At 35.6% G+C, this 143,592-nt stretch overlaps 13 protein-coding genes, 1 long non-coding RNA gene and 4 pseudogenes across 27 annotated transcripts; 8 read left to right on the top strand and 10 right to left on the bottom strand.

The window, feature by feature from the left end:
• Nucleotides 1-223: 223 nt before the first annotated feature.
• On the bottom strand, nt 224-905 carry LOC104789606 (uncharacterized; annotated as a pseudogene).
• Nucleotides 906-11,325: 10,420 nt separating this feature from the next.
• Nucleotides 11,326-12,372, bottom strand: LOC104787649 (multiple RNA-binding domain-containing protein 1-like). Its single transcript, XM_087450163.1, has 4 exons — nt 12,170-12,372; nt 11,869-11,958; nt 11,652-11,770; nt 11,326-11,536 (listed from the first exon to the last, which is right to left on the bottom strand). Exons 1-3 carry the CDS (start codon nt 12,286-12,288, stop codon nt 11,674-11,676), a joined length of 306 nt encoding a protein of 101 aa, XP_087306289.1. The 5' UTR covers nt 12,289-12,372; the 3' UTR covers nt 11,326-11,536; nt 11,652-11,673.
• A 149-nt stretch (nt 12,373-12,521) lies between these two features.
• On the top strand, nt 12,522-15,486 carry LOC147943844 (uncharacterized). The gene has a single exon (XM_087450162.1). The coding sequence runs from the start codon at nt 12,732-12,734 to the stop codon at nt 14,925-14,927; it is 2,196 nt and encodes a 731-aa protein (XP_087306288.1). The 5' UTR covers nt 12,522-12,731; the 3' UTR covers nt 14,928-15,486.
• A 1,668-nt stretch (nt 15,487-17,154) lies between these two features.
• LOC147943845 (uncharacterized) lies at nt 17,155-17,607 on the bottom strand. The gene has a single exon (XM_087512386.1). The coding sequence runs from the start codon at nt 17,605-17,607 to the stop codon at nt 17,155-17,157; it is 453 nt and encodes a 150-aa protein (XP_087368512.1).
• Nucleotides 17,608-28,211: 10,604 nt separating this feature from the next.
• Nucleotides 28,212-29,078, top strand: LOC104789610 (uncharacterized). The gene has a single exon (XM_010515283.1). The coding sequence runs from the start codon at nt 28,212-28,214 to the stop codon at nt 29,076-29,078; it is 867 nt and encodes a 288-aa protein (XP_010513585.1).
• Nucleotides 29,079-31,978: 2,900 nt separating this feature from the next.
• On the top strand, nt 31,979-34,978 carry LOC104787652 (glucan endo-1,3-beta-glucosidase 2). The gene is made up of 4 exons (XM_087450164.1): nt 31,979-32,543; nt 33,025-34,278; nt 34,383-34,410; nt 34,654-34,978. Exons 1-4 carry the CDS (start codon nt 32,441-32,443, stop codon nt 34,805-34,807), a joined length of 1,539 nt encoding a protein of 512 aa, XP_087306290.1. The 5' UTR covers nt 31,979-32,440; the 3' UTR covers nt 34,808-34,978.
• Nucleotides 34,979-35,094: 116 nt separating this feature from the next.
• Nucleotides 35,095-37,911, bottom strand: LOC104787651 (THO complex subunit 4C). Of its 2 annotated transcripts, none has more exons than XM_010513251.3 (7): nt 37,688-37,911; nt 37,101-37,351; nt 36,163-36,312; nt 36,003-36,071; nt 35,725-35,915; nt 35,570-35,638; nt 35,095-35,483 (listed from the first exon to the last, which is right to left on the bottom strand). In XM_010513251.3, exons 2-7 carry the CDS (start codon nt 37,311-37,313, stop codon nt 35,306-35,308), a joined length of 870 nt encoding a protein of 289 aa, XP_010511553.1. In that variant the 5' UTR covers nt 37,314-37,351; nt 37,688-37,911; the 3' UTR covers nt 35,095-35,305. The 2 variants fall into 2 exon arrangements, with proteins under 2 accessions (XP_010511553.1, XP_087306291.1); XM_087450165.1 differs by having other exon boundaries at nt 36,406-37,351; nt 37,688-37,828.
• A 3,618-nt stretch (nt 37,912-41,529) lies between these two features.
• Nucleotides 41,530-49,655, top strand: LOC147943846 (uncharacterized). Of its 5 annotated transcripts, XR_015557052.1 has the most exons (5): nt 41,607-41,829; nt 42,113-42,219; nt 42,296-42,372; nt 45,048-48,071; nt 48,454-49,655. XR_015557052.1 is itself a non-coding variant. In XM_087450168.1 (4 exons), the coding sequence occupies exon 4, from the start codon at nt 45,052-45,054 to the stop codon at nt 47,641-47,643; it is 2,592 nt and encodes an 863-aa protein (XP_087306294.1). In that variant the 5' UTR covers nt 41,595-41,829; nt 42,113-42,219; nt 42,296-42,372; nt 45,048-45,051; the 3' UTR covers nt 47,644-49,655. The 5 variants fall into 5 exon arrangements, 3 of the variants coding, with proteins under 3 accessions (XP_087306293.1, XP_087306294.1, XP_087306292.1); XM_087450168.1 differs by having other exon boundaries at nt 41,595-41,829; nt 45,048-49,655; XR_015557051.1 differs by having other exon boundaries at nt 41,605-41,829; nt 42,113-42,372.
• On the bottom strand, nt 42,737-43,715 carry LOC109132922 (uncharacterized). Its single transcript, XM_019245381.2, has 3 exons — nt 43,545-43,715; nt 43,403-43,475; nt 42,737-43,317 (listed from the first exon to the last, which is right to left on the bottom strand). The coding sequence occupies exons 1-3, from the start codon at nt 43,713-43,715 to the stop codon at nt 42,737-42,739; spliced, it is 825 nt and encodes a 274-aa protein (XP_019100926.2).
• Nucleotides 49,656-50,344: 689 nt separating the features above from the next.
• On the bottom strand, nt 50,345-52,546 carry LOC109132923 (uncharacterized). The gene is made up of 4 exons (XM_019245382.2): nt 51,963-52,546; nt 51,200-51,873; nt 50,421-51,104; nt 50,345-50,361 (listed from the first exon to the last, which is right to left on the bottom strand). Exons 1-4 carry the CDS (start codon nt 52,544-52,546, stop codon nt 50,345-50,347), a joined length of 1,959 nt encoding a protein of 652 aa, XP_019100927.2.
• Nucleotides 52,547-56,652: 4,106 nt separating this feature from the next.
• On the bottom strand, nt 56,653-59,251 carry LOC109132924 (replication protein A 70 kDa DNA-binding subunit D-like; annotated as a pseudogene).
• A 2,308-nt stretch (nt 59,252-61,559) lies between these two features.
• On the bottom strand, nt 61,560-63,300 carry LOC104787654 (putative F-box/FBD/LRR-repeat protein At1g66300; annotated as a pseudogene). Its single transcript, XR_015557053.1, has 3 exons — nt 62,463-63,300; nt 62,208-62,348; nt 61,560-62,126 (listed from the first exon to the last, which is right to left on the bottom strand). The product of XR_015557053.1 is annotated as a putative F-box/FBD/LRR-repeat protein At1g66300 (transcript).
• A 7,421-nt stretch (nt 63,301-70,721) lies between these two features.
• LOC104787655 (senescence-associated protein AAF, chloroplastic) lies at nt 70,722-73,884 on the bottom strand. 6 transcript variants are annotated; one of them, XM_087450169.1, is made up of 14 exons: nt 73,650-73,747; nt 73,379-73,432; nt 73,043-73,283; nt 72,819-72,965; nt 72,654-72,727; nt 72,484-72,560; nt 72,323-72,394; nt 72,142-72,210; nt 72,018-72,067; nt 71,821-71,932; nt 71,671-71,739; nt 71,484-71,587; nt 71,210-71,285; nt 70,722-71,130 (listed from the first exon to the last, which is right to left on the bottom strand). In XM_087450169.1, the coding sequence occupies exons 3-14, from the start codon at nt 73,270-73,272 to the stop codon at nt 70,963-70,965; spliced, it is 1,248 nt and encodes a 415-aa protein (XP_087306295.1). In that variant the 5' UTR covers nt 73,273-73,283; nt 73,379-73,432; nt 73,650-73,747; the 3' UTR covers nt 70,722-70,962. The 6 variants fall into 6 exon arrangements, with proteins under 6 accessions (XP_087306295.1, XP_087306296.1, XP_010511559.2 ...); XM_087450170.1 differs by having other exon boundaries at nt 73,524-73,654; XM_010513257.3 differs by lacking the exon at nt 73,379-73,432 and having other exon boundaries at nt 73,650-73,884.
• Nucleotides 73,885-74,209: 325 nt separating this feature from the next.
• Nucleotides 74,210-75,905, top strand: LOC147943847 (uncharacterized). Of its 3 annotated transcripts, none has more exons than XR_015558467.1 (4): nt 74,210-75,048; nt 75,123-75,306; nt 75,425-75,527; nt 75,598-75,905. It is a non-coding gene; the product is annotated as an uncharacterized LOC147943847 (long non-coding RNA). The 3 variants fall into 3 exon arrangements; XR_015558468.1 differs by having other exon boundaries at nt 74,215-75,048; nt 75,634-75,905; XR_015558469.1 differs by having other exon boundaries at nt 74,224-75,048; nt 75,186-75,306.
• Nucleotides 75,906-77,221: 1,316 nt separating this feature from the next.
• On the bottom strand, nt 77,222-79,773 carry LOC104789611 (uncharacterized; annotated as a pseudogene).
• Nucleotides 79,774-87,879: 8,106 nt separating this feature from the next.
• Nucleotides 87,880-91,610, top strand: LOC104789612 (ethylene receptor 1). The gene is made up of 7 exons (XM_087450171.1): nt 87,880-88,124; nt 88,542-89,492; nt 89,602-89,970; nt 90,063-90,317; nt 90,405-90,532; nt 90,626-90,823; nt 90,946-91,610. The coding sequence occupies exons 2-7, from the start codon at nt 88,587-88,589 to the stop codon at nt 91,304-91,306; spliced, it is 2,217 nt and encodes a 738-aa protein (XP_087306297.1). The 5' UTR covers nt 87,880-88,124; nt 88,542-88,586; the 3' UTR covers nt 91,307-91,610.
• A 21,493-nt stretch (nt 91,611-113,103) lies between these two features.
• LOC104787657 (uncharacterized) lies at nt 113,104-115,012 on the top strand. Its single transcript, XM_010513260.3, has one exon. It carries the CDS (start codon nt 113,181-113,183, stop codon nt 114,786-114,788), a length of 1,608 nt encoding a protein of 535 aa, XP_010511562.2. The 5' UTR covers nt 113,104-113,180; the 3' UTR covers nt 114,789-115,012.
• Nucleotides 115,013-130,468: 15,456 nt separating this feature from the next.
• LOC104787659 (DELLA protein RGL1) lies at nt 130,469-132,436 on the top strand. The gene has a single exon (XM_087450172.1). The coding sequence runs from the start codon at nt 130,795-130,797 to the stop codon at nt 132,319-132,321; it is 1,527 nt and encodes a 508-aa protein (XP_087306298.1). The 5' UTR covers nt 130,469-130,794; the 3' UTR covers nt 132,322-132,436.
• The last annotated feature ends 11,156 nt before the right edge of the window (nt 132,437-143,592 follow it).

Consider the following 143,592-nt stretch of genomic DNA (forward strand, 5'->3'; position numbering starts at 1 on the left):
GGATTTGTAAAACTTACTTGAAATCTACTGTTATTCAAAATATCACAATTTTTTAAAAAACTACTACTTTGAATGATTCTAGGAGATTTTGATTTGTTTTTTAGTTGAAAATATTCTCTCTCAAAATCATACCATTTGAGGTAGAATTTTACAGGATTTCATAAGAAGAAGAAAATTGTATTTCCTGGCAAATCAAAATTGAAACGGAAACAATCTCACCTCGTCAACACAAAGCCTCCCACTTCTCTATTCCCTTCTGCCACAACACAAAGCCTCCCACTTCTCCTCCTCCGCTCTTTATACTCCTTGCTGTTCAAGCTTCCTTCTCCTGTGCAAAACTCTGATGTCGTCATCCTTACTTTTCCCATCGCGCACATGCTCTCTACCGCGTTTAACGCCCGATTGCCTCCTACCGCCGCTATGTATTGCTTCACTATGTATTGTGCCATCGACATCTCCTGCATATTTCCAATACAAAAAAATGAATGTGAGTAAAAAAAATACGATCTAGATAGTGCTTTCGTCTGGAAATACATAATAGCAAAAGATAACGCAACTTGATAAAAGTCACTTACGAGAGGTTGATCTTTGATGTCTTTGTGGATGGGGTTCTCGTAATCGTTATGGTGGTCAGGCTGAACGGGGAGAGGGATCAAAGGAGCTCCAACAACTCCAAGAAGGAGCTGGATCTCTGCGTTTCGACCACCAAAGAGTCTTGTCATGTTTGTGGCTGTCGCGGTAGGTTTTGACCAGTAAGACTTCATTTGGTTCCATCCTGGTTTTGTCTTGGACGCAGCAAACAACTCCTCAGGCACTGGAACCTCGAGGACGGTTTCTAACCCGTCTTCGAGGTTGTAATTTGGACATAGTTTCCTCATACTAGCACCAACAAAAACAAAAAGAAAAAAAAAACTGATTGGAGGAATTAAGTATTAGAGTACAAGAGAAGATGTATATAAGTTTAGGGATCTCTTTGTAAATACTTAATCCTAGGTTCCTCTGTTCTAGTATATAAACGATTGTAGCTACTCTCATGAGAAATATAATACAAACATTCCTTATATGGTATCAGAGCTTCGATCAACCCTAAAATTTTTCTAAATCTCGTCGCTCTCTGCTTCAATGGCCGCCTCCACTACAAACTCACCTTCGACTGGTGAAGTTATCTTCACCAACAACACAAACACACTCTTCAACGTCAACACTGCCAACGTCACTAAGCTTAATGATACCAACTATCTCATGTGGAGTCTCCAAATCCATGCCTTGATTGATGGCTACGAGCTCTCTGGTTATCTTGATGGATCTACAAAACCTCCTCCTCCCACTGTCACGGTGAATGACACAACTACACCAAATCCTGATTTCACGATCTGGAAGCGTCAAGATCGTCTCCTCTTTAGTGCTCTCTTGGGTGCTATGGCTACTGCTGTTCAACCGTTGGTGTCTCGTGCTACCACTACTGCTGATGCATGGGCAACTCTTTCTGATACGTTCGCCAAAGCTAGCCGCAGTCATTTTAAACAAATCAAAGATCAGATCAAGGTCTGGACAAAAGGTAACAAATCAATAGATGAATATGTTCATGGTCTAACTGTCCGCTTTGATGAGCTTGCTATACTTGGGAAACCGATGGACCATGAAGATCAAATTGAGAAGATTCTCGCTGGTCTTCCTGAAGATTACAAACCGGTGATTGATCAGATTGAAAGCAAAGATTCTCCCCCCACCATAACCGAAGTTCATGAACGTCTCCGCAATGGCGAAGTCACTCTCCGTGCTGCTTCCACCACTACCCCATTTTTGACCTCTGCTAATGCTGTTCAGTACCACCGTAGAGGTGACTATAACAACAACAATACTCACAACAACAACTCTCGCAACAACACTCGTTCCTCGTCGTCATCTTTCCGCTCCACCAACAACAACCACAACAACAACAACAACAATAACAATCGGCAAGGTAACAACAACAACAACACCACTCGCTCATTCAGGCCCTATCTCGGCCAGTGCCAAATCTGTCACACACAGGGACACAGTGCCCGCCGTTGTCCACAACTCCACTCCATTCAAGCCTCTACTCCACGCAACAACAGCCCATTCACTCCTTGGCAGCCACGCGCAAACATGGTGGCTAACATGTCCTCGCCAGCAATCTTGGATAGTGGTGCCACTCACCACATCACCTCTGATCTCAACAATCTTACCATCCATCAACCATACAATGGTGGTGATGATCTCACCATAGCTGATGGCTCCACACTGCCCATACTCATACGGGTTTACCGCTACTTCCAACTCAAACTCGCACTCTCAAATTAGATAAAATACTTTGTGTTCCTAATATACACAAAAATCTTATCTCCGTATATCGTTTGTGCAATGCTAATCAAGTCTCGGTGCATTTCTTTCCTGCCTTCTTTCAGGTGAAGGATCTCAGTACGGGGGTCCCATTACTCCAAGGTCGGACTGCTAATGAGCTCTATCAGTGGCCGATGATAAGTCCCAATGCTGTTGCGTTTCTGTCTGCTGCTGGTCCACGACCAAGTCTTGTCTCTTGGCACTCACGTCTCGGCCATCCGTCCTCTACCATTTTAAATGCTATTATTTCCTCTTTTTCACTTCCTATTGCTTCTTCCTCTCAAAAACATTTATGTTGCTCTGAATGTCTCATTAATAAAAGTCACAAACTTCCTTTCACTCACTCCACCATTGTCTCCACTCGACCCCTTGAATATATTTTCTCCGATGTTTGGACTTCACCAATTCTTTCTCACCAAAACTATAAATACTATCTGGTTCTTATTGATCATTTCACTCGATATACATGGTTATACCCTCTCAAAAGAAAATCGGATGTCAAAGAAATTTTTATCACATATACGGCCCTTGTTGAGAACCGCTTTCAAACACGCATTGGTCACTTGTTCACGGATAATGGGGGCGAGTTCGTGGCACTAAGGAATTTCTTGTCCACACACAGCATATCACATCTCACCTCACCCCCTCATACTCCTGAACACAACGGCTTATCGGAGCGGAAGCATCGTCACATTGTTGAAACCGGGATGACACTAATGTCGACAGCCTCTATTCCTACAGAATATTGGCCATATGCGCTTGCAACCGCTGTGTTCTTAATCAACAGAATGCCCACTCCTGTTCTCTCCATGCGGTCTCCATTCCAACAGCTCTTCAATGCATCACCAAACTATGATAAACTAAGGATTTTTGGTTGCCTCTGCTTCCCTTGGTTACGACCTTACACACAACACAAACTTGATGATCGCTCACAACGATGTGTATTCCTTGGATACTCCTTGACCCAGAGTGTATATTACTGCCTTCATCCCTCCACAGGTCGAGTATATACCTCTCGCCACGTTCAGTTTATTGAGGATATATTTCCCTTTCGTGATCTCCGACAATCACCGGACACAACAACCACCGTCGCTTCCACTCCGGTTTTGTCGCCGGTTATGATCCCTCTACCTCCGGTGGCATCATCATAGCAACCTCTTCTACCTTCGCTGACCCCTACCACCTCACCTCCGCTCAACACACGTGATTACCGTTTTACGTATCACCGTTGCACTCACCAAGTGGACCAGCCTCTTATTGGGCCTTCCAATTCCTCTCAGGCCCATAATCACTTAAACAACCAACGAGACAACTCAAACCCAACATAGCCCAACAACATTGCTACCCCTGTCTCGGCATCATCTTCTCCGACTACGACCTTGGGATCCCCGGACTCGAACCTTCACCACTCCGTCTCACCGCCGTCTCAGGTATCGTCTCGTAACTCCTCTTCTTCTTCCTCTCTCTCTTGCTCGGAGCCTACTGCTCCCCATGAAAATGAGATGCGTCCCACATCTCAGCCACACCCTTCTTCTACTGAGCCTACTGCTCAACCTGAAAATGAGTTGCGTCCCACAACTCAGCCACAACCACAAATACGACCCCCACCACGCCAAGCTTGTCCTGTACAACCACAGATCCAAAATCAACTTGTTGAGCCACGGCAAAATACCCACAAAATGCAAACTAGAGCCAAAAATAACATCACCAAACCAATCACCAAACTCTCTCTTCAAGTCATTGCTTCTCCTACACAACCGAAGGAACCGACCACCATTACCCAGGCCTTAAAAGATCCAAACTGGAGTCCTGCTTGTTCTCGCGAATACGACGCTTTGAATGTGAATCATACTTGGAACTTGGTTCCTCCTAATGCTGACCAAAATATTGTTGGATGTAAGTGGGAGTTTACTACAAAATTCTTTGCCAATGGTGTACTTGATCGTTACAAAGCACGCTTGGTTGCAAAGGGCTTTCATCAACAATATGGAAAAGACTATGCGGAGACCTTCAGCCCCGTTATCAAATCGACAACGCTTCGTCTCGTTCTTGATGTTGCTGTTAAAAAGTCTTGGCCACTCAAACAGTTAGATGTCAACAATGCCTTCCTACAAGGTGATCTCACTGAGGAAGTCTACATGTCTCAACCACCAGGCTTTGTTGACAAGGATATACCTCATCATGTTTGCCGTCTCTGCAAACCTATCTACGGACTCAAGCAAGCCCCACGCTCATGGTATATGGCTCTCAAACAACACTTACTTGACACAGGCTTCACTAATTCCCTTGCTGATGCGTCTCTATTTATTCATGGTTCTGGCTCAAACATCACCTATGTGCTTGTCTATGTCGATGATATCATCGTTACTGGTAATAACTCTTCTGTTGTTGCTGCTGTCCTCTCTGCTTTCTCTCAACGCTTCTCTATCAAGGACCCAACGGATCTGCATTATTTTCTTGGTATTGAAGTTTCAAGGACATCCCAAGGTCTTCATCTCATGCAACGTAAGTACATAATGGACCTCCTTCACAAGAATAATATGCACCAATCGAAACCAGTTCCCACACCGTTACCGGCATCTCCGAAACTCACACTCACGACGGGAACTCCTCTTGATGATGCATCACAATATAGAACTGTTGTTGGAAGTCTTCAATATTTATCCTTCACTCGTCCAGATATTTCATACGCCGTCAATCGACTCTCTCAATTCATGCATCGCCCCACTACCGATCACTGGCAAGCGGTGAAACGGGTTCTACGTTACCTTGCTGGAACACCAACACATGGTATCTATCTTCATGGTAACTCTCCTATCCTTCTTCATGGTTACTCTGATGCGGATTAGGCAGGAGATATGGATGATTATGTCTCCACGAATGGGTATCTTATCTACAATGGTCGCAATCCTATCTCTTGGTCTTCAAAGAAGCAGAAAGGAGTGGCTCGCTCTTCAACCGAAGCTGAATACCGGGCTGTGGCCAACACTGCCACTGAGGTCCGCTGGCTATGCTCCCTCCTCACTGAGTTGCGCATACGTCTCCCACAAGCTCCGGTAGTTTACTGTGATAACATTGGAGCTACATATCTATGTGCGAACCCTATGTTTCATTCCCGTATGAAGCATATCGCAATCGACTACCACTTTGTTAGGGATCAGATTCAATCCAACCAGCTCCGTGTCTCTCATGTTTCTACAAATGATCAGCTGGCTGATACACTTACCAAACCTTTGTCAAGGACGCAGTTTCAACGTGCATGTATCAAGATTGGCGTCACCAAGCTTCCTCCATCTTGAGGGGGCGTATTAGAGTACAAGAGAAGATGTATATAAGTTTAGGGATCTCTTTGTAAATACTTAACCCTAGGTTCCTCTGTTCTAGTATATAAACGATTGTTGCTACTCTCATGAGAAATATAATACAAACATTCCTTATATTAAGTTGAATGAAGAGACAGAGAGAAAGAGAGAGAGAGAGAGAGAGAGAGAGAGAGACGGGTTAGACGGAGAGCACAAAAAACGAACATGTTAAAACAAAACAAAACATATCAAATCAAAATCTTTCTTAAGACCAAAGTTCAAGATCTGTTTTGTACTTCTTGAGGATAAGGAGCTTACCTGAAACTTGTCAAGAAAGTATAATGCAAGAGACGACGAGTCACTGATCAAACCAAAACCTTCACCTTCTGATTCATAGTAAGCACTGAAGTCAATAAAGAGATAAAAAGGTCCCTGCAAGTAAACAATGCCAATAATAATAAAAAAAGATGAATAAATGAGGTAGTAATAGCTTCGAACATAGAAGGAGAAGTACCTGAGATCTTAACACCTTCGAAATCACCTAAGCTTTTAACCAAGAAATCTCGTTTTTCTCCGTATGCTTTAACCATCTCTGCAATTGTTTCTCCTCCAGCTTTGCCTAATCCAAGTATAAAACAAAGGGAACAGATGAAATAGAAAGAGAGAGGGACGGACAGAGTCATAGAGAATGTTGCAGAGAAGATAGCAAACGGTCTGCTACTAGAGCAATGCGTAAAAAAGACAACACCTCCATCATTCACTTTTTTTTTTGTTATAAAATATCCTAAAATCTCCCGAAATCTAATAATGAAATCCCTCCAAGTCACAAAGTATTTTAAAAGAAATATGTAAAAATTCTAACAAATAACCAAGAATCTTCTAAAACCTCAATCAAATCTTGTAGAATCCTAAAATATTCAAATCCCACTAAATCTCTTAAAATACAAGTTCAATACCCCCTCTTAATGAGTTGTGATGCATTTGTTAAGACCAATGCTTTTTGAAGCTGCAGCCAAGAGACTAGGGTGGAGGAAATGCGAAAAGTATTTGACCACAATGGAGCGTGTTGAAGGGTGCAAGCACATGACCTACCTGCTGATGTAGTGTCTCTCGTGGGTTTTTTTTTTTTTTTTTTCGCAAAGTGTATGCTAGATACTTAGTGAGATTAATTTGTTGTTTTGGTCCTCACAATCGTTGCAAGCATGAATTCTGTTACACCTGTGGGGCTGAGTGGAAAAAGAAGAAGGCGACATGTAAATGTCATCTCATGGTTTCGTTGAATGGAGGTTTTGTTTGCGATGGAGGTATGGTGGTACCTGATATGATTACGGTCATTGCTATGGTACCTTATATGGTTAAGACTCACTGAATATCATGATAACAAAACTCTTTGTTTGATAAAATCTGCACTAATTAGATTTCTAATTAAATCCGGTGTGTGTGCACTTAATAAGAAGAATTAAAAAAAAAAAAAAAAATTTAATCTTTTGATGATTTGTTTATCCGGGCTGCTAGACTCAACTCACTGTTATGTTTTCATTTCCTCTAAACTAGAGTGTTCACACAAAATTCATATTGGGCTCTCAGACACACACTAGCATATCACTAATATCTTCAACATCATCAAAACAAGTCATCTTGTCTTATAAGTTATATAAGAAACTATTTGGAATGATCTATATGGTCAAACCTTGAATGTTTATTTCCCTGAGCGCGAGCATTTACATGTCAGTTTCTTCTTTTTACACGCAGCCCCACATGTGTAATTGCATCACTCCACCTGATGATAATTTACCAAAGTAATTGCAGCTGTTTATAGTCCAAGAGAGGTACTTGAATTTACTTTCTTTTTTTCCAACCTATCAAGTGATTGCTGCTTTGATTTGTATTCACCTGAATTTGGTGTATTGGCTTTATTTCTGTTTGTTTAATTGTTTCTCTGAGCCTTCTCAGATTCAAAACAAGAGCCTCCAAAAAAAAGAACGACGCATTGGTATGTATATGCTTGTTTGGTATTGTTCAGACAATGGAAGCTTGCATATTAACCGAATTGTTGCCTCATTCTCAGGTTTCCTTGACGAACTTGTAGTCAAAGTTTGTATTTTTCTCTTTTCTCTTGCTTGCTTCTTGATGGATTGTTTCCTCTATGCAGATTGACATATTCCTTCAGGTTCTACAAGCTGATGGATGGATCTTTCAGCCATTTGCATTCTGAGCTGGAGGTAAACACACTGATTTCTTACTTTGTCTAGGCACTACCTTCATTTGTGGTGATCTGAATCATCTGATCTCTGGAACCATGAGTGGGGTTACATGCTGTCTTAGCTTTTAGGTTCCCGGGTCAGCTCAACTCTGATCTGAGGAAGCTCGCAGTGAACCTCATCCCTTTCCCTCGTCTCCACTTTTTCATGGTTAGTTTTGCCCTTCTCACCTCCCGTGGATCGCAGCAGTAACGCGCTCTCACTGTCCCTGAGCTCACCCAACAGATGTGGGATTCAAAGAACATGATGTGTGCAGCATACCCTCGTCACGGGCGGTACCTAACTGCCTCGGCCATGTTCCGTGGCAAAATGAGCACAAAAGAAGTGAACGAGCAGATGATGAACGTCCAGAACGAAAACTCTTCCTACTTTGTGGAATGGATTCCGAACAACGTGAAGTCAAGCGTCTGTGACATAGCCTGAGATTCTTCTGTGCTGAAGCAAGGCTCGTGCCCTCAACGTGATATCAACGTGAAGTTAGGACTGGTGATATCACAAAAGGGTAATCACGAAATAACAGTGATAATTTGGTTAGTACAATATTCATTTGTTTTACTACAATTCAAACATGTTTAATTGGTTATTTAGCTCATCATTTACTAACTTAAGATTTGGATGGTTAATATGCAGGGATCATTCACTAGCAAGTTTTGTTCGTACACGTTAATATGCAGAGCTCATCACTTACCATCGACAGTGCTGAAGCAAGGCTCGTGCTCTTGCTCAGGCTCGTTCTCAAACAGTAAGCACTCTTCTTCCTTCTATTCTTGCAAGCATTGGTGATGCAGTTAGCATAGGCATCTGTTGAATCGATTTTGAGTTTTCATATGTTGTTCTGGGTTTAGGCGACGAGAGAGCTTCAAAAGTGTTTCTTTCATATGAAACCAAGCATGTATGTTGAGGGTTTACAACCAAGAGGATGACTCAGATTTTATTAGAGTATGCGTCAAGTTTTAGAGTTGTAACCAAAACATTTTTCACAAGTTTTCAAAAATTTAAATTTTTAGCTTCTCACAAATATTTTACCATTGGACTATATATATAAAAAAAAAAATTCACAAATATTCTCAGTAAATTCTTGAGTTTACATTTTTCTAATTATAAATATAGATAGTCCCTCTTTTTGGGTGTTTACCATTGGAGATGCTCTATGGTATCTATCTCGAGATTGCGCTACCAAAGGTGAATTTCTTTTACTTCAACCCTCTTCTATATATATAAAATTTAAATATATAACCTTTCATGGCAAGACAGGAAATTCGGTGGTAATCTCAAGTAACAAAAATTTTGGACAAGGCACCAAGTTCTTTGATGTTCGTGCCAGTTTGTTGAAGAACGGTTTCAATGTTGTGGTAGTAGATCCTGATACTTTTTGCTCAATATGGATTTGGATGAAAACGTTTAGCAACCCTCTTCTACTTGAATGAATTAATGCTTGCTTTTATGATCTACCAAACAGTCTTTCTTTGTATATGTATGCCTCTTCTTACATTGTGTACAAGTTTGCCATATATTAATCAGTATAATTTGGTCTTTGGTCTTAAGTCTTAACCATATTCTGAAGTAAAACACATATGTAAGTTGTGTGGCTGAGGAGCTTTATGCAGCCAATACTTAAGCTTTCAGGCTGAATTCTTAAATTCTTTGCCCCAGTAAGAGTATCTGTTCCCCATTCTTCAGCCATGCTTTTGATTCCATGCAAAGAGACATCCCAGCATTCTCAACAAAAGGCATATCATCAGAAACAGATTGACCAGCACTGATAACCTGAGTTGCATCAGCTTTTGCCAGAGAAGTAGGTACAGCTAGCTTCACCGGGATGAGTCTTACTCGTTGCTTCTGATCATTAGCCAAGATTCGTGAACCTCTTAAGTAGGTATATTCAACAATTATTTTTTTTCTCGTGAGTATAATATATATGTTGATGGGAAATAGGAATAGAAAAACATTCTTTTGGGCTTTAGAAAATATGGACATGGAATGGGGAGATACAGAATAATAATTATCATTAGCAAATACATGTGGCCCTGTTCATTTCATGGTCGCTGCTTTGGCGAAAACACACGTATCTTGATATGCAAGATTGTGGAGACTAACAACGGCAACTGTCGCAGCGACTCTTTTTTATCAGTTTTACGGTCGCTCCGTTTTTCAGCGACACCAGTAACACCGGCAACACTGGAGAAAGTAGTCGCTGCGACACCTTTTTTAATCTCCACCGTTTCTTTTGCTTGTTTTGACGTGTAATTTTGAATCGCTTGAATGTGTCGTAGCGACTACTAAACGAACAGGGCTACAAGGTCTCAACATATATTGCTACATAAAAAGGCCACATGTTGGAAGACTAATCAAGAACGTTCCAACTCATCAACCAATACAAACTTTTGAGCTCCCAAAAGATCCTTCATCTTTTCCCTAGAAATTAGAGGCCTCTTTCTTTCTCTCACCTTGTTCAGAAGAAGCCACAGTAAGAGTATCCTCTCTCTTCGGCTTCATACCAAATAGGTCCTCCAAAAACAAGGTTGACTTCTCTAGAGGAGGATCCCAATCCGTGTCAGGAGGTTGCCAACCGAAGCTAGAATCGGGTAAAACAATTCCGTAACCAACCCTGTACATACATTCAAAATGCATAATTGTTCCTAATTCTGCCATGTTGTTTGAGAGTACAATCATATTTGCTGGTGCAGGATTATCCAGTGCCCACCCCAAAGCGTCCACTATCAGCGGAGTAGACTTCGAGAAGTTACACCCTACCAAGAATGTAGCGCAAGTAAGAAAATAAATAATAAATAGATAAACGTTGAAAAAGTAATGGAATGATATATATATATTCATTCACCTGGCGGTATGAGACTGACTGAGATACCGGCTTCATCGAATTTCTGTTGCAATTCATCCGACAACGTATCAACGTAAGCCTTGATTGACACTTCCCCAAGATACTTGGCCTCCACGAGTTTTGATTTGATTTTCTTCCCCATGGAAACAGGATCATCGGAACCAGAAGGGATTGGGTAGTCCTCGACGTTCCATAAGACACATGTCTTACCATCTGCGAAAGGAGAACAAATACGCAATTACGAGACAGGAAATATTAAAATAAGATCATAAAGGGATTTGCTATAACAGATGTACGATTAGATACGAGAAAGCTAATCGATCACATGAAAGCTAATCCAGATTATAGACCAAACAATTTCGAGCAGGAGATCTATATATATATATATTTAGAGAGATCTTAGACCATGATTAGTGGAGCAACCCTCCATAGTTACTCTCATATTATTTAATTATATAAATAATTATAAATTAAGTAAAGCAATCCTAAAAGAACTTAAGCAAAATTACCCTATTAATAGAGAACTCCAAAGAAGGTTACTCAAGCATTTAAATAATAATTTTTAAAATTGTATTTATTAATTATAAAACTTTAATTATTTAAAATAACAAAGCAATTATTTAATTTGTTATTATTACATAAAATAGAAAACAATAAAATTTTACAAACTTTGGAATATTAAACAATAAAAACAGAAAAGGAACTTCAGCTTCACGGTCAAGTAACTCAGTTTTGCTTACACCATACACCCTGACTATGTTTTCTAGAATCTACAACACAAAAGGGAAAAGGAAAAAAAACATGAAGCGACTAACTTTTGATTCTTGTTAAAAGCCAGATTTAACAAACATTAACAGATGCATTCTTTAAACAAGAAAAACGTACAGTATCGGGTCGCATGAATAAACTATTCCAAGCCTTTGTATTTCCACCAGCTTCCGATGCCTTTCTTTTGTTCCTCTCTCTTTTGCTTGAATGTTTTTGGCAGGTTAGAAGTGTCATTCCTGTTGAGAAGGGCCATGTTAAACAACTAATGGAAAATCTGGTTCACAAAAATATTACAAGTTGAAAGACCGAAACTTAGAAAGGGTAGGCCACTGACACTTGTTTATCAGACGTTTCACGGTGCTTGGCTGGAAAAATATGCAACAACCGGCCCTGGAAAATTGAGTTATCTAATTCCTCCATTGCCCTGCATCACCATCAAATGTTTTAAAACCTGAACTAACAGCTAGAGATCAACATAAGGTTACTTCTTGAAAAGCAATTACTCAAGACCTCAAGGGGTAACCAACAGCAACAAAATCAACATAACGCTACTTCTTGCAAAGCAATTACTCAGACCTCAAGGGGTAACCAACAGCAAAAATCAGCATAAGGCTACTTTTTGACATGAATAATACCTTGCCGCACATTCCGGAATCGGGTAAAGGATGTAGGCAATTCCTTTGGACCTTTTCGTCTCCTTGTCAAGAACAAGATGGACTTCTGATATCTCACCAAATTTGCTTAAATGTTCCATAAGCTCTTCTTCTCTATTGCATGAGATTATTGACGAGAATCAAAGATGTATAAGATTAATAACAGATAGATAAACAGAAAACAGGGTATATAAAAAGAGCAGAAGATGAACAAGATGATAAGAGAGACCATTTGGGCCTCGTTTAGTTCTTAATGGGCTGCTTAAATATTGTTGTCTAAGCCCTTTAGTCCTTCTCCTATTTAACTCTGTTTGTTCTCTGTAGAACCCTTTTATCGAAGGAATTAACAAAAATGTTTATCTTCTTCCTCAACGTTTCTACTCTTCTCTCCTAATCTTCTCTGATTCTTCACCTCAATCCCTAACTCTTCTGTTTCTTATCTCCATTTCTATTATTATCCTTGATAAGGTGATTTCCATCTTATCAAATGGGTGCTTTCATTGAGAGTTGAACTCAAGGATTTATCAAAAAAAAAAAAAAGTGAATGAATGTCGGTGATGAAGCTTGCGATCGTATCCTACGATCTTGTGAGGAGATTAAGTGTTATGTGCAGGAGTTGGTTCGAACGAATCGCGAGAGACAACAACTCTTATTCGACCTACAAACCGGTGTACATAACATCACGGTGAGCTCAGATCTTCCGTCAGCTAGTCATCAAACCACCAAGGTGAGTCCAGATCCTCCACCATCCGTCCTACAAACCGTCACGGCGAGTCTAGATCGTCCACAATCAGAGCCTACCCCAAGCAAATCCCCAGAAACTTCTCTTGGGACTTCTGTCGAACACTTGGTGAGCACTGCTTTACCAGAGGCGTCTTTCAGTCCTTGGATCTCTGAGCTGCCAACCGCTGTCCAAGCTCCAAGGGAAGGAAGAAAACATGTCACACGCAGCTACCATAAGGTCAGGAAGAAGAAAATCCGTAAGAGGCAACACGTCAACTTCGGTGGAACAAAAATCAGCAAACGTTTTGTGAAGGAACAAGGTAAACCGTTGAGATCTCTTGGGTTTGATTCTGGAATCCAACCGCAAATGTGGTTATACCAGTGGAATCACGATGATGTTAGAATGGGTAGTTACATGGATTCTATTTCTGGTTATGATGGGTCTCAATCATATGGTGTGGATGAGGATGTGAATGTTAGAAGTAGATCAAGGAGACCATCTGGGGTGGTTTCTCATGCTAATACCGTCCATCAGCGTGTGAGTAATGTCAGAATTCATGATTCAAGGGAGGTGAACAGCAACGGTAACTCAAGGAATGAGTCAATGTTCTGGACAAAATCGGCAGAGGCATGGGAAAATAATGGGATGAAACCTCAGCGAGTGAGTGATGTCATTGATGCTGCAGGAATCATTTACATTGGATTTCAAGGATCAACTCTACAACCGAACCATGATGACTTGTTTTTGAAGGATCCAGAATGGAGAAATGGCCACAGTGAGTTTCAAGAAGCTGGGCTGTCAAAGTGCTCTAAGGAAGACTTATTTAAGTGGATCAGCAGCTTGGAGACTTACTTTGTTGCAAGCCAGATTCCTCAAAACGATTGGTTGAAGATAGTGTATTCACTCTTAGAAGGAGAATCAGGTCAGTGGATCAAAGGCTTATGGGAAAAGAATTCACCGACAAGCTGGAAAGAATTTAAGTGGATGCTCAAGGAACAAAACAAGGAGCCACCGAGACCGAGCTTTATAAGCCGTTCATTATACTCAGGAATGCTACAAGAGGGTTTTGTGGCTAGTTACTGCAGAGAGTTTGAGGGTAAGCGTAGAGAGGCCATGAGTATACCAGAGAAGCATGTGTTGGATGTGTTCATACGAGGCTTGCAGCAACCCTTACAAGAGGAGGTTAGAAAATTGCAACCTAAGCGACTTCAAGAGGCAATGGATCTTGCTATATGGCTTGAGGAGATGAGCGGATACACGGGAAAAGAAGCTAGATTACAAGTTCCGGCTGATTTTGGTGAAAATGCAGAGTTAATGAGTCTCACCAGGTTACAGGAGGGTGCACAGCTAAGAAAGGTTGAGGAGAACAGTGATGTCAAGCTACAAGGTACCAAGAGCAAGGTTTTAAGGTTCTGGGGCTCTATCTCAGGTCAGAAAGTGTTGGTAGAAATTGACTCTGGAGCGACACATAATTATATTTCAGAGGAGTTCGCTTCCCGACTTAGGCTTCCCAAGAGAGTGACAAAACCCAGGTCAGTTCGTTTGGGACATGGTCAGATCATCATGAGTGAAAGCACTTGCCAAGGGATCAATTTGTTCATTCAAGGAACTGAAATCATTGAGGATTTTCTCACACTTGACTTGACAAAGACTGAAGTGGATCTGATTTTGGGGTACACTTGGCTATCAAAACTGGGAGAGACTTGTGTTAATTGGCAGGAACACACCTTCTCCTTCCTTAACAACCAGGAATGGATCACTTTATGTGAAAGGGACAAAAAGCTGAAGCTCAGTACTAGAAAGGTCAAAATGAAAAGAGAAGGTGAGCAAAGAAACAATTTGGGGAGGACTGCCTGCTATCTTGAGGACAAGATAGTTGTAAAAGGGGAGAGTAGGGCCACTAGTGGTGAGAGCGTTAGTGACGCAAAACATGAACAGCTGGTGGGTGGAGATTGGAGAATGCCAAGAGAAGAAGCTAAGCTTCAAGTATTTCAAGGAGACTCCAAGGTTCAATGAAAGTAAAGACCTAGGCATTGGAGAAGGAGTTTTAGCACAGTGTCACCAAGCTCAAAGGTTTCAAGGAAGCATCGTTGTAAGAGATCAGATTCTTGCACATGTGTGGAAGGAGAAGCATAAAGGAGAGATTGCAAAGCCAATGTACGTATGGTTTGAGAAGGGTGAAAGAAAAGATTGGCTTGTTACTTCCAAGATGCTGGAAAAGATTCATGGTTGCCGCATGTATTTAGAGATGGGTGCTATTAGGTCGGTGACATCTATTGGGATCTATTTGATAGGTGCAGAATTGACTGAAGGTAAAACGGTAAGTGAAAAAGTTGGAGCAATCACATCGAAGATCAGGTTTGGAGAGTTTTATTTCTATCCACCTTGAGGACAAGGTGGTTCTTCGAGGGAACGGTATTAATAAGAGAGACCATTTGGGCCTCGTTTAGTTCTTAATGGGCTGCTTAAATATTGTTGTCTAAGCCCTTTAGTCCTTCTCCTATTTAACTCTGTTTGTTCTCTATAGAACCCTTTTATCGAAGGAATTAACAAAAATGTTTATCTTCTTCCTCAACGTTTCTACTCTTCTCTCCTAATCTTCTCTGATTCTTCACCTCAATCCCTAATTCTTCTGTTTCTTATCTTCATTTCTATTATTATCCTTGATAAGGTGATTTCCATCTTATCACAAGACAATCCCGTACGTTGCAATGTAAGGCAGGTTACGGACGAAAAGGCGATCAGTGTCAAGTATTGTCATCATCACGAAAAGGCGACCAGCTTTAAACATCATCACATATATACGAGAAGTATCAAGAAAAGACTTGTTGAAATACTTGATAGCTTCTTGAGCTTCTTCAGCACTACGATATCAAATAAAAGCAAATTGTCTACTCTTCCCATCATTGGAAAGCAAAAAGTACAAAAATAACAGAGACTGATTTCAGAGAATCAATAAAGGAACAAAATTTAGTTGTGAGAAGGCTCGAATTTGGTTTTGAAAGAGCATGTTCTTGCAACTGTAGAATTGAAGGGCGATTTTAATCTGCCGCCGACGACGAGAGAGGGCAACGCGAAGAAGAAGATGAAAGGCGGTTTTTAGATCGGAGTGGATATTCCGATGAAGAATTTGAAGGAATGGATGACAAAGCTCAAAGATGAATTGGGTCTGGAACTATGGATTGATTTTTCTGAATCGCCTTCGATTCGCCGTCTGGATCGACATAGAAGAGAGAGGATCGAGCAAGAAGAGAGAAGAAAGAAAAAAACAATTCCTTTTTGTATTTTGCGTCCACGAATCAAAATAGGCCACATTGTGTTACTCTCTGGGTTGCTCAATTCTTTCCCAGAGAATCGATTCTCTACTTAATTGACCAAAAAATGAGTTTTTAATTTGGTTTTTGGGCCCAAATGAAAGAGTAACCATAAGAGTAGCTCCCACTAATGGTGCTCTTACGTACTTATGTATGTATCGAAGTCTGGTCCATATATACTATCGTCAGGTAACCGCGGATCACAATAACGCACCCGCGAATAAGGCTTAGCTTCGTCGGAGAACGACGGATCAGACATAGCTTCGTTGGAGAACGGCGGATCAGACCCAGCTTCGTCAGAGAACGACGGATCAGACATAGCTTCGTTGGAGAACGGCGGATCAGGCATAGCCAGAGATATAGGGTTCTAATTATTGGGTCTAAATGGGTGACATGAATTTTGGTTAATTATTTTCAAAAAGGTAAACAATTTAATATTAATTTTAATAGTGTAAATAATTAACATACTTAAAATGTATAAATAATCTACTTTTTTAAAAAAAAATAACATATCTAAAATGTATAAATAATCTACTTTTTTTTTTTAAAAAAACCTTCAACTGTATTGATTATGAAACAGAGAATACAGAGCTGAATTCAGCCAAAATACAAAGAGGAATTGAAAAGTACAAAGAGAAATCTATGTTCCTATCACGCTGAACTTTGGCTAGTTTATCCGCTAAATGGTTCGATTGCCTTGAAGTCCATCGGAAAACGACATTGTCAAATCTTGTTGCCCATCCTTTTATCTCTTCTATCCAGTTATAGATATCAAAGCGAAGAGAAGAGCTGTTGATCGCCATTACCAAGCTTTGACAGTCTCCTTCAAAAATAACGTTTGTGTACCCATTCCTCCATGTTTGTTGCATAGCAAATAATAAACTTTGACACTCAGCTTCAAAAGCTGACTTGACTTTAGCCTCCGTTACTTAACCTGTTTCTTTAAAATGTCCTTGATCATCACGAACTATCCAGCCGGACGTTGCTTGTCTGTCACCATTGAGAAAGCTGCCATCATAATTACACTTAACCCATCCATAAGGTGGTTTTTGCCAGTTAGAGCTGTTCCTTCTGCTACTGATGGTAGAGCATGGGACCTGAGGACTAACTCGTGAGGGCGGAGGGATGATAGCTAGCCATTCATCCATTTCTTGCTTAGCTTCCTTCAGCAATCTCTGCCAACTGTGATTAATCTTCTGAAAAATGAGCTTGTTACGACTTGTCCAAATTTTCCAAAGAATCCAAAACGGAAGAAGGGAGAGACGGTTATAGTGACTCCTCTGTTTATGAAAATCTAGGATCGCCTTGATTTTGTTGTCGAGATGCTCATTTGGGTTTAGGAGACTTCTAATAGGGATAATAGAACTCCGCCAAACCTGCATAGCATGGGGACAAGTAAAGAAAAGATGTTCGGTAGTTTCAACAACATGAACACATCTTTTTCAAAATGGGTTTGTAGAGATATGACGTCGCTCTAATTCATCTCCTGTAGCCAAAGCGCGAGAAGACATACGCCAGAGAAAGTGCTTGAATTTTGGAGGAAGTTTTGTTTTCCAGATATCTGTTTTTATTTGTGGATTTCCATAAGGAGGTCTGGCTTGAAATTCTTGCTCTGGAAGATGGGTTGCAAGCCAATAGCCAGAATTGACAGAGTATATATCATTTTCAGTATAGTGCCATCCTAGGTAGTCCTGATTCTGCCAATGACTTTTTTTAATCAAGAGAACATGATTGACATCATCTGGATGGACCTTCTCATGAACTAAACTCTCATTCCAACCGCTTCTGCTTGGCAAGAAAAGAGTGTTTACTGTGGACGAGTCGCCTTGTATATTCTCAGCTAGCCGTGGGGGTCGAGGAGGGTGTACTGGCAACCAAGGATCTGTCCATGTCTTGATGCTTGTTCCAACACCTATAGTAAAACGTAGCCATTTTTTAAGGAGATCACGACCAACAAGTACAGATTGCCAGCCGAAAAAAGGTTGTGTTCCTCTTGGAGCATCGAGTATGTTTGAATCTGAGAAGTATCTTCCTTTAATTATTGGGTCTAAATGGGTGACATGAATTTTGGTTAATTATTTCCAAAAAGTAAACAATTTAATATTAATTTTAATAGTGTAAATAATTAACATATCTAAAATGTATAAATAATCTACTTTGTTTTTTTTAAAAATATTTAAAATCTTTTCTTGATGAAAAAATTAAGAAACATTTATTTTGAAGAGAAAAATAAATGTAAGAGCTTCCAAGTTCCAAGTAATATGAACTACCTATAGGTTCGAACCCGCACATACGTGCGAAATTATGTTTGCGTAGTTTTAAAAAGAAAATTGAAAATTTCACATAAACTTCTTCTCAAATCTAAATGGGTGATATTTATAAAAAAAAAATATTAAGATATCATTTAGGTAAGTGATATTACGTGTATATTATTCTAAACTAGTCCAGACATTTTCAACATTTTGTTTAGGGGTGTTAAATCAAATTTGGATTTGGATTCGGTTCTGGTTTCATTTAGTTTACATATTTAACCTAGATGTATGTATTTGAGAACATGATACCCGTTGTGTCTTGTACGCATAAAAAAATTTCGTCCATAATTGTTCTCTTTTAAATAATTACATGTTCGACTATATTTATTATAATAAATTTAGACGGAATACTCATATTCCCTGTCTATAAGTTTCATTTTTATTAAATTAATAGATATTGTAAAGAGAAATAAAATAATTTTGTAAAATTCTCTAGATATATTAAAAAATACTCAAAATTCTCAAAAACCTGTTACATAATTGATCGTTATATGTCATATAGTCAAACCATTATCCAAAATTAGTGAAAATTTGATAAAGGAATATACCTACCCAAAATTTTTGATTCAAAACCGTTATCTGAAAAGTCAAATCCTCTTTGTTATTTTTTTTTTTGTCAAAAGTTGTTCGCATAATGTTTTTCATTATTCGAATTATCTATTTTCATCCTAACACTAAAAATAGACTGAACTTTATAGAAAATATTATTTTTAGTTAATAATGATATTAGAGTAATCAAAATTTAATTATGGTTTATGAAAGTATATGAACTTAGTAAACTGAACCACTTGAAAAATAGGTAAAATTTTAAACATTAAATTATACATGTGTGGTATAGCTTTTTAGGGAAATTGACGTTTATTTGCAAAACGAGAAGATAGAAAAGTCATAAATGTAAATCATAACAATAGAGTTTTTTTTAAGCTTTTCTTTATTGTCCAATATACATGATACTTTACGTATTTGATATATACTAGGACCTGTGCTAAAACACGGATTGAAATTCATTTTATTTATATTGCACTTTTTATATAAAATTAATTTATATGATTGTTTAAAAATGTGTTTTGGACAATATGTGGTTGTCTGTAACCGTACCCGTGCTCGTACACAGTTAAAATCTAGTGATTAAAATCAACCTGTGTTCTAGCACTTCCGTGACTGAAAATTTCTCAATGATTTTTCTATCCCTTTTTGTGAGAACTTTCTTAAATTTCGTAACATCCTCCTTCTTCACCCCTGCTTGGATTTTGTTACCATGTAAAAAGAAGTATAATCTGAAATCACTCTTAATCCGCGGAAGAGTGATTAAGTTTTGAGATTTTGTTATATCCCTTTATATATATATATATATCATAATATTTAGTGATCCTATACTTACTAGCAAGCTACCCCAATCAATAACAAACAACGTATAACAAATAAAAAAATCCAATAAACCAATAAAGAATAATGAAAAACTTAAATCAATTTCAGGAACAATCCAAAACATAACACAAAGTCATAGAACCAACAATCTTGACAATCGTTCTAGACAACTATGTTCCCCTCTAACATCCTATCAAAGCACAAAACAATCAACCAAACCTCTAGAACATTTTCCTCTTCATAGCCTTGATTCCACGATCACACTTTGCCTTTACCTGTGCCACAACACAAAACAGAGGCATAAGTATTATCAGAAATACTTAGTGAGGCAATCCTTTCATCTACTGGGCTATATACACAAGCAATAAGATCTCTCATGACACAATCAACAAACAATAAAAAAACCAGGCAATACATAAAGCCAACACGTCATCAGCCGCTGATGAAGGTTGGTGTCGATCGACACTTGCGGAGGGTGCATCGACCACATAACATCTGTCGATCGATACCACCTTGCATTGATCGACGCATGCTCGACATTTCACGAAATCCCTAATTGCATTGACCGACACCTCCACATGACATTGATCGATGCTCCTAGGTCAAACGCGCTGTCCTCGCATCCGAATCTCGCCTCCAAGCTGCTCCCATCCATCCCACACGAACCCAGGAACATATCTAAGCCTCAAGAGTCACGAAAACACATAGAACTCACAAGAAAACAATCACATATCACCCAAAAATCACAGAAACAAAGATCTTAGCTTAGATAATCCATGTTCATGCACTCACTTTTGCCAAACGACGAGATCTCACCAACAATGATGAAAAACACACCACCACAAGCTTCTCCACAAGTATCCTGACTTCATCTCTACTTTCAGAGAATTCAGCACCCAGCGGGGTGTTTAGATGTTTCTGTTGATGTTTTTATCGGATTACTTGCATCATCATCTCCCTCAAATACAACAACACCGGAGAAACATAGCAAGAGGATACAAAACTCAACATGCATGTCTTTTGGGTTGTTCCCCTCGGCTACAACATTTGCTTGAATAAGTTCACTCTCATGACCAATAAGATAAACTAAACCAGTTTTGTTAGCTACATTCATTGCTCACATCACCATTCGAGTTAACAACTACAGTTCTAATCCGACAGTTTGTGCATTCCCTAAACTCTTTTCAGCTTTCACTTTGATATCTTCAAAGTCAGTCTTAGATATCATTGAGCCTCCAAGTCAATACCCTCAAGCTGAATTCTTAAATTCTCGGCCTCAGTAAGAGTATATGTTCCCCATTCTTCACTTTTAGATGTCTCAGAAAGAAAAGAATTCAGAGAACAACTCGCTTCCATTTCGACAATCCATAGGGACCATCTTGCACATAACCATTAGCTACCATATTGACTTCCAACAATCAAAAACCTTTTGCTGATGGTCGCGTGGACAATATAGTGAAACCTCTATAAATTAATAATGTTGGGACTATGAAATTTTATTAATTTATAGTGATATTAATTTATCTATAAATTAATATTTATTATCTTATAGTATAAATTAATAATTATTAATTTGTAGATATATATATTAACTGTTTTCTTATAATAATAAACAATTTTAGCAAATTTAGATTATACTTTCGAATGTTATAAATTTTATGGTTTTAGTTTTGAATTTGTAATATGTATAAAATATTATTGACAATAAATTACAAATACTATAAACAAATTCACTTATACAAATGATATACATAAATTCAAACTTATATAAAATAAATTTAGGTGTCGTATTTTAATAGCCTATAAAGCTATCAAATGAAAATATGCATATCAAGAAATTGAAAACTTTAAAATAATTTAGCTATTTTATTACAAGTTGTAGAGTATTTTATATTATTACAGTTAGATATGAGCTCTAAGAAAAAATTCAAAGTTTTAAAGCACAAACAAACTTGAATATCAAACACAAAAGTATCTGGCACTGTATTATGAAATATTTAATAATATCAAATACTATATAACAAACGAAATAATCTAACTAAAAAAAATTAACGAGAACAATATGTAATTGTAATTTTTCACTATAATAACAATATTTTTTAGCCTAGCATTTCTCCTTAAGATGTCCAGGTTTCTTGCAATTATCAAATATGAGCTGGTTCTTTCCATCATTCCTATAGTAGCCCTTGTTTGCAACAACTACCTCTCCTTTGTTGGCTCCTGTGACACCCCGGTTTCAGAGACTTGCGGAGATGTTTAAAAGAATTGATTTGGCCACCTATGTCACCAAAGTGTACTTACCTTTTCGGTCAAGGGGCCTGATAAAACTCCAGAGTTAAGCGTGCTTGAGTTTGAGTAGTCTCAAGATGGGTGACCTTCCGGGAAGTGACTGTCGGAACTGTGTGAGTTAGGATAAAACACAAGGAAAGATCATGTGGTGATTTGTAGGGACGGTAACAAGTCTTTAAAACCTCCCGGACGTAGCAAACCGGCCGTCGGATATGGATGGGCTCACGGGCCTAGTGAGACGACATGAGGCCCATTAAGAAAGGTGGGCCCATGGACTAGATTGACATGGGGCCCACTAAGAGGTGGCGGTCGGGATGTTACAAGTGGTATCAGAGCCAAACCCAGACGAGTGTGGACTCGAGTGGGCTCACACCGTCGGGGTGACAGTCTTGGTATGCAACGAGGACGTTGTGATCTATTAGTGGGGGTGAATTGTGACACCCCAGTTTCAGAGACTTGCAGAGAGATTTAAAAAAAATTGATTTGGCCACATATATCACCAAAGTGCACTTATCTTTTCGGTCAGGATGGGTGACCTTCCGGGAAGTGATTGTCGGAACTGTGCAAGTGAGGACAAAACACAGGGAAAGATCATGTGGTGATTTGTAGGGAAGGTAACAAGTTTTTAAAGCCTCCCGGACATAGCAAACCGGCCGTCGGATATTGATGGGCTCACAGGCCTAGTGAGAGGACGTGAGGCCCATTAAAGAAGGTGGGCCCATGGACTGGGAGTGGACATGGAGCCCACTAAGAGGTTGCGGTCGGGGCGTTACAGCTCCAAACAGACCAATGGAACCATGCTCCTTTTGAATTTGATTGCACACATCGTCGAGACTTGGAAGCTTGTCCGAACGAAGAATATGCTTGATGAGGTCCTTGTATGATGAATTCAACGTCAAGAGCAGGCCAAACACCTTGTCTTGTTCACGGCGTTCATTTAGAACCATTGGATCCACCGAGCTAGGCCATAGCATTTCCAACTCTGCCCAAAGAAATTTGAACTTGCCAAAGTGTTTAGTAAACTTCATGTCTTCCTGGTTGAGATTGTTGATTTCTTTATTTACCTCAAACACACGACTCAGATTAGAGATATTACCAAACACAATCTTTAGGGTATCCCAATGATCCTTAGCCGTCTCACAATCTTTAGGGTATCTCAAGAATCGAGGCATCTAAGGAATTTTGGATAAAGGCTAAAACACTTTGTTTCTCTTGGAACCACTTGGTGTTGTCACACACAACGATCTCCTTTCCTTCTTGTTTGGTCATCGTCTCTTTCACAGCTTCATTGCTCTCAATGTGCTTCCAGAGCCCTTGACCGCACAATTTTTTCTTTGTGGTTCTTGCCCATAGCAAGTAGTTTCCACCTTTAAGTGTAACAGGGAAGATTACGGTTTTGCTGAGATCCATGATCGGATTCTGGTGCGGAAGATGAAGAATTGAGAATTAACACAAGAGGAGCGTTACTGCTCTAATACCATGTAAGAATTACGAACAAGTGAGTATGAGAAGAATATATAATGAAATAAAATGATCACGAGAGAGAGAGAGAGAGAGAGAGAGAGAGAGAGAGGGCGGCTAGGTTAGAATAGAGGAGAAGGAGAGATTCTCATTCCTTGAATAGTAATAACCTAGTTACAAACTATTTATAGGGATACAATGGAGTTTATATAAGACTATGTACAATGGGGGTGTTGAATTATAAATTCAACTGTTGAATTCATACAATGGGGGTGTTGAAAAATGAAAAAAAAATCTATGTGATTAAACCATGTTGAATTCTTTCAACATGTTGAATAAACAAAAATGGGAACCACTAGGACACATGATGCATTATTATTGGTTGTTAAAAATTCTTTATACTTTTAATTTCATCCTAACTATTTGACATCATTTATTTTATAGTAATCAAAATTTTATTTTATCTTTCTTTACATCAAAATTTATTATTTTTCATATTCTATAAATAGAGTTTTGTTTCATTATATTTGAACATATAAAAATAAAATAATAAATTAAATAAAGTAAGGTGTTAAACTTTATTAAACAAAACCATTGTAGATGATAAAAATTGAATGGATGTTGAATTATTAGGTGGAGGAAAGAGAAAATGATGTGGAGTGTTAAAAAGTAAAAAGTAGAGTGTTGAAAAAAAAATCAAATGTACATAGTCTAAGGAAACTACTAGAATGTACATTTATAACGTAAGAAGAACGCGTTCTTATATCCTAAGAATAACATGTTCTTCTATCATAAGGATAACGCGTTCTTATAACATAAGGAGAACGCGTTCTTAGTGTGTTCATGTTCACACTAGAATGGACTACAAAGTAAGCAACTCCATCAATATGTTGTGTAATGTTGGTTTGAGATCTATTATCAATTATAGTCAGTTTAGCTAATTGCTTTGAATTTCTTTTCACGATATTGAACATGGTCAAGGCCTCTTGATGTATATCTCAAAAGTAATAAGAACAGACCTGATGATAACTGAGAAGGTGAAATTTCAGGCCTTAAAGGAGGATTCCGGTAGGTTGGGATGGTTGTTCCGGAAAACACATCGACCAAAAAATCTTGACTGTCCATTCCCTGATCCTCTTCTATAGGTTTCCCTCGCATCCTTGTGACAAAATATTTTGTTTTTTCTTTCCTTCTCACACTAGATGAGAAAAACTATGGATCACTCACATCAGAATGATAAGTTCTTGGCTCAAATTCTTAATTAATGAACTATCGACCTGTCTTTATTCCTAACTAGGAATCTGTATGCGCAATGCGTGAGTTATTTTTTAAGCTGAATTCTATTAGAATTATAAAAAAGAAAAAGACTAATATGGTAGGAGTAGCGTTCATCACATAAATATGTGGATCAGTTGTAAACAGGCTTTTCCGCATCCATAGCATGTGGATCAGAGGATCCAAGTTCCGGCTCTCTAGATTTCGATCCAAGATCCAAACTGTTTCTCTTTAGAAACTTTACCACAATCTCAAAGGAATCAGACTCTGTCATAATAACGCTTCTTATTTCTTCCCGCCGCCATAAGGGAAATTGATAATCAATTTATTGGAAAAGAAAGTCTGAAGAATTGGTTTATTGAAACAGTGTGACCAAATCAAATAACAGATTTGGTTAAAACAGAGTCTAAGGAATTGAATAGATAAGGGGGGTGGGGGAGAGGGAGAGACATAGAAGAGGAGAATTCATAGATTCCTGTCATCATATTATTTTTGGGGATAATTCAATAAATTTATAGAAGATGATAAATTTGTTGGGCTTAGTTAACATGACCCATTAATCAATTGTTTAAACATGGGATAAAGGGAAAAAAAATGACAGGAATGCCACATGCTAATCAGTTAGAGCTTTCTTAGAGGTGGAAGCCTACTTTATTATATAAGATGTATGAAATTATTATACAATGAGCATTTATGAATTATGATTGATAATTCGGGTAGTTATCAAGATTTGTTCTGTCACATTTCAATTTATGTTTTACTCTTTACTGATTGTATTTGTAGCATTTGTAGACATATTGATTGATGTAATTTGGGAATGTTATTCATTTCATATATACTCCATCTGTTTAAGTTTGTTATATACTTTATAAGTTTTTCTTTATTTTATTTTATTTGATTTTCTAAAGTTTCTATGTAAAATTAATGTCTACTTAGTATGTTATGATTATTTGTATTATGCACTTTTATTTTTATTGGATGGTTTTTTTTATAAGTATATTTAAATAATAATAATATCTTCTGTTCAAATAATAAATATTTATAATTTCTTAAACTTCATGTTTTAGTTATTAATAGATAATATTTATTGGTTTAATTATCGTTTTATTTAATATATTTCATCCTATAATCGACTCCTTTTCATTTGATCAATCAATTTATATTAATAGCTAGTCTATTCCAAAAAAAATGTAAATAAAGAAAGCCCAAGCCGCTCTCTCTGGCACGAAACCCAAGATTTCAAACCTCAGCGTCGCTGGGAAACTGATCAGGTATCCTCGTGCTCTCCTCTTCTACCTAAGCCCACTCTTTGTCTGTTTCGACGGTGAACGTCCCGGAGGTCCACCAAGTCTTCGCTCAATAAATCCGGCCATGCCTCAGCTTCATCCCATCCATCTCCCTCCGTCTCTCCCGGTGGTTTCTCACAGTGAGGTGATTCTCACGAGTTACCAGCCCCCAAATGCATAATCTGAGACTCCAATTCGCCTTCCTCACCTTGTCTTTCGTCCTTGCCACAAGCGCCCCTTGAAGTCAATTGTATCATCTCTCTTCTCCTTGGATCTAGGTCCCCTCGCCAAGCCGGTTGTTTGGTCGCAGTTGGAAAGGAGCTCTGTGTTGACGACGGTGCTGTACAAGACCTCGACAAGCCCCCAAGACCCAATCTCTGTACTTCACAATTCCAGGTTTGTCCCAAGTCTCCTATTGCTTTCCCGTAGCATACCTTTGGGTTGATTTATTGCTTCAATTGTCCGAAGACTGCAATTCGAACTTAGACACCCATCGCTGCTCTGTTGTTGCAAAGCTTACTTGAGAACCCTGCCTTTTGAATCGCTTAGGGTCCCTACCTTTGTACACCATAGATTGATGAGGACCGGCATTATGACCTCTTCTCTGTTGAGAGAAGGTTACCGGTTCCTCTCATATCTACTCTATATGTCTCAGCTGTGCTCCCGAGTATCCCATTTGCTACCCTGTACTAGTTGCTCTGAGACCGGAAGCCTCAGGAAGCTCGGCATTATGGTCTTCTCTCCAAGGAAGGAGATTACCGAAGCCTTCCTACTCTTCCCTACATATCATCCTTATGGTCTGAATGTTATCAAAAACAAATCAAAAAAGCTAGGACTGATGATCTACTCTGGCAAAGTCTGAAGAATATCGGCACTATGACCATATCTCATAGAAGTGTGGTTACCGAAACTTCCTCCAGAAAGCCTTTCCCAACTTCAATCCGTCTACCACCCTCCTCCTTGCCAATGAGCCAAACAAACCATTGTGTCTCTCGGCTTTGGAAACCCTTTCAACGTCCCAATGTCAATTTGATAAGGACTATCAACCACATTTCCACCTTGTTTGTGAATGTGGCGTCAAAGCACCTTGAGCTCGCTTGCGGTTTGATGCTCTGCTCGAATCTCCAACACCTCTTGGCCATGACTATCGACTTACCTATCTTTCAGTTTGTTGTTTATGTTTTCATTTCAGCTTTAGCTTTGAATACTCTCAAACTTTGTAATCCTATTTACTTGGTCTGATGAATAAAAGAAAGCTTTGTTTGATCAAAAAAAAAAAAAAAAAAGGTTGAGTTTTTATGTAAAATATCTGTAGTCGCGCATTATACATGTATAGTAGAATAATTTATACATACAATATATGAACTTATTTTGTAGTAAAAAAACTATAACTTTATACATGATGCAGTTTGGTTCATATGAATCATATATGTTGTAACAAATTATTATTATTATTTTTTTTTGTTAAAGGGCTTAACAAATTATTATTTTGTAACCAGATTAATACATTCAGTGCTAGAATTACTTATGCTACAGAGAAAACTTTATACATGTGGTGGAAGGATTTATACATTATGCATGTATAGCCAGATAGGTTTACATTCTTAAAATAGGGGAGACTACTAGATTTTTAAAAAAATATGTATTACTTGTTGCATTATTTTATCATCATTTCTAATTTTGGTAGTTGCCAAAAAAATCTTAAAATTCTGGTAAAATTGGCACGTACGTAAGACATAGTTTTGTTGTCGTCGTAAATTCTTGTTAAATCTTGACATGATAGTTGTCAATTGTGTGCTGTTTAAAAGTTAAAACCGTGTTTTATTATTAACAATTATTATTAAATTATAGCAAATACACAACATGAATTACTTTTTTTGGGTATTCATTATCTTTACAAACAACTTTTTCACTTTTATAATTTTTTTTATTACCCTATAAGGTGTTGGGGACAATTTTTTTTTTCAATTATTAAGATTAAAAGAAAAGTTGAAAATGAAGAAAATAACCAAAAAACTTTCAATGAAATATATGAAGCTCAATAAGCACCGGCTCCGACAAGACGGATCCATGAAGTCAGAGGAAGATGGTGGAAAGCTTTTCTGCGAAATTCATTCGCCGGAAAGTGCGGAAAGTAATGAAACAAAGGAGACACCTAAGGTTACAAATATTATGGAGTGCATGCATCGTAAGCTAATGTTAAATGAGAAGGAATATGAAAAGGATATTCATGTGGATGGTCACGATCGATCCCAAATATCTGAATGTTCGGTTAGGAATGATGGTCGTGAACGCAAGGAACAACTTGATGACGGCTCGATTAGAAACATATATCGTGTTGATATGGATTCACTTGTAGGCTCAGTTAAAAATGGTCATATGGATCATCTTGAAGATTTGATTAGGGGTCGTGATCATACAGACCATACTGAAGGATCCACTAGGAAAGGTGCTCGTAATCGTGTGGACCAACTCGAAGGTTCTAGCAAAAATGGCCAGAAACATCAACATGAAGACAATATTGTTAAACCAAGAAATCATGTAGATCAATCAGAAAAATCAACTAAAAGTCCTTCTGATTTTGCTTCAAAGAGAGATTACCTTGAATGGATTGAGTACGTGGAAGGCTCCAATCATCATTGTTTCGATCGATCTGAAAATTCAGAAAAACCATATAAAAGGGAGGATATCGATCATGACCAGGTAAGCGTTGGACTATCAGAAGGATCCATAGAAGGGTACAATGATGAGATCCTATTACTCAAGAGCTCTAAGAATAGAAAAAATGAGAAATTTGAAGACTTAAAAGGTTATAAGAAAGGAAGAGGTAGCAAGGCTAAAGATTCATTGAATTTCAAATAGTCGACTAAAGGTTAAATGGACATTTTAGTCCCAAAGAAAAAGAAATGGTTCTTTCACATTGTATTATATGATATTGATCATTTTAGATAGTATGAACTACTATTATGTATAATCATATACTCTTAATGAAAGTTGTTGTTTTAATGAAAGATCATATATTTAAATAGGTGTGATTTTTATGTATAAAAACCAAAGTTAAAAGAGGGAACATAGGAGAACACTTGACAACCTAGATTTATGGAGAGAGAGAGAGATTGAGGAAACAGAATTTGTGGGAGGATGGTTGTGGATGCAATGGAGATAGATGAGGAGAGAGAAATCAAAAAGAGAAGAAAAAAATGTCTTAAGGAAATTTCATCTGATGAGTCATGTTCACTCAAGGTTAGTTTCTTAATTTATTTATGAAATTAGTCTAGTTTGTACATATTACCGTTTGTTCAAAAAAAATAAAAAAAAACATATTACCATGTTTACTCATGGGTAATGAAGTAGTGCAAGTTCTCTATTACATTCCTTTATATATACAAATTTTAAAATACAAATTCTGAAGTTAAAGCTACATGTATAATTTGAAAATCTTAGTTGATTTTTCTTTGTTTCTTCTTCGAGTCCCTCATTCTTGACTAAAACAATGCTTCTGATTCAGTCGCCATTAACATATAAGTATGAACTCTACTCAGAATTAATCTATCTACATACACTAATTAAAGTCAATTACAAATGTATTGGTCATTTGACGCTTCCATTTATTTTTTTTTACGCTTTCAAATACTGTTTTTTAGAAATCGCGATTCTATCACAATTTCAACCGTTTTCACTTTGGAAGCGTGAATAAGATCTTTAGTGATGCTTCCATGTAAGTTGTAACGCATGAAAAGGGGTCATAAACAAAAATAATATAAATAAATGGTAGGAATATAACAAAATAGTTCTATGTGTGTGGGATGTTTTGTGATTAAATTGGAAAAAGTAGAGAGAATTATTTATATAATATGTTTTATAATATAGAATATGTTTTTATGTAGTCGTATGCCATAATTAACAAATAACCTTTGCAACATAGCATCCATCTGTCTTACGTATATGCGGATAAAATTTTCGCGTCTTTCTCATATCAATGGGAAGTGTTGACCTCTAAAACTGATAAACTTGCATATAATCAGTAAAAATATTAAGTGTGTCAAACATTAAATATTTCAGGTTCAAATCAAAAATAGTGTTTTGCGGCTCCCAAACTAAGTCCACATTTCTTGATTTTTACATCCTTCTTTTTTAATGCAAAATCAATGAGAGCTTCGTTCTCGACTACCTTGATTGATGAGGTTGTGTAGATTGAGCGAAAGCTGAGCAAAACTTAAGTTATTGAAGTTGTTTGTAAAGAAAAAGATTACTATTTGCCAATTGAACAAAAATATCAAAGAATTTGTACGGAATTAAAATGAATACTTAGGTATTGTATTCTATGATGATGTACTGGAAAGATATAAACTTATTTTTGTGGTAATTTTCAATATGTTTAGTCTTTTAAGTTTTAGTATATATATATATATATGAAGATCTATAGTTTTAATGTAAGAACTAATTTGATTGACAATCTAAAATTTATTATTGAACAAAAGAAGACAGTGAAGATAGTTTACCTTATATGCATTTTAATTTACTAAATAAAATCAATCTACCAAGTATCAGATGTGTGTTTCTTATTAAAAGTTACCAACAGGTAATTATAAGAAATTTGAAGTCAAAGGAACATGTTATTTTGTTATTTGCAAGTGTAAAATGCAACACTAGAAAATATTAACAACATGATAATTTAGTGAACAATAATTTTTTAGTAAAGAGGAAAAACTAAAATAAAATATCGTTTTACATTCCTAACACTGTAACAAACAATATTATTATTTTTAATGAAAATTATCCGAAAGGGAAGAAGGGAAAATACTCTTCTATAATATAAAAGCAAGTGAAAAATATCGAACATCTCCATATTTAGTATCTAATTTTGGTAGAGACTAGGTGCTAAATTAATTCAATAAGACCATATAAACGTCAAAAGATTTAACAAAATTACATACACAATCAAGTTAGCTTCATCCCAAACACATACATAGTTTTGTTTATAAAGCTCTATACCATAGGGTACAAGTACAACTAGAGGAAAAGAAAACGAATCAATTCATTAATAGATAACTTCAGAACAAATCATAAAAGCAAGAACAAAAAGGTACCAGAATCTAATGAGGAGTGAGAGAAAGAGAGGGAAGCAAACAAAAGAGTGGCAACGGCTATTTCGTTGTTACCAATCTTATTTTGCTGTCCAATGCCACAACTTGTTCTTACACCAAAAGTTGTGCTCTTTAAAACTTACATCTACTATTAAAAATTTTAAACCCAATTTTTTAACTTTTTTTTGGTTAATTGTATACTACTCCCTCCATTTCATAATATATGATGTTTAGCAGTGGCGAAGCTAGTATAGGATCATATGGGTTAAATGACCCTGATGAATTTTTTAATTTTGCTGACTTTTAAGGAAAAAATCAAATTGACCCTTATGAAATAGCACAATTGACCCCTATAAAATATTTAATAGCATAATTGACCCTTAAATTTTTTTTGACCCTGATAAACTAAATTCCTAGCTCCACCACTGATGTTTAGAGAAGTTTTTTTGTTTCATAATATAGAATGTTTTCAAGTTTTTATATAACTTTTAGATTAGTTTAATACTTTATATTATATAGTCTTGTTTGTGATTGATCAAACTATTTTAAATTAGTCATTTTTTAATCTGTGTGTAACTCAAAACATCTTATATTTTGAAACGGAAGGAGTATATCATAGTTTCTCGTGTACTATGTTTCACACTATTATATATACGTACTCAAAAACTAAACACTAAGAATATTAACAGTAATTAACAAAAATTAAAAAAAAAACTAATTATGACCCAAAGTTCTAGGCTTTTTCTTTCCCACAGTATCACCCTCTGACTGTGTAAGTCTCATTCAATCTACAAGACCCGTTAGATTTCATTTTTGACCATTTGAAATCTCAAGATAAAATCTGAGCCGTTGGTTCCACCGTTACCTCTGTCTGTCTTCTCTCTTTCGATATAATCAACAAAATTTTCTAACTTTTTTCTCTCTTCATGTCCTTTTTCTCCTCATAAAGCTTTAACCCTATTTTTCTCTCTATACATCGTCCCACGCAATTTTCCTCATTCCTTTCTTTGTGGGTTCACAAAGTTAACATTTTTAGACTCAAAACCCATTCTTTTTGCCCCTTCCTCTGTTTCTTGTCTCTTTGGGTTATCTTAGATTCTGAAAAAAAAGTCTCTCTCTCTCTCTTTCTCTTTCCCCATGGCTTCTCTTCTCCATCTTCTTCTACTTCTGTCTCTTTCTCTTTTAGTTCTTGCTTCAGCTGCTCCTTCCCCTTCTCCTTCTCCTACTCCAGCTGATGAAGGTGAGTTCTTGTATCTATTTCAATCTTGGTCCTTGAAGTTTCAGATTCAATCTTTTAGTCCCAAATTTGAAAGTTTTAATCTTTGCATGTGTTTTATGTTCTTCTAGCTTTAAATCTGGCTGCCCTCTTAATGTGAAGTAATTTTTGTATGTATTGTTTGGTTTTATCTGTGTGTTTGATTCATTGAGTGCTGTTTGAGAAAGTGGTAGGTTATGATATTAAATGGGCAGTATGTGTTTGGCAGCAGGTGGGCTTTGTTTTAAATGTCCCCCCCCCCCCAGAAAATTATTACAAGACAAAATAATTCAATGCCTACTGTGTGTTGACCAGACAGAACAGTTTTGTTCAGTAATGGTCTAGGAATCCATATCTTGTTGTATCTCTCTAATGGATTTGATGTATTGTATCCTCTGACATGGATAAGATTAAAAATTTGTTATGTTGATGCTAAATAGTTTTTTGTTGAAATCAACTTTTGTAGGTGCTTATATTGGAGTGAACATAGGGACTGATCTTTCTGATATGCCACATCCAACACAAGTTGTTGCTCTTCTAAAAGCTCAACAGATTCGACATATCCGACTATATGACGCTGACCCCGGGATGCTCATTGCTCTAGCAAACACTAAGATCAAAGTTATCATCTCAGTTCCTAATGACCAGCTTCTTGGCATTGGCCAATCCAACTCAACAGCAGCTAATTGGGTTAAACGCAATGTCATTGCTCATTACCCTGCCACGACTATAACCGCCATTTCTGTTGGCTCAGAGGTTCTCACCAGTCTCTCTAACGCAGCACCTATTCTTGTCAGTGCCATCAAGAACGTTCACGCTGCTTTGCTCTCTGCAAATCTTGACCGTCTGATCAAAGTCTCTACTCCTTTATCCACTTCATTGATCCTTGACCCTTTTCCTCCTTCGCAAGCCTTCTTTAACCGTTCCTTGAATTCGGTTATAGTCCCGTTACTAAGCTTCTTGCAGTCCACAAACTCGTACCTGATGATGAATGTGTACCCTTACTATGACTATATGCAGTCGAACGGTGTGATTCCTCTAGACTACGCGCTCTTCAAACCGATTCCTCCAAACAAAGAAGCTGTTGATGCCAACACACTTGTTCGTTACTCAAACGCCTTTGATGCAATGGTTGACGCAACCTACTTCGCTATGGCTTTCTTGAACTTCACAAACGTTCCGGTTTTAATAACCGAGTCAGGCTGGCCTTCGAAAGGTGAGACCAATGAGCCTGATGCTACACTTGATAACGCCAACACATACAACAGCAACCTCATAAGACATGTTCTGAACAAAACCGGAACACCTAAGCGCCCCGGGATAGCTGTGAGTACTTACATTTACGAGCTATACAACGAAGATACGAAACCAGGATCTTTATCAGAAAAGAACTGGGGTTTGTTTAATGCAAATGGTGAACCGGCTTACATACTTAGGTTGACTAACTCGGGGTCAGTTCTAGCTAACGATACAACGAACCAGACTTACTGTACTGCAAGAGAAGGTGCTGATCCAAAGATGCTTCAGGCAGCTCTTGATTGGGCTTGTGGCCCTGGAAAGATAGATTGCTCACCTATTAAGCAAGGAGAGGCTTGTTATGAACCGGATAACGTGATCGCTCATGCTAACTACGCTTTTGATACTTATTATCATCAGACTGGGAATAATCCTGATGCTTGTGACTTCAATGGAGTTGCTAGTATCACTACCACTGATCCAAGTAAGTAACAACAAGCTTCACTTAATTTGACATTACATTTTTTCAGAGACAATTACTAAGCCAAAAAAAAACTAATCTTACTTGCCTTGTTGTTTCAAATGCAGGTCATGGTACATGTGTGTTTGCAGGAAGGTAAAACATCCTAATTCTTTAACTCTTTTGTTTAATCTTGGTTTCGGTTACTCGATTAGTATACGGTTTATTTTTGGTTCTGGTTGGAATTTTATCAGTTATATCCTAATTGCACATTCATATTCATGGAAGTACCAAGTGTTTAAACTTGTTTTCGTGTGGACTTCAGATTAGCTTTTTGGTTTTTTCGGATTTAAAAGAACGGTACCAATCTCTAATCGTTGTTTTTCTATTGGATTGCAGCCGCGGTGACGGTAGAAATGGGACGTCAGTGAACATAACAGCACCATCGGCAAATTCGACGACGAGCTCTGGAATACAGAACGAGTTGTATTACAGTCGGGGTATGTGGAGCATTTTCGCAGCGATAGTTTTGAACGTTGCTAATGTCTTGTGATTCGGACATAAGACTGTTTTTTTTTTGGGTTTCGAGAAGTGTTCTTTTAATTTTCTTAGGATGGGATTGGAGTTAGAGTTGAGGCTGTTTGTGTTCGAATTTTTGTACACAACAAAAACACAAGAAAACATTCTCTTAATTTTTCCGCATTGTTTTAAGACATTGTCTTAATTCTAAGTGTTGTTGGAACATGTTCAAAAGAAAACAAAATGACGAATTCGGAGGAAAATAAATTACGTCGAACCTAATTCAGCTCAAGCACAATTTAGCAATTGGAATCAAGCAAATAACTAAAGTAACAGCTTTTTTCATTTACAAACTAAATCTCTTTTACTTCAATAACCCAAAGGGGACTGTAAAAGTGAAGCAAGATAAGAGAAAAACAAAAGCAAAGCATCCTAAACGAAACCACACCAAACCAGACTTTTGGCACATCTGAGGTATTAGTAGGAGCCAAAAGAACAAAAAGTACATGACAAATGTGAAGTCTTGCTTTGCTTAAGAGATGTTCATAGCTTCAGCATGATAGCTTTCGAGATCTTTGTCAAGGTCTGCAGCCGACTTCTCCACCTGCTTCTTTCCACCTCGGCCGCTTTTATTCCCTCTGCCACCACCGGCACCTCGGCCTCTACCACGAAGCCCACCTCGACCACCACCTCCCTGTTGGTTTTGTTGGCTGCCACACATAAACAATATGAATAAGATGATAACCGATGCACGTTCCGCCCACATTAATCAATGCAAGCTCCTTTTAACACTTACGCTGCAGGGCGTCTCATAGAAGGACCTGAACCTCTTCCTCTTCTTACTCTCCCACCTCTAACTCCTTGTCTGCAAGAACCAGTGATATATTCACTTCAGCACAAACGCAAAACTATTCTCTTGTAAATAAAACAGACCAATAGATGGCAACATACCCAATGAAGACACTCCTCTTCATCCTTCCATTCAATCCAGTTACATTAACCCGAGCAGCAATAGGAGCAGCCTCAGTACTTCCACCCAGAATCTCCAGTCTCATAGGCCTTCCATCCAAGAGTACATTGTTGTATTTCTTCATAGCTAGCATTGCATCACTTCTTCTCATATACACAACTTCAGCCGAGCCCTGTATGACACAGAAAATCATATGTCAAAAATCACCAGCAGTGCAGTAAAGAACAAATAACCCAGAGCAAAATAAAACAAAACTTACATTTGGACGCCCATTCCTGTCAAAGTGAACTGCATATCTTTTCAGCTCTCCAATCTCAGCATATAGTTCCTAGATTGCATAGGAAGTACAAACTAATTTAAGGACTCTCCTCAGAAACCAAAAACAACAAAAGCACTGGAACATAGATGTCAAGCTATACCCTTATATCTTCATTCGTCACTCCCTGATCAAGGTTGGTAATATAAACTGTGGTTCCAACTTCCACTACTGGTACCCCAACAGCTCTCAGGCTTTCTTCATACAAATCATTCTGATTCTGCCATGGCAAGTTCCTCTTCCTGCGGACAAGCTAATCCAGTAGAACAGATAAAGTCAGCTAAAAGGGTCTGTAGAATCTTGAAGCCACATTAATCAACAAATTGCTTGAAAGAGGAGAAAACACCCATTTGGCTGAAAGTACTAAAGCAGTGAAAGCAAAGAGCTCCAGGAAGTAGTAGTCAAGAACCATCGAAATGAAACGTAGGGAAACATGCAAATTTTGACTAACTTCATATGAATCATACTGGTGTTATCAGTCAGTCTCTGAAGCCAAAAAACCAAGTCCTTGGACCAATGAAAACAAAAACTGAGACAGCCATCACACTCCGAAGAAATTCCAGATGAACCATCGTGAACTTCATGCATAGTGCAAAATCTCCCCACTTAAAGGGATAAGCCATCATAGATCATATTTATTGTTAAGTGAAAGTTTCTGAATTTCCCCCCTAAAACCACACATATTGCAGGCTTTTTCCCCTGTGTTGCACACCAGATAACCCTATGTGGACAACTTAGCTTAGTGGAGGAGCTCCTCCGTAAAACTATATCAACCAAAAACTTCTCCACATCTATGCATATGCCTGTCGAGAAGTCCCCAGAATTTAACCAATAAAAACCACTAATTGCACGAACAAGGCTTTTCTAAGAGAAACTGTCCCCCAATAAACTAGAAGACGCTAAGTCGCTAAGAGATTCTTGTAATCATCAGAAGTAAGGGTTTATGCATCATTTTAGAGACCATCCATCTTAAAGTTTATAGCATGCTTCGGTATTTCGTGGCACAGAAATACAGATTTCCAATCAAGATTTCGAGCTTGCCTTGTTTATTGACGGCCGAGCGTTAACAGCAAGAGGACCTCTCCGAACAGGTCCAGCTCCTCTTCCACCACCACCTACAGGTCCACCACGTCCACGTCCACGTTGGGAAATCCCTTTTCCTCCAGACTTTGCAGACTTTGCAGCTGCAGACCTTGTACTCTTACTCCTCTTGACAATTTCATCAAGCGTCATGTTCAATGCGTCTGAAGACATCTTCACTCCGAATTAAAATCGAAGGTCTATTTATAAACCTGTAATCACAACATAAAAATTAGTTACAGATACAAAATCGAAGTCTCAAATACACAAATCAAGGATCTGAAAACGATGAGATTGTTATAAGATCCATAAAAGCAAATCAAATCAATACGATTACATACGACAACAAAACTTAAAATCCAGGAAGGTAAGATCACTGGATTCGTATTCACTGCTCGAAATCAAAACATACGAAGCAACAGATTCATAAAACCTAGAACACGGTTGTTCGTTGACATGGATCAAAGCCCTAGATCTAGATTCGTAATCGGAAAAAAAAATTGAAATCAATCAGATAAAATCAGATGAACCAAGAATCGAAACGTTACCAGATTAGGAGAAGAAGACAGATCGTGAGATCGAAGCTTTCTGGGGATTTTTTGGGTTATGAGAATTTGATGAAGGAAGGGGGGGGGGGGGGGGGGGGGGGGGGGAAACAGCTATGAGATTTATTTTTACGGGTTACAAGGGGAGAAGACGAGAAGTGAAGGTAAATTTATATAGGTCTAGGTCAGCGGGACAGTTATGTAAATTTACTTGATTTTAAGGGGGCGTTTTGTTTCTTTTTCTGAAATTAGACAATTATTACCAGAAAGAAAGAAAAAAGGAAGATGCCAGCTAATGCGTTTACGCGTTTTGTTATGTGAAATTTCACGATAAGGACTTGAGTTTGGGAAACATATCTAAACCGTCCTGATATTTTCTAATCGACATGTTACAATCAATTTGCAGTTACAAACAGTTTGAAATTGAGTTAGCCTTTTCAGTTTTTAGATGTTTTACATTTTTTTAATTTTTTCCAAAATTATAGTAAATCCTTTTTCACATATCTATATTGATATCTTGTGTTTTTATGAGTTTTTAAAGCTTAATTTTTTATTGTTTTGTGCATATTTATGAGCATTTAGGTTGTTTAGGCTGCATTGTGCATCAAGTTGGTATCTCAGGTATTGGAATGGAGATATGCAAGGAAAGTGTGCTTTGGAGCCAAATAAGTCAAGAATTTGCAAGGAAATGGAAATGAAGGCAAGAAGGCCAAACAATCGACCAGCCAATCGACCATTTGGTCGATCACCGCATCACCAGATTTTTGGACTTCAAGCAATCGAGCAAGCAATCGACCATTTGGTCGATCAGAAACACTCAGACTTCTCGGACATGGCACAAGACAAAACGATCGACCGATGAGATCGACCAAATGGTCGATCGTGACGCGAACCGGAACTTCGGAGACCAGAATGATCGATCGAGCAATCGACCAATTGATCGATCGAGACGCATGCGAGACTTCAGACTTCAAGGTGCGAGACTTCGGAGACTTGAGCGATCGACCTACCGATCGACCTACCGATCGACCAAATGGTCGATCACGGAGGAGGACCAATCGACCAAATGGTCGATCATGTGGTCGATCGTGTGCCATTTTGAGACCAAAACCCGGTTTGTTCCGGTTTTCTCTGAATTGTTTAATTTTAATCCGGTTTGTTCCGGTTTAGTTTATGTTTTCCTATAAATACTCCAACCCTAATTGTGGAGACTGATCGCTTATCTTATCATTTATCTCTTGTATTAGTTTTTGTTAAGCAGCCACCTAGGGTTCTTAAGCATTTCCATACTTGGTTTTGTTGAATCTTTGGTGGATTTTCCAGTTTTAATAGCAATTTGTCTTTCTAATCTCTTTAATCTACAAGCTTTTATTATGATTTCACAAAGACAAACCTCTTTCCTTTGTGTGATCATGATGATTAGTGAGTAGATCTTTTAAGAACTTTGGGCTTGGTAGATTAGGGAGATAGATGGTTGATCTTTGATGTCTAGGGTTTATTTTATGCATTTCCTATCTTGATTAGTGATAATATTGCTAGATAGCCTTGATCAAGCTTAAATCTAGACTTTAGGATTTCCATGCCCACAAGGTGTTTGATGAAATTCCTGAACCAAACTTTTTAAGAGCTTTGCATTCCTAGCCAATGGAAATTGATGATTAGGGTGCTTAGTGGTATTTGAACTTGTTCTTAATGCATGCTTGTCTTGTGATTACCTTTGGAAATTGTTGATTATCATTTGACTAGCATAGGATCTCTATCATGGAAATGAATTGATTTGCATTAGTGTTCTAGCCATAGGATTGTTCTTGATTGTTACTTAGACATCTAGGATTGATTAGCTATCTCCCAAGTCAATTACCTTGCCTAAGGTTCTCTTGTTAATTCTTAAATTTCAGTATTATTGCTTTTTGTGTTTGGTTTGCCTTGAGTTTGCATTTTCTTGTTAGCTTTATTTGAGTCATTTTGATAGATAAGTAGTGGTATAAGAACTTTCACTTGATTAAGAATAGATTTAGCATTTTGTGTATTCTTGGTGTGTTGATTGATTGCAAATTGTGGATTGATAATAATTGATACTGAAAGTTACTACATCATATATATACATTTTCAGAAACATTTATGAAAAAATTCCTCAAGTTCTAACTTATTTACAACCCTGCCACTGTCTTTCATTTTTGAAATTGATAAGTTGGGTTCTACGATTGACAATAAACAACTTAAGGCCGAAGCCCATTTCAGTTCTACTATTAATATGAATCCGAATATTTCCCCCCCCCCCCCTTCAACGATGATCCTAAGCGAGATTTGTGGCCTAACTTCTTGATTTGCAAATATCTTCTAAATCAATCAAGTGAAACAGAAATAAATATAAGAATATATGATATCACACAAAGATACCATAAAAAACTAATATAGTAATTATCTCCCTAATTACTTGCTTGATCGGATCTTTTTTGGTATCGTAACACATGTGTTCGTCGACCTAATCGGTTCCCTATAAATAATACTAACCTAAAACTCGAATAATCATAACAATCACATCTATACAGCTTTCACAAAAAAATCTTAAACATTTTATCTCTTAATTCTCTATGCATGCTACTTTTGCCTTCTTGAAAGATGTTTGAAAACCGCATGGAGGGTCCAAGTGAAGGTCATCCATTCATGGCATCAATATACTCAAAAACACTGTTGAAACCCTAGAGTTCGTTTTCTCAGATTCAATGGTAAGAAAATTTTCAAATGAACTTGCATAAATGAAACAAAACAAGATATTAAGACTTTTCTATTACTAATGTATCTTTTGGGTTTCATTATTTTAGAGTAAAATATTTGCCTAAACCTGTGTTCTCTCATGGCCAACTTTTGTCTAGGGTTACATCCAAATTTTTTTTGAGAATACTAATACTAAACAAAGAGGCGAAGATTCAGAAGCAAACAACTAATGTTGTTTTCAAGGAGGTATTCCAAAACATCTGCTAAGTTCACTATTGTTAGTCTATGTGTTAGCAGGCTGTCGAAAGGTAATTTTGGCTTACCTTAGTACTAGCTATTTCAATTATGCTTTAAAAACAGCAAGAACAGTAACTTACATACAATTACTATGTCACACAGAAAGCCAATTCATTTAATCTGTTTCAAATTTTGACAAATTTTAAAAGCTGATACAGCAAACACATCTACTACATATACTAACCTGAATATGTAAAGAACTGAAGACAGTTATTGTTGGCACTAGTCGTGTGTTACATTTATGAGCTTGAACCTGAGGAAATCAAAAACAATTACCTATATATAACAATAACAATAAATCTTGATTATTAGAACTTTAACACCTTCCTCTATTACTCACCATCTTTTCTTTTCAAATTGCTGAACACTTATAAACGTCAACTAGATCAGGACCCGCGGTACACCGCGGGACAAATTTTTATTTTATTTTTTATAAATATAATCTATATATTATTATAATATAATTTGTTTCTAAGTTTGTTGTATAATTATTTTCAAAAATCTATTTATCTTGCATCAGTATGACTTAATAATATGAGTTAATGTATATAATTGAATGATATTATTTAATTTTATGTATATTCTAATCTAATAATATAGACAATTTTTGCCTAGTTTCTGTTAATCTAGTAATTATATTTTTATTTGATTTTATTGGCTTGATCTTATTTTACTTGTTGGGCTATTTTTTTTTTTACTTGATCTTATTTTACTTGCTAAACTTTATTGGGCTAGCAAAAATTTAAGAAAAAACAAAAAAAACAAATGAATTTGAGAAAAAGATACAGACTTGAACGTGTATTATGGTCATTTGGGCTTTTGTTGTTTTCGAATTTTGTTGGGCTCGTACCTTTGTTTCTATTTTGTAATGTCCTTAATAAAATCCTTTATGAGAAAAAAAAAACGTGTACTCTGGTTTTGTTGTTCTTCCAGATACCACCGAGGCACCGACATAGAAAAAAACGAAAAGAAAACCAAACTCATCCGCTTCCGATTCAGTCCCAAGCAATTTCACTAACCAATTTGAAAAAGACATCGATCTTGCTTTTTTGTATTTTCTCTACTGCCGAAGAAGAGTAGATCCTGGAAATTTTTTGTCAAGGCGAATTGGGATTGTAGAAATGGAAGAGGTAAAATTTCAGCTTTGATAAAATTGTTATTTTGAATGCTCCGATAATTTAATCAATTGTCTATGATTCTATAGTTCAGTCACAAAATATGTATCTTATTGTTATGATGGGTTCTACTTGTTTAGATTTAGTTTTGGTAACAGGCAAATTTTTTCTGATTTGATGAAATCAAAGAGAACAAATTATTATCTCAGCTTATATTAGGGAGAACAAATTGTCAAATTATAGGTTTATGTAAAACTGTTAATCTCTCATCGTTTGATTGATTTCTGGGTTTCAACAGGGATATCAATCGGCCGGTCAAAGAATTAAGTTCATTGATAAGGATCGTTGCCGCGGATCTAAAGTTTTTTTTTGCGGTTTCCAGTACTCGAGAAAGATAATAAATCTGTTTGTTATTTCAAACATTTCTTATTTTCCTTTTTCTTTACAACCATTGATTAACATGTACTTTTATTATTTGTAGGCAACAGATAGTGTAAACTGCTAATATGTTGTGTACACACATAAGGAAAGTTGTTTTTACATAAGCAATGGAAGAAGGTCAGTATTCTTTATTATGCAAAACTTGTAGAAATAACTGAATAGCAATGTGAATTAGAAAATAATTGTCTGCAAAACATATAGTTCTTTGAATAACAATACTCTAAACAATAGTTCTTGGCAAAAAGTAATAAAATTGTCTTTAATTTATTTGTTGGATTTTTTGAAACTATTAGATAGTCTTGAGTTGGTTGATCTTCACAGTCTTGGCTTTGACATTCGTCACCTTTAGCTTGACTTACCGCGGGTCCTAAAAAATTAAACACCAGGTAATAGTAAGACTAAATCGCAAAAGCCTGAGTCAAGTTAACATAGTTAATTTCAAACGTACCTTTGGTGCAAAGAGGTTTTGTAGAATCGATTGTTAGTTCTCCAGATTTTGGAAAACCTCTTTAAAAACAACGTTAGTTGTTTTACTGTCAATCTTTCCATCTTTCCCCACAATAAGAATTTTTAATCCCTTCTTCGAAGTGACTCTCGATAGAGCAACATAGAGTTGGCTGTGAGAGAACACCGGTCTTGGCAAATAAAGTCCTACTTTCTCAAGCGATTGTCCCTGGCTCTTGTTAATCGTCATAGCAAATGCCACAGATAGAGGAAACTGTCTTCTACGCATCATAAATGGCAGTTTCGTGTCAGATGGTGTAAGCAATGTCTTAGGAATCAAAACCTTATCACCTATTCTGTCTCCTGTAATAACCCTTGCCTCTACAACATGGTTAGCCAGTTGTGTGATCTGGAGCCTAGTACCATTACATAACCCACCTTTAGGATCTATATTTTTTAGCAACATTACAGGAGAACCAATCTTAAGACGTAGAGCATGGTTTGGTAACCCAGACAATTTGATGCTGTTCAAAAAATCTGTTGTAAGAACAGGATTAGACTGTGAATCTAAGTCAGACGGATCAATACTATCCGCACTAAGATAGATCATTTCCTCGCCTGTAACAAAAAAACTCATTGGTTTATTATACTCTAGAAAAAAAAAACTTTAACATAAGTACATTAAAGGTCAAAGATTGCTCACTTGTCAGCTTCTCTAGCATGTGCTGGTTTATTGTGTTTACATCCTCATTGGTTGGTGCTAATATGGCTCTTTTCTGAAAAAACTTTGGGTCATTATTATCAGCTAACAACTCTGGATCTCCGTAGATTTATCTGCTTATAACTTTAATTGGATCATCTGCCTCTGTAATCAGCAATTCTTCAGGAATATCTATTATTGCCTCACCATCATTAGGTTCTGCAATCTTACCATCACCAACATCTAAAAGCCAATCAGAAAACTCTTTGATTTCTTTAGCCTCATCGATACTTAAATTATTGCTTAGCAAACGCATGTTCTTAGTAAGTGATATATCATGGTTTTTGTGGTTTTTAACCATGATATAAGAAGTCTTTTAGAGTCTTTTGATTTGTTTTCTAGATTGTTTTTGAGTCTTTACAGGTTTTTAGCATGGAAGGAGCAAAATGGAGCAATTTGGATGTTTTGGAGCATAAATCTTGAAGAATCAATTTGGTCTCGGATGAAAGCAGGAGCATCGACCGACACCAAGATAGGAGACATCGATCGACACTCATCTCTGCCGACTCAAGACCCAAGTTTTGGAAAATTTACAAATCTGCCCCAAAGTTTTCCACATTTGCAACATAAGTCCCTGACGTGTTTTAGGACATATAAATAGTGTTTTTAGGTTTTCCAAACCTTCAAGTTTCATTCTATCAAGTTTTATTTTTCTGCAACCCTGAGAGAATTTTGAGAGCTTTTGGGAGAGAGATCTGAACTGCTTTGAGAGAAGAATTCTTAAACTCCTTCCTTACTCTTTTAATTTCAATTGCATATTATTCAGAATCATGTTTTGTTCTTCATTGATTATGTCTGAGTAGTTTGCTTGTTAGGTTTAGGGTTTTTCACAGGGATTTTATGAATTATTAGATCTGTTTATTTAGGATTCTTTATCTTGCTAGGTCTTCATCTTAGGTTGTTCTTCATATTAATTCTTGATTGATCACCTAGAATTAATACTTTAGGAAAATAAATTGATATGAGAATATAATTGATTTTCCTGACAAAAACCTTTTGATGAGCAAAATTATTTCTTGCAAAGAGATTTGATTTAATAATTTTGTGAACAATCTAAACCTGATTTTATTGCTGATTTTTAACCTAGAATTTTACAAAGAGATTTGAATTTTCTGGTTTTAAATTTAGATATTATTTGCAGTGAGAACTGATTTAATTTACAAAACTGTTTAGAGTTCTAGATCTGTTCTTAATTGATTGAATCCTAATTTATTGATTGATTTAATATTTCATAATTTCCTGAGAAATTCCCTAGGCCTAGCTTTTTGATCTTATGAATTTACAACAGCTTTTATTTAATATTTTGCATTGCTTTAATTTTAATTCAATTTAATCTGTTTAGCAAAATTGAAAACTCTATAATCCATTGTGTAGTCTTGAGTCCTTGTGGAATTCGACCCCTAAGTACTGCAGTGATCTCTTAATTTGAGAGAGTAGCTCTAGGGTAAATTTGAGCATATCAAATTTTGGCGCCGTTGCCAGAGACTTTTTGATCTACCATTAGATTTGAGTTTTTGATTTTGTCTAAATTTTTCTTTTTATTTTCAAACTAACACGCTTTTGTTTTCTTCTCTCTTGTGTGTTTCAGGTGTATGCCTAATAAGCCTAACACAAGGAGCAACAAGACTGGTCCAATTCTGAAGCTTTCAAACCAAGAGTTGGGAAAACTTGAGCGTGAGAACCGAAAAGCAGCCAAATCTCTGAAGATGGTTAACCCAATCATTCTGATGCGAGATGAGGATGGTGCTTTGAGGGATCAAGAGGGCCACTTGCGCAATGAGCAGGGCCAAAAGATTGATGCTGAGGGCAATGTGATTGCTGAAATTGATGTTGTCGACGAACCAGCTGATGGTGTCGACGGTGTCGATCGACACCAACCAGGTGGCATCGATCGACACCCACCTGCAGACGTGCGTGGAGCTGCCAACCACGTACAGAACCCAGTTCGACGACAGGAGAACAACCGGGACTTGATCAGGACCATTGCTGACTACAACCGGGCTGATCTGGTGTATGAGAACTGGTCTGCTATTGTTCCTCCCCCTTTTCAGAGGAATGATTTTGAGTTGAAACCTGCGTACTTTCAACTAGTTGGGCAGAGACCTTTCTCTGCTTTACCCAATGAGAAGCCTCTGGACCATATTGAGCATTTTGAGGATCTGGTGACTAGCATCAAGGCTAATGGAGTGACTGAGGACTTCATATTCTGCAAGCTCTTCCCATACTCACTTGCAGGAGAGGCATCTCAGTGGTTGAAGCAGTTGCCAGCTGGATCTTTGACATCTTGGCAACAAGTCAAAGTGGTTTTCCTCAACCATTTCTATGATGATGCAATGTCAGATGAGTTGAGAGTCAAGCTATCCACTTTCAAGCAAAGACCAGATGAAGCTTTCAAAGCAGCTTGGGTGAGATTCAAAGCTTATCAGAGGGACTGTCCACACCATGGTTTTTCAAGGGTACAACTGTTGAGTATCTTCTTCAGAGGGTGTGACTGGAAGTATCAGTTAGCTTTGGATGCTGCAAGTCATGGGAATTTCAAGACAAGAATGCCAGAAGATGCTGAAGTTTTGATTGAGAATTTGGCTTCTAGCAATAGCACTAAGGGAGCAAATGCTGAAAGAAAGAGACTGCATGGAGAGTTTGATGCAAATCAGCTAGCTTCTGTTAGTGCTAAGCTTGATTCAATGCACAATCTTCTTGTGGGAAAGAAGTCAGTCCAATTTGCTGCTGAAGTTGAGACATTTGAGCCAGAGCCAGAGAATTCAGAGGAGAATGTCAACTATGTGTATGGAGCTGGGTATCAGGGACAGAGATTCGGTAATCAGCAAGGAAACAGACCTTACAATGGTGACCAGAAGCAGCAACAGAACAATGGCTATACAAGAACCTATGGGAATTCATCTTATCAGTCTCCACCTCCTAAGAATTCTTCAGAGAGTAGAATGGAGGCCATGCTTGAGCAGCTTCTGCAAGGACAAGAGAATCTGACAGTGACATTCAATGGAAAGATTGACAATGTCTACACTGAGCTGAATGGGAAGATTGAAGCATTAAATGTTCATGTTAAGAAGCTGGAGATTCAAGTTGCACAGACTGCTGGGTCTGTTAAACGGCAAGAGAGTGTTCTTCCAGCAAGAACTGACTCAAACCCCAGACATGCTTGCAATGCCATATCAGTGCGAGATGAAGATGATGGTGAAATTGCTTCTGCACAAAAAGAAGAGAAATCGACCAATCTCTCGGTTTCAAATGATGCCATCGATCGACACCACCTGGGTGTCGATCGACACTCATCTCAGACGGAACCAAAAGCTGCGAAATCTCAGGTTCCAACAGTTGAAAGGGTCTACAAGCCTAAGGTTCCTTTTCCCAAGCCAAGAAAGTCTAAGCAAGAGATGGAGGAAGCTAGATGCAAAGCAATGATGGACAAGGTGATGATTGAGATGCCTTTAATTGATGCAGTAAAGCTTTCACCACCTCTTAAGCGGTATGTGAGGAGAATGGTATCCAATGGTTTGAGCCCTGAAGAAGGAGCACTTATTACAAAAGATGTCAGTGCAATTCTGTTGAACCAGCCTGTACAGAGGAAGAAAGAGAAGAAGCAGGAGGTGGTTGTCTCTAAGGAAGTGAGTGCAATCATTCAATGTAAGACTGCTAAGAAGTTACCAGATCCTGGAAGCTTTGTACTTGACTGCTTTATCTCCACAGGAAGGTTTGCACACTCACTTTGTGACCTTGGTTCTAGCATCAACTTGATGCCATATTCTGTTGCTGTGAGACTTGGGATGACAGAATTCAAGCCAACTCAGATTTCTCTTATCTTGGCTGATCGCTCCCGAAGAATTCCTGAAGGTGTTTTAGAGGACATTCCAGTTAAGGTTGGAAACTTCATGATTCCCACTGACTTTGTAGTGCTGAAGTATGATATAGAGCCTAAAGATCCTCTCATCTTAGGAATATCTTTCTTGGCTACAGCTGGTGCAGTCATTGATGTGCAGAAGGGACACATAGCACTGAATGTGGATGGTTTGAGTATGAGTTTTGAGATGGATACATTGAGGAGGGCTCCTACTATTGATGGACAGACTTTTTCTGTTGAAAAAGTTTCTGCAACACGAGCATCAGGCTCAGTGTCGATCGATGCCACCAAGAGAGTATCGATCGACACCCCTCCACGACCGTGACAAAGCTTGTCCAAAACTGATGCTCCAAGTCAGAAACCTATTCCCAAACAGAAGAGTCATCACTCCACACTCCAGAGCCCTCAGGTAAGGCCAAGGTATGCATCTTCTTCTCCTAAACTTCCTCCTATCATCAACAAGAATTTCAAAGAGATAAAAACTGTTTTGCAGTTAACCAAGCCACGAGATTATCGTAGAGCGCTTGTTTCTTCTGTTGATGATTTTGCAGGACAGAAAAGATACCCTCCCATACCTAAGTCCTGCCCTGGTCCTGTTCCTAACATCCTTGGCAAGCCTCATGCACCTAACGCTTATACACCGCCTTGGATGAAGAGGATTTCAATGCCATGTTTTGATCCTCCGGATGCATGAGCTCCAACACAGTCAAGCTAATGACTGAAAACAAGCGCTTAGTGGGAGGCACCCCACTGGTAGGTTTTTCTTTTTCTTTTGATTTTGATTTTTGTTTATTTTATTTTTATTTTTGCTTTCCTCTTACTTGATAACACTGGGGACAGTGTTGTTTAAGTCTGGGGGAGGTTAGTTACTAACTATGATTTCTGTTTTTGAGTTTCAGTTGTGTCAGTCAAAACCATAAAGTTTGAGTCAAATTTTTCAAAATTTTTCTTTTTATCTTTGGGAATTATGATCTTGACTAATGATTTCTCTTATTTGGCTAACACTCTAATGATTATTTGTTTATGCTTGATCTCAGAACTGAAGCTTAGAAAGACTATGAGCCTTATCAACAATCCTGAAAGCCTTTATTCAATGGATATCTGATTGATCTAACGTTGTCTCAACCTTTATCAGGATTTTAACCGGACTTAATCTCTTACTTTGGGGTTGGAAATCAGTGGACTAGACTTCTTCTTCAGGCCATACAAGACAATGCAATTTTTCAGAGTATGTCTCCCCTCTCTCTTCCCTTCAGTGCTTTTTAAAAAAAAAAAAAAAAATCAGAAAAGAGAGAATAAAAGATGAGATGATTTTGATCAGTTTAGAGAGGTAGGTAAATTACCAGTGACCTCATTATTCTACTCTTGAGTCAAATGATCACACAAAGCTTGGAAGCGAGGGGTAGGTAAATTACCGATGACCCCGGTATTCGCTTACACCTTTGATTTAGAAAAAAAAAAAGAAGAAAAAAATAATAATGGAAGTGAGAAAAGGGAGAGGAAAGGAGATGTAAGAAGAATGTCTTGGCCTGAAGAGAGTCCACATGCCACTGATCAATACACCCAAGGTAAGAATTCACCTTATTTGTGCTTTAATATTGACTAATGAGATGACAATGGAGATTTCAGAGATTCCAAAGGATTGTGGGATTTGAGTAAGGAATGCTGATGCTTATCATGGTTGAGTATAAGAAGTAAGTTCTTGAGTCAGGTAAATGAAGAGTGCAAATAAGAATCATTATGCAGTTGAGTGAGTTCCCAGTTTTCAAACCTCTTTCACAGGTCTAAGTTTCTGTTTTGCTTGAGGGCAAGCAAAGGCTAAGTCTGGGGGAGTTGATATATCATGGTTTTTGTGGTTTTTAACCATGATATAAGAAGTCTTTTAGAGTCTTTTGATTTGTTTTCTAGATTGTTTTTGAGTCTTTACAGGTTTTTAGCATGGAAGGAGCAAAATGGAGCAATTTGGATGTTTTGGAGCATAAATCTTGAAGAATCAATTTGGTCTCGGATGAAAGCAGGAGCATCGACCGACACCAAGATAGGAGGCATCGATCGACACTCATCTCTGCCGACTCAAGACCCAAGTTTTGGAAAATTTACAAATCTGCCCCAAAGTTTTCCACATTTGCAACATAAGTCCCTGACGTGTTTTAGGACATATAAATAGTGTTTTTATGTTTTCCAAACCCTCAAGTTTCATTCTATCAAGTTTTATTTTTCTGCAACCCTGAGAGAATTTTGAGAGCTTTTGGGAGAGAGATCTGAACTGCTTTGAGAGAAGAATTCTTAAACTCCTTCCTTACTCTTTTAATTTCAATTGCATATTATTCAGAATCATGTTTTGTTCTTCATTGATTATATCTGAGTAGTTTGCTTGTTAGGTTTAGGGTTTTTCACAGGGATTTTATGAATTATTAGATCTGTTTATTTAGGATTCTTTATCTTGCTAGATCTTCATCTTAGGTTGTTCTTCATATTAATTCTTGATTGATCACCTAGAATTAATACTTTAGGAAAATAAATTGATATGAGAATATAATTGATTTTCCTGACAAAAACCTTTTGATGAGCAAAATTATTTCTTGCAAAGAGATTTGATTTAATAATTTTGTGAACAATCTAAACCTGATTTTATTGCTGATTTTTAACCTAGAATTTTACAAAGAGATTTGAATTTTCTGGTTTTAAATTTAGATATTATTTGCAGTGAGAACTGATTTAATTTACAAAACTGTTTAGAGTTCTAGATCTGTTCTTAATTGATTGAATCCTAATTTATTGATTGATTTAATATTTCATAATTTCCTGAGAAATTCCCTAGGCCTAGCTTTTTAATCTTCTGAATTTACAACAACTTTTATTTAATATTTTGCATTGCTTTTATTTTAATTCAATTTAATATGTTTAGCAAAATTGAAAAACTCTATAATCCATTGTGTAGTCTTTAGTCCTTGTGGAATTCGACCCCTAAGTACTGCAGTGATCTCTTAATTTGAGAGAGTAGCTCTAGGGTAAATTTGAGCATATCAGTAAGCTTTAGAACCTTACAGTGGTCCCATATATATGAAGAATTTAAAGCTGACAACACTATTTCCGCTCTACCTGCACCATTAATAACCGGAAGCACCTGCCTAAAATCTCCTCCAAAAACTACATCTTTTCCTCCAAAAACCTTGTTGTGGATGTTCCCAATAATATCACAGAAGCTTTTATCCATAGACTCAAAACAATACTTACTCATCATTGGTGCTTCATCCCAGATAATCAAAGATGCTTCTCTAATTAAATCAGCTAGATCAGAATTAGGGTTGATATTACACATGCTATACTCATCAGGATTCAAGGGAATTGCAAACCTTGAATGTGCAGTCCTACCACCATCTAATAACAACGAAGCAATTCCACTTGATGCAACATTAAGCACAATCTTTCCTCTTGATCTAACTGCAGAAGATAGAGTCTTCCATATGAACGTTTTTCCAGTTCCCCCAAAACCGTAGACAAAGAAAACACCACCGAGATTATTAAACACTGCCCCAGTTATCTCATCATATATAGCTCTTTGCTCAGTTGTTAGCTGTTGTATCCAGTTATCGTGTTTTTCTTGCTCAAATTGTCGGTTGTAATTCATCTCATCAACAATTAAACGGTTGGAGTTATCAATCACTTCTCTAGATGGCTGCGGGAAGTTATCTATTTCAGCAAGCGATCTACCATTTCCCAACATTAGCTTCTCAATTTCTAGCAAAGTATAATTCCTCTTATCAGCATCATTTAAATTTAGGTCTGTTGGAAACAAAACAAAAAAGTCACGGTTAGTAGCAGTGAGTATATGAAAAAAGACCTGAAAAAAGCACGGTTAGTAGCAGTCATTAACTTGCCTGGATTATTATACTCTTCTCGTTTATTGCTCTCAATATCTTCTGAAAGTAGATGCCAAGTCTGTTCCCACACATATTCTGGTCTTGATAGAGCATTATCAAGAAGCATCATACAGAAGAAATCACGCAAATAATATCCAAAACCCCAAAAACTTGCATCCACCAAACTATCAATATATATTTGGTCATCGTCTAGAATACCGCGAGCATAGCATGCCTCTTTGAATGTTTTATAAACGACTCCTTGATATGTTTTAATATCATCAAAACATGTTGGACCTCTAACAATGTTTAATAGGACTCTCAAGAAATATAAAGCTTCTAACTTCCTGGGTACATAATTGATCCTTCCTAATGCAAAACCTCTAACCATCTTTTTAAACTGTTTGTTTTTCCCTTCCCAAGTAAAATAAGCAGGTATCTCTGCATATTTGAGGTTTCTAGCGAAAGTGTTGTTTTTACCAACTGCATTTCTCCTATTTAAAGACAACCAAGCCATAAACTGAGAATCTTCATTAAGGGTCCGCTCTAGAACATCTTCTATATCATCATCTGAGTCAAAATAACATGGTTGCTCACCTTCTAGATGAAATGATAGTCTCTGAACTGGTGTTGTTCGATACTGAATAGGAAATTTAAAAATTCTCCATATAGCTTCAGAGGCTGAAACATATCTAAAAAAAAAACAGAAAAGCATATATATAATCAAAAATTACTCAATAGCGTTTTTATTTAAATTTGTCAACACAAATTCGTAACTCACCTGCAATCGAAGAAATCTTTGATTTCATTCTTTTTCTTTTCGTTTGAATTTGAGCCATCACCAGTTGAAGATTGATCCTTGTTTGATGGCTCAACTACTACAACAACACGATCCGGTCCTTTGTTCACATACTTGAACAAATACTTTATAGAACCATTTTGATTGCACCATTCCACATTAATATGAGCTTGATAACGCATAGACAACTTCTCATTATAAGGTACAACATACCTATTGTCACACCTAATACCATTTTTCTCAACATAACGTGTATCATCACGTCTCCTGTAGACGGGATAACCGTCGCTATTGACTTTAGTAATGTTTTCAAATGGTTTTGGAAAGCATTTAGAACACTTACCATCCACCATGCATGGAGAATTGGTATTAGCTGCACCACACGGTCCGTGTATCATGGTATCCTTGATAATTTCATAAAGTTCCGGATTTTGGTCTTTATCTGGAATCTCAGCACATATAATTTTGTCAATGTCATCAGCTGTTGGTAGTTTACTTTTGGCTTCCATAAACAGAATAATGTGAGCATGTGGGAGACCTCTTTTCTGGAACTCAATTGTGTACATAGCTGCAAACGTAAAAATTCACACAAAATCAATCCATTTCAACATAAAAGATGATAAATTTAATGTATATATTCAACCGTACCTGCTACTGTTTTCCCAAGCATATGCTTTACTGTGAGATCATTCATTAGTGACTCTAGCTTTATCTTGAAAATCCTCGCTATTATGTCTGGTCTATCCTCCGCAGTTAAGCCTCTCTTTTTTACATACCTTGTTATCTCCGGTCACTTAAGGTTACATGTAAATGTTATGAACAAATCCGGGAAGCCATAATGCTTACAAATCGCCATAGCATCATAATATTGTTGCACCATATAGCGAGGTCCTCCTGTGAAAGAAGATGGAATATTGACTTGTTTACCTTGTTCATTCATTGATGTAGTTCCACCTTCAGCTGCTTTCTTAATTGAGTTGTAATTCTCACAACGCAGTTTAGACTGATTGAACTTAATGTAAGATAACCTGTGTGATTCAACTGCCGAGAAGGAATCCACAAAAAACTGTTGAAATAATCTCTTTGACCGTAAAAGAGTATCACATTCATTTTCCCTCTCTTGAATACGAAAAGCAAACCACTGTCTCATACTGATACACTTTTTCTTGTTCTTGTTGTTAATTCCCGTAAAAGCTTTCTCTATCCCAGGCCTCCAACCATCTTCACCATAACACAGAATTAGAGGGTACTGTAGTGCTAAATAGGAAGGGTGGATTTCGCTAATACGGTTAAGAAGACCACTATTCTTGTCCTCAATAATTATATCACGTTGTGGCATTTCCTTACGAAAGTCACCTGGTATTATAGCTGCAATTTCTGATGCTACGGGTGCGCTTAAAGTACGTCCATCCATTCCAACTCTATCACTGATTATCCGCATGTGAAATGGCTCTTCACTCTTACTTGCAATCCTATCTCTAGCTGCCCGGAAATGAGTAACATAGGGATTCACATCATCTAACATCTTCATCAAGGCCTCAATGATTTTTTTATTGATTTTGCTTTTTCCTCCATCCTTTGAATTGTTTTTACCCTTGCTGCATGATAAGTTTAATATACACGAATTAGCAAATTGAGAATATTCATAACGTTTATGAAACACTGGCTTTTACTTAAGTTTAAACGCATATATAATGTCAATGTATTAGTTACCTTATTACAGTTGCTCTATTATTGACTTCGTTTTCCGTATCAACAATATAAAGTTGGAAATACTTAGCATAATCACCAGGTTCAGGCGTAAGACTTCCTATCAAATGGTAGTTTACACCATGTAATCGAAACATATTAGGTCCCTTACCCTTTGGAATAGATCGATCTACTCTTCCACCAAGAGAAGTCATAGCAAACAGCATATTATAAATCCGACTATTCTCTCTGTAATTTCTGCTCAGCTGATCATCACCAGTAAGTAGTCTTCTTAATATGTCCGGTGATTGTTTCAAAAATGGTAGTTTCACTGTCCCTTGTCCACAGCATAATGAAAAAGTAGGATCCTTGCGAGACCTTCGTTTGCCAAGACGTTCATCAAACCACATGTATGCACCACAATACTTACACTTGTATGTAGGATCTCCATGATCTAGATATCCTGTAGAAAAACGTTTTGCAATAGTAAATTCGAAAAAAAACTCAAATATTAGAAAATAACTATTTCAAAAGTTTCGAATTACCTTGTTTTTGTGTCGTGTTTTTCTTCTTTGCTTTTTGTTTGGAGGGTGGCCTTCCTCTGGGTAACTTAGCTTTGACAGGTGACTTTGTTTTAGGGGTGGTCTGTATTTCTTCATGTCCTATTGAGTTTCCAGAGACATTATCATCCTCACTACTACTTTCATTGTAATATTGTTCCAGAGTTTCATCTTCATCCTCTATGAAGAGCAACTTTGTTAATATATTTAAAAAATATGTTTATAGATTATAAGTATAACCAAGTAATGAAAACTGCTAAGTTACCGTCTAGTGTCTGAGACCATAATGCAGCAGCAAATTCTTCATCTAAGTTTCTTTTTGATGATCCGATGTTTGGAATTAGAGATGCATTTCGAGGCTGTTTGGTTGTATTTGAACTTGTTCCTACACATGACCGACCTTTTCATGCAATCATAAAATGTATTATGCACAATTTTACCAATAAGTACCCTTTCAAATGTAACTTTTGAACATTTGCGAATAATCTTCTATCTCTAAATGTAAATAACATTAACAAAGGCTGTAATCAAATTGTCTTACCGTATATTGTCTCAGACGACAATGCAGCTGCAAATTTTTTGTCTAAGTTTGTAATCCTTGATGATTACTCTGAAATGGACCAAAATGGAAAGTCGTTGTATTTGAAATGGTACTAAGTCCTGATCCACCTTTTAAAAAAAATTTAACCATGTTTTGTGTTCAGTTAGACAATAAGTACTACAAAGTGTAAAGAAACCATATTTATATAATAGTTTTATTTAAATAATGGCAGAAGAAGGACGCATATTTGGAACCAAGAAGTCCATTCTGGTCCTTGCAGACATATTAGTGTTGCTGTATGTGAAAGTGTGTGATGCAGTTGAACACATTGAATCATTCATAAGTCTGGTTGAGGTCAGCTGAGAGCCTTGTCATTATAAAGTAAGAAGTAAGTTTAAATAAAAGTACCATATAGATATTGAGGATGCGTACTTCATATATAATATTTTGCTTTCAATTTATGCTTACTTGAAGGTGTGTCTTTTCGTTTGGGTCCTATTGACTGGTATGTGATATCAAAGATTGAAGCTCCTGAAATGACAAAGTAAGAGATTGTGCTTCAAGACATATGAAAAATACCAATGTTTAAATAAAATTCAATGTGTTGCTAACGATAATCCTCACCACTATGACCATCTGTAGGTGTAGTAGGATTGAGTTGGTGATTGTTAAGAGGAGTTTGGTTGTTTGCTTCATATCTGCTGGGTAAGTTGGTTATGTCTCGTAAGACGTTTCCAAAAACTTGATTTAGAGGACATGAATTTGATTCAGTCAGTTGAGCAGTCTGTCTATTTAAATTTGTAGGGGTGATTAGACGCATCTTCTTTGTAGGCTGTGATACTTCTTTTCCGAGAGAACTCACAATTGGCTTCTGCATAGACGGTATTGTACAATGGCTCTCTTCACATACAATGATTGGGGTTCTTTCATCATTTACTTTTTTCCCTGATCTATGACGTTTTGTATTTTCTGTGTGAGAATTCTCAACTTCCATGGGCACTGAAATCTTTGTCTTCTTCTTCATGTTTTCTGAAAATGTTTGCAGGATTGTAGATTGATTGACGATATAGAGCTCAAACAATAGCAAGGCAACCAAAAAGCAATAGCAAAAAAGGTAAGAGTATATGTCGTATGATATGTTGTGATCCTGACATCAAGTTTTCACGCAATCATAGTAAATCGTAGTAAATACTTATATGTGATCATTTTTGATATCTTAACTTTTATTTAGTAACGTAATATGGTAAGTAATAATTGTTTAACGCAATCTAGTTAACATAGTCAAAACTTATTGTACTCTAAATAATTTTTTCGTTTATTAGTAGCAATATAAAAGTTATATACGTTGTGGCCAAAGTTGCTGCTTTTATTCAGGCGTGAGATTTTTAAATTTTTAATTATTGAACTGAATATGACTGGAGTTTTTTAACAAATGTATTTTTCTTCACTTAATTTTCAGACTGTAAAACATAGTTACGGCCAGGTTTTGAGTTTGTGATCAAGTCGTCAGGTTTCACCAGGTTAGTAATTTTATGATTATGTACTGTTAAACTTAATAATGCCATAGAGTCATTAAACATATCACACCATATAAAAGTTTTTCAACACTTCAAATATTTTTTTAGATTTTCTATCATATAATTAAAAAATTTAAACAAACTGATTTTGTCACATCATGCTTATAAAGCTAAAACTTTATCGGGAAATAAATTAATTAATCGCCATTTATTTTATTATTCAAGAAATAGAATCATAAAGTAACAAACCAAAATCTTAAACTTTCAAATCCAGAAATAAAGTGTAAATAAAACTCAACTAAAAAAGCATAAAGAAACGGCGATGGATAAACGACATGCAATCTCTGGTTGCACCTTTCTAACACCTACTTCTCAGTCTTGATGTGCACTCCCGTAATCTTCTTTGCTTGGTTGTTTTTCCCATTAGATTTCATGATACCCTTCCCCTCTCTTTGATTGACATTGGAACCTTCACAATCCGCGAGTCCTTCATGCTCGATGATTTCATCTTGTGTGTCCACGTCTGAGGCTGCAAGACACAGCTTCTTGGTTGTGGATGATTGCTCAGCAGACTCCACAATGAGAGATTATAAACGCTTGGATGATGGTGTATTATTTTCAGTTCCATCTTGACTGCTAGTTAGCATTAGTTGACTCTATCAAATAGTAAAACATCATGAAATAGCTTAATTAGAGACTGAAAAACTTAGAGTTGAAAATTCATTTTAATTTACAGATATAATATTAAATAGGACCTGGTCGCCGGATACAATAGAGTCCGGATTGATTGTTTCCTGAGAGTCAAGCATGCTTTCCTCTCCCAACGAACCATCATTCAACAACACTTTTGCAACCTTGTAAGAGTCCTTTCCATCCCAAATGTTTGCCTTCTCAACAGATACCAGAAAGAGGTATGTCTTCCCAATGACATTGTTGATTGGATCTGGCAAGTTCTCTGGGTCTGCAATCTATTTTGTTCATAATAAAATTAATAATTAATCTTAAATCTACAACGAAAGTAAAAGTGCAAATTCTGTAGATCAAATACCTCAGCCAGTGATCCATTTAAGAGAGCTTTGGCGCTTTGGGTAATGATTTTTTCAGCTGCACTGTCAAACAACAAACACTTGGTCTCACCAGTATTATCCATGACCTTGACATATATCATGTACCTAAAATTGTTTTTTTCTCTACGTTAATGGCGATTGAAGTAGAGCTAAAAATAGTACTTAACAAAAAAGTATGAATCATACCTAGCATCAACATAGGTTACAATGGATTTGCAATGGTCACACCAAAACTTTTGTTTCGTTTCACTGGTCACTTTTTCATTGGCGGATGGATAGATATGAGTAACCTTTTTGTTACAATTTCTGCAACTATAATAGTACCACGACCAATCTGTATCAATTGCATAGATGGTGCACAACAACCTTGCCTTACCAGTCTGAAATATTTTTAGGCATATTTGATGGTTAATATAATGTTAAGTATTAGAACATTATTGTATTGATTAAATATTAGTTGTTATGGATACCTCTTGAGAATTGAGTAGTTCTGATATGGTTTTCCTAGAAAACTGATCACTCTGGACAGCAGTATATGCTACAATCTGGTTGTTTGGTACATTCTTGCGGAAGGTAAGAGCCAGACCATCGTTTGGAAGGCTGAATTAAAACAGAAAAATTGTTAAAGAACTCCAATCATATTCAGTTCAATAATTAAAAATTTAAAAATCTCACGTCTGAATAAAAGCAGCAACTTCAGGATAGGGAGGGTTGATAAACACTTGGGAAACATTGTAAGAATTAGATAAACTCACAATTCCTGAAAAACATGCCCCGCAATTTGATTAGTAGACTCTTATCATATTACCAAGAACAATATGATTCACATCTTACATTTATTATCTACAATTTGACACCAACATGATTAATAAGGAAGCATACCTTTATAGTTTTTGACTTTCGCAAATCTGATCACAAATATCACCATTACTCCATTAGCTTCCTGGCAAGCCTTAAATACTTGTTCGGCATGTGAACCCCACAGTGTGACAGGTAGCCTTACATCCCTGTATAAGAATTGATATGATAAATAAATAAAAGTTTACTGACTACCAAACATGTACACCGCAAGTCATAATTTTTAAAACACAACTTACTTTTCATCTCTCAACTCGAAATCCAACTTATTATTCGGCTTGTTATTAGTTTCCTTAAGCTCCAGTTCTCCTATGTTAACAACTTGTCCGATTGCATCTACAAAACAAATATTATTTTCATAAATAGTAGGAGATACATCGATCTGATCATATACTTGTTAAGAAAATATATACTTACCAACTAACATACACGGATTAATTTCCTCATTCAAGATTGGCTCAAACTTAGCAAGAGTCAAGTAGTTGGATTCAGATATATTCTCACAACGTGAGACAACAGTGCTAGTTTGGAATCCAATCTTGTACAAATGATTGGTTGGACGAAACTGACCAGTTGCATGAGTAAGCCCGAAAGTTTCAATTAACTTCCACTCACCAACTCGAACATGAGGAGCAAAACGCAAAACTAAATCCTTCTTCACGCTTGCATGTATTTTGATACCCTAATATATTTATGAAAGATTATCAGGGTTACACATATACCATGAAAATTATCGTTAAAAGTTATAATGTAGAGTAATGACCTGTGTATCTGCAAGGACCATCTCTAATGTTTCTCCTGTTTGGACAGTGTATTGGCGCCATGAATGCAAGATTTTGACTTGGATCCTCCAAAACCACTTCCTCAACCAGGTATTTTTTTTTTTTACTATTGCAAGATTGGAGCAACTCAAGTATCTTCCTCTTAGTTGTACATTAACCTCTCTTGAAACGCTATTAAACAGGCCCGACTCAATCATTGGCCAATCACTATTCTCACTAATGACAAGGAACCCTATAAACAGGCCCGACTCAATCATTGGCTTATTGCATGACTGGAGTAACTCAAGTGTCAAGTCTCTTCTTCACGGACTGTCATAAACAAATGCCCATAAATCAAACTATTATTAACTAAAAGAATTAAATAAATACTTTAGAATCATGAACGTAAATATCTATGCTATGTAATTTTATAAATAGTTTTATTTTTAATATTTCCAAATGACTCTATTTTAATATATAGAGAAAATTTTTATTCAAATTTAAAATGCATTTAAGAAAATAATCAAAGTCGCCTTGGTCTACTGGTATAGGGATGTAAGTATCGCCACCTTAATTCGAGTAGTATTGGTCAAGAGAGTTCAATATTTAACATGGTTTCCACCGATTCTAGAAGATTAGTCTTTGGACAGAAATTTTAAAACTCTAAATTTCCAAATTCTAGATATTATAATAAAATGAGTTTGTGTTTTCTTAGTGGATTAAAGAGGATGATAATAAGAAAAAATGTGCTTAGCAAATATGACAGTAGAATTTTTTTTTTTTGTCAACCAAACTTTAAAATTAGAAAATGACTCCTAAATTGGTTGCCCAAACCGGGGGATAAGAGTTTACAAAATATAATTCTGAAATTAAGGATCTCGAAGAACGAGCAAGACAATTTGCCCTCACATTTGACGTACGCTGAATCCTGGTAAGAGTGAATGCGGGGAGAGATGATCTGATGGAGCTGAAATCATCTAGCAGATTGGAGAAAGCGGGTCATTCATCTGAGGACTGCACCATCGCCACTAACTCTGCATAGTCTATCTCATAATCTTGACAGGTAACGCCAACAGCCAGGAGAGATTCCATAGCCTAAATCAACGCTTGTAACTCCGAGTGGAGGGGTGAAGGACTTCGTCGAAGGCAACATGCTCCCAAAACTACCATCGTATCCTCACCATTGCAGTACCACCAACCTAGCCCCATAAAACGATCTGAACCCTTCAAGGATCCATTAATCTGACATCGGGAAGAAGGTTCCGAGACTTCCTGGGATTCCGAAGGATCCTAGACTCCAGAAGAGAAGGACTTGGGCTCCTCCCACAACAATTTATCATTAGTTGCCTGATTAATAACTTCGATTGGCTCTGTCTCTGTACCCTGGAAAACTTTTTTATTTCTATCCTTTCAAATTGACCATAAAATCCAAGGTAGCCGATAACATATATCTGAAACATCCGATGAGATGACGCCCGCCAGAATATAAAATCTAAATTCGAATACACTGATTCTTAGGAGAAACCGTCGGGAAGTAGCAACACAGGGACAAATTCCAGAGTAGAATTTTTTTTTTTTAAGTGAGAAAAATTGTAAGCTTGCCTCAAAAAAAAAACTCTCTAGGTTTAGATATTAAAAGTACAAAAGGATAATTACCAAAAGAAAAGTACAAAAGATTGGGCCTTTAATAAAAACCTAAACATGTAATTAAAAAATAAAATCAGTTTGGGCCCTTGAAAATATCAAACCTAAATATGCAATAAAAAAACCTAAACATGTTGTAGCAGCCGCATACATGTAAACCTAAACATGTTGTAGCAGCGGCTATTTTCATCACTAGCCGCAATCCTTGTTGAAATATTTTTGCTTAGTTCAACTTCCACAGGAATCTTGGCCTCACCCATTATTAAGTATGGGATATTAAGTATGGGATTTAGTTTGAGTTTTCGTTCGTTGCCAATGGATCTACAAACCTCAGAGGCTTCCAGAGTCCACGAAGCTAGCTACAAACCAGGGCCGGCTCAATTATTTTTGGGATCTTGTACTCAATTTTAACTTTTTCCAGAAACTAGGGTTATATTTGTAACATTTAAAACTTTAAGACCCTAAATCTTAAAGAAAAAATCACAAAAATCTGGAGACATGGTGCTTTTGCACCGTCTGCACTGCTTCTAAGCCGGGCCTGCTACAAACACCAGATAGTCATCATCAACATGCCAAAAAAACCCATGACCTAGATTTGATTTTTATATATAGGTTATTCGATCTTGATTTTTTTTCTTTCTGTTTTTGTCGATGAACAGTGACGTAATTGTTTCCAAATTAATTGCTCTCTTTATCGCCTTGATCCTCTCAAGCCACTGCTCCAATTAGAGAGCCACTTGCTCTCGGATCCATATAATCCTCTTCTCTTCCACGAGACAGGTTCTGAGTAGGGTTGGCAATAAATATGTTGTAATCTTTGAAAAGGAAAAAGTCTAGAAGTTTAGTCATTCACCATTCATGTATAGCTTAAAAGCTCCAACCCTTGAGTCTAGAATAGTAGTCACTTAGTTTCATCTAACTACCTAGCTTAAGAGTTTCAAGAACCTTTATGATCTTACACAAATCTTATTCCACTTTTGATTTACTAGAAACATTATTTAAGACAAACATATGATCATTTAGGATCTACAACAACACATCAAAGTCACAACAATAAAGAAGAAAACACAAAGTTCACATAATAAAGTACACAAAAACAACCACTTGGCATGAGCTAGAGAACATAGACTTGGCATAGAGAACATCGACTTGGCATGAGCTAGAGAGCCAGTATGTCCGTTACTGAGGATAGAGAACACCGACTTGGCATGAGGTAGAGAGCCAGTATGTCCGTTACTAAGGATAGAGAACATACACTTGGCATGAGCTAGAGAGCCTCGGAATCATAAGGAGTCCTCTGAGGATGACAGATTCATTGTTTGAATCTTTTTCCACATACAGAGTGAGTCTCCTGAGGACTGGTGAGTTCTCAAGTAAGTAACTCAGTAATTCCATCTCCATCGCTTCCCCTTCCAATGGCGATTCTATCTCAACATACTCGAGAGATGATAGGAGAGCCCAAGGTCTAGTCGAAATACGAGTATTATCCTTTAGAAATGTAGCAGATTCCTAATATTAAAACCAAATGATGTTATTATGATTATAGATACTTTCCCCATTTGCATTAAGTTTTAAGTAAAGAATCCTGACCACAACAAGAGATTTGACATTCGGGCATCTCTCAAGAAAGACTGGCAACATTTCCCAGCTGTGGTTGTAGAAGTAGACACTCAAGCAAGATAGGTTACAAAACAAGGGCAGCAGTGCACATCTTGAGTACTCATAAATGACCTACAACAACCACATGCACCAGGGAAAAAAACAAAAAAAAAAAAAGTTAGACAAACTTGTTAGAAGAATTAAAATTAAAAATTAAAAATTAAAAGAACGAAATCAACATGTTACCTCAAGAGTACTTGGAGAGAGTATCATGTTTTTGACATTAGAAATCGCCACAAGAAAATTCCTAATCATGCTTCTCTTCGGTATATCCATCGGATCGAACTTCTTCCCAAAGCAGAAGTTAAACTGAACATCAATATCCGCCTCTTCAAGTGAGTTCATATTACCTAGTATGAAACTCGCAGTCAAATGATCAGAGAGTTGAAGATCTTCAAGCATAGGAGCATCTATGGAAACCATTAGATCTTCATGAGGACCCGTAAAAGTTGAGCCGTTGTAAGCTTTAAAGAAACCAAGCTCTTAGACTTGTAAAGTGTTGGAGGTATCGGCACTTCACCCCACGACAAAGCAAGGTGCTGAACTTTTCGCTTAACAACAGTGTTGATCCATCGGGTGAGATTAGCGTTATCAGTCTCCTCGTCCACATCGCCACCCAGATCAGTATGGTAACGTAACTTAAACATTTTTATGGACGACTCACCATTGTTAAAGCTCAAGAAGCTATCGTAAAACCCGCAACTTCATCGTATTCCGTGAAATCACGACAGTCCAGGTCCAGACCAGGAACATACCTCCAGAGATGTCTCCATTGGCTTGATAAGGTACTAGTCTTGACCACATATTTTGTCGGAAGATGCAAGAGAAGATGACATAGCAAAGATTCTGGCAAATTTCTTAGCCAGTCATCAACTTCAGCAATTTTACCACCAGAGACTTTGGCACGAACTCGTTTCCCTCCGTCTTCATCACGAGAGACTTTGGCACGAACTCGTTCTACTCCGTCTTCCTCCATGAGAACCTTCAAAATTGTGTAGTAGCGGTAGTGAGTAGGTGTGGTCTGAAATGAAACAATAAATAGTAAACCTAAACCTAACATTACCACTTTAACGGCGTTGCTAGAATGATGACAGAGAAGAACAAAACGGCTGTTTTCACTTTTTTAATATGTCAGAGTATAATATTATTATTTTGGGTCAACTTAGCAGTTACAACATTATAATTTAGACAGAGTTTTAAATGACATTAATTAAACACAATTTTTTTAATAGTAATTGCTTAATTTTTTTAATACAACTTGGGGAAATTGTAATCATATAAAAGTATTATTTCAAAATAGTATTCTTAAACCGAACGGAATGTTTTTACTTTTTAGATAACAAGTGGTAATAGCAGATTTTTAGAGTCTAGCAGAATTGCATAATGTACATGAAACTTGCATAAATGTTTTTAAGTGCTAACATTTAGGAAAATCCAAGGATTTCATTGTCCTCATCTTGTTTAAGCAACCAAGTTACATGGTAATTACGTAGGCTTTTGAAATTTTCAGGAGACTTTAGGGCATGTCCATCAAAGGATTTAACCAAAGTTGCTTTAAACAAATTTTATTATTAATTTTGAAAAAAGTGAAATTAAGAACTTCTTAAGAAACTTTATAATTTCATAGGTCCATTGATGGTTGTTAAATTTAGAATTTTTAAACTTTACTTTTCTATTTTGAAGTACAAATATACCACCTTTTAGTGAAACTAGATGCATTGCCTTCTTGTTCACTGCTTTTTCAAAGGCCGAGCTTTATAATTGGGTGTTAACAAGACCTTATCTTGTCTTGTGAAGCATAGTAGTTGGTTTAGGATTGAGAAATTACATGAATCAGTGATGAAGAGGACAAAGTTTCAGTTGCAGTGAGATATGGAGTGAATCATTCTAAAACGACTCTTTTATCCTGCAAAGAGTAAGAATGATTAAAAGCTGTCACAGATCTAGAATTACACCGAACACATTGTCTGAATTTCACAAAGAAATATGAAAAAAAAGAATGTGCTAGGATAGAAGGAAACAAAAACAAAACACAAAAACTTGAAACTAATCCATTTGCTCAAAGATAATAAGCCAACCAAACTTCTCCTCCCTCGTCTTAAAACAAATTAAAAAAAAAAACTTTTTTTTTAGCCAATCAAAAGTTGACACACACGGGTTTCTAAATGAATCTAAAACATCTTATATAACGATTGATGCTTAGTAAAATTAAGCTGTTTGCATTATTTTTATTCTTTTTTATTATTAGCAAAATTATAAGAAACTTATAAGATGCATTGATGGAGATGAGCTTATATTAGCTTCATATGAATCTTTCATAATTCATGTATTTCAAAATATTTGATATACATTATTTAAAAAGTATTATGAAATACATTAGCAAATTAACAAAAATTAAGAGTAACTAAATCTATTTTTAGTGAGATGTGAATCTATATATTATACATGTTTCACAAGTTATTTTTGAAAATAAACACTTCAAAAAATGAATGGTATCTCTTTCTTATATTATGACTTTTCTTGTTAAACCGTTCATTTTTTTAACTTGTTCTTTTTTAATAATTTAAAAACAAATCGTACGTAAGTTAGCAAAAAATCATGCGCCATCTAAATTTTTATTTTTGATGAGATGTGATCTTTATTATACATTTTATATAATAACTTTTGGAAGTATACATTTTATCAAAGTAAATAGATTATGTATTTTTACGAAATCACGACTTTTCAGGTTAAACCGTTAATTTTAGTTAACTTTTTCTTTTCCAATCATATGCGCCTCGAAAAAGACATACCATATGTACGTTAGAACATAATCACGTGCGCCGTTTGAATATTTATTTTTGGTGAGATATGATCTTTATTATACATTTTTCAAATAATAACTTTTGGGAGTAAATATTTTTCAGTTAAAAATAATGAAGGATGACGTTTTCTTATATCGCTACTTTTTCAGGTTAAATCGTTAATTTTAATAACTTTTTTCTTTTCTAATCATCAGTGCCTTGGAAAAGACATACCATAGTTACCGTTAGCACAGAAGCACATGCGTCGTCTAAATATTTATTTTGGATGATATGTGATCTTTATTATATATTGTAATTTTTGGAAATATACACTTTTATTAAGATAAATAGAAACTTACATAGACTTGCATAAACTTTTTATATTGGTTTAGTTTTGTCTTAGGCTTTCTGGTTTAGCAATTCAACAAAAACAAATATTGCTGGATTCAGATGAATTCAGCTAGATTAACAATTCTTCCAACACCAATTGATACACAAATATATAAGTGTTGGATTAACTATTAGCTAATAATGAATATCTAGATTGGGTGAAGATTTATAAACTGTAAAAAAATTACATCTGGAATGTATTTTTTTTAATTACAAAAATAGATTAGAATAATTTTTTGGATGTATAAAATCATTACACATACAATATATTCTCTTGTATTGATGATCTATATTAATATATGTGTAAGCTAGATTGATTTTGATGTAGCTTTTTTCTTAATTTACAAAATTATCTGAACGGATAATTATCTTCTCTCAAATGTATAACTAAATTGTAATTAAAACTATCAGTGTCTTATTTTAATACTACAAGTTGTTAGCACAAAACTATGTAAATTAACATATAAAATATAATCTTTAGTAAATGTAAACACTAAATATTTTTTTTGATAGCTTATGTTTTATATAATTATTAATTATGTTTGAAAAGTACTACATATATTAACTTCAAATATCATCAAAATTCATCCTTAGTCTTTTACGAGTTCCAAGTTGTTTTGCCAAATAATGTTATTATCTTATGTCTAACTATTATTTAATATAATAGTGGTTTATATCATTTATTTCAACTAAATTTTTTAACGGAGATTCTCAAAAATAGCACCAATTCAAGTTTATTTTCCAAACTTAGCACACATTCTCTTATTTTCCAAACTTAGCACTAAATCTTCTATTTAACATTAAAATATTAAAATATTTTATTAAAATCTCTGTTTCTCTCGACAATGGTTTTTATGATATTGAAATTTGTAAAATCATTTTCACGACGACAAACTCTAATCAGAGACGATGAAGCAGATTATGATGGGGAACGCTCGAGCTTCAAGAGAAATTGATTGATTTGAAATCAGTATAAAAAGAAGATAGTGTGAAAAATAGGGAAGGAAGTTAGGGTGAGTGATTAAGGTGACGAGGATGAACACGATAGGGTTCTAAAATGGGAAATCGTATTACCCAACGGAGATGATTTGACGCCATTGTCTCAATCTATCTAATCTGGGTCTTCTCTTTCTCGGCGCTACAGATTCGATTCACCACCGATGAAACTCGGTTGAGATGGATTGATGGTGTGCCTAGTTAGGCAGATGAATTGTGTCGATGGTTTGTGTGTCATGCTATGCTGCTTTGTATATTTTTTTTTTTGATGAGAAACATTATGAACTATATATCCTGAAATTGTTAAAACATTTTTCCTATTTCACAGTGAACTGTTCTCTCTCAATGTGGCGGACCAGTTTATGATGGCAAATGGAAAGCTTGTTCGTGTACTCATCTTTTTTTTTTTTAAATAGATTTCAAGTCTGTTTGTGCATCTTTCTTTCTTCCAAAGCGTTCTGTTGTTCAAAAGCTTTTCATTGTACATTCTAGCTGCAGATTTTTGCAGTTTTGCCCTTTTGTATATTTCCTGTGGATTGTTCACAGTCTCGGTCTACACACACTATCATAAGTCCATAACTTAGTTTTCTCTCACTCTACTTCATAAATCCATATGCTTTTATAAGTTTGAGAACACCGAACTTGAAGGCACGTCTTAACACATTTATATAAGTTTCTTAATACTTATATAAGAAAGGCATATCTGGGTATAATGATACCACGACAATATGACATGACAAAACAAAAAGGTTTGTTTGTGTTTGTTGCGCATTCCATTGGAACTTCTATCTCTCCCTCTCTGTTTATGATTATTTGTTGATTTTAATATGATTGTTTATGTTTCTTTGTTGTTGATGTTCTTAAGCTGTTTTTGTTGTTTCTCGACGTGCTTTGTGGTTTTTAACTCTTGTAATCCTGTTAACACTGTCAATTGGAGTGTCCTATGATTCTAGTGTTGCTTTGTGATTTATCTTGAGGTTCAACCTTTGATATGTGATCATCTTAGTTTTGTTGTCTTGAAATTCTAGTAATTGGTTCATAGAGATTTACATAAAGTTGAAACATTTATTTGTTTTTAAATTCCTAAAATATCTCAGTTTTACTCTATTTCACCTGAACCAAACTCTTGGCAACAAGAATTGCTATAGTTTCTTAATTGTGTTTAATTCATGAAGAATTACACGAAATTCAGGAAAGATTTCTTGCATTTTATGATGGCTTTCATAAAAAAATTGATTTCAAGATGGCTTTCATAAAAAATATGGATATTGGTAAACACTACTAGGATATGCACAAATCCCCTTACTAATGGAGTCTTTTGATATATTGAGGGAAACTCCAAAAAGATAGTTAGAAACACATTTATTTAAATTTAAGAATAATTCAATAATAAATTATTCTAAGAAGGATTGAATGATGTTTAGGAAGGATCTGTTAAATTCAAGATTGTTTTCATAAAAATAAATAAAAGGATGAGCTATTTAGTATTTGCTAAGATTTGTACTCGAAACCTTTACGAATTGTCTAAAAACCTTTAATAAGCCTGGTTGAAAGAAAATTATTCATAAAGGACGCAGAACAATTGTTAGCACTTTGTTTTAACTGTAACTGAATTTCATGAAAGATTATATGAAATTAAGGAAGGACTTAATGAAATTAAGGAAAGATTTTTTGAATTTCATGATGACTTTCATAAAAAAGTTTAGATATCCTAACATAAGAATATGCCCAAAAATGAAATCATCACCCCTTGCTAATGGACTAATCTTCTAATATTTGACACATTGAAACAAAACACACACAAAAAGAGAGTTAAGAACACATTTATTCAAAATTAGGAAAAATAAATATTCAGGAACATCTCCTTGAAATTCAAGATGGTCTTCAGAAACACAGTGGTTGAAAGATTATATGAAGCTTCTTGTTCCAATCATTAATTACAACAAAAGAACCAAACTGATACATTAAGGAAAAACATAGAAAAAAAATTAAAACTCATTTTTCTAAATTTAGGAAGGATTTCATAATGTTTAGGAAGGATTTCATAATATTTAGGAAGACTTCTTGAATTTTAGGAAGCCTTTCCTAAATATCTAAAAATCTCAAAAACGGTGATGAATAGAACCAGAAGATCCTCCACCAATGTACTCTGCATCATCAACATTATTAGCCCACTCTATAATCGATGAACCGCAAGCCAAAAATGACTATTAAACATGAGTATCACCACCACCATTATTGCCTCAACAACTCTCCTCTTCTTCTCAATGTCTCAAGTATTTCTCACCATTCACTCAAAATTATTCCCTTCATGACAGCATGACAAGGAGCTGCTTGAGGAGTTCCCAGTAGGAAAATACTGAAGTCCAATGTTTCACTACCATCATGATTCAATTTGATAGCGACAAAGAGATCACAATCCAATTTTCAATCATTCAAATCCCACTTCTCACTCTTTTTACCTATTGATCTCAGATCCACGACTCTAAACACATAGAATTGTTGAGTTTCACCTTTAATTCTAGCTTCCATGACATATAGTTTCTACTTTCAAAAGATCAAATTCAGATTAACTACAACAAAAACCCAAATGATGTTTGGTAGATCAAAAGATAGAAAACACACAAACTTTCAAGCTTATTCCTAATCAATCTTGATTCTTTCCTAAAAATCTAGAAACAAACTTACTGACAGATCCATGATTTCAAATAAACCCAAACACATATGCACATAATCCAATACACAAATAAATCAAAGCCATTTCCCTTTAATTGGGAAATTAATGAGATGATGATTAAAAATGACTACAATTGAAAGACGATACATCAGCTTATCACAACCCTAGTTCTATAATTAACTAACCAATTGACAAATGAGTGATTCTCAATTCTATCTCTATAGTGTAGTCAACGATATCTGTAAAGGTGGAGGGATGATTACAGAGAGTGCAAGAGAGATTTTATGAGAGATATGAGGCTACATAGGAGAAGCAAGTGAACGATGGCCGAATGGAGGACGCTACCATGGGAATGATCCTCACCATCTTCTTCCTCGATTCAGCTCAGTGGTGGAGTGGAATCTGTGTGTGTTTGTGAGACGGAGCGGATATGTTTCTTCCGTCGAGAAGGAGGTAACAAAAATATAAAAGATTATAATTATTTTTATTATTTTATAATATATATTAATTCAGTAAATAATGCTACTTTTGGAATATTTCTAAGTGTGTGCTAACTTTGGAAGAAAAACTTAGATGTGTGCTATTTGAGGGTATTTCTCTATATTATTTATGAATTTATTTAATTAATTCATTTTTTCTAGAAACCCTCAGTCCAATAACATATTGGGCAATATTACTAAATGACTATGGATCCAAAAAAAATTAAGAGAATAGCTATATGTGTCATAATGTTTTGGAAAATAATCTTTATAAAAACTATGAAAATTCAAAAATACCCTCAAACAAAAGACAAAGATAGCGTATTGTTATTTGTGAAAAACATGTGATTTAATACAAAAATCATGTTATGTTGATACAAAAAATCATGTTATGTTAAAAGAAACAACGCATCATTTGAAAAAACAAATGTGTTTTTAACACTAGAAATTATGTTTGCAAAAGAGATCACATGTAATTTTAATAAAAAAATATGTAATACAAGAAAGTAATATGTTAAGAGCATCACCAGCGGGAGAACGTATTCACCGTTGCTCAAAGAAAAAAAATTAATATTTTAATATATAACTAATAAGAAACTAACATGTATAGAAAAGGGCTGAAAAATTTCTACACTAAATACCTTAAGCAATGTTCTCTTTCTTTCTCTCTCATTTTTGTATTTTTTTATTAGTTTTTAATAAGAAAATTTAGGGGAAGCAACAACCAGTAGATGGTCTGAAGAGAATGATCTTTTGCTATCACTTGTAATTTTGAGGAAGTAGTGTGTTAAAAAACAAAATGGCATGCGTTAAAAAAAAACACAACAGCGGAAATTACAAGAGATTAAAATCAAAGAAGAAAGAAGGAGAATAAGACAAAACCTTTATAATTTTGCTACCCCTCTGACAAAAATACTCTAGACAAGGTTAATTTATTAATTCTTTTTGAATCCATAGTCATTTAGTATATATACTCTTAACATTTAACCCAATACGAGGTAGCTTTCCCTATTCAACTTGAACTTTTATGCTATTCCTCTACCTTTCATCACCATTTAGACCCTAAAAGTGCTTGTGACAAAGTGATGAAGGAGCAAATCATTGTTATCCCATACTATTATTATGTGTTATCCATGTTATTATTATGTGGAAGGTAAAACAAAAAACATTATAGTTGCATACAATTTAAGGTACAAAGGGGTTATATATGACCACATCCAACAACAACTACTAAATCGGCCTCTTTTAATTACATGACCCCAACGTAGTTCCCTAGTAATATTGTCTTGACTCTGTAACACTACCTTCATTGAAAATTATCTATACAAACTTCATCTTCGTTTACATGAATAAAATCATTTTCAGATGTCATCATGGTCACTGTCTCCATCGTCGTCATCATTTGGTGTCTCGAAGTTCATCATAAACCTAAGTGAGTCTCCTTCCTCTATTTCCCATTGCTTCTTCAGTGCAATGATCGCTCTCGAAGCAGCTGCTGCAATCGCCGGGTTACTGTCTTCAGCGAGTCTCTACAGAAAGGTTCATCGATGGGTATTTAATATTGCTCTAAGTCCAGTTTCAAAAATAGTCATCAAAAAATTCTTTTACCTGTAATGCTCCCATGCCTGCATTTCCTAGTGTCCACATGGATGGTGCAGCTGCTAAGGCATTAGCCAACGCTTTTCTACAACAAGAACAGAAAATGACCAAACGATAAAGTATCGGATGATCTCAAGAAATAAAATGTGTCCTACGTATGAATTACATAGTTAATACAAAACATATACAGACCAGAAGGTCAAAAGAATGTTTTGTTTCTTCTAATAGCGAAGAAGTCACACAAGAAAGTTATTAACAGAACATAATAGAATAATGGTTTTACCTTGTATTGACGTCTGGAGAGATTGAGCATTCAGCCAAGAGAGATGCACTACTTTTACCATCCATCGCATCAAGGTCGATCAAAGTTGTGACTAACAACTCGAGCTGTTCAAACCAAAATATTATGATCATTTATGTAAAAGTTTGATTACCAGAAGTAAGAAAAAGAATGACAATTTTGGACCGACCTCTTCAGGGTCAGTGTAGTCAATTCCATCAGCTTCTGAGAGTGCTGATGCCATACTCTTGTAAGCTTCCTGTTTCAATATCAAAAAAAAAGAAATCGTCAGAGAGAAGAACACTTAATGAACACAGCGTTTTCTCAAGTGGGATCAGACCTCAATAGCAGATATGCGATCAGATGAAACTTCCCCTGGAAAAAAATCAAGAGCTTTTCCATTCTTCTCAAGTGATATACGATCCGTGGTACCAGTTTCAGATGTAACCCCTCTTAAGATTCAATAGAAAAATCCAATTTTAGAACTTGACATCAAGAAACCACACAAAAAAAAACATACAGTGTTCGTTATCTTACAAGCTGTTAACCATTTTGTTCACCATCATGTCGTGGACGTTCTTGATGAACTGCACCAAAACAGGACACATTAAGTGCCAATAAGAGAAGATGAATCAAAATATATTTAAGACTTTGCCTTTACCTCTAAAGCCATTAATGCATCCTCCATCGCCCGTTGTTTAGCACGGTAATCTGCACGCCTTAAATCAGCCTGGAAAAGTCAGGGTAAATCTCTATTGCCAGTTTAAACCCAATAATATATGTACATTGAGTAGTTACTGTTATCAGGTCAATACTCAGATCTGCTCACATAGTGATTATACCTCTAAGGCGCCATCGCTCCAATGCTTATCAGCAGCATTTTTCAACTTAGACTCAGCTATGTTTTTAAATATCTATGGACATAAACCATTAGCAAAGTAAGAGAAAACATAGCTCGAAGAACGTTTAGTATATGTGCATCTATAAATGAGAAGCATCATACAGTAGCAATATGATGAAGACGCTCAGCCTTTCTTTTGACATTACGATCTATCTTCTCTGTATCTTCTCTTGCCCGAGCTACATAATAAACAAACAAAAGACAGGATCAGAATGCAGTACAAGAACAAAGAAACACATAATATGTAAGTGTGAAAGAGAACCATATCTCACCGTCCAGTTTAAGAAACCCGGACCCAAGAATCGCTACATCCTGGCGCGCACGAGCATCAAGTCTCATAATGCCACTGAAAAAGAATCAAAACATAAATCGTAACAACACATAAGTGACCTTAAGTGATATATAAATGTAAAACGTTTGGATATGAAAAAAAATACCGAGATAGAATAACAAAGTCACTACGAGCTCTCTCATTCACAAACTTAGCATCATTGGACACATAATCAACCAAAACTTGGCTTGAGTTATTACTTTTCCTCCTTGGCATCACTTGCTTCTCACCTTCTTTTTGTACAATTTGGGAACTAGCACATTACCAATAAGTATCAATAACACAAACCAGTGCAAATGGAAGCTAAGACAAAACCAAAACGGGGCTTACTTAGTTTCCGTGTCTTGTGATTTCCCAACAAAGCACAATGTAGAAGATCTCCGAGAACTAACAAAAGTGATAGTCTTTGTACCTTGCTTTAACTCTTCAATAGATAAACCCTTTTTAGCAACTAGAGGATGATGAACAAACGCCAACAAAACTCTTTGAGATCTTGACGCATTAACACTCTTCCCTAAACCTGGACTGTTTGGTACCACTTTGCTCACGTTAAGAGCCATTGGGATCAAACCTATAAAACCAAATCAAAATCGATTCACATACTGAGTAATAAAGTAAGGACCTTTGACATAAAGATAAAATTTTTCTCACAAAGGGGAGATTTACCAATTGAATCAAACTCAAATTATTGAATTTTATGACAAACCCATCAAGAAAAACCTGGGAATTGGAGAGATGAAACAGTTCTTTGATTCAATTCGATTCTAAGACGAGATAAAGAGACAATTTTTCTCACAAAGGAGAAATTTACCAATTGAATCAAAACTCAAATTGTTGAATTTTAAGACAAACCCATCTAGGAAAAATTGGGAATTGGAGAGATATAACAGTGATGAACAGAGAGTCTAGTTAGAGAGAGAGAAGAGAGGAGACAAACCTTGTGGGGAAGAGATGAAGAAGAAGAGTAATATCCAAAGAAGGATTAAGGATATTAAGAGGAGAAGGAAGGAGACAAAGAAGTAGAATTATGGGAACCCAAGTGAAGATTGTAACCACAAGAGTTACTTGTGGACCAGTGTGAGCCAACCATGCCGTACGTTTCCTTTCTATTTCGATTCTCTGGTCATTGTAATAGTGGGTACCACTCTTTTTCCCTTAATATCATTAATCTCAATTTGGTTCAACACTTCAGTTGCATAAATTTGGATTTTTTTTAATAAAATTTTATCTTTTTAATTATAAGAAATTTCTGTTAGAGGTAATGAATAAATGAAATTAATATGATAAAACATTATTAAGAATATATTAAAAATGTTTAGTTGCTTTTTTAAAAAGTTGATCATTTTTTATATTAAATAAATTTATTGTTTATGTTAAGTAATAATTTTATAAAACAAATTTGTTATAGTATTAAAATTGTAAAGATACTTAAGTTTCAATCATAATTAATTGTTGAATGCAACATAAAACTATAAAAGTTTGATAAAAACAATGAGTAAAATAAATTAAAAAAAAAAACACAAATGAAGATGTTAAGAAATCTTTGGTTTATGCTATGTTCTTGTGTTTTATTTTTTCCTTTTCTTAAGAATTCTTTACATCTGTATTTATAATCGTGGAACCATTGAATGTTTTCATCTACTTTGAGTAAATTGTGTAGATATTTGGACTTGAAACAAATAGCGACCGTCTTGTTATATAGGTAACCAAATTCCTTCTTTTAAACTTCTTCCCATGTACTATCATATTTTTGGAAACGAGATGTTACAAACTTCCACTACAAGAATATTGAGTTTTAATAGCATTATAATATAGCGGTTTATGTGTTAATGCTATGCTTGACTTACCCGTAACTTATTTATAGCGTTTCTATATTGGGAAACGCTATAATATATTACTGTCCTCAAAAGATTGTACTTCCCCTTGGTATTTATTGTTTTTTTACTCTAGATATTTTTATATTTATCGTTTTAACTTTTAAGAATTTAGAAAATCATTGATTTTTTTTAAGTGTCGCCCCTCAAACATTTGACCTAAACACACTCAAATCTCAGATCTATTAGTCTTTTCCACTTCCTCACTTCTCCTCTTTGTTTCTTCGTCTCTTTTCTCCCCTTCTTCACCATATTTTCTCTGCCACATATACACATTCAACCGACACCACCAATTTCTTTATCTTCGTCGACCCTCCCTATCACCAACCATTCAGCCACTGAATCTCAACATCAGTTCTCATGCCTTTCACTCAAGCCTCCCACCTCTGAATCCTCTCCCTGTGATAACCCTCTATCAACGCCGTCCATAGAACCCTCTCTCCCATTCATATTCCCAAATCTGTAAGAAATCTAAAATTCGATGCCTTGATCTATGATTTTTCTTTAGTATTTTAAATGACTGTGTTTGGATTTAGATTCTTCTTGAACCTTCAAGGAAAATCTGAAGAGATTTTAAAGGTGGGTGGTATTGGTTCCAGAGTTGATGAAACAGCGGCAGAATCTTTGGCCCAGATGAAGCGTCTCTTGTTCTTAAGAGACTAATAGCAAGATCTACTAAGACTGCTAAAGATTATGCTTGGAGGTGTGAATTTTAATGAGGTGAGATTTTTTCACAAAAGTTTGTGTTTTTAAACTTCAATGGTTTTAGTTGTTGTTTAGCTCAAATTATTGTTTAATTTTTTTCTCTATGTAATGACGTTGTTGTTTTAATTGATAGATCTGATGAAAAATGAAGGATTTATATATAGAGAAAAATCCGGTTGATACCTATTTTCAGGAAGGATCTTATTTAACAGTGACAACATAACTTTGATGAACATGTAAGTAGCACACAGTCTTTTCTTTGTCAATTCTATTTTATGATATAAAAACTTGATTTGTCACTTACAGAGAACATGAAAACACAACCGTGTCTATGTTAACAAGGGAACATGAGGTTTGTCTCATCAAGATATGCTCTGGCAAAGTTATTTCTGACCACAAATGCGAAATTGTTGATGAAGTAAGAAGACATGTGTTTAGTGAAGATGGAGAATTTAAAGCAAGAAGACATGTGTTGAGTGAAGTCCAAGAATTTGAAGTGATTACAAGTCAAGGTGAAAATGGAATCTTGTAAACTTTGTAAAAAATTGTTACTTGCGTTTATTTGAACTTATGTTTGTATTTTTGTGACAATTAATGAATTATTTTGATATTAATATACCGTCTTTAAATCCTGAATCTTATTATATATTGAATCAAATTAGTATAAAATAATATATAGAAACTAATTACATTTATATAAATACTATTATATAATATTTAATTGCGGACAAATAAACGTTATTGTATACAACAATAAAATAGCAAAACAAAAAAATGTTATCTAAAGTGCTGGACCTATGATGACGGGCGCAGATACAGCGTTTGTCAAAATGCTATCATATTGATAGATAGCGTTATTCCGACGTTATTAAAACTCAATATTCTTGTAGTGTTCACAAGAAGAATCAAGAAACCCGAACACCCATGGTGGTAATCAAATGACCAAGATAAACCAATCACTACAAAAAAAATTGTGGTATTACATCATTTATTTTCTATTTTTGCATCAGTTTTTAGTGATGCAAAAATAATTTGCATCACTTTAATGAATGATTTATATTTTGTTGATGCAAATAATTTGTATCAGTTTATATCAAACTGATGCTAATATTCAAATATTTACATCGATTATTATAATCAATGTCAATATATATTATTTGCTTAAAATTGATGTCAACGTTTATATCATTTTATTTAAGTGATGTTAGAATTTATGTCATTTAGTTAAACTGATCTAAAATTAGTGTCAATTATCACAAATGATTAGAATAATTGCATCAGTTTCAAGTACCGATTGTACTATTAATATCACTTGTACGTAATTGATGTTATTTTGGTGTCAATTTTTTGAAGTGATTTTAATTGTTGTATCATTGACAATAACCATTCAAATATTAGAATCAATTATATATAACTGAAGTAAAAAGTAGTATCAATTTTCTTAAGTGATCTTAGTAACTGTATCATTTGCGTTAATCGATTTGAGATATTATTATCATTTGTACATAATTGATGGTAACTTCATGTCAGTTTTCATAAATGATTCTAATAATTGATTTTGTTAAAAAACTAATTCGAATATTATTATTTTCATATTAATAATTGAATTTTAATTTCAGAATAGCTTATTTAATTTATTTATAAAAGATTACAAATTAAAAATTTAAAACCAAAAATAATTAAATAAAAACCCATATATTAAACATAAATTAGAAATAAATAACATAAGTCATCCATCTTGCGAATCCATGAAACATAAATAAAGCAAAGCAGCTAAAAACATTGTAAAACTAAGTCCATTGGCACCATTTTCCATTCCGTGATCATATATCTCTAATGTTGTTTCCACTGTTTGAATATCCATTGGCACCATCGTCCATTCCCTGATAAAAACTATATATATATTATATAAAATGTGGGATCTGAAATTTTAAATTAATATATGAATACTATTTACCTGATTAGGATTAGGCAAATTTGGTGTGTTTGTCGAAGGTGGATTTGGTATGTTCTTAAAAGCTGCAGCAAAACTTGTAGCCCATGTTCTTGCCTAAATTAGTTTGATATATTAAATTATTAAGATACAAATTAACGTAGAAAAACTAGCATTATATTAATACCTGATCAAGAGTGGATGTACCAATTATTTGTTGGACGAAGGTAGTCAGTCCACTAACTTGGTTGGATAGTTCATTCACTTGTGTCTTGAGCCCAATGACCATTTCAGAATTTTCTATCTCTGCTCTAGTTGTAGTTGAGCGTCTCACTAATTTTGAAGGTGTGGGTCCACGACCAACACAATGACTCGTCCTGAACGCTCTGGACCAAACACTTAGCAAATTCATCATCCAAACTAGCTGTAACATTGTTTATCCTCTGTGGATTTTGACTCATTAAAGTTATAAGTGATTCCTAGAAAAAACAACCAATATATAGAAATGTCATAATTAACTTGTGAACACTAAAACTATAAAAGCACATTTTTAAACTAATCTCATGTGGTTGACAGGAAAAAAAAAACTAACTGCGCGTGCTTTTGCCTCCTCACTTACAAAGCTTCCATCAGGCTTCATGCGAGACTCAACGAAAAATTCTGCTCGACATGGAGTTTTTCCCGTCTTTATTTTCTTTGTAAAAAATTCATGCATAAACAATATACACTACGTTAATATTAATATACTACACAAGTTTTACAACACATATAAGTTACTTACAATCTCATCTCTTTTTCTTGAAAAGCTCTTTCTTCCACATACATTTGGCATGGTATGTTTCTTTTGGTTCCTTTTATTCCGCTCTTGCATTTTCTGAAAACTCACCATATAAAAAAAATTACTTGGATAAAGGGGTGTCAAAATGGGTAATCCGACCCGACCCGACCCATACCCACATAGGTTAGAGACTTTTGTGGGCGGGTTCAACCTGACCCATTTATTATAATGGGTTGAATTTATATACCCAAACCCAATTATATAAAACCCAATGGCTAAATGGGTTATATGGGTTACCCATATAAAAATAAAATAAAATAAAATAATTGATATTAAATCCATAAAATATTTATATAAAATAGAATTAAAAAACCAACCAAAGTTTTCAAGCTTAAGAAGTTAATTTCTAGATATTATTGGAAAAATTTCACATTCATTTTAGATCATTGACATATATATTATTGTTTACTTTTTCTTTTGTTTTTAGCAAAGTAGAAAAACTTAACATTTATTTTATATATTTTACATAAATTAGTTATAAAAAGAAAATATTTTACATATTAATATATATCTATATTGTATTATATGCATATATATATTATTTTTGTTTTTTTCAATCAACCCATTGGTAACCCATAACCCTAATGGGTTTACCCCGATAAACCCACGAACCCATTTGACGAACCCATCAAAACCCATTTATTTATATGGGTATAAAAACTTAACCTATACCCGTTAAAATAATAGACAAACAGGGTAAACCCATGGGTTTCTACCCATTTTGACATCCTGACTTGCATTTGATATAGACTCAATCAAGTACAACTAAATATGGAACGAATAATATCTTCCACTTTTGCTCAAACCTCATGTAAACTAAATTATACCATTAATCTTCAAGAAATTAATGGGTTTATTGGCCAATGTTTCATCCATAGTATCTTTTTTGTGATCTCTCCAAATATGTAGTTTCACATCCTTGCATCTGCTACCTAGTGCACTCATCACATATTTTTTTCTCATAGTGGGATCATCAAACCAGAATCTAGACTGAAATAACAGCACATACAACAAATCAATAGAGATCAAAACTAAAATATTATCTCAAAACATTGTTTAATTAAAAAAGAATCAATAGAGATCACTAGATGGAAGAAGTTACCTGAATTACATCCCACGCCTTATTTTTTGTGAGATGACTAACCAACCTCCAATCATTGTAGTCGATGGGGAGCAAATTCAAATCAGTGCTTAATTGGCCTAACCATGATCCAAGTAAACAACCAGAGTCTCCTATTGGCTGTCTGTTTTCGTTGAAATGCACAATCACTTTGATGTTTTGATATTTCCATAGATGTCACCATTTTGCTATCAATGTTTCCATCTGTATCTTGTTCATGAACACATATAACATAATTAATCTGATTAATATATAGTAAATAAATTAACTATTAAAAAAAATATAAATACAAACATATTTAATGTCTCTCGTCTATAAGTATTCCTAGGGATAACTCACCGTTTAAACAACAAATTAAATAAAAAAACAAAACTCTTTAGCTTTGGTTGAAAAATTGAAATTATTAACAGATCCAAGAGCTATATATAAATGATTTAATAAAAAATAATGTTCAGTGTTAATCAGATTTACCTATGACTTGTACTTTCCATTTGAAGCTTTTACATTCAGAAGCAAGTGGAGGAGGCATCGTGTAATCTGTTTCCAACTGTGATAAATCTTCAGGTGCTTGTGTCTCTGAATCCATCATCAATCGTAAACTAAAAATAAAATAAAAAACTTGTTAGACACTACAGAATATGTAAACGGGATCTAGATTAAAAAAGAAAAAAACCAAGTTAATTCTACCAGATTTACGATTACCTCTTCTGTTTTTCTGCCAGCAGTTTCTAGCAAATGGATTTGCTTTAAAAACCCTAACTCTAATCATTTCGATATATATTAAAAATAATAGTTTGGCGCTTGAGACAAAATTTAAGTGGGCGGGATCTGAAATTTTGTTTTCGCCAAATAAATTTTTATTTGAAGAGGTTTTATAAGTTCATGTTAAATTAAAAAAAAAAACTCGATTCTTGGTAAAGATAATGACAAAAAAATGAATTTGCTTACTTAATTAACCTCAATTAACAATATTATTAATAATACGCAAAGAAAATAAGCAATTTAGTCCATGTTGAATAAATCATCCTAGATTTAAGGAATAAGGTAGTTTGTTTAACAATATTACTATTTCGAACAAGAATAAGAACTTAAAAATTAAGAACATCAAAGAACGTTTGGTGTTTACTTTGCAGAAAAAAATTACAGAGAATAAAACTAGAAAAAAACTAAGAAGAGATTAATAAACACCAAAAACTAATCATAGAATCAAAGTTGAAAACACACTTACTTATGATTAAGGATCTAATTTGTAGTGAAAACTCTAAGAAAAAAAGAGATACAGTGTTGTATTACCTAAATTTAGGTTTGTCGATGGTGATTTCAATTAAATTAGATTGATTTTTTTCGCTCACAAATATGTATTTAAATAGATTTATTAATTCTACAAATATAATTTTGTTTAACATCAGTTTTTAATTGATGTAAATTTTAAATCGTTTTTAAAAGTGATTTTATCCAGAAAAAAAAAACATCAATTACCTAAATGATATAAAAATATATTTTATATTAATTTAAAAAAAGTGATACAAACTAGTTGAAACTGAATTAATTATAAATAACTGACGTAAAATTAGATAATTATAACATCAAATTATCTAATTGATGCTAATCATTTTTATTTGCTTCACTTGAAAATAAGTAATTTAAATTTACTTCATTTAGTTTTGTGATACAAAATAAATATACAACACACCTGATTTTTTGTAGTGACTTCACTATATGTAATCTTTTTATATCCGCCCTCTTTTTTACAACATAAGTATGGAAAAACTTGTTCCTAATCATCTATTTTTTTCTTACAATCTCCAATCTATATTCTTCAAAAAGAAAATATAATATATTGAATCATATGGCCTAATATATAAGCTCAAAATTCAAAGCCATCAACTTCCAAAATAAGCTCAAACTTAAATTCTAGACTTATGTAGTGAATGGTAACAAAAGAAAAACGGATTTGAGTTGTTTTTGAACATCATGGGAATGTATTGGAATCGACACGATAATGCGTCATTGAACATCATGGCAATATGTGATTTGAATATATTATACACATATATCTAGAATGGAGCACCATGATCATGCCACGATACAACTGTTCTTCAAATTGCACAACAAAATAATACATAGTTTCCTTTGCCTCTATTAGAGAGTATTATTTTGTTGATTATGGCTATCCAAACAAACAAGGATTTCGTGTTCCTTATAAATTATCACGAAATCAAGTTGTGAGCTATCATATGTCTCAATTCAATTATGGTCCTCCTCCAAGGAATAAACATGAATTGTTTAACCAATGTCATGCATCTTTACGTTATGTTATTGAAAGAATGTTTGAAGTTTGGAAGAAGAAGTAAATGATACTTTATGATTTTCTAAAATATAATGTTCACATAAGAGTGGTAATGGCTATAGTGAGACTGTATAATTTCATCAAGATTTCAAATTTCTCAGATGCAGATTTCCAGATGTAATGACTGAGACAAATAAGAAAATAAATTTTATGGTTGAAATAGGTGACATTGATGCAACATAGATAGCAGATGGAGAAGGTATGACGCAAATAAGAGACAATATTGCAAATATGTTGTCACAACCCATTCCCAAAATACACCAAAAGGAAGTACAAACTTGCTTAGCTATTCACATTTCTCTTCTGACCTGAAGACTGGAAAGGAGAAGGGGGTGAATAAAACAAGTTTACTCAGTGAGGAGATCAACTCTGCCCACAGGCCATACAGTAAACACGTTCCAAACATAAACACGACTATTACTTAGCATAGAATCAGAATGTCTAACCATCAAACAATCATCACATCGACGATATGCAACACATAACTCATTTATTTCTTTATCTCGTTATCATGCAATCATGCACCTTAAATATCACACTCAGAGCAAGGCCCTTGCAGCACAACTACTCCCACACTCAGAGCAAGGCCCTCATGGCACAACTACGCCCACACTAATATTCTCATTCTCATTCTCATTCATATGCTTATGTAAATTGTAAACTTGCCTTAACATGTATCTTTAAACATTAATATCTCACATTCAAGTTACTAACAACCTAACTTCATCATGTAATCACAAAAAACCAAAGGATAATTCTCAAGCCTATACTCAGCAACTATCGAAGAATATATAAGGAAAGAGGCTACTGCATATCCGCAAATACCACCCTCACCTGTCTTTGAGTTGGCAAGAACTGGAAAGAAAGGCTGAAGCAGCTAGCAATAATCTTTTCCGGTGATAATAACGGCTCAGGTTGCTTCCCTAACACCCCTTCTATCTGTAACAACCATCGAACTGACTTCAAGTGCTCAGGTAAAGCCGAAATTATTCTACCAAAACCTCAGGTCGAAACTGCAAACTCGTAATAAAGAGACGAAAGTTGCTACTTCTTCCTTGCAGCAGGATCTATCCAACGACACCAAAAGCGTGATCTGGGTCCTTCAGATCCGACGGGAAACGGGTCGCCAAAACCCCTACTTGACAATGTTTCTGAATTCCTTTTCTTCACTAAAACCAACTTAATGAAACCGGTGTTAAAAGATGAAAACGAGACGTCCAACCCTTCTCTCCGCTTAACGTGAACCGAAAAAGAAATGGAAAACGCAACGTCAACTATTGACCACTAACGATGGCGATGAAGGATTGAAACCAAGGAGATCTGATGCTTTAGGGTTTGTGTTTGCTGTGCAAAGAAGCGGCTGGAGGTAGAGGGAGATATATATGCCTATATATACATATGTACACATGCACACGTAGGTTTACGATCAAAGCTGTTGGACCCTTAGCGGGCTGGATTGGGTCTCACATATGTTATGGGAAAATCAAAGTACTTGAATTTTTTTTTAATATGTTGTATTTTTTTATGGTTGAACTTTTTAACAATATGTCAAATAATTAAATTTATACTTTTAGATCAATTATAGTATTTAAGGTTCATAAATATACTCATACTTTTATTATTAATTCAGAACATACAATAATATACAATCATACTAATTATTAATCAATTAATTTATTTATTTATAACATAATTATTTATAATATATAATCCACACTGCTTTTTTTTCTTTACCATTCAGGTATTTTATAGTGAACCACAAAATTTTTTTCACCAATCAAATATTATTCTGTACCGATTCTTTTGTATAAATCAAACTTGTCCTGCAAAAATATTTCTCCTACATGTACTGCAGTTGAATTGACCGCACTATAAAACCGTTTTTCCCGCACGGTCAATTTCACTTTAACCATTCAGACCCATTGTTCCACAATGAAAGGTGGTCCATGTTATATTATTTGCGTCAAATATACAGTTTTTTTTGTTAGAAAATTGCTAAAAGTTACTAGATTTGTTGATTGGTGACCACATGCGGTTTTTTTTTCTTTGTCAATTTCGCTTTTTCTTATGTCAGCACTCACGCCCTTATGGTGAAAATGGTGACAGCGTAACTGACCGTGCAGGACAAGCAATTTTATAGTGTGGTACGATTCAACTACAATATATGCGGAAGAAATATATTTGCGGAAAAAATGCAGTTAATACGAAATAAGCGATACAAAATAATATTTGATTGGTGAAAAAATTATTTGTGGTTCATTGTAAAATGTGTGAATGATAAAAAAAGGGATTACATATTATAATTAATTATGTTTAAATAGATCTTTTATCCTATAAAGCACAAGTCACCTATCCAATCAAATTAAGCCACATCAGATATATTTTTTACTTTTTAAAATCAAATAAAAATAATTACAACAGATCGTGTGAAAAAAAAATCCAAACGAACAAAAGAAACTGAATCTTTTCCATTTAACAAATTCTACTCTTTAAACATTTAAAAACAATTGAACTTTACTAACACGACAGAAAATAAAATATTTTCTTCTAACTGCTTCTCCCCATTATCTCTATTTTTTCTCCACGATCTCTGAGTTTTAACAAAGCGTCACTAATATAATTCTCACTTCAAAAATTCATATTCATACTTACCTCTAATTGCTTCGTCCTCCGTTCAAAACTCACATATTCCAAAATCTAAATCAATGGAAAAGGGAGAAAGCGAAAGAGACGAGATTGAGTCAAAAGAAAACGAAGGATAAGAAACTGTTGACAAAAAAGTATGATCCTCACCATGGAGGAACCCAAATTCTTTTATACAACTATGAAATCCAATTTTCTTTCTCAAATTTATTTGCAATTGTATCTATTATCCCCAAATTTCTTACAACTTCCTTTATTTCTTCTTAATATGATCTGGAGACGCATTGCTTCTCCACCACTAGCTTGAGCGATATTATACTACATCATCAATAAAAATATATCTGTCTTTCATCAATGAACTTGAAAAACTTTTGGCTAAAAGGATAATTCATCATCAATGAGTATTCTTTTTTTTTTTTAATCTGTTTATTTTCTTTTTGAATCTCATATATGTTTTTGTTTTGATATGGTAACACAGGAAGACGGATGGGAGGCCCATGAAACAAAAAAAAATTCTCCAATCAAGGATCTTTGCACATTCAATCGGTGAGATCCAACTCGTTAATCGATCTCAATATCAAAAGTTGTATCATCTTTAGTTACGAATCCATGTCATTGTTAGTTTTACTAATCATGCCAAAGAGAAACCTTTACAATTCAGTTTTTGTGGCTCACTTCTCTGTTATTTTTTCCTTAATAACATATCAATCCATTTTCTTATAGATTTTAGGAACAATTGAGTTGTCGTATGATATCTATTTCGCTGTACCACTTTTGGGTTCATGCATATGAAATAGTTTAGGCATATTAAGTAACTCATCCTCAAATCTTTGTTTGTTTTATGGGATTTTGCAGCACAGGTAGGACTTTAATTTCGTCTTTTGTTATGCATGAGATGTGGAAGACCAAATGGAACAACAACAACCACAAGGTTAGTCTTCTATTTCACATACAGTCAAATTCAATTCTTCTCTCCAAGACATATTTTATAAGCCTTTATTTTTTATTCGTAATATGAACTTTTTTCCTAAATCATTCATATCTTTGAATGCCTAAATTTAGTCATTTGAAAGTGTGTTTTACCTTCCTCTAGGTCGGAAGACTACAAGTACAATGTGTTTTACAAGGAAATTAGCCCTCGAATCAAAACTCAACGTGTAAAATGAAATCAACCTATTGCAAAAACAATTGATAAAAATCTTGTTCTTCATCAAATTATAAGTATGATTTGTCTTTTTGTACTTGAATTCTTCTTCATATTAATTATTCTTTTTTTTCTCTTACCCTCTATCCAAGTTTTGTTCGCAACCATCTTAATATTCGATGCTACTTCCATATGCTTTTTCTTCTAAAGTTGATGTGTGATTGTTGGAACTTAATTTATACTAAAAATGGTTTTTATGTTTGTTTGTAGGTTTGTTATGCTTTGGTGGAACAATAGATAAAAAAAAAAAGCATAACAAGTTTGACAAATTACTTGAGATAAAAACGAAATATTAGGCACTAAGAAAATATAAATACATAGCTTACTTGCTGTACATATATCATATATATTCGTTTTTTTAAATTTGAATGTATGGATTGCTCTAAAATATATAAATTAAATGATTTTTATTTTTCACATCAGATATGTTATGCTTTGGAACAAAGAGGAGAAAACCAAGAAAAAATACACCAATTTACAAAAATAAAATAAAAAAATAGATGAAGTCATGAAGACGAGACATAACACGTAATATTTTAAAAAATAATAACTCTTTGAAAAAACCATTACAGCAAAATTGGATTCAGAAAACTTTTGCCAAATTAAACTGATTATAGTGCAAACAATGTATAATTAGTTACATATTATATGATCACAAATAATAATTCTATGCGTATGCACAGGCCAAATACTAGTAATTAATAATTAGTATGTTTGTATATTATTTTATGTTTTGAAATAATGATAACAAATTAATTATATTAATAAATCTTAATATATTACCTAATAGGAATAGAGATGTATATTTTTTCCAGAAAAAAATTGTATATATTATCACCAAAGAAAAATGTTTAAAAGAAGATGTGTATATACGGTAAAAAAATATATATACATACATAGTGTTTATAATAATAAAAAGTTAAAAGTAAGCAAGTGTTTATTACCCACTCGACCACATGTAAGAAACTGAAAACAATTCAATAAGTGGTGCATGCCTTATTATCTCCTTTTTGAAAATCACAGTTTTTTTTTAAGGCTATGAATGGCTACTTAAATAAGAAGGGCATATTTCCACAAAAAAAAATTCCGCAATAACTATACCAATCAAGAAAATTATATTAGTTTGCGGTTTGCTAAAATACAAAAAAAAGCGAAATTTGCTTTTGTTTTTGTTATGTCTGATAAACTGAAAAAGCATTATCTTGTAAATAACTTCACATATGGTGGGGGACACTTTAAAATTCATTTTTCATGACTAATTGGTTAATAATAAATTGTTAATTATACAAGAAATAATCATAAATATAAAATAACAAAACAAAGAATAATAAATTCATTTAAGTCATATATAGCAAAAATAGTAATTAATAAATAGTGTTTTTATTTATGCATAGAAAATATATACATAAATACTTGAACTTTTAGTTTAAATAAATATTATTTATTAAATATTTGTTCATTAGCCAAAAATAGACAATTTTTTTTTTTGTCTAAATGATTCCAATTAAATTAAACTTTAAGTTCTACACCACACAAAAAGGAACCAAAACAATCACATACAAAGAGCCAAAGCAACTAAAGAAAGCTTTGGTCAGACACAAAAACTCCTTGTAACCATGAAGGGTATCCCTAAGCTACATATGATTGTAATTGTTCGTCCCTTGTAACGCCCTTTGCTATCAAGAAAGCTCCAAGATTAGTCTTTCTTTGTTCTACGACTGCTCTCCACTCGGGAAAGAAAGATAAAGCCGGCAACCGCTTTTTCGACTGTAATTTAAAGTTTGGCCAAGCTGGAGGTATGTTGATTGCTCCGACCAATTCCTTTTGCTCCAACTCAAAAACCACTCTAGATATATGTAAGTTTTTCATGTTTTTCATAGCTCATAGACTACTCTGAAGCCACACTTCCTCTTTAGAGATATTCTACTATGAAGAAGAACCGTACCTACTGAGTTTCTCAAAACCCAAACCGCTCCACATATAGCTTTACCTTTATCCCACACAAAACAGACAATACATTACAATTATATTAATTATTTATATTTTTACTAATTTATTCATGAAATTATTATCATAGTATGGAAGTATATGTGTGATTTTATTGTGAACCGCAATTACTTTTTTCCTCAATCAAATGTTATTTTGTATTAACCGCACTTGTTCCGCAAATATATTTTTCTTGCATAAACCGCAGTTGAACCGTAGCGCACTACTAAATTGTTTGTCCCATATAACCAAATATGTGGTCACCATTTGGATCCTAGATACAGATTTGTAAAAAGATGTTGATTGGTAATAAGAATACGGTTTTTTAAATTATAAAATAATAATATTTCTTTTACTTGAAAATAAATTAAAAGATTACACCAAATTTCTATATTTATTCTCTGTCCTTTTGTTTTACAGCAAGAATTTGGAGATGTTTTTCCTAATCATCTCTATTTTTTCCACTTCTCTAAATTCAATTTATTTATCTACATTATACAATTGAGGAAATTTTAATTCATCATAAGGTATTTTGAACGAACGTATTCATATACCCCAGCTATATATTACTCTATTCAAAAAATAATTAAAAAAAGTTAAGAAATGACGTCAAAAAGAAAAAAAGTAAAAGAAAGAAGAAGTGTTAAACCCAACCATTTTTGACTTGATAAAAAGCTTCAACGCTCTCCTTCTCCGTCGCTCTCCGCCGCGTCCGAATTCCCCCAAATCCTCCTCATCTCTCCGATCAATTCTTCCCAAGTAAGCTTCTTTCTCGATTCTCTTCTCACACCAATCGTAATTGTTTCATGAGTTCTCCGTGTATACACATACGTTCTTCACTTTCACAGTTTTTCTTTTTTTTTTCTTTCTTTGTTCTCGATCTCAAATTAAAGAGATTGAGAAACCTAATTAGTATTGTTCTAATGTAATGCAAAGGTATTAGGAACTGTGACCTATGATTTCAAAGATTTGGATTCGAATTATTCTGTTTTCAATTCTGAAATTGGAACCTAATTTTTTTTTTTGTAATCGTTGTGATCGAGACCGTCGCAGTGATGTAGAAACCCTAATTTCTTGATTCTGTTAGGTGCATAGTGATTGATATAGCTATTTTTCAGCTCTTGTTCTGTTTAGGCCTCCGCAATGAAGTGATTGTATGTGTTGTTTGTTTCACAGGCGTGTATGTGTTGAGAGAGGAACCATAGTGTTAAACATTTCATAATGGAAGTTTGCAATTGTATTGAACCGCAATGGCCTGCGGATGAATTGTTAATGAAATATCAATACATCTCAGATTTCTTCATTGCGATTGCATATTTTTCAATTCCTCTCGAGTTGATATACTTTGTGAAGAAATCTGCGGTTTTCCCTTATAGATGGGTGCTTGTTCAGTTTGGTGCTTTTATCGTTCTTTGTGGGGCAACGCATCTTATAAACTTGTGGACTTTCACTACACATTCGAGAACCGTGGCGCTTGTGATGACTACCGCAAAGGGGTTAACCGCTGCTGTCTCGTGTGCTACTGCGTTGATGCTCGTTCATATTATTCCTGATCTGTTGAGTGTTAAGACGAGGGAGCTGTTCTTAAAAAATAAGGCTGCTGAGCTTGACAGAGAAATGGGACTGATTCGAACTCAGGAAGAAACTGGACGGCATGTCAGAATGCTGACTCATGAGATAAGAAGCACGTTAGATAGACACACTATTTTAAAGACTACACTTGTTGAGCTTGGTAGAACATTAGCTTTGGAGGAGTGTGCGTTGTGGATGCCTACTAGGACTGGGTTAGAGCTACAACTGTCTTATACACTTCGTCAGCAACATCCTGTTGAGTATACGGTTCCCATTCAATTACCGGTGATTAACCAAGTGTTTGGTACTAGTAGGGCTGTAAAAATATCTCCTAATTCCCCTGTGGCTAGGTTGAGACCTGTCACTGGGAAATATATGCTTGGGGAGGTGGTTGCTGTGAGGGTTCCACTTCTCCACCTTTCCAATTTTCAGATTAATGACTGGCCTGAGCTTTCAACAAAGAGATATGCTCTGATGGTCTTGATGCTTCCTTCAGATAGTGCAAGGCAATGGCATGTCCATGAGTTAGAACTCGTCGAAGTCGTTGCTGATCAGGTTCAGCATAATTTCTGTTTCCCATGTTTTCTTCTTTTGTTTCTTATAGTTTGGTTCAGTCTGAAGTTTGGTATTAAATATTTTCTAAACTTTTCTTTTCTTATTCCAGGTGGCTGTGGCTCTCTCACATGCTGCGATCTTAGAAGAGTCAATGCGAGCTAGGGACCTTCTCATGGAGCAGAATGTTGCTCTTGATCTAGCAAGACGAGAAGCAGAAACAGCAATCCGTGCCCGCAATGATTTCCTGGCAGTTATGAACCATGAGATGCGAACACCAATGCATGCGATTATTGCACTCTCTTCCTTACTCCAAGAAACGGAATTAACCCCTGAACAAAGGCTGATGGTGGAAACAATACTTAAAAGTAGTAACCTTTTGGCAACTTTGATGAATGATGTCTTGGATCTTTCAAGGTTAGAAGATGGAAGCCTTCAACTTGAACTCGGGACATTCAATCTTCATACTTTATTTAGAGAGGTAACTACTAATATGTCAATGTTTGAATAGCTCTATGTTCCAGAAGTTATACTATTTGTGTACTTAATTGTTACATTTGAATCTTGGTGCAGATCCTCAGTCTGATAAAGCCTATCGCAGTTGTTAAGAAATTACCTATCACATTAAATCTTGCACCTGATTTGCCAGAATTTGTCGTTGGGGATGAGAAACGGCTAATGCAGATAATATTAAATATAGTTGGTAATGCTGTGAAATTCTCCAAACAAGGTAGTATCTCTGTAGCCGCTCTTGTCACCAAGTCAGACACTAGAGCTGCTGACTTTTTTGTCGTGCCAACTGGGAGTCATTTCTACTTGAGAGTGAAGGTTAGTATCTTACACAAGCAGCTTGTATCTTAAACCATAGCGGCACGTATTTCTTAGGTCTTAATCTTGGCGATTATTCAAATATAGGTAAAAGACTCTGGAGCAGGAATAAATCCTCAAGACATTCCCAAGCTATTTACTAAATTTGCTCAAACACAATCTTTAGCGACGAGAAGTTCGGGAGGCAGTGGGCTTGGCCTAGCCATCTCCAAGAGGTTGAGCCTTATTTAGGAACACTATTTTCTTTCTGATATTTCTTCTCATTTGGTATTGCTAAAACTTTGCTCATATGTGTTTGATATGACAAGGTTTGTGAATTTGATGGAGGGTAACATTTGGATTGAGAGCGATGGTCTTGGAAAAGGATGCACAGCTATCTTTGATGTTAAACTTGGGATTTCAGAGCGTTCAAATGAATCTAAACAGTCAGGCATACCGAAGGTTCCAGCCATTCCTCGGCATGCAAATTTCACTGGACTTAAGGTTCTTGTTATGGATGAGAACGGGTTAGTATAAGCCCCTCACCTTTCTCCTTGCGAAAATACTCGCCTTCTCACATGGAGAAATTAGCGCTAAGAAGAAACGCAGCTTGAATCTTATGGGAAACCGGTGATTATTTTGGTTTCAGGGTAAGTAGAATGGTGACGAAGGGACTTCTTGTGCACCTTGGATGCGAAGTGACCACGGTGAGTTCAAACGAGGAATGTCTGCGAGTTGTGTCCCATGAGCACAAAGTGGTCTTCATGGACGTGTGCATGCCAGGGGTCGAAAACTACCAAATCGCCATCCGTATACACGAGAAATTCACAAAACAACGCCACCAACGGCCACTGCTCGTGGCACTCACTGGTAACACCGACAAATCCACAAAGGAGAAATGCATGAGCTTTGGTCTAGATGGTGTGTTACTCAAACCCGTATCTCTAGACAACATGAGAGACGTTCTGTCTGATCTTCTTGAACGCCGGGTTCTGTACGAGGGCATGTAAAGGCATCGCCCCGCCCCGCCCAGAGGAGTGATTCTGCTCCCGGCTTTCTCTCCCGTAAAAACATCGGAAGCTGATGTTCTCTGGTTTAATGTGTACATATCAGAGACTGTGGGATCGTTTTGGATGATGTCTGACAGGAAATAACGTAAAACAGAAACTCTAGGCAGGTCTGTATCGTGGCGATTCCGGTTAGAGAGGAACTAGATGTTGGTGGTAAAATTATGCCATTCCAAATTACTTGTATGATTGATGTTGTTGTATTATATATCGGTTACGTTCTTATTAAAATATTCGGATTGAGTCATGGACGCTTGTTGCGTGCTGATAACGAAAATCAGTAAACCAAATGGAAAACAGAGTAACGAAAAGGTTTCTTTTATTGATAGATATTGGAACCAAATAACACAACGTTCTCTTAGAAACGCAGTATCACCATCTCACTTGCAAGAGCCTCGTGAGAGATCTCCAGCAAAACGATGAGGAAAGATTCTCTAAAGAAACTTAGATAAGAACAAGTTTTCTACTTTTTGCATAATGATAAAATGAGGAGCTAACAAATGCTTATATAGGCTACTAAGTCGGCTAACAACCCAGACAAACGCCCGACAAACACCGTTAACACCCTCTCTTTTATTTCCGTGATGTTGCCAACCTTAAACCGTCATCCAACGTCTGCTTTTTATTCCATACTCACGCGCTGCACACTCTGCTTCAGACTCCTTTTTAACCACGTGTGCCTTTACCCGATATTACTATATCAAAGCTCCCCCGTTGAAGAACCTTGACCACAAGGTTCAAAGGTCGGGAACTTGCGTTGCAGGTCATACAAAAACTCCCATGTAGCTTCATCTTCAGTCTCGTTCGTCCACTGAACCAAAACCTTAGTAGCCGCTCTTCCCTGACGTTTAACCATAGTGCGAGCCAATATCTTCACAAGTTCCTTGAGGAGGACATCAGAAACGACCGAAGGAAGTTGTGACGTAGTGAGAACATTACCAACCATTGCCTTGAGTTGAGATACGTGGAAGACAGGGTGTATAAGAGAACCCTCCGGCAAGAGTAACTTGTAAGCCACTTGTCCACAACGTTCAATCACCTTGTAAGGACCATAGTATTTAGGAGCAAGTTTCTGGTTAGATCGAATGACAACCGATCCCTGACGATAGGGCTGCAGCTTGACGAACACCGAGTCACCAATATCGAAACTTCGCTCAGAGCGATGAGAATCTGCGAATTGTTTCATTCGATGTTGAGCTCTTAGGAGGTGAAACTTAAGAATCAGTAGCATACTTTCACGCTCCTGCAAACTCCGTGCGACCACTGCAACTTTGGATTCACCCGGAAGATAAGGCAAATGGACTGGTGGAGGTTGTCCATAAACAGCTTCAAAAGAACTGAGCTGAGTCGATGTATGAAAGCTTGTGTTGTACCAAAATTCTGCTAAGGGAAGCCAACTCGACCACATATGAGGCCTCTCACTGCACATACAACGTAGATATGTCTCCAGACATCTGTTGACAACCTCTGTTTGCCCATCACTCTGCGGGTGGTAAGCACTAGAAAACTTCAATTCCACTCCTTGAAGAGAGAAGAGCTCCTGCCAGAAGTTACTAACAAAGACGGTGTCTCTGTCACTTACAATTGACTGTGGACACCCATGAAGCTTGAAAACTGTGTCCATGAATGCTTGGGCAATAGACACAGCCGTATATGGATGAGCTAAGGCCATGAAGTGAGCCGCCTTTGTGAGTCTATCAACTACCACAAAAATGACCGTCTTACCATTAGAGGGAGGGAGTCCATCGATAAAATCCATGGAGAGATCAGTCCAAATGGTGTTAGGAATGGGTAACGGTTGTAAGAGACCAGGATAAGCTGCAGTATCGTATTTGCATTGCTGACAGATAGCACAGCTGCGGATGTAATTTTGTATATCCAATGCCATACCCTTCCAGTAGAATAGCCCCTTTACCTTCTTATAAGTTGCATCCCGACCAGAGTGTCCTCCTACCCCCGAGCAGTGCATCCATTGCAAGATGGAGTTACGAAGTTTGACATCCTTAGGCACCACAATCTTACTCTTCCTCCGTAGCACAGACTGGACCCAAGAAAAATGCTTTTTTGCTAATGGATTAGCCTGCAATTCCGTGATCACCTGACTTAACTCCTTGTCCTGATTGTAGCAAGCTTGAATATCTTTCAAAAGATCACACTTCAATACTGACATTGCCATGTGTAAGACTTCTGTTCCTTCTACTCGCGACAATGCATCAGCTGCAACGTTATCCTTCCCTTGTCTATACTGGATTTCGTAATCAAACTCGAGTAGCTTAGGAAGCCATTGCTGTTGAATAGGAGTGTTCAATCTTTGTTCCAACAGATACTTCAGACTTCGTTGATCCGTTTTGATCACGAAATGATTGGGTAGTAAGTAGTGACGCCACTTTTGAACCGCAAAAACGACTGCAAGTAACTCTTTTTCATAAATGGAGAGATTCAGCTGCCTACCCTTCAAGTGACGACTGATAAATGCCAACGGGTGTCCTTCCTGCATCAACACTGCACTGATACGTGTTGTGCAAGCATATGTCTCCACCACGAATGGTTTCTCAAACACAGGTAAAGCTAATACAGGAGCAGAACATAGGGCAGCCTTCAAATTGTTAAAAGCCTCAGCAGCTTCTTGTGACAAAAGAAAAGAGTCTTTCTTAGTAAGAATGGTTAAAGGGCGAGCTATAGTACCGAAGTTCTTAACGAAACGCCGGTAGTAACCAGCTAAACCCAAAAACCCGCGCAACTGCTTCACAGTGGAAGGAGTTGGCCAGTCTGCAACGGCGTTGACCTTGGCAGGGTCTGTAGTACCCCACCAGCGGCAATATAATGCCCCAAATACTCAACCCGATCCGTTGCAAACGTGCATTTGCTTTCCTTAGCATACAACTGGTGTTGTCGCATAGTCTGCAAAACTTGCTCAAGATGAACTATATGGTCGTCAAGCGTGGAGCTGTAGACCAAAATGTCATCAAAGAAAACGAGAACAAACTTGCGTAAGAACTCTTTAAAGACTGCATTCATCAATCCCTGAAACGTAGCAGGGGCGTTGGTTAAGCCGAAAGGCATCACCAAATACTCAAAGTGTCCATTGTGAGTTTTGAAAGCAGTTTTGTGGATGTCTTCAGGCTCCATTCGCACTTGGTGGTAGCCAGCACGTAAGTCAATTTTGGAGAATACAGCTGACCCTCCTAACTTATCCAACAAGTCTTCTATCAAAGGGATTGGAAACCGGTTCTTGATAGTGAGTCCATTTAGGCCTCTGTAATCCACACACAGTCGCCAGCTTCCATCTTTCTTCTTAACTAAAACCACCGGAGAGGAGAAAGGACTTGAGCTGACACGAATGGTTCCAGCTGAAAGCAGCTCTTTAACAATCTTATCGATTTCATCCTTTTGATAGGTCGCATAACGGTACGGTCGTTGATTGATTGGATCCGCACCAGTTTTGAGCACAATCTTGTGGTTGTGTTCCGTCCGGAAGGGTGGTAGTACGGTTGGTTCTTCAAAAATGTCCGTGTACTCACTCTTCAACTGTAAAACTGCAGAGTTGTTTGCATTCTCCTGCTGACTCAACTCCACCGCATATAGCATAATGTCCTCTGACTGAATCACTTCCTGAGCACATATCATTGAAATCTGCACTGCTTCCTCTTGTTTTTTATTAAACTTAGTTGCTTTCATGGTTCGCACTGCCCCTTGTTTGATTCCATGAAGGAGAATCCTTTTCCTGTTCCACCAAAACCCCATTTCAAGTTTCTGAAAGTTCCAAGTTGTATCACCAAGTGGTGCTAACCATTGAACTCCCAACACCACATCGCAACCACCAAGTGGAATAAGCATGAAGTCATCTTGAAAGGTGGTACCCTGAAATTCCCATTTAAAGTCTGAAACCTTCCCCTGCACATTCAATCTGCTACCATCCGCTATTGCTACTCGTGATATCCCTGCAGTTTGCACTGTGATTCCCAACTGCTTCGCTGTACGAGGGTCCATGAAATTATGTGTGGATCCCGTGTCTAGAAGGACAAATAGAACTTTCTTCTTGTGCACTCCTCGAACTTTCAGTGTGCGGTAATCTGTAATTCCTGCCACTGCACTTATCGAGACCTGGGGCATATCCTTCTCCTCAAGCTCATCATTCAAGTTGATAACCTCCTCTCCTTCCGTATCTTCTTCTTCTTCCACCTCAATCATAAAGACCTGAGTCTTTTTATGTTTTAAATAGTGATCAGGGTGTACTTTTCATCACAAATAAAGCATAACCCCTTTGCCCTGCGTTCACTCATCTCTTCTTGAGATAAGAATTTCCTAGCAGACTTAGGAGATGTGAACTTACTTTGCTCATGAGTTACCTCTTTTCGATTCTGAGAGTATGACTTAGTATTCACGGAAGCATTACCTCCATTAAAAGTCTTGATGTGTGAACTCCCTGAAGTCAGTCCTTTAGTCCTTGGATGAGCATTTTCATATAGTCTTCCCAAAACCAAACACTGACGCACCGATTGTGGCTGGAACATTCGGATGTGCATCTGCATATCAAGCCTCAACCCTGCAAGGAAAGCACTTACCAAATATTCCTCTGACAGTGTAACTCTCGTTCTGATCAGGTCAAACTTTTGCTGGTAATCTACTATTCCTTCAGTCTCCTGTAGATGTTTCAGCTCTGCAATCGGATCCTCCAATACATCAGCAAAACGTTCCCTCAACAACAGCTTATACGACCCCCAATCATGCAACACATTTCTTCCCAAAGGTGTTTGTGACAACGCCTGATGCCACACCGCCGCATGACCATCAAAGTGCATTGCAGCCATCCTTACCTTAGATTCATTAGGAGTGAAATCTAAAGCAAAGTAGTCCTCCACCTTATTCAACCGACCAGTGAAACATTCACCATCAAACCTGGGGAAGTCTACTTTTCCCAACCTCGTAACACCGTGATAATGACCCGGTCCCTGAAACCCACCTCCACGGTTTTGTTCATAACTTTCGCCATACGAATCTGGTGTTGATGAAGCTTCCACCGGACCCTTTCCATGTGGTTTCGATCCCGAAGGAGCTTGTTGTGCTGGGATCATCTTAATCATCTGAAACATTTCGGCCAGCGACTGATCCAGTTTACGATTCTGCTCCGCTTTCGCATACTCCAACGCTTCTGTGCGAGTGAGCAAACTTTTCGATCCTTCCGTTTCACACTCCACCGCCATGGTTTCTTCACCGTCGGGATCGTTTTTGTTCACCTGAGATCGTGTTCTAACTATCGTTTCCGAGGACAGATTCGCTCTGATACCAATGATAACGAAAATCATTAAACCAAATGGAAAACAGAGTAACGAAAAGGTTTCTTTTATTGATAGATATCGGAACCAAATAACACAACGTTCTCTTAGAAACGCAGTATCACCATCTCACCTGCAAGAGCCTCGTGAGAGATCTCCAGCAAAACGATGAGGAAAGATTCTCTAAAGAAACCTAGATAAGAACAAGTTTTCTACTTTTTGCATAATGATAAAATGAGGAGCTAACAAATGCTCATATAGGCTACTAAGTCGGCTAACAACCCAGACAAACGCCCGACAAACACTGTTAACGCCCTCTCCTTTATTTCCGTGACGTTGCCAACCTTAAACCGTCATCCAACGTCTGCTTTTTATTTCATACTCACGTGCTGCACGCTCTGCTTCAGACTCCTTTTTAACCACGTGTGCCTTTACCCGATATTACTATATCACGTGCATGTGTGATATTGATGTGGTATCGTGGCGACAAGCTTTGCATATTTTATATATATAAAATTTGATGTTAACACTTTCGATGTGGTATTGTAACGTCAATTTATAATGAAAAGAAAAGAGGAAAAAAGAAAAAGATTCCTTGAAATGCTAAAACAGATGAAAGTATATATGTAACTGCTGTTAACGGTAGTTAAGTTGCGACTCAAACCACCGACAATTCAAAGATAGAGGTTTTTTTTTTTTTTTTTTACACCAATAGATTTAACTCAAATGAACTAATTGGATGAAAAGTTGTTTACACATAAGACATGATACGAAGATGTTCAAGGATAAAATATTTTTAAATCAAATAACGTCAAAAAATTTAGATGTTTATTTTTGTTTTTTCTAATTAAAGTTTACTACTAATTTTATAATAATAGTTAATGGTCGCTATGTCATAGGTTAAAATCCACAAATAATTAAAAATTAATCATTTTTAGACTCGACATGCTATAATGAGGTATTTAACGTCTAGAAAAAATATGAGACACTTTTAGGATTTTTTCTCATTAATATACTTTTAAATATCTTTCTACAGTAAAAATTCTATAAATTAAGAATTGTTGGTGTAACATCCACTTTTTAAAATTGGGATGTAGGGAAAACCAAAGAATGAAAATTTTAATTGATTTTAGTTTAATTAAATTCTGGTTTAATCTAATTAAATTAAAAACTCTTAATTCTCCTTCTTATTGTCGACACTTCCTCCTCTTTTGTGCTTTTGTCGATATTGTCATTAGAGAGAGGGAGAGAAAGAGAGATAAGTCTTGGGTATTTGGTGTAAAGGAGAAAAAGAGAAGGAGATCAAGCTTTTTCCTTAGAGTTAAGAGAAAAACAGAACTGTTAGGGTTTGGGAGAAGGAGGATCCGACTGGTCAAATCGTTTCGGAAGGTACTGATTTTTGGTAGGATTGTAGCTAAGAGATTTTCGTACACTCTACTTTTTACAGAAGTGAATTTGAGTTAATATTATAGGAGATATTGGCAGTTTCGCGGATTGAGATCAGCGGGTTTTACGGGGACAATTGCGGTTTCATCTGTTATCCGATCGTGCTAAACATTTGTGGGAAGCTTCTGGACGTATAGACCTTGCTTTTCACCAGAGGGATTAGAAAGTTAACGGTTCGTTTTGATTTCGTAGTTTCACTTGTGAGGTTGTTCTTTTCAGATTTTTCTATCAGTTTGTTTTCAATGTTTGTTTGTTGTTGTGATTGGTTGTAGGAGCGAGTTTGGCTGTTCTTGAATATTGGAGAGCCTCTCATTTGGTTGTAGTTATTTTCGTGAATCACTTGCTAAGGTGAGTGCGTGACCATGAGCTTATCTAAGCGATTGGGTTGTATGACTTGTTTTGTGTGATGATGTGTAGGTGTGGTGAAAGTGTTATTGGTTGTTCTGTTTAAATGGTTGGTTTGTTATATTTTATTTGTAGTTGTACTCTTGATTTGCTTGTGTGTATAGCTCGTAGATGGGAAGATCTCCTCACTGAGTACTTCTGGTAATACTCACGCATCTTATTGTGTTTGTGGTGCAGGTAGAAGCAAAGTGTGATCGTGGGATCATGGCAATGAAGAGGAGGATGTTGTAGTGGCTTGTTTGGTTGTTGTCTGGCTTTTGTTAGGTTGCTAGAGTTGAGTCCTAGAATGTTGTTTAGGATTTCTGGTTCTATGGTTTATATTGATTGGATCTTTAGCTTATGATTTCGGAATTATTACGGTCTAATTGATATTGGTTATTGGTTTATTGGTTTTATTATTTCCGCTGTTTGGTGTGATTGTGGTTAGGTGGCTAGTGGGTATGGGACCACTAGTTGTAGTTTATTTATATATTTAGTATTTATTATTTATTATTAAAAAAAAAAGGGTCGGTCCTTTCAGTTTGGTATCAGAGCCCTTACGGTTCTATGTTTGGGTTCACTAGGCTTTGTGTTGTAGATGTTTGGAATTTGCATGCTTTGATTGATTATGTGAGTTAGTCAATTGTGTGTGGCATGGAGTCCTAGAACATCCTCTACAAGCCTACAGTGTGATTCCACGGTGAGTTTGTGTTTTTGTATTTTTGTGTTATGTTAAGATTGCTTGTTAGCCTCTGTTCTTGGAAGTGCAGTAGTTAAAGGTGTTGAGATGATGGTCGTGGATGTGGACGTGGTCGTGGTCATGGTCGGGCGGGTTCCGAGGCCAGAGAGTGGGTGGTCCAGAGTTCCACGAGGAGGTACGTCAGAGGGTCGCAAGTGTATAAGGAGGGACCAGAGGGGGTTAGCCGGTGAGCGTGCCAGAGGTGCTGGGAACCCAGGTGTGGGGTTGCAGCAGGTGGAGCCCAGGTTCGAGATGATCGCTTGGCGGATCTGTTGGCGTGCTGTTGGAACGGTTACCGAGAGGGGTACCAGTGCAGGCTTCAGTTGTACCGCATGTGGCGGGGTGCAGGTGAGGGCTGCGGATGTTGAGGAGTTTTCATCCTACGTTAAGAGGATGGAGCGGTTGTAGATGACCGGTATGAGATTATTCTCAAGAGGTATCGGGCCTAGAGAGGCGGCTAGGTGGACATATGCAGTTGGAGCAGATATTTTTCTGTTTGGTGGTTAATCCAGTTGGATATTAGAAGTGGAGTGGGCAGGTGTAACATTGCAATGTTATACCCGAACCACAAGAGGTACTGTTGGTCGGGAGATGTTTATAGTCGTTAAGGATTGTTGCTCCTGAGGGGATGGTGATTCCCCTGAATACCGATAGCTCGAGGGGCTGTGGGCTCCAAGAGTGGCAGAGGGGAAGATGTTCCCCTGAGGGGATGAGTAGTTCCCCTGATACCAAGATCTCAAGGATTGTGGTCCAAGAGTGAGACGGTATAACTCGAAGACGGTGGTCTAAGAGTGAGATCGGTATGGCTCGAAGGTTGCGACCTAAGGGTGGAGGAGTTGGGAGCAAGCAATGCCTAGGACGTGAGTATAAACATAATGACGGGATGTAGACCTCGAGAATTGATGGTGGTTTAATCTTAAATTTTAGTTGTGTTGGCCGGTGGGCCAGGATTTTATGACCGGTGCAGTCATGAATGTGTGGCTGATGCGTCAGGATCGTGTGGCCGGTGGTGCTGGAGTCCCGGGAAGGGGAGCTGCAGTAGGTATGAGACAGCAAAGGCATGGTTGCCAAGTACATAAGATTTACGAGAACCCTTTATGGCAGGTTAAACTAATCGTTGCGACGAGGGTGGATGAAGTTCATTGGAGATGGACAGGGTTGCGAGATTCAAGGTTTGGTAAGTTTGTTGGGGGAAAAACAAATCAAGTGGGTCGAGTTGGCGGCTTGCAAAGCATCTGACGCGCAGAATCAGAGTATGCGAATGTATGGTACTTGTTTGTTTTATTACCCTCGTATTGATGATTTTCTGTGGAGGATTGCCAAGTGGAAAAGCCGTTTCTGGAGTAAGCTATCTTGTGGAAGTTTACCTAAGAGGCAAGTTACAAGAGATTCTTGGACGAACAAGAAGGTTGATATTCAGGTGGTGGCGAGTTGATGTTGGCATACTTGATTATTAGCTTAATAGAGCAGAGGAAGTAACTAGAGGATTTGTTGAGCATGGAATTATTTCATCCTATAACTTCACCGCAGGGAGCGTCGGTGTTGCAAGAGTAGAAGAAGGATGAGGTATGGGTTTTCTGGGTCACATTGTTTCTGTAGAGAGAATTTCTGTAGATCCGTAGAAGATTCAGGCTATCAGGAAATGGCCTAGACCGCAAAATGCCACAGAGATCAGAAGTTTCCTTTGTTTGGCAGGTTACTATAGGAGGTTTGTGCAGGGTTTGGCAAGTAGGGCACGCCCTATGACTAAGTTGACAAGGAAGGATGTTCCTTTTGTTTGGTCACAGGAGTGTGAGGAGGGCTTTGAAAGCCTTAAGGAGATGTTGACTACTACGCCAGTGTTGGCTTTGCCTGAGCAAGGAGAACCCTATGTTGTTTATACTGATGCATCTAGAGTTGGTTTGGGGTGTGTGTTGATGCAGCATGGGAAGGTGATTGCCTATGCTTCGCGGCAATTGCGGAAGCATGAGGGCAACTATCATACTCATGATTTGGAGATGGCTGCTGTAGTTTTTGCTCTGAAGATTTGGAGATCATATCTTTATGGTGCAAAGGTACAGATGTTTACAAATCATAAGAGTCTGAAGTATATATTCACTCAGCCTGAGCTGAATTTGAGACAGAGGCGGTGGATGGAGCTTATGGCGGATTATGATTTGGAGATAGCCTATCACCCTGGTAAGGCTAACACGGTTGCAGATGCTCTGAGTCGGAAGAGGGTAGCTTCGGCTCAGGAGCAGGAGATGGAGTCTCTGGTAGGAGAGATCAGTGCTTTGAGCTTGTGTGCTGTTTCACAGGAACCGTTGGGTTTGGAAGCAGTGGATAGAGCAGATCTTCTGAGTAGGGTGCAGTTAGCTCAGGAGAAGGATTTAGGGCTGGTGAATGCCTCAAAGGATGTGTATTTAGAGTATCAGGTCTCAGATAATGGTACTATCTTGGTGCACGGTCGGGTTTGTGTGCCCAAGGATGAGGAGTTGAGACAGGAGATTCTGAGAGAGGCTCATGCGAGCAGGTTTTCTATTCATCCAAGAGCGACTAAGATGTACCGTGATCTCAAGAGGTACTATCACTGGGTCAGGATGAAGAAGGATGTAGCTAGCTGGGTTTCGAGGTGCGATGTGTGTCAGCTAGTGAAGGCTGAGCATCAGGTTCCTGGCGGTTTACTAAAGAGTTTACCCATTCCTGAGTGGAAGTGGAATATGATCACCATGGATTTTGTGGTAGGATTGCCAGTGTCACGGACCTTTGATGCTATTTGGGTCATTGTGGACCGGTTGACTAAGTCAGCACATTTTCTGGCCATTAAGAAGACTGACGGAGCAGCGATCTTGGCTAAGAAGTATGTGAGAGAGATAGTCAAGTTGCATGGGGTGCCAGCGAGCATTGTGTCTGACAGGGATTCTAAGTTCACTTCGGTGTTCTGGAAGGCATTTCAGGCAGAGATGGGCACTAAGGTGCATATGAGTACAGCTTATCATCCCCAGACAGATGGACAGTCTGAGAGGACGATCTAGACGCTGGAGGACTTGCTGAGGATGTGTGTGTTGGATTGGGGTGGCCATTGGGCAGATCATCTGAACCTGGTAGAGTTTGTTTACAACAACAGTTACCAGGCGAGTATTAAGATGGCTCCTTATGAGGCTTTGTATGGGAGACCATGTCGTACACCATTATGCTAGACTTAGGTGGGGGAGAGGAGCATGTTCGGGGCAGATTTTGTTCAGGAGACCTCAGAGAAGATTCGGGTTCTCAAGCTGAACATGAGGGAGGCTCCGGATAGACAGAGGAGTTATGCTGATCGGAGGAGGAGAGATCTTGAATTTTAGGTAGGAAACAGAGTGTACGTCAAGATGGCCATGTTGCGGGGTCCGAACAGGTCATTGACTGAGACTAAGTTGAGTCCGAGGTATATGGGTCTGTTCAGAGTGATTGAGCGAGTTGGACCAGTGGCATATAGACTGGAGTTAGCTGAGGTTATGCGTGCGTTCCATAAGGTTTTCCATGTGTCTATGTTGCGGAAGTGTCTCCGTGAGGGAGAGCGGGTGTTGGTTAAGATTCCTGAGAATCTTCAGCCTAACATGACTTTGGAGGCGAGACCAGTGAGGGTCCTCGGGAGGAGGATCAAGGAACTTCGGAAGAAGAAGATTCCTTTGATGAGATTCCTGTGGGACTGTGATGGTGTTGAGGAGAAGACTTGGGAGCCTGAGGCAAGGATGAAGGCAAAGTTCAAGAAGTGGTATGAGAAGCAAGCCGCAACTTGAGCTTGTTTAGCCTGGTCCCATCTGTAATCCGTGGCTGGAGCGGAAATGGAGTATTCCAGCCCATCTCTCTTGTTTACTCGGTCGCTTGGGGTGGTTTGTTGTGCGACTCAGTAACAAGATGAGGTGGTGCTCGGGGTACAAAATTTCTGTGAGGCGGGGTTTTGGAGAAAAGTTTCCTGAAATAGAAGTTTCCAAAATGGAAAGTGCAAAATATGGAAAGTTTTACAGGAGTTAGAATTTGTCCATTTTAGCGGTGGAGAGCCTTGGAGGGGCTTGAGTGGCCTTAGCGGCGGACTTTCGAGTCAGTGTGCCCGTATGGGGCGGTCTTATAGACATTGTGTGGCCTTTGTGGCGGGCTGTTTAGCCGTGTGTAGCCTTTGTGGCGGGCTGTTTAGCCATTGTGTGGCCTTTGTGGCGGGCTGTTTAGCCAATTGCGTGGCCTTTGTGGTGGGCTGTTTAGCCAGAGTGCCTGTTTAGGCGGTCCTTTGGGACAGATGGTCTTTGTGACGGTCCTTCGGGACGAGTGGCCTTGGTGGCGGTCCTGTTTAGGACATTTGTTTGGCCTTGGTGGCGGTCCTGTTTAGGACATTTGTTTGGCCTTGGTGGCGGTCCTCTTTAGGACATTTGTTTGGCCTTGGTGGCGGTCCTCTTTAGGACATTTTGTTTGGCCTTTGTGGCGGTTCTTGTGGCATGTATATGATCCTTGTGTGGTCATGAGGTATTCCAGTGAGGGGATATGTGGTTGGTAGGACATTGAGATGTTTTACGCGAGCCATGGGAAGAAAATCTGGATAGGGATAAGACTCAAACGTGTTCAGATTTGTTTGCTCGCGGCTCTTGGGGGACTTAAGGTTCTCCTAGTACTATCATATTCTGAGACTTTGTGGCTTGGGAATATGGTTGGTATATCGACTTCGGATGACGATCCGGAGGCGCGCTGTAGGGTAGCAACCCGAGAGACGAGTATTGGATTTTCCTTATATATTATGGCATGCGGGTTTAGGCCCGATGAGGAGCCAACATTTTGGCATGCAGACTTAGATCTGATGAGGAGCCAATAAAAACTCAAGGTTTAGGCCTATGAGTAAAGGAAAGTCCAAAAGTCGAGAGCAAATAACGTCTGGAGCGTAAGTCTATCACCTAGAGGTGACCTTCCGTAGATCGGTCGGAGGAGTGCGGGCCGTGGAGACGGTTGCACGAGAATTCTAAGCTGATGGTTGTTCAAGATTCGAGGACGAAACTATGTTGGTGGGGGAGAATTGTAACATCCACTTTCTAAAATTGGGATGTTGGGAAAACCAAAGAATGAAAATTTTAATTGATTTTGGTTTAATTAAATTCTGGTTTAATCTAATTAAATCAAAAACCCTTAATTCTCCTTTTTATTGTCGACACTTCCTCCTCTTTTGTGCTTTTGTCGATATTTTCATCAGAGAGAGGGAGAGAAAGAGAGATAAGTCTTGGTTATTTGGTGTAAAGGAGAAAGAGAAGGAGATCAAGCTTTTTCTTTAGAGTTAAGAGAGAAACAGAACTGTCAGGATTTGGGAGAAGGAGGATCGACTGGTCAAATCGATTCAGAAGGTACTGATTTTTGGTACGATTGTAGCTAAGAGATTTTCGTACACTCTGTTTTTTACAGAAGTGAATTTGAGTTAATATTGTAGGAGATATTGGCAGTTTTGTGGGACGTTTCTTCTCATTCGCGGATTGAGATCAGCGGGTTTTACGGGGACGATGGCGGTTTTATCTGTTATTTGATCGTGCTAAACTTTTGTGGGTAGTTTCTGGACGTATAGACCTTGTTTTTCACCGGAGGGATTAGAAAGTTAACGGTTCGTTTTGATTTCGTAGTTTCACTTGTGAGGTTGTTCTTTTCTGATTTTTCTATCAGTTTGTTTTCAATGTTTGTTTATTGTTGTGATTGGTTGTAGGAGCAAGTTTGGTTGTTCTTGAATATTGGAGAGCCTCTCATTGGGTTGTAGTTATTTTCGTGAATCACTTGTTAAGGTGAGTGCGTGACCATGAGCTTATCTAAGCGATTGGGTTGTATGACTTGTTTTGTGTGATGATGTGTATGTGTGGTCAAAGTGTTATTGGTTGTTCTGTTTAAATGGTTGGTTTGTTATATTTTATTTGTAGTTGTACTCTTGATTTGCTTGTGTGTATAGCTCGTAGATGGGAAGATCGCCTCACTGAGTACTTCTGGTAATACTCACGCATCTTATTGTGTTTGTGGTGCAGGTAGAAGCAAAGTGTGATCGTGGGATCATGGCAATGAAGAGGAGGATGTTGTAGTGGCTTGTTTGGTTGTTGTCTGGCTTTGGTTAGGTTGCTAGAGTTGAGTCCTAGAATGTTGTTTAGGATTTCTGGTTCTATGGTTTATATTGATTGGATCTTTAGCTTATGATTTCGGAATTATTGCGGTCTAATTGATATTGGTTATTGGTTTATTAGTTTATTGGTTTTATTATTTCTGTTGTTTAGTGTGATTGTGGTTAGGTGGCTAGTGGGTATGAGACCACTAGTTGTAATTTATTTATATATTTATTATTTATTATTTATTATTATAAAAAAAGGGTCGGTCCTTTCATTTGGAACTATGAAAATCAATTGTTTTCTTAAGTTTTTAATTTATCAATAATAATTAATTTATAAAGAGATTTTTGTTTTAGTAAATTTTCATAAAAAATATTTAAAAATTTTCGTAAATTTTCACAAAAATATTTAAAAGTAAAATTTAACCGTCAGAATTAATATTTTTATACGTTCAATTATAAGAAAAATAACAATTATCATGTTCTGAATACATTACTGAAAGTTTTTGATATAATAAAAATATAAGACATATACTCTAACAAAAATTAATGTGTATATATATGAACATATATTTTGATAATTTTATATACTTATTAATTTATATTACTGAAAGAATCATATATTTATAAATAACTTCAAAACAATATTATCTAATTATATCATCTAATGTGTCCTAAATCCCCTTTTTAATAAAACGGAAGTACACAACATAGTTTTTGTAGACTTTATATTTTTAATAAATGGTTACAAATGATTACAAATAGGTTATAGATAGGTTATAGATTAATCCATATATTAATATTAATCGGTTACACCTAAATATTAGGAATATTCCAAATTGATAATTGATATATTAATGGTAACAAATAAATTCATGGATATTCCAAACTGTATTTTCGGAAGATTTTAGTCCTATATCACGTTGTTTCCAAAGATCTTTAAACACAATATTACAAATTTATTTCCACAGATTTTATCGATAGATCACAACGTTAACCAAAGATAGATTACGAAATTGATAGATTGATTGGTTACAAGTTAAATAGTGGGTTACAAGATAGATTACAAAATAAAATTTAACTAGTGCTGTAGCACGGGTACTTATCTAGAATCATTAGCAATATAAACTTACATAATATGTATTTTTTTTCTTTGGTTTATAGGAATATCTAAATTATCATTTTCCATTGACCAGCCTTGTTTTACGACCAAATTGAAAGAAGGGATATCACAAAGTCGTTTATCAAATTGAAAATTTCTTCGACGTTGAGACTGTCTTTCATTAAGATGCAGAAGTATAGGTTTATGATCTGAGCCAGTATAGTCTAGAAATTCTAGTTCTGCATTTGGGAAGTGTGCTCGACCAGAGGAATTAATCATCGCACGATCAAGGCAACAAAGAATATCAAGTTGCAGACAAGCAATGGCTAAACTAAAGCATCAATCCTGTTTAAACGCTGAGAGAAGAATTAAAAGCTTACAACTTGGCGATGGAGAGTCCAAATAGACGAGTGAGACAACAAATACCTCTACTTCAGGATCTTTTAACCAAAGCTTATAGTGACGAGGAGAAACATTGGCAGCAAAAAAGTCGCAACCAATGGATGGCAGAAGGTGATCGAAATAAACAATTTTTTCATGCATCTGCAAAGTCAAGATATGCAAAAAACAGAATGATTTCCATTCTTGATGATCAGGGTACTCAACATCGAGGGGACAAAGAGATTGGTGAGCATGCGCAAGAGTTCTTTACAAAGTTTATTCTAGTAATGACCACCATGTCACTCTGGAGGAGTTTGCTGATTTCATTCCATCTGTAACCCCTGCGATCAACGCCAGTTTGACGAGAGACTTAGTGATAGAGAAATATATGATGCAGTATGTCTCATAGGTGATGATAGAGCTCCTGGCCCTGATGGACTAACTGCTCGGTTTTACAAACAGTCTTGGGACACGGTTGGACAGCATGTAATTTAGGAAGTGAAATCTTTTTTCAGACAGCAACGATGAAACCGAGTATCATTTTGTATGATCCCGAAGATAGATAACACAACGACACTTTCTGACTATCGACCAATTGCTCTATGTAACGTACTGTATAAGATAATTTCCAAATGCTTGGTCCAGCGTTTAAAACCTCACCTCAATGGCATTGTTTCTGAATCTCAAGCTGCCTTCATTCCCGGACGCATCATACAGGACAATGTCACGATCGCACACTAATTGATGCATTCACTAAAAACAAGAAAAAGAGTATCACAGACTTACATGGCTGTTAAGACAGACGTATGTAAGGCATACGATCGTGTGGAATGGAACTTCTTACAAACAACTCTGCAGCTCTTTGGTTTCTCTGTTCAATGGATTGCCTGGATAATGGCAACTGTTAAGACAGTAAACTACTCTGTACTGATAAATGGTGTTCCTTATGGTCATATTCGACCTAAACGAGGAATAAGGCAGGGTGATCCTCTCTCACCATATTTATTCATACTCTGTTCTGACATCTTAAGTCATTTAATCACATCAAGTGCTAAGGATAGAGACATAAAAGGGATTAAGATAGGTAATGGAGTACCAAGGATCACACATTTACAGTTCGCGGATGATTCACTATTTTTCTGCCAAGCTAATAGGCGAAATTGTCAAGCCTTAAGGGACGTCTTTGATGTTTATGAATATTACTCAGGCCAGCAGATTAATCTGTTGAAATCAATCATCACTTTTGGGTCTCGAGTATATGGTGCAACTCAGGATAGATTAAAGACTCTTCTAAAAATACCAAACCATGGTGGAGGAGGAAAATATTTGGGTCTTCCTGAGCAATTTGGGAGAAAAAAGAAAGAGATGTTCTCTTATATCATTGACAGAGTACGAAGACGAATAGGACATTGGAGTGCAAAATCTTTATCTCCGGCAGGGAAAGAAATTATGATGAAATAAGTTGCAGTCTCTATGCATGTCTACGCTATGTCGTACTTTAAATTACCAAAAGGGGTTAATTCAAAGATAGAAACACTTTTAATGAATTATTGGTGGGAGCGTAAAGCTAATCAAAGAGGAATCCCTTGGATCTCTTGGAGCAGACTAAAATACTCAAAGAAAGAAGGGGTACTTGGATTTAGGGACCTTGAAAAGTTTAATGATGCTTTGTTAGCCAAACAAGCATGGAGACTACTAAAATTCCCTAATTCACTCTTTGCTAGAGTTATAAAAGCACATTATTATTCAGATGGACTGCTCTTGGATTCAAAAGAACGAAAAAACCAATCTTATGGATGGTCCTCCTTACTACATGGACTGGATTTAATTAAAAAAGGTACTCGATTTTTGGTTAGAGATGGTAAAACTATTTGGTTGGGTAAAGACAATGTCTTGGAGGGCACGCCACCTCGAGAAGTAGAAACGATCGATCCTCACTGCAATATGACTCTGGATGTGTTGATAAAAAAGACTGAGAATTTTCATGTTTGGGACACAGAACAGATTGATAACATTGTGAAGCCGACTGATATTGCAACTATCAAACAAGTGTACCTATCTCAAGTTGAAGCAGAGGACAAGCTTATTTGGAACTACACAATTTCTGGTGATTATACAGTTAAATCAGGTTATTGGTTCCTTACTCACAATCCTTTTGACTTAAATCCTGTACCAAATATACCTCATGGCTTGATAGAAATAAAGAACAGGATTTGGAAATTACAAATATTACCCAAAATAAAACATTTCTTATGGAGAGTTCTCTCTAGAGCTTTACCAACAACAACCTGTCTCCGTACTAGAGGTATGAATATTCCTGCTATTTGTCCAAGATGTAACCGAGAGGATGAAACAATCCTACACGCCCTGTTTACATGTCCTTTTGCACGAATGGTTTGGTGCATGTCAGGCGTTTCGATACAGCACACTAGCAAGATGTTTACGGACGTTGAAGTTTCAATCCAAACGATTCTAGATATTCAACCACATGACATCAATTCTCATAAATTATCTCTTGCCTTTCTGGATATTGTGGCGGATATGGAAAGCTAGGAACTCTTTAGTTTTTGAAGGTTTTCGGGAAGGTACTACAGTCACGATATTGAAAGCTCATCTTAAACAAAAGAATGGATTGATAATCCTCTACTCTCCGGAAGCCATAATCGAACAAACTTAATACCACACATACATTCTTGGCCGCCCCCTAGTTCCCCTATGCTGAAATGTAATTTTGATGCGGCTTTTGACAGTTCTAATCATGCTACAACAGGAGGTTGGATAATAAGAAACCACAAAGGGGATTGCCTTGTTTGGGGAGCATCAAAACTGCTACCTTCAGATTCACCTCTAGATGCAGAAGCAAAAGCTCTTTTACTATCCCTCAAACAAGCTTGGAAAAGAGGATATACTTCGATAATCTTTGAAGCAGATTGTGAGACACTTTCTAAGCTGGTCAATGGACTACAAGAGAATGCTGCTCTATCAAATTTACTAACATATTCAGTTTTGGAGATCAAAATTTCTTTATTGTGATTGTACATTTATAAGAAGAACATGTAATACAGCTGCACACTCTTTAGCTAAATTTGGTTGTCAAAATGTTGATTATTATGTTGAATATGTCATAAAGCCTGTTTGGCTTTTACAACAACTTTGTAATGACTCAGTTTAAATAAATATATTTTCTTTTGGGTAAAAAAAAAAGGTATTTTTTTTCAAGCCTTCATATGATTTTTTTTTTATCCAAAAAAACTTTTAAAAACAACCACATAAGTTATATTTTATATAAAAATTATAATGTATATAATAATAACAATCTGAAAAAATGCCAACAACAGTTGCGATTTTTCGTCGCACCTTTTCATTAAATATATATATATATATATATATATATATATATATATATATATATATATATATATATATTTTTTCTTTGACATGAAATTTCAACGGTTGCATCTCTCTAAAAAGTTGCGTCTGTTAAATGTAGAGTTGTGTCTCTTACAAACAATTGTGTCTATTAAAATGTTCACATCTTTATAAATTTATATATAAGTGACTTCTCATCATTGTATTCAAATTTTCTTTATTTTATACTTTTGACATAATTTTTTTACAGTTGTGTCTCTCTTAAAAGTTGCATCTGTTGAATATAGAGTTGTATCTTTTACAAACAGTTGTGTCTGTTGAAATGTTCTCCTCTTTAGAAATCTATATATAAATAACTTCTCATCATTGTATTCAAATATAATAATATCAATCTAAAAAAATACCAACAACAATTGCGATTTTTCGTAGTACCTTTTCATAATATATATATATATATATATTTTTTTTTTTGATAGAAAATTGCGACGATTGCATCTCTCTAAAAAGTTGCGTCTGTTAAATGTAGAGTTGTGTCTCTTACAAACAGTTGTGTCTATTCAAATGTTCACATCTTATAAATTTATATATAAGTGACTTCTCATCATTGTATTCAAATTTTCTTTATTTTATATTTTTGACCGAAAATTTTTACAGTTGTGTCTCTCTAAGAAGTTGCGTCTGTTGAATATAAAGTTGTGTCTATTACAAACAGTTGTATCTATTCAAATGTTTACATCTTTAGAAATCTATATATAAATAACTTCTCATCATTGTATTCAAATTTTCTTTATATTTGTAATAGTTAAAAGAGAATTTGTTAGAAATGACGTCTCATCACTGTGAGAAATTTATTGCAGTTTTATATATTTTGTAAATCGTTGTAATATTAAATTATTCAGTCTCTAGGTATACAACCATCTATTCATCGAGGGTTATCATTCTATTGGTATGAATCCAAACCGAAATTTTGTTTTTAGCTGTTAAAAAATGTGGTTCAAGTTGGTTTTTCAGAAAATGAGAGCATATTGGCTCGTATATGTTTGTTTTTTTTTTTTGTCACAAGTATATATATATATATATATATATTTGTCTACTCCATGCTTTTTTGATTAGAAAACTAATTGTATTATAGAAAACAATATGGATTTCTGTATTTCTATTTTTTTTAAAAAAATATCTGATTATGAAATATTAAGGTAAAAATAAAAATAAAAAATCACTGTTCGTTCTATTATATTTTCTACAGTCGGGAATATTCAGTTTACTGGGAGATGAAAAACCGGTGATCAACAGAAAGATTGACGGTTGAGATTATTGTCCAATAAACTATCTTGACGACAAAGACTTATCTACAACTTCATATAGCTTAAGGGAATTTTTATATTTAGTTCTAGTCATAATACACTCAAATTGAAATCTTAACAACAAAAAATACTGAATATGAAATATTATAAAAGTATGAAAAGGTTTTGGATTCTGACTGCCAAAAAAAAAAGAGGAGCGTGTGAGAGCAATGAACCCGGCCGTCCTTGGCCGACCATCTTCCTTAGACGCGCACATTGTGATGCTATATCATACACCTAAATGTTATTGTTATAAGTTCAAATTATTATTCTTCCCCTCTAATATCTATTATATTATTTATTTATGTGTGACTCAGGATAATTAACCATCATCTTACGCGGAGAAAAATAAGTAATAAGTATATTCAATATTGGATTAACCATATATATATAAACTATTATAATTGCCAGAATGTTTAATGACTATAGGTGGTTTTATATAAAAATATGTTTCATCTATAAAACGACAGTGTTTGTATTATATATTCATTTACAATACTACCTTTATGAAAATAAATGTATTCTTTTTTATATGAATATATAATTAGTTTTGATTCATAGAAATAAAATATGTGATAATTTTCTGTTTAGTTATATTCAAATTTGAGAGGATTGGTAATTTTTTAACTGATTGACTGAATAGTAATATTTATATTCATTTTTTATGAAGTAAAAATTGATTTTGGAAATAGAAATATGTTTAAGTTATGCTAAAAAAAATTATAATATTTATTAGAAATGAATTTAAACAAATCATTATGTCATTTTAAGAATGGTCCTCAATTAATATTTTTAATATTTGTAATTTATTATATGATTATTTAAGAAATTTATAGTGTCTTATACACTATATTCATAATTTTATCATTTAAAACAAATAAAAAAAGAAATTTAAAAATATAATCATTTACATATATATTTGACAATAAGAGAATAAGTTGTAACGGTTCATAAAATATACAAAAATATGACTGTAAGGTTAAGAAGAGAAGACACGACTGTAGATTGCATTTATTCATTTTTCATAAATTAAAAAATATTTTACGAAAAATTACGACAAAAAAACACAGATAAAAAGTTATATTGAAAAGATGCGAACGAAAGGTTACGACGAATAAAAGCGAACGAAATAATACGACTTCAATGTTATCTCGTGGCAGTTAATCGCAAAAATTTGTTAAATTTGATGTGTGTAGCATTGATAATTATTTATTTAATCATAGGTGAAGGTAAGATTATGTTTTAAAAAATATTTTTTAATAAAGATATAAAAAATGTTTCAAAAATTTTTATGTTTTGAAATTTTTATTAGAGAGTTTAGGAATCCCAATAGTTTAATAAATAAATTTAATTAAAGAATTTTTGTAATACATATTTTATTAAAATAGGTTCCTCGCGATATCGCAGAAGCTCCATACCTAGTATAAATAAAATGAATTTTAACTCGTACTCTAGGACGAGTGTTAATCTAATCTAGTTACACTAATGTAATTCAAGACAAAAGAAAATATGTTAATTTATAACATTTATCAATTTACGAATATTAATTTACTGACGGAACTTTTAATGTACTGTGGTTTTCATATAATTTTAAATAAAAACTTAAAACATCTTAGAATTTGTTAGGATTTCATATAATTTCAAATATCAAGTTGAATACCCTCTTTCAAAACCATAAAACTTACTACATGATTCTGTCAAATGCGCCGCTTACTAAAACAACAACAGTGGCGTCCCTTCGTTTCTCCAACAAAACTCAACAATGGCTTCATCTTCTTCTTCTCATCCAAAACTAATCCAAATCCAAACGAACACCAACAAATCCTCATCAACGCCATCTCCAAATCCTTACACTCCAACGACACCTGGGAAACCCTCTCCACAAAATTCTCCTCCACTGATCTATCAGACTCCCTCGTATACCAAATCCTTCTCCGATTCAAACAACCCGAAACAGCGAAACGAGCTTTAAACTTCTTCCACTGGTCAGCTCACACACGAAACCTCCGCCACGTAACAACCTCTTACGCCGTCGCGATTCACATCCTCGTTAAATCTCGATTACTCATCGACGCTCGAGCTTTAATCGAATCGTCTATTTTGAATTCAGATTCCGATTTAGTCGATTCGTTGTTGGATACTTACGAGGTCTCTTCCTCTACTCCTCTAGTGTTTGATTTGGTTGTTCAATGTTACGCAAAGATTAGGTATTTGGAATTAGGATTCGAAGTTTTCAAGAGACTGTGTGGTTCTGGATTTGTTCCTAGTGTGATTACTTTGAATACGTTGATCCACTTCGCTGCGAAATCGAATCGGGTCGATCTCGTTTGGAGGATTTACGAGTTCGCGATTGATAAGAGAGCGTATCCGAACGAGACGACGATTCGGATTATGATCAGTGTGTTGTGTAAAGAAGGGAGATTGAAAGAAGTTGTTGATTTGTTAGATAGGATTCATGGTAAGAGATGTTTACCTCCTGTGATTGTTAATACTAGTTTGGTGTTTCGTGTTTTGGAATCGAATCGAATCGAGGAGAGTATGAGTTTGTTGAAGAGATTGTTGATGAAGAATATGGTTGTTGATACGATTGGTTACTCGATTGTTGTGTATGCGAAGACGAAAGAAGGGGATTTGGAGTCTGCGCGGAAGGTGTTCGACGAAATGCTTCAGAGAGGTTTTAGTGGGAACGCGTTTGTTTATACGGCTTTTGTTAAGGTTTGTTGCGAAAGAGGTGAGGTTGAAGAAGCGGAGCGGTTGATGAGTGAGATGGAGTGTTCTGGAATCAATCCGTATGAAGAAACTTTTGATTGTCTTATCGAGGGATATGCGAGATTCGGGAGAGAAGAGAAAAGTTTGGAGTATTGCGAGGTAATGGTAGCGAGAGGGCTTTTGCCTAGTTGTTCTGCTTTCAATGAGATGGTTAAGAGACTAAATAAGATTGAGAATGTGAATCGCGCTAACGATGTCCTAACGAAGTCTATAGATAACGGGTTTGTCCCCGATGAACATACGTATTCTCATCTGATTCAAGGATTTGTGGAAGGAGGCGATATTGAACAAGCGCTAAAGCTGTTCTACGAGATGGAATACCGAAAAATCTCTCCCGGTTTCGATGTGTTCAGGGCACTAGTTATTGGACTTTGCTCTTGCGGTAAAGTTGAAGTAGGAGAAAAGTACTTGAGAATTATGAAGAGGAGATCGATACAGCCTAATGAAGATATATATGAGGCATTGATTAAGGCGTTCCATAAAATTGGCGATGAAGCAAATGCTGATAGAGTTTATGATGAGATGATTTCAGTTAGATGATTCAAACCGCATGGTTTAAGTATGTTTGGGTTGGATCATTTTTAGTCTCCTTGTAGCTTCATACGATCATTTATTAGAGGAGGACCACACGAAAAAAATGAAAGTCAACTTCTACGAGCGTTATTAAAAACAAACTCACCTCATTGTAAAATTATAAATTCTTAGAGAGATGTATTGGGAATTAGCAAATCAATCTATAAGATTCTTATAGATTTTTATAGTCATATACAACATTTTCATTCATTAAAAAATAATTCAACTTAAGAATATTTTTTTTAATTGTAAGTTTTGGTTTAGTCATATAAATGGGTGATCATAAGTACTACTCATCTTCTCAAGATAAAAATTTGATGCTCATAAAAGATATTGATGATCAATTTGTGCTCTACTAAAAACCATATCCACTTTTAACTCTTTTAGTATTCCTTAAAATTTTAACAAGATACAATTTTATATGAGTCTACCACATTCACTATGTTTAAAAGATTCCTTTATACAGTACTTAAGTAGTAATGCAGCATGATATTACGTAAAAGTGATTAGGGTTTCGTCATATCCATAAATAAATAAAAAAATTCTTAATGTGGTAAATTGAATTATTCATGATCGAAATGATTTTCTTATATTTATGACGCTGAAGAGTAAAAATTGTATTATAATTTCACATATAATATGATAAGTTGCAGCTAGAATTTCAATTTTTTTCAAATCTTTGATATGGGTGTTTATATGACAGACAATACATCAAGTGGAAACTTTCTCTCAATTTTTTTTTAATTTTTTTATGTAAATTTCTGAATATTCAAAAAAATAGCAATACTAAATAGCCATGCTACGCAACGAGATATTATTAAAAAAATTTAAGAAACTCACCACCGGTAATCCTCTGAAAATAGAATTTTAAATAACATTTTAATATAATAATATTATTTAATTTAAATTATGTTTGTTTTTAAAATATCAACCAATCAGATTGTGACAAATATTGAAAGTGAGACTTTGTGTCTTTCTCTCTCCTCAACTTATTCTTATTATTATTTTTATTTATTACCTTGACACCCACTAGTGGATGACCAATAGAGATGATCTTAGAAATTTTTTAGATTTGTATTTAAATTGTAGCAGTTTTTATTTTACTTTTTAATTATACACTACTTCTTTGACTTGCAAGTGATATGAGATGTATCCAAAAATACACAGATACCAGTTATTAGCCTTCTTGTATCAGAGCAAGTTATCTACTATGCATCAACAAACCCATTTACACAAAGTTATGTAGATGTTGAATAGAACATACCTTACCCTAAATTATTTTTGAGATACTTGATATGGTGAGCAGAATGAAGTAGAACATCAATTGGATGATAGAAATTGGTTTAATCGATTTCAACAGTTGGATGTGTACAACCATACATCAACTCTTCGTCTTCTTCCTTGCAAACATCTTTTTCACCATATTTGAGTTTATTTCTTCAACTAGCGTTACTCTGTTCATCTTCTTTGTTTCTCTCTTTAATTAATTTATTGATTTTTGGATTTCATTTAACTCTACTTTGATTTAATCGTTTTTTCAATTTCTTGGTTTCTTAAACAGCTGTGAGTATTGAATATACGCGTCAATCAAATCAACATATCAGTATGATAATCCATACTTTTTCCACAGCTCAGACCATGCGAGATTGATACTTGTTTAGTTTGACTCATGAAGGTGCATATGTCCATTCTTGGCCTCGATCGTTGGTATTATGAAGCATGATCTAGTTACTTGACTTATGAATTATGTGTGTAAGAAGATTGGTTAGAGTTTTGTTTTTTTATCTCGATTGCCAAAAAATTTGAAAATATCTCATGTCTTGATTCAAACAAGATGGTATATGAGATTGAACGGAGGTTAAGTATAATACAAAAAATGCTACAATTGTTTTTCATATTACATAGCTATGCGGAGCAGAATATGGAAACTATGTGGAGCAGCAAATATAAGGTGGCAGCTCTATAAGAGAATTTACAACAAAGACGCCAAGTTACAACAAAGAAGTCGAATAACAAACTATATTCCTTGACGGTTAAAAAAAAAAAACTATACTGTTTCTCCAAAATGAGCTCATAATACACAATCCTACAAAAAAAAAAAGAAATACCATACTGTTTTCTTTTTACTGAATTGTAAATTTTATTATGTTGTTCATTCTCTTTTTTTTTGTTTTTAATGAATGTAAATTTTATTCAAGAAAAAGAGAAACCTTTGTACAATAGTTGCTCATTCATTCTCACAACGTTAAAGACAATGCGAAAGGATTGCAAAAATATTAATTTGCTGCAAGATAAATTTTTCACCATTGCTTTGTATAATTAAGTAAGTTAAATGGAAAAATTTGCATGTGTAAATATTTTTTGATTATCAACTTTTTAAAACGTTCAAAAAAATTGATTTTACTAACGTTCTAGAATGTAACTGCAAATGAAATATTTTTCATGGTGTATTAGTTGAACGAAATTCCAAAAACTCAAGATTATAGGTGATAGATCATAGATATCGCATCATTCGCATGTATATATAAAGTTGTATAGGATTCTTTATTAGAGAATAAAATGTGTAACCCCACCACCATATGTCACATGAAAAGGCATGTTATATTTTTTTTGGTTAGACAACAATTTTAATGGTCCTTAAAGTTTATTTTTCTTTATTCCCTAATTGTTCTAAGCCTCTTATTTTTTTTTATTTTTTTTTTTACTTTTATTAAGAAAACGAGAGACCTCGCAAAATGCATTCTGATTACATTTTTGAGTAAGACCAACAGAAAATAAAGCAATTAGTAAATTCATGTTTTCTAAAGAGTTTTAATGGATTAATACATTTTTGTTGGTTTATAAGCTGACGGAAATAAAATCATTAAAAAGAAAGGTAGTGAAGCAATTTTTAAAAGCTTTTATTCTTGTTTAAATATAAATAGTGGTAGAGAAATGGGTTCTCGATATATAGGATGATACATCACCAGTTCACCACATCAACATCTCAAAAGTTGTCACATGTACATTCTTCCTATCTAAATAAAATATATAAAAAATTCATAGAAAACTAGAATCTCTATTATTCTAAGTTTCTAACATTTTACCCGACGCCTTCGTTTACTTTAGTTTCAAATTCTAAACTATTATTGTTTACCGAACTCAAAAGCTTTCTCATGTGTTTGTAAGCTGAAAAAATTGGACGAGAGAGAGATCTCAATGAAAAATAAAGACCAAAACAAATTTACCATGTATAAACATTATAAACATAGCCTCTTCGTGTTAAGTAGCATATAATTAAAATAATAATATTGTTATTATGATTATTTCACCAAATTAAAGCATGTAAGTGTGTAACATGTAAATTATTATAAATGAACCCTCGATGCATGAGTAACACATGCAGAGAAAACGATCGTGTTGAATATTTATTGTGTCCACCAGATACCAATCCATTTTAGATTACCTTCTTCAAGAAACATAGACTAAAAGAAAATGAAGTAAAGGTGATGGATTCTCTTTAAATTACCAACACATTATTATCAAATAAATTTAAATAAAATGAAGTAAATGTGATGGGATCCCCTTTTAATTACCTAATATATCTATATATGGATGTAATATGTATATATTGGTTGCTTGCAATTGTCTTGTCATTGGTGGAGACATATAGTGGCTCAACTTGTTTTCACAAAATATATCTTTGGTCTCGTGATTGTAAGTTATAAATTTTCGTGATGATCTTTCTGGAAAATGTAGGGTCTTTCTAATAAATCTTATGTATCATGATTGGTTGAACATTCAATTATATTGGTGAAAAGTGATTTACCACTCACTATATCAAACTCTAATACTACCTCCAAATTATATTGTCTTGGTGACACACTGATGTCTTGTCGTTCTTTGGCCAAGATTTTTGATCATCAACTCCTTCCAATAATTTTCTATGTAATTGACAACATATTGTAATAAGAATATCTCTATCATATTATCGGCATTTTAAGGGTTTGATCAAGTACTACAACTTAGCCCTAATGTCAAAATGACAAAGACCCAAAAAAAAAAAAGACACACTATAATACTATATGATTGTTTGTAACCCCTTATTGTTGAACCACTTCTCATCGGATTTTTACCGAGATTACAATTGGTTTGTCATTTACAAAAAAAAAAAGTTAAAAGAAACACATTCGTAAGTAGTAACTTGGTTATTTTCATTGCAAGTAACTTGGTTATTTTCATTGCATTCCCAAAATGTTACAAGTTTTCTAATTCACTCCAGTTATATGAACAATTATCATATAAAGGGACCACACGCTTTCAAAAATCACTTTTGGAGGAAAAAAAATTATATGAAAAGCTAGTGACTAGTGAGTGATGATAATCGATCGGAGATGGGGCAAAAATATGAGAGCGACAAGGAACGTGAGTCACATGGAACGATCGATCATATTATACAGCAAACAGAAGTCCCCACACCAACATGAATTGGTGTCATATGTATGAATGTGAAGGGCCAAAATCATCAAAAAGAAAGTTTTGTGTCATTGTGGACCTCGATTAAGGGTAAACTCGTAATTATTTTTATTTCTATTTTTAATTCTTTCTTTTTTTACACTCTTTAAAATTAATTTTTTTCCCCAAATCGGCTATGAAATTATTGGCCTCTTTTTTGGCCCACCATAACAATCCAACCACTTTAATTCCTTCTTAGTACAACAACGGCTACTTCACTTTTAACATTGTCTAGCCTTTTTCTATTTTAAGTCAAAATCTTGACAATGCACATGACCCCCTTAGGAATCTTCATTAACGATATTATTATCGTACATCTTATATAATATGAGAAGGTTTTTCTCAACTTCTTCTAATAACATGACACCTGGCTTCTTATATATCTGACACATGTCCTCATTTTCAATTTAATTCAAAACAATGGGTTAAAGAAACTTAAATAGATCCATCTCAATTTCCTAGCCAACAAGATATAAACTCATTTCAATTTTAATTCAAAACTATGGAGTAAAGAAACCAAAGAAACAAAAAAAAATAGGTTTGTTCCCTAGCCAACATGACTAATTAAAAAAGTTAAATATATTTTCTTTCTTTTCCATGCCTCTCTGCTTCTACGAACTTGGCATCATTTCGAAGCATCAACTACATAATCTGACGATGTATTAATACTTTACTTATGGTTGGTTGTCCCTCATTTCTTACATCATCATCAATTCTATCATCTGCTTTATTCCTCTTTGATGACCTAATTGGTTAAAAATCACATTATTTATTATATAGAAGTACTCAGATTTATCTTTCTCTACCAAATCTTTAATTAATTTTGGTTTTTTTAATTTAGTATTATTTCATAGCAAAAATCTCTATAGTTTACTTTTGTTAAAGAAAAATTAATCTATTAATCTATTTTGTTTTTACGATTCATAAAATTTTCACTTATTTTTTGATCGCAACTGGAACTTTATTACTTCACTATTTTTATCGGTTTCACATGTCAATATTTACTATATATTAAACTATAATAAAGTAGAGTTGTGAGAAATTGTCATTTGGCACTCCTGTATTTTTTTTAACATGTGTCATTTTTTTCAATTTTAATGAAATAAAAAGACACATTATTGCTAATCTAAAACTAAATTGTCTACACACATTTTTTTAATTTGGGACAATTTATTTGTTCAGTTTCTTTAGATTTACATTTACTTCTCTCAATCAATTACCTTTATGACATTATGGGTGGACATTTTCTTTTGTTCAAACTGTTCATGTTGAAATAATGCATATGACCAAATTAATTACAATTAATATGCTTTATAACTGTATTTATTGCCATGAATGTGACTACTCAGAATAATGTGTCAGTGAAATTCCTTTTCCCATCATTTCCCATGGTATTTTTAAAAAAATATTATTTCTTATGAAGTTTTAAAAAAAAAACATGATGTCTTGCAGTATGATGATTAACATATTAATTTCTCTAGGACTATTTGAAGAAATCGTTTATAAAGCCATGTCAATGTTTTTTTTTTATATCATAGTCTTGTCAATATTTATTAGCCTCTTTCAAAGGATTATGTTTTATGATAGTCATGATTTAAAGTTTTTGCATTGTTTTGTAATGTGATTTTTAACTTTCTAACTATAGTTGGAAGTCTTAAGTGATGAAGATGAGCCTAATGCTTGACTCCTGAAGCACAATCTCTTTGGCTTTGAACATTCAATCATAATATTATAGTTGTAAGTCCCTTAGATTTCTCCTCTTAAGTCCTCTGATATTCAACTACAATATCTTTCTAAGTTTATGTTTTGTAAATTTGCTTTGTTTTTCAATTTTAAAAGTTCTTTATCCCCATTACAAAAAAATATATTTTACTTTGCACATTGATAAAAAGATTGAGCCTAATTTTACCGTGTAATACATATAGAAATAGTCAAAAGATCACATATTTCTTTATGCCTCTTTGGAATCACTTCCCAAACTTTACAACATCCTTTCGCATTACACGGAAAAACATTACAGAGACCTATTGTAAAATATTTAATATATATACACATATTGTAACTTTAATACTTTCATCATAGACATATGTCAATCTTTAGAAGTGGTATAAATTATAGTAGATTAACCTGTACAAAAGCAAAACTACTTTTATATCGCGTTGGTATTGTTTGAGTTGCCAATCATACCTCATGTCTATTTTCCTGTAACCCTTACTCCATCCGTCATTATGCCGAAAAAAGCTTACACTATTTCCAATGGTTATCTATATTTTATATTTTACATTTAGGGTATAATTTTGAAGAGATATGGTTTAGTATTTAAATATATAAGATTAAAAGCATGATGCTATTTTAGTATTTTTAGAATTTAGAAATGATTTGCTAAATTTAAAACCAAAACTTATTTTTATGCAATATGTGAAAATTGTCCTTTTTTAACACACTTCATAACTATAAACTGATAAATGTATGTATTTAAATTCTTTTCAAGGCATATATAAATAATATCATAAACGATTCATATATAATTTAACAAAATTTTATTTTATATACAAAATATTTGATTTTATAACCCACGCATCGCGTGGGTAACTTTCTACAAAACTATTGCATTTTTATACTACACCAAAACTTAGAGTAATTTTTTATAACTTTATTTACTTGGATTCATTTTCATTATTAAAATTTCGTAAAAAAAAATTTAATTTGTATTAGAATGTATAAAGAATAAATTATATTGAGGGATGTGATTGCATTTTTTACCTCACCAAAAATTAGCTGGTAAAATATACTTATTAAGTTCATTGTTGTTTACCTAAATTTCATATTTAGATTGTATTCATGTAAGTTATTTTCCAAAATTTTCATGTTTTTGTAGATGTCAGTGGTAATATAATTTGTGCAAACGCAAGAAAGAAAATAAAAAGATGGAGAATACTTAATATGTCTTGAAAGTCTAAAGAGAGAAAAAACCATAAACACACTACTATGTAACCAAAAATTTCTCTACATGTTGAAATACTCTAATACTACATATAAAAGGAAAATTTAAGTAACACTAAACAAAAGAATCCAAAAAATATTGAAATGATCAGTATATTTTAAAAATCATTAAAATAACAATTGCTGAGTAAACAAATAAAAGAACTATAATATCTATATTACTAAAATTCAAAAACAATATAAGCTAAACAATATAAACAATATAAACTATTTTATAAACCTTAATTTTCACACGTTTTAAAATCATATAATATTTTCTTTCATTGAGTAGACAATAAAGTTAGTCAGTTCCATACTTCCTCTAAAATCCTATTAAATTATGATAAATTACACAACAATAGCTTCTTCTTTCATATCAATACACATATCAACATAAAATCGATCTTGTCAAGAGCATTTCAGAATTGTTCTCATGTTCAAATCATATATATAAGAAGATTTTCATATATGTTGACTTTCTTGATTTTCTATCTATTTATTTCATTAGAAAACTGTAAGTGACATATTTAAAATAGTATTAATTAAATCATTAAGTTTGATTATTCCTTATATGGAAAATATATTAAAATTTAATATTTAATATCATGTAGTGGGTTACAAATTGCTTTTACCATGCATTAAAGAGAGTAACTGTTAATAAAATATTAACAATATTAAAACACAAATTGTATTACAGTTAATACATTAAAGTGTATTCATATGATGAAAGATTTGTTTTAAATAATTTTCAAATATCATTGGAGTTACATTTTAAAGAATTAATATGCAATAAATTGTATTAATGATTACTATTAAAGAAAGATAAAATATCATCTTTAAATTATATTAGGATAAATTGATTTGATCTTTTGACACAAAAATGTGAAGCAAATATTCTAATTTTTTTGTCAACAAATAATTATTATAATATTATAATATTATTCTAGCTTGAAATTAGTAAAGAGTTTAATAACCATCACATTATATTTTTCTGAAATTATGATACTAATATTAAATCATTAATAATTGGAAATTTATTTTGTCCAAAATTATAATATTAATAATTCTTTTTTATTTGCAAAATTTTAATGTTATGGTAATTATATAAGATATTGATAAATGATATCTATATATAATGACTAAAAGGATATTACATATATAAATGTCAATATATTTTTAGGACAGAAATATCATTTAAATATAGTGAATATGAAAAATAATGTATGTAGTTTTGAGAAAAATAAATTAATAATTGAGAAGTGAGGACATGTGTCAAAAATATACGCTGCCAAATGTTGTTGTGTTATGTAAAGTTAGGAAAATATAACTGTTATGACACCAAATACCCTAATTTCCAAATTTGTAACTGTTAATAAAATATTTTGAACCTAAGAGTAACGTCTATCAGACATTTACTTAAATACTTAGACTCAAATTTACTCTCAAATTTACTCTCAAATATTAAAACTATATTATATAGAAGCCATGGAATGGAATCAATGGATATTAAAGGTTCAGCTAAAGTCTTGTCAAGATACAAGAAAGTAGATTCTTAAAAAAAATGATTAAGTAAATTTTAATCTAAATTCCTTTATTTACTTTTTAATAAAAATTTACCCTTGGTTTTTATATATGTAGACATTATTTTAACTTTCCTGAGAATTAGTTAAACGTCTTTATTTTAGGTTTATGTGTTTGTTTTAACATCTTATCGAGATTGGAGCCAGACCAGTTCTGGAGGACAAGCAGACTAAACAACTTTAGACCACAAATTTATATTATGTTTTAAAGCCATCAAATAATATGTATATTATAATAGTCACAATATATTTTCCTCACTAAAATCTACTCCATCCATTCCTTATTAATCTATTTTCTAGAGAAAAACAAATGTTGCACAAAAAAACAATTTTTAGGTTTTCTAGATATTTTTAATAAGTAATTAATGACAAATTGTAAATTTCAAAAAAAAAAGAACTGAATGTTATTGGTTGAAATTCATTAATCACAAAAAATAATGTAAGTATGTTTTTTTTTAATATGTTTGAAAATCCTAAAATATGGATTAACTTGGAACAGAGGGAGTATTGTCTAATATAACCATTTAATACAGTCCCATATAATTTTAAACATTTTAAATGATGGGAAGTGTTTTTAGTCAAGTGCTTACATTACCACCTCTGCGACCGATCCCACAGGAGCTCGATTTCACTAAGTCGTGTTATCTCTCTTAGTAGGGACTGGGTATGAATCAGGCCTTGTCGATTATATATTGACAAAAAAAAAGTCCAATGGAAAGAAGGCTGGAATATGATTTCTGGCAACATTTTCATTTTGTTGGATGAAAGGGATTTTGTTTCATATTACAATATTGGCCAGATTGTGGAGAATCACTATCCATGAAGATGGAGGCATATCAAAGGGACTTCAAACGTTTGGACCAAGCAAAATAAAAGTTTATTATACAGAGGTAAAGTGAATTGTAAAAAAAGCAAGCAATGGAAAAAATGGTACATCAATACTCCATAGTATAAAATCTATAAAAGTTAAATGTTTTATTTATGAAATCATTCACAAAACATAAAAAGTTGAGGCAAATTAATTCAAGAATGATTGAGAGATAATGTTTAGTATGTTTAGTATTTGGAGTTTAGGGTTTAAAATTTTTTAGTTACTTTGTATATATATAAGGATATTATTTAAAATGGATTATAAGAGAACGTATTTCTTTTAAAATTATTTGTTGTTAAATATTACTTTTAGATTATGAAAGTAAAATTAATATATAGAACAACATTAGATTATCTATCAAAGTAATTATATAGTAAGGTTTTACAATTTTATTTTTAGACTACTTATCAGTTTTTTCAAAAAAAAAAAAGTGTAAATAAATATAATTTATCTTAATTACTTAACGAAAATACCAAATTAAATTGATTTTGCGGTAACTAAAACAATGGTCATATTATTATAGTAACAAATTGTTTAAATATTTTCAACAATACTGATTACTGTGTGTACTTTAACTTTTTTTCTCTATCAAAATGATTCTTTTATGAAGCATCATATAACAAATATCTATAAAAATATTGTAGTTAAACGATAATATTATAAAAATTAATTTTCAATATATAGTAATAATTACATGTACATTTCATATAGAATTGAATAGAAACTTCATCTTTTATTTCAAATTAATAATGCATACATAACCCACGCATCGCGTGGGCTACTTTCTAGTATATTATAGGTTGTTAATCATCCCTCCCAGCTAACTCGTTTGGATAATATTTAAGAACAAGATGGTTTGAAATATTGGCATCGTTTCTAGCCACTTGTTTAGGAAACCAAATATCACTTGTAAGTCAAGTTTAAGACCCAAAATACATATAACGTACCCATCAATATTAAATAAAATATTTCATTTGACATGTGACTAGAATATTATTGGTGGTAAACCTATGGTTAAAAACGAGGGGGGAATTCACGATGATTCGACCCTTTCCTAGATGCGGGACAGATGAGGAATCGACCATAATCCTAAGCTTTTCAAATGCTCTTATAACTTACAATTACTCGAAAACAAGAAGACTAGAAGACAGTCTGAAAGATATGGAGTCTAATACTATTTACAGAATGAACCAACTTAGAAATATAAAAATGATCGGTAAGGATAATAATGTACTGAATAGTCCAACTCCAACATCTTAATTATGGTTATAGCATGTGTTGTGGACGGATCGGTACAGGTGGATAGTCTCATCGATTAAAATGTAGATTCACCGGAGTGGCCGGCCTTTTGACAAATCTGGATGATCAGGTTATTGATGGAGTTTTCTTTTCTTTTTCGATCTCTCTTATTTTTTGACGAACTAATATTAAAACGAATAAATTGACAGAAAACATTCATGTACACCCGCACGTTACGTATATAAACAATGTTCAATCGGTTCGAATCCTTTGAGAAAAGAGAATCTGTAAATACTCAAAACATCAACACGGAATATGGAAAGGAGATATTTCCAAGGATATCACAGTTTACTTGAAAGAAAATGAACATAAATCGAAGATGTATTGCTCTGATCATGATAACGCAACACCTCTTTAATTCGTGTGGCCAAAGTTTTTTCAAACGATTAGAAATTAACATTGGATCAAGGGTCTAACTAAGATAAGCATGAATCAAAAAACAAATAATGATGAAAGCAGTTGAGATAAACCCAATCATAGAACTTTAGTAACCATCCTTGTAAATCACCAAATTTTACTAAAGTTTCATTTGAAAAATAAATAACCAAACAACTAGTATATCTGTAAACTCAAAATAACCTTAATTTTAAGTCTCCTTGACTAAGAAAAAATCAATTAATTTTTGTTTAGACATTTTCACAAACATGTTTTGAGAGGAAAACCCTCCTAACTAGATTATAATGATCAAGTCTAGTCTACCATTAATAGCAACAAAAATTAAGAATCTAACAACAGTTGGACCTAGCTAGATATCAACATCTAACTACTAGTTCAGCCTAATCAAGCATAATTCATAACCCCCAATTATAATACTCATGCATTTTAAAGACAAATAAATACATAAAAGAGAAATGAAAAATATGGTTTAATTTAACCATGAGGTGGTAGGCTAGTGGTTCTAGCCTTGGTGGAAGAGTCGCCATGTTGGTCTAGGCCAGGGATCGATTCTTCCCAAGCGCAAGAATTACTCCGCTTTATCCTTTTGGCCATATGGGTATGGACCCATTGCTTACGGCCCATTTTGCATAACCGGCGGGGGGATCCTACCCATGGGATGCCCTTCCCCCAGAGAGATTAGTCTCGAACCCCTCCATAGGTCTGGGGATTTACTCTCTGAGTTAACAAAAAAAAAAACATGGTTTAATTGAATGATAAATATTGAGAGATGAAAAATTGTTCACTATTGCATCAATATAATTAAGACGTTTGATCGTAATAAAAATGTATGGAAAAGTATTTTAGATTTATTAACAAACTTAAAGAGAATAAAAAACTGTTTTAGAGTTCATTAAACATGCTTAAATAGTAAAGAAATTAAGATTGGATAGAGACCCTTAATTAATAAATCTGGCTAGATCTTGGTAAACAAGGAAGATTTGGAGGGGTGAACCAGTAATACCGTTAACAAATGGGTTGTACATGTGAAAAACTTAAAATAATTTCTTTGACTATCTAAATTATCAAAACATACTTATTGTTTGTTTTTGTAAGTAATACTTAAATAACTTTACATTTAAGCAATTAGAAAATTTTCAAGATAGGTTATACGTACTATCAAGTGATAATAAATCTCATGAATACGAGAATAAAACACGGAAAATATTATATGGTAATCTCCAGGGATAATGATAAGTATTTTAATATAAAAGGTAATACTCACATGCTAAAAGCCTGCATGGGATTCCACAAACAATGGTGAACAAAGATTTCACAAGTAGTTTTAGAGTGGAACCCATATGAGTGTAAAGGGATATGGACTCACGCCATCGGGGCCGGTAACAATCTTGGTTCGTAATGGGATGTTGTATTATGTGTCTGGGTGATTGTAATTTCTTGAAAATTGGTTGTGAACGGAGAAACTTAAAAGAAAAAGAACTACCAATACGTTATTTTATAGCGTATATATGCATCTCTTTTGTAGATCATGTCGATAAAACTGCAGCTTTAATTGTGTTTATGTTAGAGAAATTTTAGGATTGGTATCATAACCACACTGTTGTCTCGAATGATTTTTAATTCTGGTGTATGTTTATTTATTCTCGAATGATGTCTTATTTATGATATATTTTATTTTTTACTTTGTTTTCATAATCTCTTATGCTTATATTACTTAATATTCATTTCTTATATTGTTATTATGATGATTCGAATTCGTGTGGTAACACAACAATGACGCTTTTAAAATCACTTGGTTACATAATTAATTTGATTAATTTAGATGTATCAGCAACATGCAAATGAGTTTGAACTAAGATTTATAATTTAATATATGGACATAACAAATTCCTTTCTTTATTCTCATTTATAAAGAGGATAAAAAAGTTTGAACAATAATCACAATAAGTGAATCTCCTAATCACAAAAAAAAAGAAAAAGAAAAAAAGAAATGGATGTCTTTGTAGTTGAAAAAAATAGGGTGGTGGTTGGCTTTAGACATTGGACTTTCTAACCTAAATTGTTTCTCTACACTACAACTTCCAAATCACAGCTGTTAATTCACTTGATTACACATAGTCTATGATGTAGAAATCTCACAAATCACAAATATATAATCAAATACCAAAAAAAATTACTATAGACTTAGAGCTTCTCTAATGGTTGCCTCTATATTTTACTCCAAATATAGAGATCTCTAAATATAGAGTAGAGGTTTATTCCAATGGTTGCTGTATTTCTTACTCTAAAACAATTATTTTAAATTTATTATATATTTTTATTTTGTTCTTAATTTCTAAAATAACCCTTTAGTTTCAAAATCTACAAATTATGTCTACTTATTTTATTTTAATCAAAAATCAATAAAATTAAAATATTATTAAAATTAAACTTGTGGCACTAGTTATATATTTTGTATTTATCTTTTGTTATGTCATCATATTTTCTAAATTAAATATATATTATTGTTGTATTTTGAATTTTAAATCAATCCAATAGATTTATTTTAATATAAAATTATATTAATGTAAATTTTTATTACATAACTTTTGTTTAGGTTTAAAATGGTAAAATATAACAATTGAGGGATTACTTTGCAAATAAAAAAGTTATACTCTAAAAGTAGAGAAATGAATAGTGTTACTCCACTATTCATTTCTCTATTTAGAGTAGAGTATAGAATACCATTGGAGATGATTTTACTCCAAATATAAAGTTTGGAGTAAGATATAGAGTACCATTGGACAGTACCGTGCCCAGGTTTATCGGGGCTTAAGGCGAGTTTAATATTAGAGATCATTTTAATATATTTTATGAAAATAAATAAATATTAAAATTTAAAATTAAAATAAAATAAATATCAAAAATTCAAAATTAAAATAAAATAAATATCAAAAATTCAAAACGGTAGAAAATTTTCAGAAAAAAAAAATCTAAAAAACCTTAAACATAACCGTTCTTCTTTCTATTTCAATAAACTCTTTCATCAACTTCTCTTAATCTTTCTTCCTTCGGTTTTACAATCTTACTCGGTCTTTGACAATTTAAAGTTTTGTTTTTCTTTTTGTATTATTTTATAAATAAATATATTCATAAAAGTCATACATGGGTTGTTTAGGAAATAAAAAGAGTCTCAAAACCATAATGATACATTATATTTTCTATAATTGAGGGTAAAAAAATACACAAAAAAAACGAGCTAAAATCTCATAACACTCTTTCTATCAAAACAAATTCTCAAAACTCCCTCAATGGTAAAAGGACAATATTACCCTTAATGAAGATTGTTTTAGGTTAAATATAATTAAATAAGTAATTGTTCAACGAAAATCACAGTAGCTTAGTGGTTGTGAGCTCCATGCGCACGCGCGCGTCCAGGGTTCGAATCCCACTATGCGCGGTACAACTGGTACAACTAGGGTGCAACTGGTACAACTAGGGAATATATGGTACAACTATGCGAGGTGCAACTGGTACAACTATGGTGCAACTATGGTGCAACTAGTACAACTAGAGGATATATGGTACAACTATGCAAGGTGCAACTAGGAGATATACGGTACAACTATTCTTTAAAAATTGTTAGAGGGGTAGTTTCGTCCTTTCGTTAAAAAAAGGAGTAGTGAGATTAAGTGGGAGTAATGCAGAGATGAATTTCTGATATAGGGACACTAAAGGATGAATCTTCCAAAAAAAACTATATACTTTGGGCCCGAGGCAAATGCCTTTTTTCTAACCCTTAGTCACGGCTCTATCATTGGAGATGCCCTTAGAATATCTCGTTTCAAATAATGATGTCAGGTTTTACATCAATCAAAACTGAATTTTCTCGAGAAGCATATTTCGAAAATTAAAAAAAAAAAAATTATTCGCAGAAATAGAAGAGAAGGGAATCTATTATTACAGTATAGATTATATAGAAAGGAAAATAAAATAGGTAAATAAATTTCCTTTTATAATTGCGCTTTAGATTGCGGTTGTACCACGGCTCTGCTCTTGCTTTTAAGAACTTGCCGGTACTAAATTTCATATACTCCAATTAAAAGCTGGCTCGATACCCCAAATATTTCATTTTCATTTTATTTTATTTTCATAAAATAATAATCATATATTATAAATAAAAAAATCAGATCATTATTTTTCTCAAAATATACTAGAATTTTATTTTTCTTCTTCTTGTTCAATTATTATGACACTCCCGTGTTCCTAATCTCCTCTCTCTCTCTCTCTCTATCTCTCTTTCTTCTCTGCTTACAAAATCTTTAAAGATTTCATATTTTTACGCTAAAGATTATTAAAGAACTCGGTTTTAATGAAGAGAGAGCACAACCACCGTGAATCATCCACCGGAGAAGGTGGGAGTTCATCAATGACGATGAAGGAAGAAGCTGCCGGAGTTGACGAGCTTTTGGTGGTTTTAGGTTACAAGGTTCGTTCTTCCGACATGGCTGACGTGGCGCACAAGCTTGAACAGTTAGAGATGGTTCTTGGTGGTGATGGTGTCTCGAATCTTTCTGATGAAACTGTTCATTACAACCCTTCTGATCTCTCCGGTTGGGTCGAAAGCATGCTCTCGGATCTTGACCCGACCCGGACTCAAGGGAAACCTGACTCAGAGTACGATCTGAGAGCTATCCCTGGGTCAGCAGTGTACCCACGTGAAGAGCACGTGAGCCGTCGGAGCAAGAGGACGAGAGTTGAATCGGAGATGAGCACCACGCGCTCTGTGGTGGTTATGGATTCTCAAGAAACTGGAGTGCGTTTGGTCCACGCGCTTTTAGCTTGCGCTGAAGCTGTCCAACAAAACAACCTGAAGTTAGCCGACGCGCTCGTGAAGCACGTGGGGTTACTCGCGACGTCTCAAGCTGGTGCGATGAGGAAGGTCGCGACTTACTTCGCTGAAGGGCTAGCGAGGAGGATTTACCGGATTTACCCACGTGATGATGACGTTGCTTTGTCGGATACATTACAGATTCACTTCTACGAGTCTTGTCCGTATCTCAAGTTCGCTCACTTCACGGCGAATCAAGCGATACTTGAGGCTTTTGCTTCGGCGGACAAGGTTCATGTTATTGATTTAGGGCTTAATCATGGTTTACAATGGCCGGCTTTGATTCAAGCTCTTGCTGTGCGTCCTAATGGTCCACCGGATTTTCGGTTAACCGGTATCGGTTCTTCGTTAACCGAAATTCAAGAAGTTGGTTGGAAACTTGGTCAGCTTGCGAGTACAATTGGTGTCAATTTCGAGTTTAAGAGCATTGCTTTGAATAACTTGTCCGATTTTAAACCGGAAATGCTAGACATTAGACCCGGTTTAGAATTTGTCGCGGTTAACTCGGTTTTTGAGCTCCATCGCCTCTTAGCTCAGCCCGGTTCGATTGATAAGTTTATATCCACGATTAGATCAATCCGACCGGATATCATGACTGTAGTCGAGCAAGAAGCAAACCACAATGGTACGGTTTTCCTCGAACGGTTCACGGAATCCCTACATTACTACTCAAGCCTATTTGACTCGCTCGAAGGCCCCCTGAGCCAAGACCGAGTAATGTCGGAGTTGTTCTTGGGACGGCAGATACTAAACCTTGTGGCTTGTGAAGGTGAAGACCGGGTCGAAAGGCACGAAACACTAAACCAGTGGAGAAACAGGTTTGGTTCAGGAGGATTTAAACCCGTGAATATTGGTTCCAACGCATATAAGCAAGCGAGCATGTTGTTGGCACTTCATGCTGGAGCTAATGGTTACAATGTGGAGGAGAATGACGGTTGTTTGTTGCTTGGATGGCAAACTCGACCGCTTATTGCAACATCTGCGTGGCGGATCAATCGTGTGGAATGAATAAATAATGGGAATGTGGACATTGTGCTATATACTTTATTGCATTGCTGATTAAAGAAAAAAAAAGTCCCACGTTTCCCAAATTTGTATGAATACTAAATTTTTGTTCACGAGATATTGACCTCGCACAAAGTCTATTTGAGGTCAGGCCAGTAACATTTGATCGTATCAGTTGTTTTCATTCGAAAGGTCAAAAAGAGGTTTTTATTTATTTAATTTATTGATTTATTTGTTTCACTAAATATATATATATATTATTGATTTAGTTGTCAAAAAAAAAAAAAAAATTATTGATTTATTTCATCTTTGGTTTTTGATAAAATTACAGTTTACTGAAGGGATGAACTTTTTATTCGGATCTAAAATTTGATTTGTTTCGCTCCATAAATTATAATATTTGTAGAAGATAAAATATCTATATATGAATAGTAAAATCTTAGGTTGAGATATTTGATTTTAAAGTATAGATATTTAATGATCTGTTATATATTTTTTAAAAAGAGTTTTTAAATGTTTGTTCATATAACATATATAATGTTTTAAACAAAAACCAAATTTATCTTATTATATAAAATTGAGTTTTGAAAGTTAGCCACTAACAAGATTTTGACATGTGTTACCTTTTTATCAATCTAAAATTTTGACATGTGTAAAAGTTAATATTTAATATGACGGATTTGAGATTACAACAAAAACAAATATTTTGTTTTAAACAATATTAATAATGTAAAAAGGATAATTATCAAAAAAATTACAAAAATTAAAAGTTTTTAAACAATTATAAGGTTATATATATATATATATATATATATATATATATATACATACAATTCAAAATTATAACATTATTTATATATTTTTAATTTTAAGTTATTAATTCTAAAAAAATAGAAATGAGATTAAAGAAAATATACAGTTAATTATTAATTCTAAATTTTGTAAATACTCACTTCTATATAAACATAGATTATCTCATAATTTTCATCAAACAAAATAATTTATTCAAAAATATTACTTTCAACTTTGTTCTACTAGCAAAACTTTTTGAAACAACCCGACCCTTTTTAATATAATAAACTAATTAAATACCCCATAATATTTAATTATAACCCAAACAATTAACAAACATCTACAACTCCAATTAACATAAACCAACCATCAACATGCACAACGAAAACATATAAACCTAACTAACATAACCACAACACAACAATTGAGACCCTAGATCATCCTCCTCCTCATCGCCATGATTCCACGCTACACATTACCTGCACCACAAACACAATTAGATGCGTGAGCATTACCAGAAATATCCAGTGAGGCGATCCTCGCATCTACGAGCTATACACACAAGCAAATCAAGAGTACAACCACAAATAAAACATAATAAACCAGTCATTGAACAGGTCACCCAATAACACATTCACCACACCTACATATCATCATCACACAAAACAAGTCATACAACGCAATCGCTCAGATAAGCTCATGGTCACACACTCAACTTAACAAGTGATTCACGAAAATAACTACAACCAAAAGAGAAGCTCTTAAATATCCAAGAACAACCAAACTCGCTCCTACAATCAATCACAACAACAAACAAACATTGAAAACAAACTGCCAGAAAAAATCAGAAAAACAACCTCACAATTGAAACCACGAAATCAAATGAACCGTTAACTTTCTAATCCCTCCGCTGAAAAGCAAGATATAGACGTCCAGAAGCTTCCCACAAAATTTCCGCACGATCAGATCTCAGATGAAACCGCAATCGATCCCAAAACACCCGCTGGTCTTAATCCGCGACTGAGAAGAAACGTCCCACGAAACTGATGATATCTCCTAGAATATTAACTCAAATTCACTTCTGTAAAAAAGAGACCGTACGAAAATCTCTTAGCTACAACCTTACCAAAAATCAACACCTACCGAAACGATTTGACCAGTCGGATCCTCCTTCTCCCAAACCTTTATTTCTTTACTCTAAAGAAAAAGCTTGATCTCCTTCTCTTTCTCTTTTACACCAAATAACCAAGAGTTATCTCTCTTTCTCTCCCTCTCTCTGATGACAATGTCGACAAAAACACAAAAGGAGAGGAGGCGACATTTAAAAAAAAAAAGTCTAGGACTTTTGGTTTAATCTAATTAAACCAGAATTCAATTAAACTGATAATTAATTAAAATCCACTCTTTTGATTTATTCAACACAACCAAAAATATAATTCCAGAACACGGATATTACAATTCTCCCCCACCAACAAGGATTCATCCTCGAGTCCCGCAACACTGGTCCTCCACCAAGGACCTCTGTGCAACCGTCACTACAACCCACACATTCTCCGACCGGACTGAACACCGTCAGCCAAGGTTTCCTGTGCAACTGTCGCTACAGCCTGCACATTCACGTGATCCAACGGTCCACCCAACCCTGACCCCACTGGTCAGCTCAACCGAAAACACGAGATCACTCCCAACCTCCGAGGTCTACATCCAGTAACTATGCTCATAACCACGTTCTAGATATTGTTTGCTCTCTCACTCATACATTCTCAGGTCGCAACCTTTGAACTGCACCGCCTGCACTCTCAGACTGTCGTCCTCGAGCCATACCATCTCACTCTCGGATCGTCACCCTCGAGATCTCGGTACCAGGGGAACTACTCATCCCCTCTGGGAAACTAATCATCCCCTAGGAGAACTAATCATCTCCTCTGCCGCTCTCAGGGTCGCAACCCGTCAAGCCCGCGGTGTATCAGGGGAACTAATCATCCCCTCAAGAGAACTAATCATCTTCTCAAGAGAACTAATCATCTCCTCATGAGCAAACAAGTCCTAACATCTATAAGCATCTCCCGACCGGAACTACCTCCTGTGATTAGCGTAAAACATCGCAATGTCTTACCAACCACCATATTCCCTCACCGGAATATCACCACTACCATGAACACTCTTCAGGCCAACTCTAAAACGTCTCAACCATTCGGGTGTTTACACACGCCCTTTCCGAAAATAGACAAGTTCAACTATTTATAGAACTTTCTATTTGTTGCAACTGCACTTTCCATAAATAGGTAAGCTTTAACTATTCATAAAACTTCCCATTTTTAGAACGTGCATATCTCGTAGCACCGTGACATCACCAATCAAAAATCCATGAGAACTGATCATCTCATCTGTGACCACTCTTCAGGTCAATCTCTAAACATTCCCGCCACTCCAGGCATTTCACTTCTCTTTTCCAAAAATAGACAAGTCCTAACTATTCATAGAACTTTCTATTTTTGGAAACTTTCTATTTATGGAAAATTTCCATTTCTAGAATCACATAATCCCTTAACCCATTCCACATCAAGATTACATAAGAACTAATCATCTTATTAAATCCTCTCCAACAACATTGTCAGTAAATCCGCAATACGGTCATCTCGGTCTTAGCAAAACCTGTTGCCACACTCACAACACTAGACCTCCAGCAACACCAATAAGCACACCAGCCACACCCTCAGACCCCCACCTGACCAGCATACGAATTACTAACTTGCTAAACAGTGGTACTCCAGCCACCCTGGACAAAGTAAGTCTCCAACTTAACTTCTCAGAAATCTATTTCCAACACATCCACTTTCACAAATTACCGCCAACGGTATTTTCCGATACCGGCGTGATTCACCACTTTCCAACAACTAGTCAATTGTCAACTGCACTTCTCGCACATAAGCTAAAAACACTACACGACTAACAGCACATAAAATAACTTACCGTGGAATCTCATTGAAGGCTCGAAGATGATGATTCTAGGACTCCATACTCACTCAAATTGACTAACTACTCATAATCAATTTCCATCACTCAACAACCATTCATACATCATGCACCAAGCAACAGAAAAATAATTCCACCAATTAAATTTCCTTAAACCGCTCCAAACCATCCACTTAACCATCCTAGAACCGTAAGGGCTCTCATACCAAACTGAAACAACCCGACCCTTTTTTTAATATAATAATCTAATTAAATACTCCATAATATTTAATTATAATCCAAACAATTAACAAACATCTACAACTCCAATTAACATAAACCAACCATCAACATGCACAACGGAAACATATAAACCTAACTAACATAACCACAACACAACAATTGAGACCCTAGATCATCCTCCTCCTCATCGCCATGATTCCACGCTACACATTACCTGCAACACAAACACAATGAGATGCGTGAATATAACCAGAAATACCCAGTATGGCGATCCTCCCATCTACGAGCTATATACACAAGCAAATTAAGAGTACAACCACAAATAAAACATAACAAACCAGTCATTGAACAGGTTACCCAATAACACATTCACCACACCTACATATCATCACACAAAACAAGTCATACAATCCAATCACTCAGATAAGCTCATGGTCACGCACTCACCTTAACAAGTGATTCACGAAAATAACTATAACCAAAAGAAAATCTCTCAAATATCAAAGAACAACCAAACTCGCTCCTACAACCAATCACAACAACAAACAAACATTGAAAACAAATTGCCAGAAAAAATCAGAAAAGAACAACCTCACAAGTAAAACCACAAAATCAAAACGAACCGTTAACTTTCCAATCCCTCCAGTGAAAAGCAAGGTATAGACGTCCAGAAGCTTCCCACAAAATTTATGGACGATCAGATCTCAAATGAAACCGCAATCGATCCCGAAACACCCGCTGGTCTCAATCCGCGACTGAGAAAAAACGGCCCATGAAACTGCCGATATCTCCTAGAATATTAACTCAAATTCACTTATGTAAAAAGGAGAGCGTAGGAAAATGATAGAGAGCGGAAGCTTAATTAACGGACGATAAATCTGGATCTCCAGGAGAACTCGGATTCACGAACGGATCTTGCTTAGAACATCGTAACTTGATGAAGAAGCAATAAGGATAGGGCGGAGATCAGGAACGATATCGACGTGGTTTTGTAAGTCCACCTTGCAGGGCTTGAACACAAGCTCGTAGGGTTGAGAATCATCCTCTCTAGGCTTTAGGCAAAGCTCTCTTAAAACAATGTTTATTCAATAATCAATAATGCCTTTACAATAGAGACTCACGGCTCCTTAAATAATAAGAATCATAAAACTAAACCCTAACGCAATTAAAAAGTTAATCTAACAATAAAAGGCCTACATCTAAATAAAGCCCATACGTAAATATAAAACTAGAAACAATCAAGAGGTCCGTTCACGACATTGGTGTTGTGATCGTCGCAAAGATGTGCTGCATCAGTCCCTCCAGGTTAGAAAGATTTGACCTCGAATCTGAAATCGTCCAAAACCATCCTTTGTCCACCAATTCATAATATTTTCGCTTAAGAACTTCATGACGTTTCTTTATCCGCCTAAAGGGCGACTTGGGACAACTTCTTCCATATAGAGCCTTTTTTAAAACAATCATGGTTCCCAAGCTCCCTTGAACACGTGTGACCACCAGATCCTCTTTTTTCCTTGAGCTCCTCGTTCCAGCCAATAAACGCATGCATCATATGCAAAAGACTAAGTTGATCTCTCAAATAAAAGTTCCATGTGATACCATGACTCATCCCAGAAGCGTCGTGGAGTATGAAGTCGTTGATCTCAATTTGTGGTGAGAATGTTGATGTCCTGTGATATTTATGGAGATAAAGATGATCCTTGGTGAACACAACCCATAAGAATTTACCTTGACGCTCAAACACCACGTCACACCTCTTAATGGTTGATGCTTTTAATTGTGTGACTAAAAGCTCCCATGTTGTTAAAACTTGCCGATGAACATCTTGAAGTTCATAAAGCACCAAAAATTTTCGAAAAATGGGGCTGTCGTTATAAACATAGTGATAGAAGTGCATAAATCTGGTCCGAGAAAACTTTTCATCCTGACGCCACGTATCACCACCCACTAAATATCGTAACGTTTTCACCAATAATCTCTTTGTGATATCTGTGTGATGAAATGTTGAATGGATATCCAAGCTGGAACCAAACAACGTCCACATAAACACAACATTGACTGCAACTGTGATCTCTTTCCATGCCAAAGAATGATCCATTGTAGAGAAAAAATCCAAAAATATCCTTAATTTCTCACAAGTGATCAGCAACTTCCTTAATTCGCAAGCAACAAACCTCCAAACAAATCTTGTCGTGGATATGTAAGAATCCAATAGTGGGTGAGAAACACCTATAATCCATTTAAAAGCTTGACACTGCAACTCCATAGTAAATGAGATGACCGGTACAAACAACACAGAAAGAAAAGTATGATGACGAAATGCAATCACCATCCAAGTTATACATGTTGTGAACCCCACAGAGTTCCCCAAATGAGAGAGACAAATAACTCTTCTGCTGCTTCTTGTTCTCAGATAATCATCAAAGAAATATGCCTTGAAAGAGTCAAATGGAGAAGTTAAAAGTCGAGTAGAAGTGTCAAAACAAGGAGTCCGGTCTTCTACTAGTGCCACTTTGCCCAGATCAATTGAAATCTGTGTAAGAGGGCGCTCATAACTTTGGGTGTTTAACGCTAACACCGTAATCTGCTCATGGAGTGTGAGCGGAGAAGCAAAAGCGTCACTGGACTGTTTTCTTATGTCGAACAACCACTGCAACACGTTTCTTTATTCACAAGTTTCTGCATCATACAGAAGAAGAAAGAGACACATGGAACTAGTGACTGTATACGAGACTCTCATCATCTCACATGATAATAGCATCATACCTATGCTATTGAAAACACATGAGTCCATAATCTGCCTCTTGGGAGTATTCCACGCTCTAGAAAGATTTGCCTCTACAATAAAGGCGTCACTTTGCCGACACAAACAACGCTTTCTTTGGCCTTTCTCTCTAAAAACCCAATCTATAAGCTCCATCTGTGAACTGTGTAAATATTGAATGAATTCTGTGTGTGTTATTTACGCCTGCCTCACGGCTTATTTATACAGACTCGATGAACTTGACAAACCCTAAACAAAGAGTGCTAACCAAGCAACGGCACACAAAGTCGGCCAAACTATACAACGAGGCCCAATATACATATGCAGCCCAATACTCCCCCTCAAGATGGAGCGTGAAGATTACAAACACCCAACTTGGACATTAAAATACTAAACTGAACTTTGCCTAAAGCTTTTGTTAGAAGATCCGCCAATTGCTCCTTAGTACCGATGTGCGCTGTTGTAAGAACTCCACTTTTAATAGCATCACGTACCCGATGACAATCGATCTCTATGTGTTTCGTTCTTTCGTGAAAAACAGGATTAGCAGCAATATAAAGTGCAGACTTACTATCACAGAAGAGACGAGAAGGAGCAGTTGGTGGAAAACCCAAATCTTTAAATAGTTGTCGCAACCACATTATCTCACGCGTAGCAATAGACATGGCACGATATTCAGCCTCACAAGACGACTGTGACACTACCTTTTGCTTCTTAGTCTTCCACGAGATCGGAGAACCACCAAACAAAGCGACATAGGCGGTTAAAGAACGACGAGACAACGGACATGTACCCCAGTCGGCATCGCAATAAACCGAGAGTTCCAGGTCTGTTCGTGAACTAAGTAAAATACCTTGCCCCGCTGTCCCTTTGAGATACTTGACTACACGAAGCGCAGCCTCCAAGTGCCTCTCTCGCGGCTTTTGCATAAATTGGGACAAAATGTGAACAGAGTATGAAAGATCAGGTCGAGTGTTAGCGAGATAGATAAGACGACCCACTAGTCGTCGATACGATGCGGGTTCCTGGAGAAAAGAACTAGTATTGGAAGCTAAGTGATGATTTTGTTCCATTGGTGTAACCGCGGGCCTAGAACCAAGCAACCCTGTTTCACTTACAATATCCAAAGCATATTTCCGTTGTGTCAACATAAAACCTTCTTCATTACGGGCAATCTCAATGCCGAGGAAGTATTTAAGCTTCCCCAAATCCTTCATACGAAAACACTCTCCGAGATATGTTTTAAATTTACGAATGGCGTCTCCATCATTCCCGCAAACAACAAGATCATCAACATAAACTAAGACTCGAATCTCGACACATCCACGTGTGTAGGTAAACAAAGAGTAGTCTGAATAAGACTGAACAAAACCAGCCTTGACGAGAGCAGTAGAGAGCTTTTCATACCAACATCGGGGTGCTTGTCGTAACCCATAAAGAGCTTTGTGTAATCGAAGGACTTTATTCGGAGCTGAATGCGTGAAACCTTGCGGAAGCTTGATATACACCTCTTCACGGAGATCACCATGAAGAAAAGCATTGTGCACGTCCATTTGATGCACTTCCCAATTATTTGCAGCTACAATACGTAACAAAGCTCGCAGCGTAGTCATTTTGATCACCGGTGCAAAAGTTTCAGCAAAATCCCGACCAGCAACTTGCCGATTTCCCAACACCACGAGTCTTGCCCTATACCGCTCAATGCTCCCGTTGGAATGATACTTGATTTTATAAACCCACATTGTATCAAGAGCAACCTTTCCAGGAGGCAAATCTGCAGCACTAAATGTGTTTGTTTCCTCAAGAGCTCCTACCTCTTGACCCATAGCATTCGTCCAACGCTTATCTTTTATAGCCTCTTTATAACTTCGTGGCTCCACTATTGCGCTTACAGCTGCAAGAAACGCTTGATGCCGAGGGGAAAACCGTGCATCAGTAATAAAATCAGTCAAAGGATAGAGTGAAGTACCTTGGACCGTATCGTGAGGCGAGCTGGTGGAGAGACCGGGAAGAACGTGATGAGAGGAGTCACTTGCTACTGCATTGTACAACACATAATCATTTAAACGAACAGACGGTATCTTGACACGTTTGCCTTGTCCCATTTCAGGTTCGGACTGAGGAACGACAGTATTCTGGTTAATAGAACTAGACTCGTCAGGAACAGGTGACAGACTAGTTGGGACAATGGGACCAACTTCGAGAATTGCACCATCAAGTTCAGCCGGACCTGCTTCTAGTACTTCTGGTTCAGTAACATCACCAGCCAAACCACCAATCACAGGACTCCCCCTGTCGTCGGAGTCACTAACACTCCCCCTGTTTCCAATAAGTTCCGACTCATGAATAAGCCAATCCGTATCACTTGTTCCAACCAGAACACCACACGATGGCTCTACTTCCGTCTGATTAGAGAAAGGAAATTCACCTTCCTTGAATATCACGTCACGCGAGACAAAGAATTCATTTGTGTCCAAGTTGTATAACTTCCAACCTTTCTTGCCGTAGGGGTAACCCACAAACACACACTTTCTACTACGAGGAACAAACTTGTCTTTGTCTCGTATCTGCTTGTGTGCATAACACAATGAGCCAAACACTCGCAAATCGTCATACACCGGCTGTTGTCCAAACAACACCTCATGAGGACATTTATTGTGAAGCAGCTTCGTTGGTGTCAAATTAATAACATGTGCTGCGGTTAAAACTGCTTCTCCCCAAAATTTCGTAGGTAAGTGTGCTCCAAACAACAAAGATCTTGCGACATTTAGAAGATGCCGATGCTTTCTCTCCACTCGACCATTTTGTTGTGGTGTTCCCACACAAGTCGTTTGATGCACAATACCTTTTTCCCGAAAGAAAGAAGACAAACATAGAAACTCCGTTCCATTATCATTCCTAACCATTTTAACTGCTTTTCCAAACTGTTTTTCTGAGTAGGCACAAAAATTTTGTAGAACATTCTTAACTTCTGATTTTTCTAACAACAAAAACGTCCACACTGTGCGTGAAAAATCATCCAAAATTGTCAAAAAATAAGCTGCACCATTTGAAGCTTTGATACGGTACGGACCCCAAACATCAACATGTATTAAAGAAAAGCATTCGCTTGTTTTATTAATACTATCAGAAAACTTCTCTCTAGTTTGCTTAGCCTGAAAACAGGTCTCACATGAACTTGGACTAACAAAAACACCAGAAAACAAAGGCATAGTAGATAATACTGAAAACGAGGGATGTCCTAACCGCTGATGCCACAAAACCGCATCAATTTTCCGGACCGTCTTGTTTACTCGAGCAGTCTGAACATCAGTAAAGTAATAGACTCCATCACGTTCTTTCCCGGCTCCAATCAGCGTCCTCGAAAACCGGTCCTGTAAAACACACACCGCATCGGTCAAAAAAGCAAAACAATTGGACTGTTTCAAAAGTTTTGAAACCGAGACTAATGAACAAGTCAAGTTTGGAACATATAAAACATCGTATAAGCTTATACGATCTGATAAACGGAACACGCCCGTTTGTGTCAACAACGTCGTACTTCCATCTGCAAAACCAACTATGTATGGAGAAGTATTTTTAAGATTCGAAAGAACCGACAAATCTCCAGTCATATGATGTGAAGCTCCTGTATCAAGGATCACATCTCCACGTATCTTACCCATTAGCTTGTCACTTCCACCACTTGATTTGTCCTTAAGCAGCTGCGAGAGTGCTTGCATCATTTGCTCCGGAGTGAGATCCGTAGAATTTCCGGTAGGATTAGGACTTGTTGCGTACGCAACATTCACTTGTCCTCGTCCACGTCCACCAGAATAACCACCGCGGCCACCACCTCGTGATGAACCGCGTCCTCCTCGACCTCCTCTCTCTGAAAACCATTCGAGATATCCCACAATCTGCCAACACGAACTCTTTTCATGCCCTGTTCTACCACAATTAGAACAGAGTCGATCACGTCCTCTGTTTCCACCGGAGGCATGTACTCCAAAGGTATCTCCGTTACGAGATTCACGACGGCCTCCACTAGTTTCACCACTTCCTTGCTCTAGACGAGTCAAAAATCCAACAGCTTCTTGTTGTTGTTCACGTGCTTTAGCTGAGTTGAGTCTATTTTCTTCTCGGATAACTTTGCTATAAGCTTTTCCAAGATCCGGCAACACGTCCGCTTCAATGATGGCAGTCACAACATGCCCAAACCTCGACTCATCCAGCCCCATCACAAACTGATGAACTCTTTCTTCTTCTCTCTCCTTTTCATATGTCGCCGCTGCTGCACACGTACACGCCGGTAGGGGTCTATATGTTTGGAGTTCTTCCCACATCTTAGCAAGACGTCCATAGTAATCAATGACTGCTTGTCCATCTTGTTTACACGACGCCAGCTTAGCCATCAGTTGATGCACGCGAACCTTGTTCCCAACCGAGAACCTTTCCTTCAAGTTTTCCCACAACTTGTGAGCATCGTTGATGAACGTCACCGTCGATCTTACACGAGGTTCAATTGACGTCCTCAACCA

This window comes from Camelina sativa, chromosome 5, assembly GCF_030686135.1.
Source record: "Camelina sativa cultivar CO46 ecotype springtype chromosome 5, ASM3068613v1".
Lineage (NCBI taxonomy): Eukaryota > Viridiplantae > Streptophyta > Magnoliopsida > Brassicales > Brassicaceae > Camelina > Camelina sativa.

What these genes read in the sequence shown, in the direction of transcription:
- LOC104787649 (XM_087450163.1), bottom strand. Translation starts at nt 12,288, where the DNA reads ATGGAACATTTAAGCAAATTTGGTGAGATATCAGAAGTCCATCTTGTT. An exon ending in ATTCCGGAATGTGCGGCAAG is followed by an intron (nt 11,959 to 12,169) that starts GTATTATTCATG and finishes ATGGTGATGCAG; the next exon opens with GGCAATGGAGGAATTAGATA. An exon ending in GAAACGTCTGATAAACAAGT is followed by an intron (nt 11,771 to 11,868) that starts GTCAGTGGCCTA and finishes CCTTCTCAACAG; the next exon opens with GAATGACACTTCTAACCTGC.
- LOC147943844 (XM_087450162.1), top strand. Translation starts at nt 12,732, where the DNA reads ATGAATGTCGGTGATGAAGCTTGCGATCGTATCCTACGATCTTGTGAG.
- LOC147943845 (XM_087512386.1), bottom strand. Translation starts at nt 17,607, where the DNA reads ATGCAGGTTTGGCGGAGTTCTATTATCCCTATTAGAAGTCTCCTAAAC.
- LOC104789610 (XM_010515283.1), top strand. Translation starts at nt 28,212, where the DNA reads ATGAAGAAAATAACCAAAAAACTTTCAATGAAATATATGAAGCTCAAT.
- LOC104787652 (XM_087450164.1), top strand. Translation starts at nt 32,441, where the DNA reads ATGGCTTCTCTTCTCCATCTTCTTCTACTTCTGTCTCTTTCTCTTTTA. An exon ending in TATCACTACCACTGATCCAA is followed by an intron (nt 34,279 to 34,382) that starts GTAAGTAACAAC and finishes TTTCAAATGCAG; the next exon opens with GTCATGGTACATGTGTGTTT. An exon ending in ACATGTGTGTTTGCAGGAAG is followed by an intron (nt 34,411 to 34,653) that starts GTAAAACATCCT and finishes ATTGGATTGCAG; the next exon opens with CCGCGGTGACGGTAGAAATG.
- LOC104787651 (XM_010513251.3), bottom strand. Translation starts at nt 37,313, where the DNA reads ATGTCTTCAGACGCATTGAACATGACGCTTGATGAAATTGTCAAGAGG. An exon ending in TGACGAATGAAGATATAAGG is followed by an intron (nt 36,072 to 36,162) that starts GTATAGCTTGAC and finishes TATGCAATCTAG; the next exon opens with GAACTATATGCTGAGATTGG. An exon ending in ACAGGAATGGGCGTCCAAAT is followed by an intron (nt 35,916 to 36,002) that starts GTAAGTTTTGTT and finishes TGTGTCATACAG; the next exon opens with GGCTCGGCTGAAGTTGTGTA.
- LOC109132922 (XM_019245381.2), bottom strand. Translation starts at nt 43,715, where the DNA reads ATGCGTTTGCTAAGCAATAATTTAAGTATCGATGAGGCTAAAGAAATC. An exon ending in AGGCAGATGATCCAATTAAA is followed by an intron (nt 43,476 to 43,544) that starts GTTATAAGCAGA and finishes AAGTTTTTTCAG; the next exon opens with AAAAGAGCCATATTAGCACC. An exon ending in CATGCTAGAGAAGCTGACAA is followed by an intron (nt 43,318 to 43,402) that starts GTGAGCAATCTT and finishes TTTTTGTTACAG; the next exon opens with GCGAGGAAATGATCTATCTT.
- LOC147943846 (XM_087450167.1), top strand. Translation starts at nt 45,052, where the DNA reads ATGCCTAATAAGCCTAACACAAGGAGCAACAAGACTGGTCCAATTCTG.
- LOC109132923 (XM_019245382.2), bottom strand. Translation starts at nt 52,546, where the DNA reads ATGTACACAATTGAGTTCCAGAAAAGAGGTCTCCCACATGCTCACATT. An exon ending in AAAGATTTCTTCGATTGCAG is followed by an intron (nt 51,874 to 51,962) that starts GTGAGTTACGAA and finishes TTTTTTTTTTAG; the next exon opens with ATATGTTTCAGCCTCTGAAG. An exon ending in AGAAGAGTATAATAATCCAG is followed by an intron (nt 51,105 to 51,199) that starts GCAAGTTAATGA and finishes TGTTTCCAACAG; the next exon opens with ACCTAAATTTAAATGATGCT.
- LOC104787655 (XM_010513256.3), bottom strand. An exon ending in ATGCATTAATGGCTTTAGAG is followed by an intron (nt 72,068 to 72,141) that starts GTAAAGGCAAAG and finishes GTTTTGGTGCAG; the next exon opens with TTCATCAAGAACGTCCACGA. An exon ending in CAGGCATGGGAGCATTACAG is followed by an intron (nt 71,131 to 71,209) that starts GTAAAAGAATTT and finishes ACCTTTCTGTAG; the next exon opens with AGACTCGCTGAAGACAGTAA.
- LOC104789612 (XM_087450171.1), top strand. Translation starts at nt 88,587, where the DNA reads ATGGAAGTTTGCAATTGTATTGAACCGCAATGGCCTGCGGATGAATTG. An exon ending in TTCATACTTTATTTAGAGAG is followed by an intron (nt 89,971 to 90,062) that starts GTAACTACTAAT and finishes ATCTTGGTGCAG; the next exon opens with ATCCTCAGTCTGATAAAGCC. An exon ending in CTTGTTATGGATGAGAACGG is followed by an intron (nt 90,824 to 90,945) that starts GTTAGTATAAGC and finishes TTTTGGTTTCAG; the next exon opens with GGTAAGTAGAATGGTGACGA.
- LOC104787657 (XM_010513260.3), top strand. Translation starts at nt 113,181, where the DNA reads ATGCGCCGCTTACTAAAACAACAACAGTGGCGTCCCTTCGTTTCTCCA.
- LOC104787659 (XM_087450172.1), top strand. Translation starts at nt 130,795, where the DNA reads ATGAAGAGAGAGCACAACCACCGTGAATCATCCACCGGAGAAGGTGGG.